This window comes from Sapajus apella, unplaced genomic scaffold (assembly GCF_009761245.1).
Source record: "Sapajus apella isolate SASKATOON/1434 unplaced genomic scaffold, GSC_monkey_1.0 scaffold1, whole genome shotgun sequence".
Taxonomy (NCBI): domain Eukaryota; kingdom Metazoa; phylum Chordata; class Mammalia; order Primates; family Cebidae; genus Sapajus; species Sapajus apella.
Window position 1 is genome coordinate 6,207,086 of NW_022436941.1, and position 142,138 is coordinate 6,349,223.

The 142,138-nt window shown below is 50.3% G+C and overlaps 1 protein-coding gene, 2 long non-coding RNA genes, 2 other non-coding genes and 1 pseudogene across 16 annotated transcripts; 3 read left to right on the forward strand and 3 right to left on the reverse strand.

The window, feature by feature from the left end:
* Positions 1-6,491: 6,491 nt before the first annotated feature.
* Positions 6,492-66,562, reverse strand: JADE2 (jade family PHD finger 2). 12 transcript variants are annotated; one of them, XM_032250108.1, is made up of 14 exons: positions 64,704-64,966; positions 62,282-62,375; positions 61,612-61,641; positions 54,352-54,409; positions 52,166-52,260; positions 37,706-37,863; positions 31,997-32,157; positions 30,733-30,944; positions 29,259-29,426; positions 25,989-26,105; positions 24,002-24,466; positions 15,878-15,995; positions 12,777-12,905; positions 6,492-11,173 (listed from the first exon to the last, which is right to left on the reverse strand). In XM_032250108.1, the coding sequence occupies exons 1-14, from the start codon at positions 64,829-64,831 to the stop codon at positions 10,347-10,349; spliced, it is 2,760 nt and encodes a 919-aa protein (XP_032105999.1). In that variant the 5' UTR covers positions 64,832-64,966; the 3' UTR covers positions 6,492-10,346. The 12 variants fall into 12 exon arrangements, with proteins under 12 accessions (XP_032105999.1, XP_032106191.1, XP_032106361.1 ...); XM_032250300.1 differs by lacking the exon at positions 64,704-64,966 and adding an exon at positions 64,431-64,675; XM_032250470.1 differs by lacking the exon at positions 64,704-64,966 and adding an exon at positions 66,294-66,404 and having other exon boundaries at positions 61,612-62,375.
* LOC116554341 lies at positions 11,476-11,535 on the forward strand. The gene has a single exon (XR_004270174.1). It is a non-coding gene; the product is annotated as a U7 small nuclear RNA (small nuclear RNA).
* On the forward strand, positions 63,022-64,429 carry LOC116531867. The gene is made up of 2 exons (XR_004260632.1): positions 63,022-63,155; positions 63,316-64,429. It is a non-coding gene; the product is annotated as an uncharacterized LOC116531867 (long non-coding RNA).
* A 16,025-nt stretch (positions 66,563-82,587) lies between the features above and the next one.
* LOC116531991 lies at positions 82,588-89,461 on the reverse strand. The gene is made up of 3 exons (XR_004260678.1): positions 89,451-89,461; positions 86,139-86,144; positions 82,588-82,746 (listed from the first exon to the last, which is right to left on the reverse strand). It is a non-coding gene; the product is annotated as an uncharacterized LOC116531991 (long non-coding RNA).
* LOC116531912 lies at positions 82,764-83,390 on the reverse strand (annotated as a pseudogene).
* Positions 89,462-90,678: 1,217 nt separating the features above from the next.
* Positions 90,679-90,785, forward strand: LOC116554187. The gene has a single exon (XR_004270098.1). It is a non-coding gene; the product is annotated as a U6 spliceosomal RNA (small nuclear RNA).
* Positions 90,786-142,138: the final 51,353 nt, after the last annotated feature.

The following is a 142,138-nucleotide window of genomic DNA, read 5'->3' on the forward strand; positions in this document are numbered from 1 at the left end:
CTAGAGAGAAGACTTCTTACTCCTGGGTCAGCCATAATTTCCTAGAGCAGTATACAAAAAGCCTTTTACGGAAGGGAGTTGATTATAATTTCAAAAGAGTCTTGAGTTTGAGTTTGAGTTGGGGGACTTAGGGGAGTCACACATGGTGCTCTAGAAAATGCAGAGGTCCAACATGAACTCTTTAAAAAAAAATCTGTTTTAAAATGGTTTCTTTTGATGGCTGGGCACATTGGCTCACACCTGTAATCCCAGCACTTTGGGAGGGTAAGGCAGGTGAATCACTTGAGGCCAGCAGTTTGAGATCAGCCTGGCTAACACGGCGAAACGCTGTCTCTACTAAAAATACAAAAATTAGCTGGTTGTGAGCGCCATAATGCCAACTACTTGGGGGCGCGGGGGGCCGAGGCACAAGAATTGCTTGAACCCAGGAGGTGGAGAATACAGTGACCCAAGATCATGCCACTGCACTCTAGCCTGAGTGACAGACTGAAACTATCTTTAAAAAAAACACAAAAACTAAAACACCCCAAAAGTAAAATAAAATGGTTTCTTTTACTTTACATTATGTTTGTTGTTGCAACAAAGTAGTTGTGTGGTATTTCATGTAGCAAGGTTTTTTTTTTCTATTCAGTGTTATTTTTTTCTTAAACTGCAGCAAAAAATAAACAAAAAATTCACTCTCCCAGGCCAGGCACCTGTAATCCAGCACTTTGGGAGGCCAAGGTGGGTGGGTTGCTCAAGCTCAGGAGTTTGAGACCAGCCTAGGCAACAGGGCAAGACTCTGTCTCTACTAAACAAAATACAAAAAAAAAAACTGCTGGGCATGGTAGTGTGTGCCTGTGGTCCTAGCTATTCTGGAGGCTTAGGTGGGAGGAACGCTTGAGCCTGGTTGGGGGTGGGAGAGGTGGGCAGAGGTTGCAGTAAACCCAGATTGTGCCACTGTACTCCAGCCTGGGTGATGGAGTGAGACCCTGTCTCAAAAATTAAAAAATAAAAATAAAATTCACCCTCCCAACAATTTTCAAGTGTCAAGTACAATATTGTCAACCACATGCCATCAATTGGCAGCAGAGTCGGGGAACCACCCTCTCATCCTGCCTCTGTGCCTGCTAATCAACTCTCTTCCTCCTCCCCCCCAGCCCCCAGCTACCACCTTTCTACTTTCTGCTCTATGATTTTGACTGCTCTAAGTACTTCACGTAAGTGGAATCATACAACATTTGTCTTTTTGTGACTGGCTTATTTCACTTAGTATAATGTCCTGTAGGTTCATCCATGCTGTAGCACAGGACAGGATTTCCTTCTCTTTTAAGGCTGAATAACATTCTATTATATGTGCGTACATTTTCTTTATCCATTCATCTGTCAATGGACATTTAGGTTGCTCCCACCTCTTGGCTATCATGAACAGTGCTGCCACCCATCTGAACTCTTTAAATGTTGAGCTGAGACAGCAAATGAATGGGCTTGTGAGCTCTGGGGAGCAGAGCCCCTTCAAGGACACTGTGGAGCTTCTGTTCAACCTTGGACTGGGATGTCAGACACAAGGGAGGCTGTGGCTGAGATAAAACAGGCCCAGTTGTGTCCTGGGTCACTGGCAGCAGCCCCTTTTCCATTGCTCTTGCACTGTATGTGTGACAATGTTGGAGTTGTCAGGACAGTTTAGGATTTGCCACAGTGTGTAAAACATGGAAAATCACGCACCAGCCTCGGCCCTGTGCCTGGGACACAGTGGAATGAGGGACCTGAGGCTTCCCACTAGGAATGCCAGGGAAAATACAGAATGCAACATTTGGAAAAAGTACTGAGGAACTACTCTGAAATTTGAATGTAACCACATGTCGTATATTATTTTTATTTGCTAAATCTGACAGCCTCCTTCCTACCCACTGAAAGTCTCTCCAGCCAGCAAGCAGGGTATCCCTACCCACACTTCCTCAGAATGGGCTGATGTGGACGCTTCTGAGCTCAGGCCTGGCTTGGAGTACTGGGGGCCAAGCAACACTCGGCTACGCTGAGCTTGCCCTTAAACCACCTGCTTGACTGAACTCCTTTCTTCCCTCCCTTTGACTCTTGGCAGGGAGGCTACCTGAACCCTAAAGGGCTGCCCTGAAGTCTATATTTTATTATCTCTTTTTAAAATTTTTCTTCAGGTATGTGTGGTGGCTCATGCCTATAATCCCAGCACTTTGGGAGGCTGAGGGCTGAGGCGGGAGGATCACTTGAGCCCAGGAGTTCAAGGCTACAGTGAGCAGTGATTGCACCACGGCACTCTAGCCTGGGTGGCGGAGTGAGACCCTGTCTCTCTCTCTCTCATTTTTTTTTTTTTTTTAAGTAGAGACGAGGTCTCACTATATTGCTCAGGCTAGTCCTGAACTCATGGGCTCAAGTAATCTTCCAGCTTCAGCTTCCCAAAGCACTGGATTACAGATATGAGGCACCGCTCCCGGCAGGCTGAAGTGCAGTGGCGCAATCTCTGCTCACTGCAGCCTGTGCCTCCCGGGTTCAAGCGATTCTCCTGCCTCAGCCTCCCAAGTAGCTGGGATTATAGGCATGTACCACCACACCTTACTGGTTTTTATATTCTTAGTAGAGATGGGGTTTCACCATGTTGGCCAGGCTGGTCTCGAACTCTTGACTTCATGATCTGCCCACCTCTAACTCCCAAAGTGCTGGGATTACAAGTGCGAGCTGCTGTGCCTTGCCCCTTTTTCTTTTTTAGAAATGGAGTTTCACTATTGTTGCCCAGGCTGGAGAGCAATGGTGCAATCTCGGCTCACTGCAACCTCCGACTCCGGGGTTCAAGCGACTTTCCTGCCTCGGGCTCCCGAGTAGCTGGGACTACAGGTGGCCGCCACCATACCAGGCTTATTTTTTGTATTTTTAGTAGGGATGAGGTTTTGCCATGTTGGCCAGGCTGGTCTGGAACTCCTGACCTCAGGTGATCCACCCGCCTTGGCCTCCCAGAGTGCTGGGATTGCACGCATGAGCCACCGTGGCTGTCCCTCTTCTTATTTATTATTTTAATTTTTTTAGGAGGTGGGGACAGGGTAGTTGCAGGTCCACTTTGAGCAACCTGCATTTCCAACACGGGCCAGAGAGGCCTCTGTGGCTTCTGAAGCCTTCATCTCCAATAAAAGGCGCCTTTGCTGCCGCCTCTGGCCACTCTGAGCACCGTCAGAGGCTGCAATGAGGACTGAGGCCAGCTCTGGAAGGACCATGTGCTCTCTCTCTCTCCACTCTGCTGTGAACTTCCTTCCTTTCTTTGGCAGGGCCTGGGTCTCCTGGGCCCTCTACCCAACCCGACTGGGCACCCAGCGGACCTCAGCCAATGCTTTTTTCTCCCAAGAAGCGTCTCGTCCCTTGACAACCTCCCTGCCACTGAAGCCTGATAAAGAAGACTCCTCTCTGCCCTGGCTGGCAAGGGTACATGGAGCGGTGCTGGTGTGCAGGAGCCTCAGCAGGGGCAGAGGAGGGGAGGCTGGAGCTCTGCAACCTGGAAGTGCGAGGTTGGCCCTGGCCCTGTGGGAGGTGCCGGGGCTAGGGCCTAGCGGGCAGCAGGGGGCGCCCCAGACCCTACATTGCAGGAGTTTGGCGCAACTAAGGAAATCAGAGAGCAAAGGAGACCTTCCTCACGCCACAGATGAATACTCTTCCACTAGCAGCACAGTCTCAGTGTGTCATTGCACACTGATTTGCGATTATCTAATTGAAGTCTGTCTCCATTCTGGTCTCTGGAAGGGGCGTGTTGTCCCCACGGTGTCCTCAGGGCCCTGCAGCAGATGCTCAGTGAGTGCTGAATCAGCATCTCAATGTCTGCACGAATGAAAGGTAGTCTCCAAGACCACCCGCCAGCCTCCCATCATATCCCTGCGCCATCAGCTGTGAGTCCTGGCTGGAAGAGGACTGGCCCAGCATGATGGAGCTTCGACCAGGTCAGCTCCATCCGGGGACTCTCAGGGGGCAGGGACAGCCAACCCCAGGGGAGTGCCAATCATTTGTGAGACTGCTGCCCTCACGCAGCCATGTAGGCTGGTGCAAAGAGGGTCCCAGCAGGACCAGGGCTGTGAATGCCGGGCCAGGTCTGCTCCTCGGCCTCCCCTGGCGAGCCTTCCCTTGGGGAAGGGGGACAGGGGTTCCTCATAGCTGTCTGTCTCTCACTCCATGGGAGCCTGGGCAACTCAAGGGAAGGCTCAGGGTCTGGAGGGCTCTGCTGCCCAATAGCGTAGCTATTAGCCACATGTGGCTTTGAGCACTTGAAATGTGGCTAGTCTAAGTTGAGATGTGCTGTACGTGTAAAATACACCCTGGATTGTGAAAAGAATGCAAAATCTTTCATGAATAGTTATTTAACATTGATTACATGTTTAAAGACATTTGGATTTAATGGGTTAAATAAAATATATTATTGAAATTCATTCTATCTGTTTTTGTTTGTTTTTGAAACAGGATCTCACTCTATTGCTTAGGCTAGACCTCCCAAACTCAAGCAATCCTCCCACCTCAGCCACTCGAGTACACAGGACTAAAAGCATGTGTGCCATCATGCTCAGCTAATAAAAAAAAATTTTTTTATAGAGATGGGGACTTGCCATGTTGCCCAGGCTGGTCTCGAACTCCTGGGCTCAATCAATCCTCCTGCCTTGGCCTCAAAGTGTTGGGATTACAGGCGTTAGTCACCATACCTTGCCCTGTTTTGCACTTTTTAAAAATGTGGCTGCTAGAATTACAAATGTGACTTGCACTATATTTCTAAACAACAGTGTTGCCTCAGACCAACATGTACCCTGAGCCCTCCTGCCCTACATTAATCCACTGGGTTAGGTTCACAGGTGCCATTTTATTTACTTATTTATTTTATTTGTTTTTGTTTTTTGAGATGGAGTATTGCCCAGGCTGGAGTACAGTGGCGTGATCTCGGCTCACTGCAACTTCTGCCTCCCAAGTTCAAGCAATTCTCCTGCCTCTGCCTCCCAAGTAGCTGGGATTACAGACACACGCCACCACACCCAGCTAATTTTTTGTATTTTTGGTACAGATGAGGTTTCACCATGTTAGTCAGGCTGGTCTCAAATCCTGACCTCAGGTGATCCACCTGCCTCGGCCTCCCAAAATGCTAGGCATTTGGGAGGCATGAGCCACTGTGCCTGGCCTGTTTTTGTTTTTAAAGACAGTGTGTTGCTCTGTCGCCCAGGTTGTAGTGCAGTGGCACGATCTCAGCTCACTGCAACCTCCGCCTCCTGGGTTCAAGCGATTCTCCTGCCTCTTCCTCCCAAGTACTTGCAATTACAGGTATGCATCCCCATACCCGGTTAATTTTTTGTATTTTTAGCGTAGATGGGATTTCACTAGGTTTGCCAGGATGGTCTCAAACTCCTGACCTCAAATGATCTACCCACCTTGACCTCCCAAAGTGAGTCACCATGCCCTGCCTATTTTTTCATTAGGTCTCCATTGCCTGGAGGTCCTAGGGGGACAGGGGCGTGGTGACATGCACAGTATACAACCCAACACACTGGTAGTGAGGTGTCCGGTCAAGACTACTTGTTGAATGAATGCATCAATGAATGAATGGTGTCACTTCCTCAGAGAAACCCTTCCTGAACTCTCCCACACCTAGATCAGCCCAGGCCTTCATGAAAACTCCCAATTCCCTCCCTGCCTGTATGAGCCACCCCAAGCAAGGACAGCAGCCACATTCCCCACACTCTTTTCAGAGCCTGGCTCAGGGTAGGTGCTCAGTAAATCATGAATGAAAACCAAATCCAATCAAAAATCTTCACTGATCTAGGGACACGCCCTGCCTCCTCCCACACTTTCCCATGGTCCCAAGCAGGTGGCTGTAGAGGATGGGGAGAGCAGCAGTCCTGCTTTGGATGCGGAACTTTACCTCTTGCACACCTTCGACTTTGGGTCTATCGCTCATCCTCTCAATCCCAGGGGAACACATTGAAAATCAAATGAAATACTGCCCTGAGGCTGGGTGCGGTGGCTCATGCCTATAGTCCCAGGTCTTTGGGAGACTGAGGCGGACGGATCACTCGGGCCCAAGAGTTTGAGACCAGCCTGGGCAACATGGTGAAACCCTGTCTCTACAAAAATTACCAAAATCAGCCGGGCATGGCGGCACGTACCTATAGTCCCAGCTACTCAGGTGGCTGAGGTGAGAGGACTGCTGGAGTGTAGGACGTCGAGGCTGCAGTGAGTCAAGATCGTGCCACCGCACTCCAGCCTGAGCGACAGAGTGAAACCCTGTCTCAAAAAATAATAATAATGCATAATAACAATGAGAAATAGATATACTGCTCTGAAATTATAGCCCCTGGGGTGCACTGAGTGAGTGTCTTATGATTCCTGAGAAGGTGGCAGCAGGTCCCCTGGAAAACTCAGGGACCTTATGCTGTTTTGCTGAGCCCATTGTCAGGTGTGTGTGTGTGGGACCCCCAGGGTTCCCTACCCCATCCAATGCAATGGAGCCTCACACCAGCCAACACAGAAAACATTGCTTTATTAACTGCGTTTGCCAACACACAAGGAGTGCAAAGGGCTCCCTATGACACAAGCCCTGGTGGGGCTGGGGTCTGGAAGCCCCCGTGAGTGAGCAGGACAGGATGGGGCTGGGAACTATGCAGCAGCGGCAACACAGAATCATGCAGGGCACAGCGGGCATCGGCCACACCCAGGTGACCATACATTCTATTGCTTGTTAAGGGTTGCGAACATGGACAATGTACAAAAAGGAGAAATAGGTCTTTGCGTTAATGAAAAATACATTTTTCTCTACAAAGGAATCTTTTCTAATACAAGAAAATAAATATTGCAACATAAGCCAAAAATAATTTAAAATTGCTCTTTTCAATATATTTTCAATATTTCTCTTGTATATTAACAAATGGCACATCACTTTCTTTGAAACAAAGACAGAAGGTGTCTCCTCCTGTGACATTCATATCATCCCCCCCACCGGCCCCTCAAACTGACGTGGAACACGAAGTGTTTGTGCCTCTGAGGGAGAAAGTGGCAGGAAGTGCCTTAAAGAACAACCAAAGGTCTCAGACTCCAGCCCTGGCTCGTTGGCCAATGTGGCCAGCCAGGCCAAGGGCATGGGAGGCTGCCCTCCCCAAGGGCCTTGCTACAGAAATCCAGATCATTTTTCAGAGGTTTGCACGTGGGCAGAGGTTGGCCACATCTGGCAGTTAGCAAGGAAATGCCACATTCAGCTGCTGCCAATGTTTGTTAGAATTGGGCAGTTGAATTGCCCAAGTAAGTCCCGTGGTGTGCCCACACACAGTGCACACAGGCATGCATGCATGCATGCGGACACACGAGATGTGGCCTGGCACACCCCCCACAAACAATTCAGCATCCATGTCTGGAAACCTGGAGTGGCTTCTCCAAGGAAGCTGAGGCCCTTACATTGCAAATGCTCACACACTGTCACAAAGTCAGGCTCATTTAATAAAATAAACCCTTCTACCTCTCTTCTTCCCATTTGTTTCAAAATACATTTATGATACATAAAAATACTTTTCTTGCACATTATCCTTTGTCATGTGATGAGGGGGAAGGAGGTGGTGGGCGGTCAGGTCAGTGAGAAGGGGAAGGATAGCCAGAACGAGTTACAGAGCAGCTTCTCCCTCCCTGCGGAGGAGCAGTGAGAGTGGGCAGACGTGGGCGAGAGAAAGACCCACCTCTGCCCCTGGTCTGGAAAAGGAACCTGCCTTGGTCTCAGGGGCAGCAAAGCCCTCTACACTGTGGACAGTAGACCAGAAAAAGAGTGAAGCAGTTGTGTCTAATGGGGGAAAGGCTGAGAACTGGGGGAGGATGGGCGGCTGGCATCCTTCTTGCAGCCTGGTGGACATCCTGAAGGTGGAGACAGCTGCCTGGTGAAGACTGCTCCAGGGCTTGGCCTGGTAGTGAAAGGCCTCCCCCGCCCACCCCACCAGCCAGCCAGCCTAACAGACATTTGGGTTCTGCAGGGCACAGGTTCAGGGACAGTCCAGTCCAAAGCAATAGCCAATGAAGGGCTAGAATCCAGAGGCAAACAACGTGAGCAGAGGCTCTTGGAAGAAACACCAGCCCCCCGGAGGCAAGGGGCCAGACTCGCTGCACCCTCTCCCTAATTCTTCGCCCACTCCTGCCATCAGGGAGGCCCAGCCCCTGCCCCAGGATGCAAGGGGCAAGGGGCCAGGTGCTGAGACTGCTGAACCCTGGGCTTTCCTGGCACCCTGACCCCTGGCAGTTTGGTTGTTCTTTAAGCTCACCTCTTTGCTTCCTGCAGGGTCAGACCAGGCAATCTGGCACAGACGGGGTTGCAGCCCGAGGTGACCCAAAGCATGGGGAAGGAAGAAGTTCTGTTCGAAGGCAGTAAACAGAGACTGGGGTTGGGACGCTGATGCTGACACTGACTGATCACTACTATCAAGGCGGGCAGGCAGACTAAACTCTACGGGGTAGCTCATGCCATCCCAACGCCCAGAATCCTTGAAGCCCACCCCACTCCCTCCGAGTCCACCCGGACTAGACACATTTGTCCAATCCTCTGAACTGAGTCCTATCTTTGTTTCCTGTTTTGCTGAAATTCACATGAAATTGAGTGTCGATGACAATGCCACTGTCGTACCTTGATAGTTTTGGAGTCAGGGGTGGATGAAGGTCAAGCTGTTCCCCATCTTGCTTATTTGCTTTATGTATTTGGGGAGGGGGAACCACATGGTAAAGACGTTTTCCATGCTGGTTTCACTGTCAGTATCTTTCCCCTCTGTGAGTCTCAGAGTTTAGGAAAGCTCACAGTGGGCTCAGCCCAGGATCTGAAATCCGACACCCAGGTACAGTTCAGCAGCAGAAAAGCATCCTCTTTCGAGCGCTTGGGCTCTTCTCCTTGGGTGTGTGCAATGAACATGTTTCTATACTTTGTTGCTAAAGAACTCCATTTTAAAAAAGTCCAAGTGACAAGTTGTCAGGTCCAGGCTGTGCTGTATTATGGTCAAAATATTCTTTGGCATCCACAGAATGATTCGACTGATTCACTGGACTTTTTGCAAGGTTCTTGTTGGAGAAGTTCTGGCTTTACCAGTGGTGGAAGTGACCCAGGAGTAATTCATCAAAGAAAAAAAAAGTTTTCACGGAATTCCTTTTTTGTTGGTTCCCTGAGCTATCACCCTGGGGCCACTCTACTGAAACTCTTCAGAGCAACTACCTGGGACCTAAGGGTGGGGTGGGGAAGGCAGGATGGGGGAGGGGGGCAAGGCTGGGAGAGGGGTTAAGGCTCAGGAACACGGGAACATCCAGCAAGACTTACGACAGCCCCAGCGGCCAACACTGGCCCACCCTGGGCCCCGGGATCCCACTGCTTGTTGGAAGGAGGAGTTTCCAAAAGGAAACCACGGAAGAAGCTCATCTCTTAGCAGGACTAGGAAACTTGAAAAGGCAAGCGGTCTGGTCTGGTCAGCTCTGTCTGAGTGACCTGACTTCGGCCGAGACTGGCCCCGAAGGAAGGAAGGAAGTTGGAGCCCCAGAGTGATTCTCTACAGTGGGCTGGTCTGAGCCCCATGACCCTGTCTGGGCACTGGCCCTCCCTTGCAGCCCTCCACCTGCACTGGCAGCTGGCTGTTTGGGAGTCCCCTGAGTAAATGGCACAGCTCAGGAGGGATTCTGCGAACCCCTTCCGAGAGCCGCTGGGCTGGGCACTGGCAGGGGCAGAGCAGCAAGGGAGGGGAGGGTGGCAGGGTGGGCAGGCAGGCCTCAGATGATAGGGGCTGATTAGGAACAGCTCTTGGTTACCCTGGAACCAGTGGGCCCTCTGCACCCCCCTCAGTGCTTTCTCATATAAACTCGTTGTGCTTGTGACAGTGAGTAGACTCTGGCTGGGTATCACTTATTATACTTCCTTGGGGATCAGTGGAGTGCAGCAGGACCCCTCAAATGGACCCCAGGGGATCTGGAGTCAAGGCGGGGTAGGCCCTGGACTGGCCCATCTGCCATGAAATAATGCCCAAACGACAAGTCTGTCACCCGGTGGCAGCGGGCTGCAGTCCTGAGCTCTTCTCCACCTTGCCTGCCTCTAGCCAGGAGCCCAGCAATACCACGTGGGCGGGGCAGGGATGGTGCGTGGGACCTGGCAGGGTCCTGGTGGCCGGAGCTATGGAAGGAATCCTAATGTCCTAGGCCAGCACAAAGGAAAGACAACAGTGTAGAATTCAAAACTCTCCCTATATTAAAAAAACCACAATGGAGTGGCAGCCTCGAGGGTCTGGGACACTCAGCGGACTGGAAATGGCAGTTGTGACTGGGCTGAGGCCTTGTGGGGGGACCAGGGCAGGGCCCGGGACAGGGAAGGGGATAAGTTAGGAGGCCAGTACTCCCATGCGGACCACCTCCTCTGCCCCTGCCTCCCGGGGACCCCGCTGCACCCCACCATCCTCAGCTTCTACATCTGAGTCGCTCATCTCCCCATCAGAGAAGTAGCCATCAGTCTCAGTGTCAAAATGCAGGCTGACCTTGGGCCTCTCAGCCACAGCCAAAGGTGGTCCCGTCCCAGCATCCGGCCTGGCACCCGGCAATCTCCGGGTTACCTTGCTCTCGCGGGGCGGCCGGAGCCGGCCCAAAGGCTTGGGGCTCGCCGCAGGGCCAGGCACTTGGACATCCGAGTCAGCAGCTACTGAGGCTGCCTCGTCTGGGGTCTCGGGGGCCAGTGGTGGGGGGCTTTCAGGGGCGGCTAGGATGGGACAGTCCCCGGCTGCAGGGCTGGACGGCAAGTGAGAAGACGTCCGCCGTGGTGGCTTCCTGGTAGGGGGCCCTTGACCCCCCTTGCCGCTGCCTGAATCCTGGCCCCAGGTCTTCTTGGGGGCTTTGTCTGGAGTCGTCCGTGAACCAGGCCCGTCCTGCGGCGGTGGTGGCGGTGGCGGTTTCTTCTTGGCTGGCAGCCGGGTGCGGCCTCGGGCCTTCCTAGCAGGGTCGCCAGGTCGCAGAGAGGGGTCTCGCATGAAGCTGAGCAGCGTCTCCTCGTCCTGCAGCAGCTCCTCTGACAGCAGCCCCGGAGCAGGGTCCTCGCGGTGCCCATTGTTCAGCGGCCACTCGCTCATGGCCATGTTCTCTGCTGTGATCTGCACAGACTGTGCCAGCCAGCTGTTGAAGAAGGTGCCGTCGATGGGGAATGAGGTGGACAGGCCTGCCAAGGGGAGACAGGAGGCAGGTGAGATGCAGCAGACGTGTGTCCCCCTGCTTTCAGGAAGCCCGCTGATGCTCCCAGCACACCACCATGCACTGCCTTCTCTCTGTCCCCTTTGTGCCAGACCCAGGTGAGCTACCTTGTTTTCTCCATCCCTCCTGCCACCACCACCAGAGTAGGGACTGCTGACACCCTACTCTCCAGAAGGATGTGCAGCCCTCAAGACGGGCTTCATAATTTGTGGGATGGAGTACAAAATGAAAATATAAGCTCCTTGTTCAAATATTATTAAGAATGTCAAGGCGGAGTGTTATAGCTCTTTTAGTTTGTCTAGCAGGTTTTCTGGATTTTACCAGAAAGTCTGCCATGGGAGAAAAAACTTCAGGGCGGCAGCAGCAGAGCACTGAACCAAGAACAAGGACCCTGTGCAGCTGCAGAGGTTGCTACCCACAAAGTTGGCCCTGTCCAACACCCCCATTCTGGTGGGGTTGGGGAAGGAGGAATCTGGAGGAAAGTGACGTTAAGGCCGCCAGGGGGCGCTCGGTCTTTGTAAGCGTTGCCTCCCAGAGCTTGCAGCAAAGAGCTGGGATAAAGGGATCAGGCAAGAACAGGCGTAGCAAGTGGTATCCAGTCCCTCCTGGATGTCAGGGGAGAGAGGAAGCAAGTGAAACGCCAGCAGATGGGAGGCAGAACTTTCCTCCTTTACTGAGGGTGGGAGTGGGGAGCCGGTGAGACGTGAGACTGGACTTCCTGTTAGACACCCCCAAGTTATCCCCTTATTTTGTGGGAGGGGCATGGAATGAAGGAACTTGGTCTTGCTGTGTCACCCAGGCTGAAGTGCAGTGGCACGATCATGGTGCACTGCAGCCTCAACCTCCTGGGTTCAGGCAATCCTCGCACCTCAGCCTCTTGAGCAGCTGAGATTACAGGCATGCACCACCAGGCCTGGCTTGTCCCCTTCTTGAGACAGGGGGACAGAAAGGATGACCTGGGACTTCTGTGCCAGAGGTGAGGTCTGGAAGGGGACTCCGTACTGCTCCCTGAGAGCTCTGGAGGATGCATGTGAGGTCCTAGAAGTCACACTGCTCCCATTAGGCTGCTCTGCCTAACAGGAGGCCTGGGACAGTGGAGGTGGTGGGCAGGGCCAGGGCCTGCAGCCACTCCTCTGGGTATCTCTGGGTAGCTCCAGGAGGGTCTGATGCTGTCGAGGGGAGGGCCCATTTAGAGGATTCTGGGAGAGTAGGACAAGGATGGAGGTTTCTGGCGGATCCTCCCCTCCCAGCATGGCGCTGTCCTGGGGGCCTCTGGGAAAATCCAGCACCCAGGACCTCAGCCAGGGTAATGAGTGGACAGTTCCTGAGTGGGCGTGGCCCAGCCTCCATCCAGGTCTACAGAAGGGGCATTTCCCAGGCTGTCACACGGGGCTCTGAGATCCATCTCCTCTGTGGGTGGAAGGTGTGAGCACCTAGGCAAGCAGGGCCTGGTTACCCCTCATGGGCCTTGGTCTCCTACTCTGTGCAGCTGGCTTCCACAGGGCAGACAGAGCTGCGAGCACGGCGATGGTCAAGCCTGCCCGTGTCTGCGGGCCAGCATGGCCCCCACTCACCCAGCTGCCCCAGGACTGAGTCAGGCCCCGCCTTCACTTTCTCTTTCTTCTCAGGGCTGCCCTTGGAGCCCTCGCAGCCTTTCCTCTTCGAGTCACTCTTCTTGCCCTTTGCTCTCCTCCCAGACCGCTCTGTGTCAGGGAAAGTGAGAGGAGGGAGATGGTTACCCTGAGGGGCCTCAGTCAGCACCAAGATCCCTGTGTGGCAGCCCGGGAGTCCTCTATCAGCCAGTGCTCACCCTCCACAGCAAAAAGGTTGGAGCCAGGGGACGGCTGGCGTGGTGGGGTGAGCCAATTGTCCACTGCAGCCTGTGGGGGACTTGGGGTGGGCACAGGGCCGCAAGGAGAGGCGCTTGCAGGACCTGGACTTCAGGTGATCTGCATGACCTGCAGCCTTGGGAGAGAGTACGGGTGCTGGGGAGAATGGCTGGAGGGGAGTCTGGACAGGGCAAGGCCTTGAATGCTGGGCTGAGGGGCTAGACATGACGGCGGAAAGAACACTATCTGAGGGGTCAAGAGGCTTGGGTTCCATTCCTGACACCCGGGTCAGCTCCCCTGAACAAGTCTCCTGCCCTGGCCTCTCTGGCTTTCGAAGTCAGGCAGCAAAGTAGATGGGAGATTCAGGGTGCACCTCTGGCCCTCATATCCTTTCAATTCAGGCCAGGTCTTAGTCTCATCAGATTTGTTTTGTTTTGAGACAGGGTCTTACGCTGTTGATCATGATGGACAGCAGTAGTACAATCATAGTTCACTGCAGCCTTGACCTCCCAGGCTCAGGTGATCCTCCAGCCTCAGCCTCCCGAGTAGCTGGGACCACAGGTGCATGCCACCAACCTGGCTAATTTTCAAATTTTGTAGAGACAGAGTCTTGCTTTGCTGCCCAGGTTGGTCGTGAACTCTTGGATCCAGTGATCCTTCCACCTTGGCCTCCCAAAGTGCTGGGATTACAGGTGTGAGCCACTGTGCCCAGCCACATCTGTTTATGTATTTTTAAGGGACAGAGTCTGGCTCTATTACCTAGGCTGGAGTGCAGTGGTGTGATCATAGCTCGCTTGCAGCCTCAAACTACTGTGCTCAAGCAATCCTCCCACTTCTGCTCCCCATGCAGCTTGGAATACAGGCACGTGTTACCAAGCTCAGCTAATTTTTGTAGAGACACGCTGGTCTGGAACTCCTGGTTTCAAGCGATCCTCCCGCTGTGGTCTTCCAAAGTGCTGGGATTTCAGGCATGAGCCACTGTGCCTGGGCAATCTCATCTGTAACGTGGGACCAATGCCTAGACACTTTGGAGGCAGGCTCCTGAGGCTCCCCATTCTCTCAGGACAGTCTAAGCTCCTACCCCAGGCTACAAGACCTTGCTCAGGTGACCCTGGTTACCCGTCATCACTTTAGGAGTCCTTCTTCTACCTGGTGCAGCCATTGCAGCCTCCTTCCAGTTTCTCTGCCAAGACATGCTCTGGCCATTAAGTCTCCAAATATGCTGTTTTCTTGTCCCATCCTTCACCCAATTCAGCTCACGGCCCACATATCATCTCCACTAGGAGGCTTTTTCCAGCTGCCAGGCCAGACAGCCTGGCTGATATACACACAACCCATGTCCCACCCCAGGTGTCAAGCGTCACAACAGTGTGAGCAGCAGCTTTGGATGGGGCAAGCTGGTTGTCTCCAAATGCCCTGCCTGGTTCTGAACAAAGAGCCGTGTATTGTTGATACTCAAGGCAAGGAGGTGAAATGTCCCAGAACCAATGTGGGGATGTGGGCCCTCCAGGCTCTTGACCACGTTTCTGAAATCCTGTGCCTGAAGGCACTGCTCGTGGCTTGCCACCCTCTGCTTCCTCAACTGTGGGTGCCTTGCGTGGGCTTCTCCTTCTGCAGCTGAAGTGTGGCCACAGCCAAGTGCTAAGAGGCCTGAGATGTTTGAGCATCACTGTTTCTGGGAAGACACTCCTGATACTTCTATCCCTCACTGGCAGCAACTGTAGCCTCTGTGGTAACATGTTCGTTTCTCTCTCCAGATGGTGGGTTCCACGAGGGCAGGAACCCTATCTAATCCGCGCTCAGTTAATGCTGGCTGAATGAATAAACAGAAGACAGGGGGCCTGGAAAGCTCCAGCAGCCAGGAAGCTGCCACAGTCTTTGGGTACATGGTGAGCTCTGCATGGCCATAACCTGCCCCGATCAGCACCTGAAGTTGGCAAGGCCAGATGCCAGAGCCAGAGTGGGTGGTGATGCCGCAGCACAAGCAGGTCAGCTCAGCTCTTGGGCACAAGTGGGGGCAGCAGAGATCCTCAGTCATTTGCTCCACTGGTGGCTCAGCAGCTCTCCTCCCTCCTCTTCACTCCAGTTCAAGCCCAATCCCGAGGCTGAAGTGGCAGTGGCAGACCCTGGCTCAAAATCTCTCTCCGTCCAGCTATTTCTGCTGCATATAAATGCAACACAGGGGCACCATTTCGGGGGCTAAGTGTTGCCCTTCTTAACATGTATGCACTCCAGGAAGGGCCCTGTGTCTGGCAATATCCGCAATTAACAAGTAAGACCAATGTCAGAGCTTCCTTCAGCCTTTGATTTCCAGATCCGTTAAACACATGTGACACCAAGAGAAGAGGAAAACAGCAAAAATCCCTGTGGATGCCGGGCGTGAATCCTGTTAGGGTCAGAGAGAAGCAACTCCCAGGTCCTGTCGCATCTGCCTTCTTCAGAACTGACTCCCAGGCACACCCGGGTTCAGGGAAGCTCATCAGCTTTTGGTCCTTCCTGCCTCAGCACCAGCAGAGAGCCACCAGGACTTCTACTCTGAACCTGTTCACATGGAATCAGCTCCTGAACTGCTATGGCCCAGTGAACCAGAAAGCTCCCTGAGGGCAGGCCTGATGGCTGCATTCCAACCTCTGGCTCTTTGCCTAGTGACGCCCAGCCCAGACCCTGTCAGGACCCCATTTGCGCCTACTAATTGGATGGTAAAGGGTAGGGGCGGGGGCCAGTGGCCCCTGGCTCCACGCACACACTCCACCAGGCTCCGAAGACACACCCTTCTTGAAACCCAGCCCCGCAAGACAGGGCACACGGAGGCGGAGGCGGTGGTGGCAGGTGGGGAAGGCGCCTACCTCGACACAGATCCTGTTCAATAAGTTTCATCTGCAGGTGGAATATCTGCTCCTGGAGTTTGCAGATGGCGTGTTTCGTTCTCTCGCGCCTTGTCACCATGTAGCACAGATTTCTAACCTGAGAAAACAAGAGAGATTTTCCACCTTACTCAGGGGCGACCACCCCAGACACCCCATCTTGGGAGACCTTGCTACGGGTGGAGGCAGTGCCGGGGTCACAGGCTACCACCACAGCCCATCCTGCCCAGAACATCTGCAAACCAATTCCCAAGACCCCGAGCACATCCTCAGCCGTGTGCTGCATGTCTCTGATCCAAAACCTAAGGCCAAAAGCAGCCTTGGCCCTGTGGTCGCTGACTGAGCCACAGCGACCAGGAGAGAGCATCTGGTTAGATCAGCCCGGCACGTCCACCTTCCTCCTCTGAGTCTTACCTTCCTGGCAAGGTCAGCCACGCTGCCTCCCAAGGCCCTGCCAACATGGTTGCTCTCCCCTATAATCACAGTGCCCCCAGGCTCATCAGGGTCTCACCAGGTCACCAACTTCATCCCTCTGCCTCCTGTCCAAAGCCTTTCCTTCCCACCAAAGAAATTCTTCAGACACAAACCGCATGGCAATAACACCTGTCCTGAGCCACGAACGGTCCCTGTACATGGAGCCAGAGAGAGCACCAGCAGAATAGTTTTGAGCAGACAGGAAGTCCTAACCCACCTGTGCCCAGCCTGCAGCCAACTCATGTCTACCTGCTGCAATGGGATCTGAGCCAGGCTCATACCAGGCTGGCCATGGCTCCCACATCCACACGGCCACCTTGACTCTGCCACAGTCACAGAACTCCTCAGCAGAGAAGGCAGAGGCCTCTCTGACTGCCTCAAGGGAAGAGCCCCTTGGAGCCTCAGACGCCAGCTTGCTAAGCCCATGGGACATGAATCCATTCTACAGGTGGTCCCAGAGGAAGTACCTGCAGGATGGACCATGCTGCTGCCTGCCCCCCTGGCACCTTACCCCACTAGGCCATCCCATCTTGGCTGCTCTCAGGGCAGCCCACACTTCTGGAGCCAAGACCAGGCGCCCTCCCTTAAGACACTTTCTTGGTCTTTAGCATAGGATGGAGACTCCATTATCAGGAACAGTAGGCCAAAGCTGCTCAGCTTGGATCCTGGGATCCACCAGGATCTTTCCAGCTGGGACCAGGCTCTGTTTCCCATTGCGTTCCATCTTTAAGGCTGAGTTCAGTCTTCATGTTCTTAAGCTGGGATGAGATCTGGTTCCAGACCCCGTCTGTTGGCATGATCATCATTTCTCCCAGTTCAAGGGCAGCCATGATCAGACCTCTCTTCTGGGTATGGGCATCTTCCTTTCTTTCCTGAGCCCGGCGGTGAAGGATGTACCACAAAGCTGGCTCCAGCCTCAGGCCTCCACGCAACTCGCTCTGCATGGACTCTCCCTGCACGGACTCTCCGTGGCCTTCCACGCTGGTGTGTGTGCCCAGAGCATGTACTGTGAGCACCAGGCCACCCGTTTCTGAGCCTCAGCTCTACATATCCCTATGGCCAGGACTCCCCAGGGGCCACCCTGGGCTGCAACCACCGGGCCCCAGCCTGTGGGCCCTGTCTGTAGCCTGCCTGCATGGCCCACCCTCCTGTCAAAACCTGGACCTCTTGAAAACCGGCCTCCTTCCCCCCACACCCCTAAGCACCGGCTACAGCTCTGTGGACCTGCGCTGTGTGGGGCCCTGGGCTCAAGTGAGCAACGCCACTGGGGCCCCTTTCGTCTCAGGGAGGCTGGTGCTGACCAGATACTGACAGGACCAGGTGCCTTCGACCCACACCTAGGGGGGTGCTGGGCAAGGCGTCCTGGACACATGAGCAGCCAGTGGGAGTGGGTGTTGATCACCTGGTGGGGGACAGAAATCCAAGCCAGGCCAGGCCGGGGAAGGCAGAGCAGAGCCTCACAGCAGGAGACCAAAGTGGGCAGTGAAGGGGGTGGGGCTGGCAAGGGAGGAGGGCAGGCGCTGAGGCTTCACTAAGCCAGGCCAAGGGAAGCCAGGGCTGGATTTTCAGAGTGATGAGACACTTCCCTTCTCCCCTTAAAACCTCCAGTGGAGGCTGGGTGCGTTGGCTCACGCCTGTAATCCCAGCACTTTGGGAAGCCGAGGAGGGCAGATCATGAGGTCAAGAGATAGAGACCATCCTGGCCAACATGATGAAACTCCATTTCTACTAATAAGACAAAAATTTAGCTGGCCATGGTGGTGCACACCTGTAGTTCCAGCTACTTGGGAAGCTGAGGCAGGAGAATCGCTTGAACCCAGGAGGCGGAGGTTGCAGTGACCCAAGATCATACCATTGCATTCCAGCCTGGGGGACAGAGACTCCATCTCGAAAAACAAAAACAAAACAAAACAAAACAAAACCTCCAGTAGCTTCTGTACTGGATTGAATAGTATTCCCCCAAGATTCATTTCATTTTTACTGGGACCCTCGCAATGTGACCTTATTTGGAAATAGGGTCGCTGCAGATATAAATGGTTAAGATGACATCATACTACATTAGGGTGGGGCTTGAGTGAGTCCTGACACAGGGACCTACAGGGAGAAGGGCATGTGACCTGGAAGAGGCAGAGACTAGAGAGATGTCTGCAGGCCAAGGAACAGCAAAGATTCCTGGCAACCACCAGAACCTGGAGGCAGGGAAGATACACTCCCGCAGAGCCCCCGGAAGGAACTGATGCTGCTGCCACTTCAACCTTGGGTTTCCAGCCTCCAACCGAGAGGATGAATCTCACCATCCAGCTGGTGGCACTCAGGCAGGCCTAGCAAACTAACAGGGATGCTGGGCATGAGATGCTGGCGGCCTTTAGAAGGAACTTGGTGTGGAGCTCGAGGAGGGGCAGCCGGCACCCTCATGTGGGGCAAAGCAGTGGGCAGCTGTGAAAGACAGTGGAGTCTGAGGCCTCCAGTCCAGGGAAAGAGGTGGGTGACCACTGAGGCCAAGGAGCAGCCAGAGAGGGAGTGGGTAACCCGGGACCTCAGGGGGGCCTGGCCAAAGCATTGCAGGAAAATGACTCCAAGACCAAGGGCAGGTTTGACCGTGGCAGCCGCTGCTAAGAGGGTCGGGGGATGCAGAGGTGGGCGGGGGAGGCTGCCGGCGGCCCAAATGGCAGGCTCTGAGAAGTGGTGGAAACCCGGCCAGAGTAGGAAGCAAGGATGCAAATACCACGAGGGATGACAGGAAAGGAGAGATGGGGGTGGGAGTGGAGGAACCCACGACTAGAGGGAAACAGGGAGGGAGGATTTGCTTTTGAAGATGAGAAAGGGTTGAACAGGTTCAAATGTTGGTGAAAATTACCTGCAGAGAGGAGGAGAAAAAGACTCAGGCTGGGTGTGGTGGCTCACCCCTGTAATCCCAGCACTTTGGGAGGCTGAGGCAGGTGGATCACCAGGTCAGGAGTTTGAGACCAGCCTGACCAACATGGTAAAATACAAAATTTAGCCAGGCGTGGTGGCACACACCTATAATCCCAGCTACTCAGGAGGCTGAGGCAGGAGAATCACTTAAACTTGGGAGGCAGAGGTTGCCATGAGCTGAGATCGCACCACTGCACTCCAGCCTGGGTAACAGAGCAAGACTCTGTCTCAAGAGAAAAAAATAAGAGACTTGTGAGCTGCAGGTGTAGGCTGGAAAAGTGACCACTGTGGGGGAAAAAGACAGGAGGGAAGGGAAGAGAATAGACCCAGAGGCTCTGCTGGCAGGAAGTCAGAGGCCCTGGTGTGAGGACAGAGGGGAGGCTGTCTGCTAAGAGCAAGAGGGCGCCCTGAGGGAGGTGGAGCCCAGCATGCGGGCAGCAGGTACGAGATGGGGAGTGCAGCAGGGACTGAGCTGCTTGGTGCTGTGGGGTTTCTCTTGGTGGAGGGACTGGCTCCTACTGGGTGAGGCTCTCCCAGGGGTCTGACCTCTGAGAGGGGTAAGGGTAGGGGCATGGGCGGGCCAGTGCCAAACAGGAAGTGAGTGAAGAAAACAGGACAGAAAAGGGTGGAGCGCCTGGGAGACAAATGAGCAGGGAGAGCAGGAGGCTTCGGGCAGGGAGGAGGATGTGGCGATTTCTGGGCTACCGACCTGGTAGCAGCTGGAGATGGTTGACTGGGCTTGGGGGAGGCAGGGACACGAATGGGTTGGGGGAGCCCTAGAGATGGGAGGTTCTGGGGCAAAGGAGCCAGAGATGTGGAGGCTGGAGCTGCCCAGGACAAGGTTGGCTTTGGGAGAAGGCTGAGGGGACCACCATCCTGCACTGAGGCCAGCACCCGCTTTCCACTGAGCCTCTCCCTCCTTAGGAAGTTGTCCCAGGTCATCCTTGGGGCAGGCGTGTGTCTCAGAGCTGCCTCTACCCTCTCACCCTCCTTCTCAGGTTCTCAAAGAAACTCCTGGTGACCAAAGCCAGAGCCACAAGCAGCAAGTCCCTGCACAGACTGCCCATCAGCACAGTTGCTAGGGGACACCAGCCAGCACTTGTTGGGCTGATCAACAGTGCTGCAGTTTTTTTTTGTCAGCCGTAAATCACTCTGGGAGGCTGCAGTGGCCATGCCTTCCGAGCGTCCGGCAGGGCCGAGGCCCATGGTTGAAATTTTAGGAAAGCACATCTGGCTGACCATAAAATGGGATTTCATGCTGGTGGCAGCCCTGGCTCCTGTTTCTCTCAGCAAAACCCAGGCCTGGCCATGGAGGAACGAATCAATCTGGGAGGATGCTGGGTTCTCAGGCCCTAGCACTGGGCTTGCCCTTTTGGTCCTCTGTGGAGCTCACCCTCAGAGCACAAGGGCTGGTTTCCCCTTTTTTTTTTTTTTTTTTTTTTTTGAGACAGAGTTTTGCTCTTGTTACCCAGGCTCCAGTACAATAGTGCAATCTCTGCGCACTGCAACCTCCGCCTCCCGGGTTCGAGCGATTCTCCTGCCTCAGCCTCCCAAGCAGCTGGGATTACAGGCATGGACCACCACGCCTGGCTAATTTTGTGTTCTTAGTAGAGACGGGGTTTCTCCATGTTGGCCAAGCTGGTCTTGAACTCCTAACTTCAGGTGATTTGCCCACCTCGGCCTCCCAAAGTGCTGAGATTACAGGAGTGAGCCACCACGCCCAGCCTGGCCTCCCCCACCTTTTTTTTTTTTTTGAGAAAGTCTCACTGTGTCGCCCAGGCTGGAGTGCTGTGACGCAATCTCGGCTCACTGCAACTTCACCTCCTCGGTTCAAGCGATTCTGCCTCAGCCTCAAGAGTAGCTAGGACTACAGGCGCCCGCCACCACATCTGGCTAATTTTTTGTATTTTTAGTAGAGATGGGGTTACACTGTGTTAGCCAAGATGATCTCAATCTCCTGACCTCATGATCTGCCCGCCTTGGCCTCCCAAAGTGCTGGGATTACAGGGTGAGCCACTGTGGCTTCCCTTCTTCTCAGAGCCAAATGCTGAGGGGACAGGACAGTAACAGCAATCATGGCCCACAATGGTGGGCACTCTGTCCCATGCGCTACAACCCCAAGGTCAGTTTGATCCTTATTCCCATTTTACAGACAAAAAAACTGAAACTCAGAGAAGTAAAAACTGAAACAAAGAAGGCACAGAGCTGGGAGTACGGGAACTGGATGCAAAGCCAGGCTACCAAGGCCTTAACCTCAAGCCCTACCCCATCTTCCGAGGATTCCCGCCCAGGCTGGCTTTGTGCCCAGTTACAGGCTGGATCCTCCTGGCTGCTGGCATTGAGACACGGTCCGAGACTGGGCCTGCTGGTCAGGCCACCAACCACCGTCGTTCGGGCCTTTGCAGAAAGCCTCCCCCGAGGCAGAGTTCTTGTCGCTGTTCATTCACCCAAGTTGTAAATGTGTAACCTGGAAAAGCCTTGAGGCTGGGCCTCTGATGGAGGTCAACATGGCTCATGGCTGTCCCTCCTTGGCCCTGCCAGGCTGTGCATGCCATTGCTCTCATCAAAGCTGGTGTCCGCCAGCCCAGCTTGGTGGCTGCTCAGGAAGCAGCATTTCACATGGCCCCCTGAGCCTAAGAGGCTGCAGATACTTCAAAATTTGCCCTGCTTTCGCTTCCCAGAGGAGGGGGATGGTTCACACCTGACTCTGGAGTGCTCTGGCCCCCATCGGAGGGGTCTGTGCAGCAACTCTCCTTCCCCAGAACCCCAGAGCCTGCCCACCTCAGCCCCAGGCCCCACCTGAACCACTGACACTGGGGTGGGACGGTTAGGGGACTGATAAGGGGATGCTTTTGCCCAGGAAATTTACAGAATAGCGAATCAGCCAACAACTCCTTTTCTGCCCCCAACTGAGATCCAAATTCAAGCTCAAAACCCTTGGAATGGAGTTCCTCTAAGTCTTCCTGTTATTCCTGTCTCTGAGTCCCTGTTTCCTCATCTGCTCAGCAGGGCTGGGAGGATCTTCCTCAAGGCTCTTTTTCTAGAATAATGACTACATAAGTGAGTCAGTCCCCGACCTCCCTGGGCAATCCAGCCAGGGCCAGACATGTGGGCTGACCAGCACAGAACAGGGAGGTCAGTTCTGAGGGTTGTTTGGGAAACAGCAGGAGTGAAAGCAGGTGTTTCCGCTGGAGGTCTGGCGAGTGGAGATATGGTGACCTGAAGACGATTCTGGGAGCAGTTTTGGTCTCAAAGGGCTTACGCCTGATGCCCCCGCCACATGTGACAGGAGACTGGGCTGGCCAGGAGGTGGTGGCTGCAGTGTAGGTGGCCTTGCCCTCTGTCCTGGCTGGAGCCAAGGACATCTGGTTCCTCCCACCCCCACCTCTTCCTTCTGGCCTGGTGGCAAGCTGGCTGCCAAGCAGTGAGTGCTCTCCAGGGCCAACAGGTCATTTCCCTATTGAGCAGGCTCCAGGGAAGATGAGTTGGAAGCAGGGGAGTGGGGAAGCGGGGTCCAGTGCCCCTTCCCTGATAGAACAGCCTCAGAGATGTTCTACCCATTTCACAGCCTTGCCCACTGAGATGCAGATAAGAAAAGCAGCTGCCTTGGGTCACACAAAGCTCCCTGCATGCTCCTGCCCAGGGCTGTTTCCTGACAGGTCCCAGGGAGAGGGTGAGCATGTATGTCTGAACCCAGGGGAGACACTGTGACATGGTTCCACATACTCTGGGACCCTAGAAATGTCCCAGAGAGGAGTGGCTGGAACAGCCTGTGGGTTCAGAGGATCGGACAAGGACCCAGACCTCCTGCTTCATTTCACTCAGCACCCTGGACCAAGCCATCATGTCTCCCAGCACACAGCTGGCGGGGCTGGGGGGGGGTTTCAGCCAAGCCACCCATTCCAGACTCTGGGACTTCTCCTCCAGGGAGTGTTGGGAGGAAGTCCCAGCCACAGTGGGGCAGTCCTCAGTGCTTCTGCAGCTTCCGGACACACTGTGACCCACCAGCCCAGCCTCCTGTAATTGACCTGCCACTTTTACCTCCTCCTTCCACCCCACCGTTCCATGAGCTCACCCTGTCGGCTTCCTGCCTCTGTTCTCTCTGCCGAGCACCCCAGAGAGCTGCGTTCACCCCTGTCCACCCTGCCCTGGCCCGGCACGAGCTTGTTTGGCTGCTCCTGGATCTTGATGTCCCGGGCTCTCAGCATGGGTGATGGGGACAGTCTGGGAAGCCCCAGTTCCTCCTGTCTCAGATTCTCAATGCAAGCTTATGTGTCAGCACCAGGCAGCAACCACAGAGGCAAGTGCTGGAAGTCTGGGTCCTCGCCCTAGCTCTGGTGCTCTCCCGCCTCATGACCTTGGCAGGGCCCCCACCATTCACCAGGCCTGTGATAGCGCTGGGACAAGAGAGTCTCAAAGACACAAGAACTGGACACTTCTCTGTTCTGTAAAGTGTCAGTCAACCCCAAACTCTATAGGACCTGGATGCCCTCATTTGGGCTGTCCAAGAGGTGGTGGCTGCAATGTAGGTAGGAAGGAGGGGAGTGGGGAAGCTGGGTCCAGGGCCCTTGGCAGGTCCCTGAAGCAGGGCCGGTCCACCAGAGCTCACAGTTTGAGTCCTGTTGACTCCTGGCTACTCGAGGGCAATGACTATGGCATAGAGAGGCCTCCTGGACTCACCAGCCAGGTGGGTGGGCAGGCAGCAGGGGAACTCACCCTCTCTAGGTCCTGCCGCAGATGCGTAAAGAGCTTCAGGCGGCGGTAGAGGACGTCCTGCTCCTGCTGGGCCAGGTTGTCCACCTCATCGGTCTTGGGGGTCAGCAGCGGCTGGTTGGCATTGGCTTTCCTCTTCAGCTTCCAGTACTGGTAGATGAAGTCGACCAGCGCCTCAGCCAGGTCCAGCCGCTCGGCCACCTCGGCTGGCTCCACCAGCTCATAGAAGTCCTCCTCGAGCTGCTGCAGTCGCTGCTTGCGCAGGGTCACCTTTTCCAGGTCCTCACCAGCCTGGCTGGGCTCCGCAGGCTCAGATGTGGGCTCATTACGTGGGCCCCCGTCACTGTGCTCCTGGCAGAATGACTTGAACTTGACCTCATCATTGTCTGCTAATATAGTCCGCATTTCCAGGCTGTGGTCAAAGGCGCAAGTGACATGGAATGCCGTGACGCAGGAAGGCATGGAACACTGTGGGGAGAGGAAGGGCAGCATCAGACAGGAGGGAATCTGGTGGAGGGGGAGAAGATAGAGGGGCTTCCCCCAGGGCTCTACTGAAAATGCACAATGCTGGCAAGAACCTGAATAGAATGACATGGGCTCCCGACCTCCTGTGCAGGATGGGAGTGATGGCAGGGGAGGAGGAGGAGCTCTGGGGCACCTGGAAAGGTAGCCCATTCAACACCATGTGCCCTGGGGGAGTCAATCAGAAGGCAGCTGAGAAACCCCTCTGGGGACAAGCTGCATTTTTTTTTTTTTTGAAACAGAGTCTCACTCTGTTGCTCTGTTGACCAGGCTGGAGTGCAGTGGCTCGATCTCGAACTCAGCTCAATGCAACCTCCGCCTCCCAGGTTCAAGCTATTCTCCTGCCTCAGCCTCCCAACTAGCTGAGACTACAGGCATGTACCACCCAGTTTTGGTATTTTTAGTACAGATGGGGTTTTGCCACGTTGGCCAGGCTGGTCTTGAACTCCTGACCTCAAGTGATCCACCTACCTCAGCCTTCCCAATGTGCTGGGATTACAGGAGTGAGCTGCCACACCTGGCCTCAAGCTGCATTTTTGTGTGGGCAAAATGACTCTGGAATCAGGGAGCATCAAAAGAAAGGCTGATGATAGGGTCACTGACTCATATAAGATGGGGACTGTGGTCTCCCTTTTGTCGTCTGGGAGGAGGGGCTGGACTTAGACTCCTTCCCTCTCCTTTTGCTCAGACAGCTTGAGGCCGGACCCTTTCTCTCAGCCTTGGATGACGGCTGTGGGCAGCTGATAACTGTGTCAGCAATCACGTACCCAACTACTATGAATGCTTATGCTGTACTCACAAATCCTTTTGAAGGTCCATAGATAAGTGGAAGCACAACTAATGTTTATAATGACAACTGTGTTCCTAAAATTTGAGGGGGACAAAGGATGTCCCCCACCTGCACTCCCAAACTATAGACCGAGACATCAATATCACCTGGGAGCTTGTCATAAATGCAAATTCTCAGCTTCACTCAAGACCTACTGAGTCAGAGCCTCTCAGGAGTAGGCCCAGTGGTTTATGTTTACCAAGCCCTCCAGGTAACTCTAATGCACGCTAGACTTTGGGAATAGACTTTGCTAAAGACAGACTGGTACAGCCCTTCCAGTGTCAGGAGAGTCTATTAGCTTAGCCAGAGGAGAAGTTTGATTCTTAAACCCACAACATGTCAAGTTCAATGTCAGAAACGAGGCTAAATATATTCATCAAGCCCCAAGACACTGCGTTCAGGGAAAGCCAGAGTTCTTAGCACTCCAATGGGGTGGTGAGCCTTGGTTCCCTGGGTCTGTTCCACTCCCTAGAAGACCTGGGGGTAGAGGAATGCTCCCCATCAGGTGCGATTCTGACTCTGGGCCCTATCAGTCTGCAGCCCCATGGAGGGGAGAGGATGGTGGCAGCTGCTGTCTGAGGCCCCAGACAGGCCTCTCAGCTGGCTCCTGGCAGGAGGAGGGTGAAGTAGGCCACATACCTGGATGCAGGTGCCTGTGCATTCCTTACAGAGGCTGCAGGACAGAGCCCAGCGGCTGGCTGGGATATGCGAGATCTTGGTGATGGGCTCCATCTTCTCTGGGCAGCCGATGCTGACCTGTGCAGGACACAGGGAGTGGCATCATGTCTCTCGTCCCCAGCCTACCCCCAGTTCACCACCCCATGAATTAGACATGTTACTGTTTTCCTTTCTCCACAACGGGGGGCTAGCTGCTGAAACTAGGTGGTAGGGAGACAGGGCAGTGGCTGAGCCCCTGAATCCCAAGTCCCTCCTGACACCAAACACATAGCTCAAAGGCTGGAATTCCTCCTAACTCTTGCAGGCTGACCACTGGATGTGTGTTAGTGTGTGCTCATCTGAGACTAATCTTAAATTATCTGTGAATGTGTGAGTGCCATCAGTGTGTGTAGCTAAGTGTGTGTGCAATTGTGTGGGCCTTGACAGAGAGGTGCTTTGGTGTGTGTATGGGGACATGCAAGATCCCCCTTTCTGCACTCAGGCCTTTGTTAATAACATCTTCAGAGTTGTTGTTGTAATTTGTTTTCATATTATTTCTTTCTTTTTTTGGAGACGGAGTCTCACTCTGTCACCAGGCTGGAGTGCAGTGGCATGATCTCAGCTCACTGCCACCTCCACCTCCCAGGTTCAAGCGATTTTCCTGCCTCAGCCTCCCGAGTAGCTGGGACTACCGGCGTGCGCCACCATGCCCAGCTAATTTTTGTATATTTAGTAGAGATGGGGTTTTACCATGTTCACCAGCATGGTCTCGATCTCTTGACCTCATGATCTACCAGCTTTGGCTCCCAAAGTGCTGGGATTACAGGCGTGAGCCACCGCGCCTGGCCTCGTATTTATATTATTTTTCTTTTCTTTTCTATTTTTAGCATAGTCTGTTCTTATTTGAATATTTATATTACTTTTCTAGGCACCAAGAAAAAGCCTCACGGTGGCATTTCCTCTTGAAGTTCTTTTTTTTTCTTGAGACGAAGTCTTGCTCTGTTGCCCAGCTGGAGTGCAGTGGCACAATCTCGGCTCACTGCAACCTCCGCCTCCTGGGTTCAAGCGATTCTCCTGCCTCAGCCTCCTGAGTAGCTGGCATTACAGGCATGCGCCACCACACTCAGCTAATCTTTGTATTTTTAGTAGAAACGAGGGTTTCACCATGTTAGCCAGGCTGGTCTCAAACTCCTGACCTTGAGATCCGCCCGCCTCGGCCTCCCAAAGTGCTAGGATTACAGGCGTGAGCTGCTGCGCCCGGCCTCCTGAAGGTCTTCAGGGCTCTCCTGGGGATGTGCCTTCGCTTAGCTCTTTCTGTGAGGACAGGCCTACAACTATGCCCAAGTCTCTGGGCAGGGACCACCCCGCAGCCCAGAGGCAGGGCACATTTGTCTACCCACTGCCGATGACTGAGGATGGAAAAAGCAATTCTCTCCAAAGGTCCTGAGCCAAAGGGTCTTCATGATGGAGTCCCTGTTGGTTCTGTCTCTGCTATGCCCAGCCCAGGGTACACTCAGAGGTGGTCCCAGTCTTCAATATGCTGGCCTGCAAGCAAGTGCCTACTGCTGACACAAACAACTATTATCACAGAAGCCTGCAGTGTGGGCTTCAGACTATCAGCCCAGGAAGGAGAGGGCCACTTACGGACAGGGCCACCTGGCTTGCTTCAGGGCACAGGCAGCACTGGAGTGGGCCTCGGTCTATGCCAGTCCACACAGCAGGGCTGGGCCTGAAACTCTGGTGCATTTCCCAAAAAATGACTGGCATTCCAGGCACCCAAGGCCTCTGCTAACTTGCTCACTCTGGACCCGGCCTATTGCCCATGGTACTCCCACCTGGACTCAGACACACGCCCACACCTCCATCCCAGCCACAGCCATAGCAGCTGGCCCACTAGCCAGCTTCCCATTAGGCTTACAGTCTGCTTCTCTCTCTCTCTCTCTCTTTTCTTTTGAGACAGTCTTGTTCTATTGTCCAGGCAGGAGTGCAGTGCATCAAAAGAAAGGCTGGGCTCACTGCAACCTCTGCCTCTCGGGTTCAAACGATTCTCGTGCCTCAGCCACCCAAGTAGCTGGGATTACAGGCATGTGCCACCAAGCCCAGCTAATGTTTTTTTTTTTTTTTGTATTTTTAGTAGAGATAGTGTTTCACCATGCTGGCCAGACTGGTCTTAAACTCCTGACCTCAAGTGATCTACCCGCCTTGGCCTCTTGCCCAATTCTCTTTTACATCAGTTGGCTTATCTTTGTTTTGAACATGTGGCTTGACTTTGGATGGAATCACTACCTAGGTTTGGATGGACCCCACAAGCTGCTTTCCCCTATAGTCAGCTGCCTGATTTCTGTCAGACTTCATACCTACCTCCTGAATCTCCAAGTGGTACATAACACCATTTTCTCATAGAAGTCACCACTTGAGTTCTGTCCAAGTCTAAAGGCAAAGCTCCTTACGGGCTGTGGCCTGGATTCTTTGCTAGCCCATCACCTGATATCCCAGTGCCTTTTTTTTTTTTTTTTTTTGAGAGGGAGTCTTTCTCTGTCACCCAGGCTGGAGTGGAGTGGTACAATCTCGGCTCACTGCAACCTCCGCCTCCTGTGTTCAAATGATTCTCCTGCCTCTGCCTCCTGAGTAGCTGGGACTACAGGTGCCTGCCACCACACCCTGCTAATTTTTGTATTTTTGTAGAGAGGGGGTTTTACTATGTTGGCCAGGCTGGTCTTGAACTCCTGAACTCAGGTGATCCACCTGCTTCGGTCTCCCAAGTAAGCCACTGAGCTCAGCCTGATCCCAGTGTTTTTTTGTTTTGTTTTGTTTTTTAAATCTTTATTTCATTTTATTTCTTTTTTTTGAGATGGAGTTTTGCTTTTGTTGTCCAGGCTGGAGTGCAATGGTGTGATCTCTGCTCACTGCAACCTCTACCTCCTGGGTTCAAGCGATTCTCTGTGTCAGCCTCCTGAGTAGCTGGGATTACAAGCATATGCCAACATGCCTGGCTAATTTTTTTGTATTTTTAGTACAGACAGGGTTTCCCCACGTTGGTCAGGCTCAAACTCCCAACCTCAGGCAATCTGCCCGCCTTGGCCCTCCTAAGTGCTGGGATTACAGGTGTGAGCCACCGTGCCTGGCCCTACGATCCCAGTGTTTCAATTGAGTCCATCACCTTCTTTTCCCACTGCTCTGCTACCTGAGTCCCACGCAGACCTACTTCCCCATGGCTGTTCCTTGGGCTGCCTCACCTCCACGCCCACCCACCTCAGGAATCCATAGGGCGCAGCTGACGTGCACCCACTTGGTCCCACTTCTGGTGGGCTTCAAGGCTCCTCCTCGCTTGGGGCAGAGCAGGCACTTTGGCTGGACACCCAGGGCACACGTCCGGCACAGCCAGCTGCCCGTGGGCACCTTGAGGATCCCATAGCATGCCTAGGAGAGAGCAGGGTAGTCATGCATCAGCGGCATTGACCAGTCTGTGTCTGGTCAGCAGTCAGCTGCATTTGGTCCAATGCCAGCCCCATGCTACACTGCCACACAGCCTCCAGCCTCTGGCAGGTACACCTCCCGAGGAGTTACAATGCAAGGAAGGAAGGAAGGGCTCCCAGAAAGCCTTCCTTGGCCTGCTTGTATGCCTGAACTGTCACCATTTCAGTCCTCTGTGAAAAGGGTTGAGGTTTGCCCTCTGATGGGAGGAGAGTCACTTTAACCAGATGTTCCTAAGCAGCAACAGACTTCAGGAGGTTCGAGGAATCCCCTTCAGTGGGGTGTGTACAAAATTGGGTGTGTACTTCCTGGAACCGTCCCAGAGCCCTCCTATTTCTTACACAGGGACCCATGAAGAGGGTTTCCCCCACCCAGAGGCATGACTGGGGGAAACCCTCTTCATGGGTCCCTGTGTAAGAAATAGGAGGGCTCTGGGACTCGGGTGAGACACATGAACCTGAGAGCTGCTGGGTATAAGGGATGTGTCTGTTTGTATGAAACGTGCACTGCCCACCCACCAGCTAGCCCAGCGAAGCCCCTCCCTCTGAGTTCCCCAGGGGCTATTCCAGCAATGGTGGGAAAGGCAGCCTTAAAGTTAGGGCCAGAGTGGGTCCCCTAGGTCCTAGTCAGGTCTGCAGACAAGGCCCAGAGATACTCAAGACCTTGAGCTTTGGGCCCCAAACCAAGGGGAGCCTGGCTAGGCTGCACTGGGACGTAATGCCAGTGATGGTGACAAATAGGTAGACTCCTTACTAGACTGTTCTAAACAAAGACCCATAGTACACAATTTAATCCACGCAACCAGTCTTATTTATGCATAATTGAGAAAACACAGGCCCAGAGAGGTTATGAAACTTGTCTAAAGTTACACAGCTTGTGAAGGGCAGAGCCACGATTGAAACCAGGCAGCTTTGCTCTTGGTGACAGCAATGGGCTGCCTTTTGGTAAATTCAGGACATGAGGAGCAGAGGAGGAGGGGCAGGGACAGGGTGCAAGGCAGGGAGGGTCTGAGGGAGGCTAACGGGAGAGGACAGAAAGACCAGCCAACGGGTACTGGCTTGCGTCTGGCTGGCAGGCCTAAGCCAAGGGGCCCTGTGTGCATATGGCACCACAAAGCACGCTCGCCATTCCCTTCCTGCTCCTTCCTTCTTAAGGGCCTCTGCCCATGGTGCCCCTGGAGAGCCAAGCGGGGGTCTGCCAGGCAGCATGCGTGAACATGGCATGGGTGAGGGTGACTGGGGCGTCTGCCCACCTGATGCACACAGACGTTGCATTTGTCACAGAAGACCATCTCGTTGCCATCCTCGCCCTCAGGAGAGCGGCACACGTCACAGACGACATCCTCATCGTACTCGATGCCCAGCCCCTCCTGTGTTTCGATGGCCCTGGTCATATTCTGGTGGCACAGGGTCTCCAGCTCCTCCAGCACACGTTCCAGTGTCAGCTCATCCAGCTCCGGCCTCTCTGTGAGGAGGACAGTAGGATGTGGTGGGGTTAGGGGCCCAGCCTCCGGTGAGCTTTGAAGAGGACTTGGCTCCTGGGGCTGCAGGATTTCAGTCGGGGCGGATGTCTGGGAGGGTTTCCACCTATCCACTGTGTGGCCTAGGCAGAAGCTGCCACTGCCTTGTGCCTCAGCTCCATCGTCTGAAAACGGAATGATCTGGACAGTCCCATCTCAAAGGCCCCCGACCTGTGCTGTTCTGACTTTAGACAGCCTGCCTATGACCATAAGGACACGTGTACGATTAACGTGAGGGTCTCCGGGACGTGGCCAGTTCCATGGAGAAGGCACTGCTCGTGCTGTGCGCATGAGGGGACCTCTGCGGGTGGCTGAATATGGTCGAGTTAGCCCTTGCTGGGACACATTAGTGGGCTCCACCCAGGTGGCCCACACCTTCTGACCTCAGCCTCATTGGCCATCATAGACTCCCTTGCGTGCTCACTGACTCTTCATGTAACATTTGTACTTACCACAACTGTCCCAAAATCCCTGTAACTGAGGTGCTATTATTGCCCCCACCTGACAGCTGCAGAAACTTCAGGAGGCGCAGAGACACTAATCAGTCAAGTCACCATTCAGTAATGCAGTATGAACATTCCCCCCAGATCCATGCCGCACCATGGCTCTGCCCAGGCCACCGCCCCTCTCAGGATGGGAAGAAAACCCTCCCTGCTCTGCCCTGATCCCATTTTTTTTTTTTTTTGAGATGGAGTTTCATTCTTGTTGCCCAGGCTGGAGTGCAATGGGGCGATCTTGGCTCACCGCAATCTCTGCCTCCCGGGTTCAAGTGATTCTCCTGCCTCAGCCTCCCGAGTAGCTTGGATTACAGGCATGCGCCACCACGCCTGGCTAATTTTGTATTTTTTTTAGTAGAGACGGGATTTCTCCATGTTGGTCAGGCTGGTCTCGAACTCCCGACCTCAGGTGATCCGCCCACCTCGGCCTCCCAAAGCGCTGGGATTACAGGCCACCGCACCTGGCCCCTGATCCCATTCTTAACGCAGTGGTCACCTACCCATCTCCTTAAGTTCCGAGTTGATGAGCTCCAGCCAGTAGGCGTCAATCTCGTCCAGGTCATAGCGGCTGCCTCCTGGCCAATCAGGCTGGGAACCCTCACCAAGCGTGGTGCTGCTTGGGGATGCCTGAGCAGGGGGGCCTTCCAGCGGTGGGAGGATCCTAGAAAATCAAGACAGGATGTCATGAAGGAAGGGGTCCTCAGCCAGCCGCCCTAGGGGCTCCAGGGAGCTGGCCAGTCCTGCTCAGGAGCTGGTGGACAAATGTGCTTTGATGCCACACAGGGCCCACCTCCTTCTACCCGCTCCTTCACTTCCTCCTCCACCATCTGCCCACCCCGCAGAGATTCAGATGACTGTGGGTGAACAGGCAGCACACAGAACACCCAAAGGGCAGGAGGACACAGTGGAGGATGGGAGTCAGGGCTGATCCATAGCCCTGCTCACCCCATAAACATCCACCGGTCCAGAGCTCACCCCACTTCCTCCAACCAGGGTAGCTGGGCCTTAGCTAAAGCCCTGCGGTCTGGATCTAACCCAGCTAGGGCCTGTAGGAGGTATCCTAAGTCCCGTCATCGGCAATGCTCTGTGTCGGCAACTTTGGGACAAGTAAGGTAGTGCCAGCTGGACTCCAAGTCCTTCGGCATATCCCTCAAGGCTGGAGACAGGCCAGGCCCCCTTTATTCTCACAAGCCCAAGCTTCCTTTCCACCAACAGCCTGAAAATCCCACTGACTTGAGTAGAACTGAGGCAATGTCTTCTCTGAGGTCAGGAGGAATCCCAACTGGTTACATGGCTGCGGTGGTAGACAAAAGGTGTACACCACATGCCACCCTGCCCTTCTCCCAGGTACAATGCCACGGAGCAGTGAGTGTCCTGCTACACGGTGTTACCTGGTCCCACAACCAAGACAAAGGCCAAATCCCTTGAATACAAAGATGTGCTTGCTGCAGTCCCAGGATCACTCCCCACTCAGCTGTCCTTTGGGGCCACAGCTCTGCCACTGAGGCAGCTTGGAAGGGCCTGGCCACAGGGCGTGGACTCAAAGCCCAGCTTCACCACTTACTGCGTGACTCTGGGGAAGCCACTCAATTTCTCTGGGCCCCAGTGTCTCCATTCCCCAAAATGGGTTAACACTGATACTACCAGGCCAGGCGTGGGGGCTCACACCTGTAATCCCAGCACTGGGAGGCCGAGGCAGGTGGATCACCTGAGGTCAGGAGTTTGAGATCAGCCTGATCAACACTGGAGAAACCCCGTCTCTACTAAAAATACAAAATTAGCCAGGCGTGGTGGCATACACCTGTAATCCCAGCTACTCAGGAGGCTGAGGCAGGAGAATCGCTTGAACCCAGGAGGCAGAGGCTGCGGTGAGCCAAGATCATGCCACTGCACTCCAGCCCGGGCAACAAGAGTGAAACTCCGTCTCAAATAATAATAATAACAACAATAATAATAATAGTACCTACCTTATAGAGCATTAAATGAATTAATGTTTACAAAACTCTTAGGAAAGTGCCTGGCACACAGTAACGTGTGTGTGTGTGTCTGTGTGTATGTTTTGTGTGATATGTGGGGTGTGTGTGATGTGTGGGATATGTGTGATGTGTGGGGTGTTAAGTTTTGTGTGGTGTGTATATGTGTGTGTGTGTGTGGTGTGTGTGTGGGGGGGTGTGTACGAGGTGTGGGGTGTATGTGTTGTGTGATGTGTGAGGGCTGTGTGTGTATGTGTGTTTAGGATGTTACTTCTCTCCTGAAATGGAATATAGGGGGCATTTCGCCTTGGGAGGGCATGGGTTCTCCTTGGCTCAGCTGTGTGCTGCCCCTCAGTTCCTGATGCCAATTCAAAAAGCCAGTTCTTCCCACCCCCTACTAGTTGCCATGGTTATTGCTTTGGAGCCTGGCCTCCATCTGGCCAGCTCTGCCAGGGTGGAGAGGCCTCTTACTTGAGAGGCATCCTGGGGTCAGGGGTAAGACTGCCAGAAGCTGTGACTCAGTGCTGATGGGGGGGCAAGGCTTTAGATGGCACAGAGACATGGCAGAGCTGTGGTGAGGCCTCCTGGGCTTCCCCATCACCACACCCAGTGTCAGCAAAAAGGGCAGGAAGGATGAAGGAGACGGGGAGGCAGGGCCCCAGACCAGGAAAGAGAATGGCCTCCAAGCCAGGAGGAAGGCCTATATAAGGTCGAGGGGGCATGGAAAAGGGGAAGAGGCTTGGCACTACCTTTTCCCACATGAAGGAAGATCCTAGGTCATGATTGTAGTATGACCACACTCCACACTAACAGGTGATTCCAAATGGAAGCAACACTAATACCCTCAGTCCAACAAAATTCTGTCTTTCTCCACGAAACTGTTATTTGAATAAACACACTCTTTTAAAAATGCAGCCTGTAATTTTGTTGTGAACCAGCTTTGATTGTGCCCTAAGCACATGCTGAGTGGGGGTGTCTGGATGCCCACCACTTCCTGGCATAACTACCCACATCTGCTTGCCTGGTCAGCAGCTACCTGGCCAAGGCTCCTGAGGTCAAGATCGCTGTCCTCCCTCTGAAGAGCCAGGTGAAGGAACTCACACCAGAAGGTATCTGCTGTGCTTCCTGGTCTCTCATCTTCATCTCTGCCCCTTCTGGCTCTGAAGGAAGCTCTCCTACCAGGTATGGACTGAGCTAACCCTGGGCCAAGGCCTCATCCTCAGCTGTAGCCGGCAGGACGGTCAGCTGGGAGCGAGGACAGCATCAGCTGGCTCTAGTTCTGCCCTAGCTGAGACTTCTGGCCACACTGAGGGGCAGGACAGGCCCTCACTCAATTCAGTCTGGAGACGGGTGAGACAAGACCATGAGGTGGGCAGAACCACCCAAAGGTCAGGTCAGGGAGGGAGGGACCGAGGGTGCCTGGGGTGGCAGCTGGGGGAGGGCAACCAGAAGCAGTATGCTGGGATGACCGGGGCACAGGGCTCTCTCTCTGGGCCTCACTGGGGCAGCCCAGAGCTTGTTCCTGGGGCCTCTAATTTCCTGGCCCAGCCCACTAGGCCCCGGTGGCCATGCAGGGAATTCCCCAGAATTTCCCGACTTCCTCATCTATAAAATGGGGACAGTTATATGTACTTTGTAAAGTTAATATGATTGCTAAATGAGAAGATGAACACAGGCTCAGCACAGCAAGTCCTCAAGAGCAGGGTTTCTCTAACAATTCTGACCCTGGTGGCTAGCAGGCAGGCTTCCAGAGGAGGGCTATGCAGTGGAAGGTGCCCAGGAGGATGGAGTGAGGGAGACAGCAGCAGAAGAGGCGCAGAGATGTCTCTAAGAAAGCACCTCCCCAGCCCCAGTCCATCCTCTCCAAGGATCACGGACAGGCCGGGAGCACCTGGCTCATGTCAGCTTAGCACAGCCATGCCTATGCAGGGAACACACCTCGTAAGGCCAAAGCAGCCGGAACACGTGCTCTCCTGTTGATGTCAACAGATAAAGCACCCTACAGGCAGAATGAAGCCAACCTACTGGTGTGGAAGCATCTGCAATTAATTACCCAGGCCAGTAGATGCATCCAGAACCAACTGACACTGACATCAAGTAGAGAGGACAGACTGCTGGGCCAAGCCTAATCAAGACTGACCTCGCTCTGCCCACCTGGTGCTGCCCTGCCCCCTGTCACCCTGGGCACTGGCATGTGTGGTGGTGACTTGGCACGCATATTCTCACTTAATCTTCACGAAGCACTGTCAGGCAGACGCTGGTATTATCCTCATTCTACAGAGGAGGAAACAGGTTCAGACAGGGTCAAGTAACAGTTCCTCATGCTGCAGAGGGGAGCCGGGGAGGAGCTCAACCTGTGTTTCCAGCTCTGGGCAGGGCATTTGGGGAATAAAATTATGCTTTAAATCCTGCATATACTCCCAAGGCTCCCCCAGGCCTTCTGGAGAGGCCTGGGGCACCCCTGGTTCTCAGAAAGCCCCAGACAAGTGTTAATAAGCACTCAGACGTCAGGAGTCACTGGAAAAGGATTGCCTGCCCCTCCCCTTCCAATCCCACAGAGCACCCGAGTGGAGCTTCCAGTCTGCTGTGCCTGTGATCCAATCATAGGTGCAGCTGCCAGGAAGCGAGGGTGCCAACGTCAAGGGAAGCAGCAGCTGTGATCTTTGCCCCAGGCCTGGTCTATAAGGGATCAAGCAAGAGCCACGAGGTTGCCAAGGCCAGGAGCAGACAGCCAAACACCCAAGCTGTCCAGACCAGGCAGACTGGTGTGTGGGGGAGGCCAGGACGTAAGGCCCCTCTGCCCCGAGACATGACTTGGAGGGTTTCCCAGGCTGCATAAAGAAGCAGTCGGCTGAACTCAGTAGCTGGAGGCAAGACCCAGGGCCATGTGGCTACCTTCTGACAAGAGCGGCCAGGGGTCTCTATGTCTCATGAGACCAGAAGGGTATAAAGCCCAGAGGACTCATCTCTGAACCAGCCCTGGCAGGGGAACCTCCCCAGAGGCTGGTAATAGCAATGGCTTCCTGAGCATCTGCTGTATGCCAGGCACTTGACTGCCCCTCTAAGAACTACCTTAAAAGGTTCAAGAAGTCAAAAGCATGGCTTGTCCCTCTCTTAAAGACTAGTGAAAAGTTTGGAGATTTCCCTGATCAGAACTGCTTTGGGATCACGAATGGTGGCTCATGCTTGTAATCCCAGCATTTTGGAAGGCTGAAGCAGGATTGCCTGAGCCCAGGAATTCCAGACTAGCCTGAGCAACATAGCAAGACCTTGTCTTTACTAACAATCAAAAAAACTAGGCACATGTGGTGGCATGTGCCTATGGTGGGAGAATCACTTGAGGCTGGTTGAGGCTGCAGTGAGCTGAGATCGCACCACTGCACATGTACTCCAGCCTGGGTGGGTTACAGTGAGGCCTTGTCTCAAAACAAAAACAAAAACAAAAACAAAAACAAAAACAAAAAGCCAGCCAGGCCTGGTGGCTCATCCCTACCTACATACAATCCCAGGACTTTGGGAGGCCGGCCAAGGTGGTGGGCAGATTGCTTGAGCCCAGGAGTTTAAGACCAGCCTGGACAACATGGCAAAACCCCATCTCTACAAAAAACATGAAAATTGGGTGGGCGTGGTGGCATGAGCCTGTAGTCCCAGCTACTTGGGAGGCTGAGGTGGGAGGACTGCTTGGGCTTGGGGGGTCAAGGCTGTAATGAGCCAAGATTGCACCACTGCACTCCAGCCTGGACGACAGCATAAGACCCTGACTCTAAAAAAAGATAAAAAAGAGAGAAACAAAAAGAACTGCTTTGGGGCCAAGTTTGGATCAACACGACAGAGTGCTTGCTGTGTGCCAGGCCTGGTGCCAAGTGCTTTCCATGCGTCATTTCTCTCCATTATCTCAACATTACAACTGCATGAGTAGGTGAGTTATTATTATTATTCTAATTTCAGAGACAAGGAAACTGAGGCCCAGAGGGATGACATTTCTGGTCCAAGGCTACACCGAATATGAGTGGTAATGTGAACGCAAGCATTCTTGCTCTAGAGCCAGGCCTGAGCCCAACCCCGTAGCCTCTCAGGGAAACTGCTAGTATTTCTGGAACACTTCAATGGTTTGTTGGACAAGGAATGGAATACAGAATAAAAATGGGCTAGAGAGGAATTCCAGGACTGGCAGGAAGGCAGCCTCCCCTTCTTCCCTTTTCGCAGTGGTCCCCTAGCCTGGGCTGCCTGGCTCACCTCACCACAGGCTCTGGGATGGCCTCTGCCCCGGCGGGCACCTGCACACCTTTCTCCCATTCCTGTCGCCATGGGTCTGCCAGGATGTAGTAGTCATCCGGGCTGAGCTGGTATGAGTCGGGGATCTTCATGGCTGTGATCAAATCTGTCCGGAAAACCTGTGAAGGGGAAGAGGGGAGAGACTGACTTCAGATTCCCTCAAGGAAGTCTGCTCCACAGGCCAGAGGAAGAGGCAGATACATGCAACTCAAGTGGGCATTCTGCCTGTGCACTTATAAGTAAGACGACATAAAAGCAATTAGCACGATGAGTAACACAGCTCTGAACGCAGCACATGCTCTGCACACGGTGGACGTTCTATAAAAGTGATGAACTGGGCCAGGTGTGGTGGCTCATGCCTGTAATCCCAGCACTTTGGGAGGTTGAGGCGGGTGGATAATGAGGTCAAGAGATCGAGACCAGCCTGGCCAACATAGTGAAACGCTGTCTCTACTAAAAATACAAAACTTAGCTGGGCGTGGTGCCATGCGCCTGTAATCCCAGCTACTCCGGAGGCTGAGGCAGGAGAATCGCTTGAACCCAGGAGGCGGAGGTTGCGATGAGCTGAGATCTCACCACTGCACTCCAGCCGGGGTGACAGAGCGAGACTCTGTCTCAAAAAAAAAAAAGTGATGAACTGAATTCACATTGCTCTGACCTATAAAAAAAGAAGAGTTTGATAGGAGTGAACATACGAGAGAAAGAGAAAGACTGGCAGAGAAAGGCAAAAATCAAAATAAAAAGAAGAACTCAGAGGAAGGAAAGGCTAATGTGAAGGCAGTACTGATGGCTGGGTGTGGTGGCTCATGCCTGTAATCCCAACACTTTGGGAGGCTGAGGTGGGAGGACTGCCTGAGGCCAGGAGTCCAAGGCAGCCTGGGCCACACAGCAAGATCTTGCCTCTACAAAAAATTAAAAAAAAAAAAAAAAAGTGGGGGAGCCAGGTAAAGTGGTTCACACTTGCAATCCCCACATTGTGGGAGGCTGAGGAGGGAAGACTGTTAGAACCCAGGATTTTGAGACAAGCTGGGGCAACATGGTGAATCCTGATCTTTACAAAAAATAAAAAAATAGCTGGGTGTGGTGGCACGTGCCTGGGGCCCTAGCTACTCCAGAGGTTGAGGTGGAAGGATTGCTTAAGCCCAGGAGATTAAGCCTGCAGTGAGCCATGATTGTACCACTGCACTGCAGCCTGAGTGACAGTGAGTCCTTGTCTCAAAAGATAAACACAAAATAAATAAAATAAAATGAAAAATACCACCCTTATGTGACTGTTCAAGACATTTCCACTGAAGGTTTACAATGATGTTAATCTGTCTGCACCCACAGGCACAAGCAGAGGTATAAAATAGCACAGGGCGCCAACCCCAGGAAAGGCCAGGACCTTATGCTAACAGCCAGGGGATGGCCGGGGCCTGGGGCAGCCTAGAGAGTGGCTTCACATAAGCTGGGACTTCCAAGATCCCTCAAGAACAAGGACACTGTCTCCTAACTTGACAGGGGCTTTGTGTGTTGGGGGTAGGGAGACAGGAAGGACAGGGTTGTCTTCCTTCTTTTTTTTTCTTTTTTTTTTTTGAGACAGAGTTTCGCCCTCGTTACCCAGGCTGGAGTGCAATGGCACGATCTCAGCTCACCGCCACCTCTGCCTCCTGGGTTCAAGCAATTCTCCTGCCTCAGCCTCCCGAGTAGCTGGGACTACAGGCGTGCACCACCATGCCCAGCTAATTTTTGTATTTGTAGTAGAGACGGGGTTTCACCATGTTGACCAGGATGCTCTCGATCTCTTAACCTCATGCTCCACCCGCCTCGGCCTCCCAAAGTGCTGGGATTACAGGCGTGAGCCACGCCAGGCTTGTCTTCCTTCTTAATCAAGCCCATCTAAATCCCTCAGGGCAAAGCAATGAGTGATCACACTCCGAGCACCTCCTCACTTGGGGCAAACAGCTCTTCCCAGAGTTTCATCTGTTGCTCTCACCTCCACCCCTACTTCCACCTCAGAACAAGCTCTAAACTCTGCTCCGGCTGGCACTGGCAATGCCTCCTGCCCCAGTCACCTGATCCTGCTGTGATCCCCCCAACAAAGCGCTATTGTGGAATGCGGTGGCACCTCTAGACACCATGTGACTTGCCAACTTTCCCAGTGATCATTGTCACTTGAGAATCACAAGTTAAAGATGAACTCACATCACTGAGATAAGAGAAACCACTTCAAGGAGTACTCCAGGCCTCAGACCAAACTCCAACCCCACACTCCTCCCCAGAAAAGTCAACATCCACTGCTGTTCCCGGGGCTAAGTCAGCTCACTTGCCCTTCCCAAGGCTCATGACAGACAGATTCAGCGGAACCTCTGCCTGCTATGTGTGCCTCATTTGAATCTAGGTCCATAACTACAAGGAAAACACTGAAGTGGGTGCACTGAGGGGCCTGGAGACAGCGTCCTGCAGAATCTAATTAACGTCTGCATCTAGCTGGAGACCGCCCTGGCTTGAAAAAGGTCAAGTTTCTTGAAGACTCTACTTGCCAATATAATTTAATTGTTAGGAATAACACCCTAACATTTAATTAGGGTGCCAGTGTGAAAAAAATTAAAATCAGATTACAATTAAATGCTAATTAAACAGAAGATGGAATGTGGCTAAGATTTCACAGCCCTGATAATTTGCATATCTTATTAGCAAGTAGTAAGATAGCTCATGCAAGGGGGCACACTCAGACACTGGGTGCTTTTAGGGGGCCCTTCAGTAGAGGCCTGTGCTAGCCAAGGCCTCTGGAGACTCTGCCAAGCTCAGCAGGGCTGGGGCTGGGTTATTTCCCTGTGGGCCTCAGCACAGGACCTGGCAAGGAAGAACTGACCCCACAGTGATTCATAACTGCCTCACCGTTCTCGCCACCCAAGCAAGCCAACGGTGCATCACCCCAAGCCCTGTTGCTCTGAAGCCATGGAGAACCACACACTTGAGACAGTGCATCATTCTGCCCCAGAAATCAACCCTACAATAGCCCAGTGTCACTATGTGCCCTCCAAAGAGTCATAGGTGGGTTAGAAACCTTTTGCTCTTCTCTCATTCTGGGTAAATGTTTTGTTTTGTTTTGTTGAGACAGTCTTGCTCTGTCCCTAGGCTGTAGTACACAGTGGCATGATCTCTGTTCACCGCAACCTTGGCCTCCTGTGTTCAAACGATTCTTCAGCCTCAGCCTCCCAAGTAGCTGGGATTACAGGCGCCTGCCATCTCGCCTGGCTAATTTTTGTATTTTATTTTATTTTATTTTTTAAATTTATTTATTTATTTATTTATTTTTTTTTGAGATGGAGTTTTGCTCTTGTTACCCAGGCTGGAGTGCAATGGCGCGATCTCGGCTCACCACAACCTCCGCCTCCTGGGTTCAGGCAATTCTCCTGCCTCAGCCTCCTGAGTAGCTGGGATTACAGGCACGTGCCACCATGCCCAGCTAATTTTTTGTATTTTTAGTAGAGACGGGGTTTCACCATGTTGGCCAGGCTGGTCTCGAACTCCTGACCTCAAGTGATCCGCCGGCCTCAGCCTTCTCAAGTGCTGGGATTGCAGGTGTGAGCCACCGTGCCCGGCCCTGGGCTGTAACTTAACTGTTGTCACCTGCTCGGGGACTTCTTCCTGATAAGCAACTGCCGGAGTCCGGACTGCCTGACGGAGCCGCTTTCCACCCCACCCCCGCCTCATTTTTTTTCCAGCCCTTACACTCCTGAAAAGTACCTGGTCAGCTCATGCTGCTGATTTCTTCTCATCTCCCCTACCAAGCCTTGTCCTGCTGTCGGCTATATTCTCAGTGCCTGGCACTGAATACGACGGCCTCCCTGGAGAATTACCTGATGAGTCTCAGGCCCCTAGCTAGCTCCTGGCAGTGCTTTCTGAACCCCCATGAAAAGGGTGAGATACCTCATGGATACACCCAGTGGCCAAAATCCCCAACCACATGGACCTGAACAAGCGCCTCTGAGCAATAGGTGGCCTTTATTCTTCTGGGCTTTAAGCTCAAGGACCAGCATTCAGCCCAGGCTGGAGTGGGTGAGACCAGAGTGTCTCATCGCACCAGCTGGGGAGACATGGCCTGGCACTGAGAACTCAGAGCAGGAAGGGCTCCCGGGCCAACTTTAGAGTCCCTTTCCACTACAGTCAGGGGGATTCAGGGAAGACCAGAATCTTGTTCCAAGAGAGATGCATGTTTCATCCTGGGTCACACAGGGAGCAGGTGGCAGACTGGACACTACGGGCCCTTGCAGGTGGGAATCATGGACACACAGAGAGGGCAGCACTGTCATAATGGTGTCAGCCCACACTAGGAGAGACTGTGTGCAGAGTGACAGTATAAGGGCTGTTCCTGGCCAGGCGCGGTGGCTCATGCCTGTAATCCCAGAACTTTGGGAGGCCGAGGCGGGCGGATCACCTGAGGTCAGGAGTTTGAGACCAGCCTAGCCAACGTGGTGAAACCCTGTCTCTATTCAAAAAAAAAAAAAGAAAAAAAAAAAAAAAAAAAAAAAAAAAAAAAGAAAAAGGGCTGTTCTTTAACTAATCTATTATTAGCCCCTCCACCCACTCTGTGAGGTAAGTACTACCATCATTCCTATTTTACAGTTGAGAATCCTGGGACTCGGGTTAGTTAAATCACTCACCCAAGGTCTATGCACTGGAAGTGGCAAAGGAACCCAGGCCAACACAACTCCCGAGCCATTCAGCCCTCCCTGTCCCTTTTGGCTGTGTGCTCACTGCCTAATGCCCCCAAGTTAACTTGAAGCCAAATCAGGTTATTTCCCCTGGGGTTGAAATATGCAAATCCAACTGTGGTCTTTGCAAATTCCGAGGCCTCCAGTGGCTCTCCACTGTCCTCCCACTGTGCCCAGACTGAACTGCAGAGCCAAAGAGACCCTGTGACTGCACAGATCCACTTGCAGTCTCCCAAGCACTTTTAACCCTCTGCACACGGGAGAATGCTGCCTGGGACACTGCTCCCTTGCCAGAGTGGAGCTGGCACGCTTCATCCTTAAGGTCTCAGTACAGCTTACATCTGTTCTAGGAAGCCTTCTCCAATCCTAGGCTGGTTTGTGGGCTTTGTCTGAAGCTCCACAGCCCCTGGATTAGATTCTCCTGGTTTTTTGCCATGTCTTCCCCACTAGAAGGAGAGTTCAGCAAGGTCTGGCTGAGCCGCAGGGCTGGAGCCCAGCAGTGCAAACAGGGCCTGGCACAGGCTAGGTGCTGAGAAATGTTGAATGACTCAAGATCCTTCCATGGGCCAGCCACCTCCTTCTTTGGTTGCTGTCCAAGACTACAGCTGGGTACTCGGTGCCTTCCAAAGGAGCCTCTGTGCATTTATGTAAAAACTGCCCACAAATATGGCAGCCAATTGTAACCTAAACATCATTTTGTGTTGAATTTCCAGGAGGTAGACTTGGAAAAGGTTTAATTATCCTCCTAAAACTCCTTTGAATGATTTATGAAAACTAAATAAAGGATAAAATGGACACTGATGAACGAGAAGCCTTACTGTGGCAAGAAAGTTGGAAGCTGGAAAACAAGCAATTTTCTTAGAATGTGAGTGTTTACTATTTTTCTCTCTTTTGGCAGAAATTGACAAATTGTCTTTAAAGGTCTGCTGCCTAGCAACCAAGTTCTGCTGAGCTGCTTGGGAGATGTTAATTGCAGCTTCTTCAAACAGTATGAAGAAATGTTTAAAGGCCTCAAACTCTAATTGAATAACCAATCTGAGTGCTAGGGGTGCCAATGTGGCCCTGGAGGGAGCTAAAGATGTAGGGACGCTGCTCCAGAAACACATCACATGGCCTTGCCCTCACGTCTTTTTCTGAGACTGCAGATCACAACCATTCAAAAGGCTGGCTTTCTGCACCTATTTCCCTAGGAATAACTCTGCAAGAAAGCAGAGAGTGAGTGACCTTCAAAAGCAAATAAACATAATGACAAAAGGTAAATTTCACTGTGCACTAACCACCCGGCAACAAGGTTTAATAAACAATCTCAAGATTTGTAGCTATGACTTGAACACTTCATCCTGGACCTTGGTTCTCTGCTTCCTTTTCTCAAGGGTTGAATTACTGTATTACAGAGTATTTCAAACTAAGAGGTACCAAGAGGAAATTTAGTTACTTAAGAGAAAAGCTCCAGCATTTATCACACAACTACAAAATATAGTTACTTGTGTAATTGTATCTATCAATCAATCTATCTATCTATCTATCTATCTATGTATCTATCATCTGTCTATCTATTGTACTTTTTTTAGAGGGAGTCTTGCTCTGTCACTCAGGCTGGAGTGCAGTGGTGTGATCTCAGTTCACTGCGACCTCTGCCTTCCAGGTTAAGGGATTCCCTTGCCTCAGCCTCCCAAGTTATCTAGGATTACAGGCACCTGCCACCACACCTGGCTAATTTTTATATTTTTAGTAGAGATGGGGTTTCACCATGTTGGCCAGGCTGCTACCAAACTCCTGACCTCAAGTGATCCACCCACCTCGGCTTCCCAAAGTGCTGGGATTACAGGTGTGAGCCACCACGCCTGGCCTATTTGTGTAACTATACTTTTAATATTCATCTCTTCTAGCAGTCAACCTGCAAGAAGACAGGGACTGCATGTGTCCTGTTTATCACTGGGCCTGCTTTTGGCACAGTGTTTGGCACACAGCAGGTATTCAAGAAATGCTTGTAGAACAAAAATTAGCCAGGTATGCTGGCTTGCCTGTAGTCCCAGCAACTTGCGGTGGGGCTCAAGCAGGAGGACTACTGCTTGAGCTCAGGAGGTGGAGGTTGCTGTGAGCTGAGATCTCACCACTACACTCCAGCCTCGGTGACAGAGTGAGACCCTGTCTAAAGTAAAAAAAAAAAAAAAAAAAAAAATAAGCTTGTGGAAAGAGTCCATGAATGAATGAATGAATCCCAGGATTTGTCTGATATATGACTAAACTCTAAAACTTCCTGCCCTGTCTTAGCAGGGAGAGAGGAGGCTAGCCCGAAGGATTCTCCCAGGTGAAACAGAAACTGGTCTTGGTCACTGTCCCAAAACCAATTAAAATGGCTTTGGCCAGGACTATCGCTCCTGGATATCTGTCCACAGAAAAACTCCCAATGTGGAGCTAAAAGTGGTCCCTTCCTCCTTGCCTCTCAAGGAATATTTTAAGGTCTGTATTTAAAGAGCCAACCTTATCATAATTGTTTTCTGAGCACCTTATTTCATTACAAACATCTAGGCCAGGCACAGTGGCTCACACCTGTAATATCAGCACTTTGGGAAGCCGAGGTGGGCGGATCACGAGGTCAGGAGTTCGAGACTGGACTGACCAACATGGTGAAACCCCATCTCTATTAAAAATACAAAAATTAGCAGGACATGGTGGCGTGGGCCTGTAATTCCAGCTACTCAGGATGTTGAGGCAGAAGAATCACTTGAATCCAGAGACAGAAGTTGCAATGAGCTGAGATCGTGCCACTGCACTCTAGCCTAGGTGACAGGGAAAGACTCCGTCACACACACAAAAAAGAAACAACAGCTAATAGTGAAAGGTGGTAATTGCCCTGTTAAGGCATGTCAGGTATTATGTTAAAGTTTTACATGCATTGTGGCACCTAATTCACATTACCCTCGTTTTCCAGATGTGGAGACTGAGATTCAGAAAGGTTAAACCACCTGTGTGAGGTCTCCACTGGCCTTTTACCACGGCAATGCTGCCTGCAAGACACAGAGAGCTCTTCTTTTAAAAAATCTTTCCAGGGCTGGAACCTGATGAAGAGTGTCCCAGCCAAGAACAAACTTATGCAGTTAAAATTCAGTATAAATCAGGAGAGAAGGGCTATAAAAACAGCTCCCCTCTGCCCAGTCATGTTTCAAGCTACCACTAGGCTAAGTTCGTAAGACACTTTAAAAAAAACCCACTCAACATCTCTTTCTTTTATTTTCATGAGGATAACAGCACTTCCTGCTCTTAAAGAGAATTTATTACACACATTTCTTTTGCAAGACAAGTCTCAGAGGCCAGGAGGCCCTTCCAGCTGGCGGGAGTAGCAATGTTTCCAACTATATAAGTAGATCCTACCCCCCACTCCAGAGGAAGGCAGTGTGAGTCTCAGAACGCAGGCGCTCAGCCCAGCGGAAGGACTCCCCACAACCCGCCTGCCTCACAGGGTAGCAAAGGAACTGCTGGTGGGCTGGAAACTTGGCTCAAAACCACAAGGGCAAGCATAAAACCTTTTTTGGATACTCCTGTTTTATCTCTCAAATTATGGGCATTTTGCATTTTACTGTACCATACGCCTTCATTGTTTTACTATAAAATGGCATTTCAAACATCTGGATAACACCTCTGCTTCTCAGGAAGGCATCTTATTTATCCTGTGGTTTGGAGCCCCAACACAATCTGGCCACCCCCGTCTTTACCCTTCACCCAGGGTAGAAGGAGGATTCCATTTTTAAAAGCATGGGTTAAGCTGAGAAGCTGCATCTCCACTCGTTGCGTTTTCTTGGAGGAGTGGGGGGTGGCACTCCTTATAGAGGAACTTTCAAGGACACTGGGTCTGGGGGATTCCCCCTTGCTGGTAGCAGAGGCTTCTCCTAGGCCCCATCTCCACGGACTAGGGACTACGCATTGGTGAAAGGCCTCACTGGTACATGCAACTAGAGATGTACTAATTTGTCACCAGAGCCTATACAGGAGCTGACAGCTGAATCCCCACTCCCGCCATCCAGGCTTCCGGCTCAGCGTGGCCTTCTTTACCCGACACTTCCCACCTCCTGCCCCACTCACCTCTGGGACTTCCTTCACTCCCCAGGGCTCCATGAGTCTTGGGAAGGAGTCACATCTGCAGGTCAACTCCCTGGGAGGGCCCAGGGCAGAGCTCTACACTAAGAACTCTGAGGCTCATTCGCCTGGGGTCACAGATGTCCTCGGGCAAAGCCTGGGCGTTTTTGACAAAGCCAGGCTGCACTTCCCATAACAGACACCTTCCTGTGTAGCACCTGCATCCTGCTGACAGAGGACAAGCTCCCCAGGGACAGGGCCCGTGCTTTCTGTCCCCAGCACTGAGCTAGGCCCACTAGGTACTCTTGAGCACTTGCTGATTTTGATCAGCATCAGCAGCTCCCAGTCCAGAGACCCAGGCCTCTACCCCTGGCTGACTTCTGGGGACTCTGACTTCCTGAAAACGCAGGTTTCTACCTCAAGACAGCCTGCCTGGGGAAACCCCCACTGCCTGGCCTGCCCTTCTGCCTATGTCTCTGCCCAGGCCAGAGGGGGAAGCCACCTCAAACAGTAGCCCCCCAAAACATAGGGCTGGCCTCCAGGTCTCTCTCAGAATGTCCTTCACACCTCCATTAGGTCCGGGGCTGGAAAGAAATTTGTTAGTCCCCCAGCTCCTGTGGGAAGGAGATGGAGTGGTGGACTGTCCCCACCCACGCTCCCTGACGTTGCTTTGCTCTTTGAACCAGGCTGGAGAGCCTCCCTCTCTCTCCTTCAACCTAGCCACAGCTTCCACTCCCCACCCCCTCAAAAATACCCAAACAAGCTTCCAGGGAACAACCAAGCTAGGAACTCCTGTCTTAGGCAAAGGGAAGGGAAAAGTCTATGGCAGTTGTTCTTTTTGTTTGTTCTACTTTTTTATTTTTGTGAGTCTTACTTTGCCACCCAGGCTGGAGTGCAGTGGCACAATCTTGGCTCACTGCAGCCTCTGCCTCCCAGGCTCAAGTGATACTCCTGCCTCAGCCTCCAGAGTAGCTGGAATTACAGGTGTGCACCACCACACCAAGATAATTTTTTGTACTTTTTTAGTAGAGACGGGGTTTCACCATGTTGGCCAGGCTGGTCTTGAACTTCTGACCTAGGATGATCTGCACACCTCAGCTTCCCAAAGTGCTGGGATTATAGGCATGAGCCACTGCACCTGGCACCTGATTCTTTTCTGGCGGCTGTTGTGTTTTTGTTTTTTTGAGACGGAGTCTCGCTCTGTTGCCCAGGCTAGAGTGCAGTGGTGCCATCTTGGCTCATCTATGGCAGTTGTTCTTAACCCTGGCTCCCAACAGGTCTTGTTAAAAAGTACAGGTACTGGGGAGCGCACTGGCTCACACCTGTAATCTCAGCACTTTGGGAAGCTGAGGCAGGCGGATCACAAGGTAAGGAGTTCAAGACCAGAGTGACCAACGTGGTGAAACCCTGTCTCCACTAAAAATACAAAAATTAGCCAGGCGTGGTGGTGCGCACCTGTAATCCCAACTACTCAGGAGGCTGAAGCAGGAGAATCGCTTTAACCTGGGAGGTGAAGTTTGCAGTGAGCCAAGATTGTGCCACTGCACTACAGCCTGGGTGACAGTGCGAGACTCTGTCTCAAAAAAAGGTACTGGCCAGGTGCAGTGACTCATGCCTGTAATCTCAGCACTTCCCGAAGCAGGCGGATCGTGTGAGGTCAGGAGTATGACACCAGCCTGGCCAACATGGCGAAACCCCATCTCTACTAAAAATACAAAAGTTAGTCTGGCGTGGTGGCAAGCGCCTGTAGTCCCAGCTACTCAGGAGGCTGAGGCAAGAGACCTCTTTAACCCAGGAGGTGGAGGCTGCAGTGAGCTAAGATTGCACCATCGCACTCCAGCCAGGGCAACCGAGTGAAACTCCATTTCAAAAAAAAAAAAAAAAAAAGTAAAAAGTACAGGTATGTAGGGTGCTACTCTAGACCATGTAAGTCAGAATACCTGGGGTGAGGTGGTATTAAAACAATAATCTCCGCTCTGTGACTTCCATCAAATTCTCAGAGATGTGTCCCACAAAGGGTTAAGCACGAACAATGGCTACACCATTTGGTGAGCCAGGCAAAGTCAGAAACTTATTGTGTAAATAATAATTTACACAATAATACCAGCTCCCTAGGCCAGGCTCAGGACTTCAGAGCCAAAGGACAGGCGTTGCCACAGGCAGCAGGCTGAATTCTCAGGGGCAGCTCCACCTTTTCCTTCTACTGCCTTAAGGAGCTCCCAGGGAAGACTTCAGGCTTTGTGCACTTCCACTAAAAATCCTACTGCAGCCTCCCAGGAATTCCAGGGCCCCAGGCCTTCAGCTCCCAGTTCAGAGGCCCACACTTACTCCCCTTTCACTCTGGCTGAGGGAGGGGCCAGCCACTGGGCAAGGGCCAGATGGGAAGCTGGGCCTCCAGGCCTTAGCCCTGTCCAGGGTCCTGACTCCTGGTCAAGCCCTTTCTTCAGCCCCGAGGCACCTCACTTGGTGTAGAGTGCCCCTTGACTTGCGCCCTTCGGGTGCACTGGAAAACGGCAGCCCCTGAGAGGTGATCACAGGGCATCCCTGCCTATCTCATCCAAACCCAACCCCAGCCCTTTCATAGCTGTTGGATTCACTGTGCTCACTGCCAGAGCTATGCTCAACACTCCCGGTCCTCAAGCCCCTCACGCCATCACTGTCCACATTTACAGATGAGGAGACAAGTGAACCACGGGCTTCCACAGCTCTGCAGCCACTAAGGAGGGGGTTTCCACAGCACACACATCACTCTGTAAGTGATCCTGCTGAAGACTCCTGCCACACTAAGCAAACCACGTGAACAGCCTGACAGCCACCCCACAGGCTTCATACTCCAGGGGACTGAGCAGATGAGGCTCCCAGAACCCCTTTCACCACAGCATCCAAAGCCCAGGCTCAGCAGACCATAAAGTCCCCACCGAAGTCATTCACAGAAAGAGCAGCCCGTGAGGAGATTTAGTGCAAACATTCTCTGCCGCCAAATCCTCACTTTCATCTCCACCCTCTCATGAGCCAAATAATTTGGAAGGTTTCATTGATGGTTTCCTCTCTGCCCCAAGACAACTTGGAATTTATGCCAGCCATGGCTCAACCTTCGCACTTAGGGGACCAGGAAAACCTCTCAGGCTGCTCTCCAGCCTACTGTGGGGGGAAAAGCTTGTGCCAGGCAACAGTTCAAGGCTTCTGGGCGGGGAGGACTTCGCTGGCTCCCCTGGAGCCCAGGACTTGAGGTGGGGCAGTGCCTCCCAGGCCGACCTCAGAGCCTGCAGAGGCTCCTGGGCTTGGACCCAAGGTCATGTGGAGCCAGTCCCCAGCAGGGTTGGGCATCGATACTTGTACCTTGGGTTTGACTATTTTTAGGTGTGGAAAGGTACAAAGGCTCTAGGCTGGAAAACCCAAGAGGCAGGGGAATTTTCTGCCCCATGCAAATTGCTCTTTCTTCTCAGCCTCTGCTGACACCTGTTTCCTCCCAGGCAGCCTGATCCTGGGTGCAGATGGCAGCCTTGCACCTGGAGGGGCCCCTCCTCCCACTAAAGATTGGAGGAAGCAGAGAAGGGGTGGGAGACTGGCTTAAGCTCTGCCTGGACTCAAGGGGATAAGTCAGTCCTAGGAGCTCCCCAAAACTTTCCCATCCCACTTGAACAGCGACGGTAAACAGGAGACAGGTGGGATTCCCTGAAAGGCAGGTTCCTCCTCATATCTGAAATGGGCAGGACAATTCCTGCCTCCCACAACCAAGAAGGCACATAAAAGTAGCTACTACTTTACTACTTCAACCACAGCAAGTGCGGGGTCCCTGTAGTTCTCAAGATTGGGGTGAGGCTGAGCGTGGTGGCTGGTGCCTGTAATCCTAACACTTTGGGAGGCCAAGGTGGGAGGATCACCTGAACTCAGGAGTTTGAGACCTTGTTTTTAGTAAAGAGTTAAAAAAAAAAAAGACAAAAAGAAAAAATTAGCTAGGCATGGTGGTGTGCATCTGTAGTTCTAGCTACTTGGGAAGCTGAGATGGGAGGATCACTTGACCCTGAAAGTTTGAGGCTGCAGAGAGTCATGACTGCACCACTGCACTCCAGCCTAGGTGGCAGAGGGAGACCTTGTCTCAAAAGAAAAAAGAAAAAAAAAAAAAAAAAAGACAGAGGGTGGGGGAACATCCGAAACAACCAACAGCCAGCGACTCCCCAAAGCCCCACCTGCCTTTTGCTTCCTTGGCTACATTTAAGCACATCCCATCCCCCTAACAAGCAGGGCTACCCTAGGAGAGCAATAAGAGCCTCAAACCTGTCCTACCCCTACTGCTACCGCTACCTCCCCCTCCCTCCCAGCACCACATTCCCCTCCCTTAACAGCATTCCCAGAGAAAACACTGTCTATACACTACCCACCATGGGGCCAAGGAAGGACCTCAGCCTTGGGGGATGGGGCACCAGGTCTCAAAGGATCCTGCTCCACCTCCCCATGGGAGAGTCCTAGGGGAGGACAGCTCCTGGAGGAGGCAAGGCGGGAGTCCTTTTTCAGATGCAAGGCTCAGCGGAAGCCTCCCTCCAATGGCTGGCTAAAGACAGTGGAACCAGGATTGCACCTGAGGTGAGGAAGCACAAAGGAGGGGGGCCAGCGAGAAGCAAGGACACCCTCCCCTACCTGTGCCGAGGGCCCTGCCATGGAACTCTGGGGCTTTCTGCCCTTGGCACTGTGAGCCCCAAGGATTTAAGGTCTTGGCTAAATGACCTTGGGATCCTCACTTTCCTTACCTACAACCGAACTGAGAAATTCGGGGCTAGTTTTAATGATTAAAAAGGAGCAACCAGCCCCAGTGCCTGGCTACTCCATAGGCTGCAGTACAGTGTCCTACTTAAGAGCCAGGATTAAGACCCTCCATCTCTCCATGCTCCTGCAGCCCCATCTGTGCCAAAGGCTTCTTCTGCGGTCAGTGCAACGAATGCCTTGTGGCATTAACACCGAAGACCTAAAAGAAGAAGTAATCGGGCCCTAGGGTGGGAGTTTTCAGGGACCCCAGGAAGGATGGCCCCGGTGTCCAGGAGTCTACCCACTCCCAGTGGTCTTCTCAGTTCCAGAGGCCGTAAACCTCTACCTGCCGTAAGAAACACCCCAGGTCAAAGTAAGGAAGGCTTCAAATGCAGATGCCTGTGAAATGGGCACAAGGAACCCATGACGAATTTGATGGCTCTGAGGCCCCATCCCTTACCCTGCACCAGCAAATCCTTATCACTCTTGGCTTAGCCTCCAAAGTGTCACAAACCTACCACTTCTCACTCTACTGCTACCACCCAGCTCGAAGCCACCTGTTTCCTGGCTGGACGACTGCACGACTACAACTGGTGTCCCTTCTCTCACAGTGGCCAGGGGGACCTTTCACTGAAACATCAGGCTGTGTCATTACCCCGTTTGAGATCCCTGAAAGGTTTCTCCTCTTGCTCAGATCATTGAAACATCTTCACAACAACCTGCAAGGCTGAAGGAAATTGGCCCCCACCCGCATTCGTTCCATTCGGCCACGCTGGCCTCCCTCTGCACTGGCCTCCCTCTGCACTGCCCTCGTCCTCTGCCAGGAATGCTCTGCCCCCATCTCTGCAGGGCGGCTCACTCTCACTCCCCACGGATCTCTGGGAAGCTCATCACTACCCACCTCCGAGGGCTTCTTTTCGTTCTGTCGGGGCCAGCCCGACTTGGTGCTGCTGGGCAGTTTGGAGCATCTTGATGCAGATGTAGATGTCGCGTGACCTGCAGAGGACAGAGAGAGAGAGAGAGAGAGAGAGAGAGAGAGCGAGCGAGCAGTCCATTAGAGGTCCTGGAGGGCCAGGAGCACCACCCACTCATACCCAAAAATAGGAAGCCTGTAAGCAAAGCTCCGGCTAGAGTGTTCAGGAGGGAGACACCTCTGTGAGCACCCAGCAGACTGTCCCTGTTCTGGGCCTCAGTCTCCCCACGGATGAATGGGGACATGAAGGCTCCTCTACTCATCAACCAGGAGGGCTGGGGAAATCAAAGGCCATTACTGGGGCTCAGTACCAGTTTAATGTGTGACCCCAGATAAGTCCCTGGCCCTCTATGGGCCTCTGCTCAGGGAGAGCTGGAATAAGCCTTTCATGCCCACTCTCTACCCTGCCCCAGCTTAGGTACTGTCCCAATACTCCACGATCATGGCCAGTGGGTACTCACAGGCAGAGCAGGGCAATGGGAAGAGAGATGCTCTGAAGCAGATCCAGGCCACCAGCCTGAACCCCTACCCAGCCACTTACTAGCTTGTCACCTGAGGCAAATGACTCAATCTCTCTGAGCCTTGGTTTTTTCTTCTGTAAAATGTGGGCAAGAGAGTAACTGTCTTCAAAGGGTTGTTGTGAGGAATAAGTGGTATCATGCCTATAAAGTCTTAGCACAGTCCCAGCCACACAGTGATTCCTTAATAAACATTAACTATAATGATGAGGGTCCAAGGCCCTTGCTGGATCACAGGGCTGTGGTCTTCACCCCTATGAATCAAAGGAGCAGCAAGATGCAGGGAGACATTAAGGCTCTGCCTGAATCGGAATAGCAGCCATGGGTGGACGCAGTAGAGGGGGCTGCTGGGGAGCCTTGCAGGTATCTGGCCCTCTCAAAGGGTTCCTCTGCCTGCAATAAAGTTAGAAATGGAGGATGCGGTTTTTGGTTCTACTAAGCCAGGCCACAGGCAGCACGTTGTAGCCACAAAAGGCCAGATGCTGTGATCTCCGGCTGAAGGGTGGAAGGGCTGGCCAAGTTGGATACCAGAGCCAAACCGGGCAAACAGAGCCCAAAGGACAATAAATGAGACCTGGAGGAAGGGACGGGGCTGAGACCTGCGTGGCCATCCTAGTGTAGCTACCCTTAGGCTTTTGGGGGGCTGGAACTGTGGGAGCTAGGACGGGCCTTGGCGATCTCCCTCCACTTGCTCGTAAGTGTGAACAAACAGGTCTAGAGTTGCACAGCTCCAAGCCCGGCTTCCTTGGCAGGGCAGCCTCTTCCTTAGCCTGGGCCTCCAGCAAGGCAATCATTGCTAGGTGAGATCTTCCTGGCAGCATAACCCTCCTGCCCCCAGCAGATGGAACTCCTTACCCCAACAGGCACAGGCAGGCCTGTGAAGAGCTGCCTTATGACCTAGTACCAGAGCCCTTGCTTTGCATAAACCTACCTTCTCTTCTCCAAATTTCAGGGGAGGCTCCCTAAACTTCGGGTGCTCGGTAATGCACTCCATGCACCCCTCGCTACAACCACCACATCCAACTGACATGCCAATCCATACACAAGTCTATCTCTGGGAGTCTACTAACAGGATTCTATAAAGGTTGGGCATCTTCATTGATTTGTTCAGCAAACATTTACTGAGCACCTACTACACGCCAGACCATACCTGGGGATATAGCAGTAAGCAAGAGGAGACCTCTTAGCAAGGAGCTTACCACTGGTTAGGAAATGGTACTTATCCGGGAATTATGATAAAGGTGACTGGTTTTGTATCTATTGTATACGGACTTTCTATAAGGGCCTTGACTTAATATATGCAGAAGCCCAGAGGCGAGTTGATCTGTTCCAACCCAAGCAAAACAAACGGAGCTGAGACCTAGAGGGGAAGGGGGAGGACAGCTGGGGAAACAAGGCCCTGGAGGCCATGGGAGGTTCAGGGACTTTCTCAGAGGTGGAGGGGCAGGAGTGGAAAAACCTGACTTGATTTATGCTTTCATCAACATGCCTCTTGGTGAAATTAAGACCACAGAGCAGCCTCCTCCCACCTGGGCCTGTGGGCCTGATCACTATTCAAATGCTTTCCCTGTAGGAGCCCAAATTGAAAGGCCTTACTGTCAGTGGTGTCAGAGTTGTCACTGCTGATGGAGTATTTTCGCCTCTTCTCTTCCATCTGCAACAAAAGGCAAGCCCATTATAATCACGGATGGCTTGGGGAATCCTCACTCTCTCAGAAAGTCACCCCATAACCTACCTCCCCACACTTACTCCACTGCAGAAAGATCAGAATAAAACCCTGCCCCAGCCGCCTTCTCTGCCAGCACCACCCTCTCCCACCCACCCAGAGGACCTGGGATTCTTAAAGGCTGCGTCTCCCACCTCCTGAGCCCCAAACCCTTGGTTCAGCAGGGGTCTGACCAAAGCTGACATAGAGGGAGAGGACATGGGGGCATCAGCAAGCCCAAACTGAATAGTGACCACGACCTGCCCAGTCCCAGCTGCCACTCAAGGACACTCAGGCCCACCACTGCAAAGGCTCCTGAGCCATGTGTCCTCTGAGGAGGGTAGAGGACAGGAAACAAGACTGATTCTTCCAGGAGGACTATGCTGTCGGAAGTTGTGGACAAGCCAGCAGACAACACTGAGGGCCCCGTCCTGCGAGTGGTGGTCAGCAGTGAACAGAAGCAGGGGAGAGGTGGGCGACAATCCAGGCTGGGTCCCAAAAACACATCAGGCCCAGGGTGACTGGTCCTGGGCTGGGCTACCCTGTCTCCTACTCCCCACCGAACTTCCCAGATAAAAGTACAAAATAAACTCCACCTCAACTGTAACATCTAACGTCACAGTATTAAGGACAACTCTCACACAGGGGCCTCATACTGAGCTCGCTCAGAGGCTTCCTTTATCCACACCATCTCCTGTTCCTAACCAGGTGAGCTGTGAGCTCCATTTACAGGTGAGGCCAGCACTTTGTCCTGCTAGTAAGTGGTGGAGATGGAACTGATTCCATGAGGTCTGATCCCCAGGCACATGCTGAGCTGCCTTTGTGCCCTCCATCAGCTCCTGACTGCTGGAAGTGTTTTTCCACCACTGTTTGCTCTAATCCTCAGGAGTCCTGGGTGGCAGAGCCTGCTCTCATCCCCTTGGAGGGGAGCACAGCAGGTGCTGGGTTAACCTGTTCTGGGTCTTACAGCTTGCCTGTGACTGAGTCCTAATGTGGGAACACATCGGGGGCTCAGGGTTCAGAGCCCCCTCCTCTATGTTCCCCGACTGACTGCCCACGGCAAAGGATAGGGAGGGAGTCTGTGTCAGTAGAGAGAAAGCCCCACTGCCCAGCCCATCTGCACTAACTCCCGCTGCCCCCAGCCCAGTCCATTTCCTGCTGAGCCTTGAGATGCCACCACATTACTGCAGTCCTTTGAGACCAGGGAGCATCTGCTCTCTAAAGTGGATGTGAACAACCAGATCTCTAAGCTGACCAGGATGGCCCTCCTGCCCTGGACTTGATCTCAGCCAGTAGCTTCTCTCTGCCCCAGTACCCACCGGCAGCAAGATCAGCATGGCAGGAAGGCTCATTGATGCTGCTTGCCACCCAGCTTCAAAGGTGCCAGTAAAGTACTCTCCAGAGGCTGAGGTTCCGAGGGACATTGGTGGTGCAAGGAGCACAGAGGCAGGAACAAGGATGGCTAAGACTGCTAAGCACTCATGGCGAGTGGCAGGGGGGTTCCCTGGTCCACAGAGATCTCAGTGAGTCCTTAGAACAGCCCTTTGTTACCGGCATGTATCATGGCTACTTCTCTTTCAGAGAGGAATCTTAAGCTCAGAGGTTAAGTGACTTGTCCAAGATGTTGGTGACTGTATTTGATTCAGGAGAGCATGCTCTTGACCTTCTGACTTCTCTGCCTCTGTGCAGCAGAGTACAAACAGCCCAGCCTCCCACGGCTGCCACCCTCACTGCCTTCCAGAGACTGTGTGTCAAGAGTGTGACACACCTGTAATCCCAGCGCTTTGGGAGCCCATGTGATCAAGACCAGCCTGGGCAATGCAGTGGGATGCATCTCTACAAAAAATTTAAAAATTAGCCAGTTGTGGTGGCACATGCCTGAGGTCATAGCTATGAAGGAGACTGAGAGGGAAGGATAGCTTGAGTCAGGGAGGTCAAGGCTGCAGTGAGCCATGATCTGATTGTGTCACTGCGCTCCAGCTCTGGAGACAGAGTGAGACCCTAACTTAAAAAAAAAAAAAGAAAGCCCCTGCTGGGCGCGGTGGCTCAAGCCTGTAATCCCAGCACTTTGGGAGGCCGAGGCTGGTGGATCATGAGGTCAAGAGATCGAGACCATCCTGGTCAACACGGTGAAACCCCGTCTCTACTAAAAATACAAAAATTAGCCAGGTGTGGTGGTGCATGCCTGTAATTCCAGCTACTCAGGAGGCTGAGGCAGGAGAATTGCTTGAACTCAAGAGGCGGAGGTTGCAGTGAGCTGAGATCGAAACACTGCACTCCAGCCTGACAGACAGAACGAGACTCTGTCTCAAAAAAAAAAAAAAAAAATCCACAAAGAAAAGAAAAAAAGAGTGTGACAAAGGCTGACTGACAGAACCTTGACTCCTGATTCTAGCCTACATCTTCCTCAGCTGAGCCCAGCCCAGTGCAACCCAGCTTTGTCCTGACATGGGTGGGTGGAGTAGGGGGAGAGGTGTTAAAAGTGCACCCACCCATTTTCTCTTGCAATCCTGTATGTGAATTCCATTTCTTTTCATTTCCTGCAAAGGCGGCACTTTGGAGCCAGCATCTCCCAGAGCATTAAAAGCAGGAGCTGTGGATTCAAGGGTAATGGGTTCAAATCTTAGCTCCTCTCCTCATAGACCAGGGACCTTGGGAAAGACATACCTCTCAGAGGACATAAAGTGGAGCTGGCTTTTTACGTAAATGTCCTGAATTTAAAATGTTGGCAACTGAGTCAGAATTTTTACAACACTTTGAAAGGGCCAAACTAAACACATCTGTGGGCCAGAATCAGCTGGTGAGAATAAATAAGAACAGTGTAAAGCCCTCAGCACGGTGGCTAGAGGTCCATATGGGTGCCAGTTAGTAATACCATGGCAGACTTGGACCAGGTCGGAGAGTCCCAGAGGAGGGGCTCCTAAAAAAGAGGCAGGAAGGAAGGTGCCCTAGAAAGGACTCTCGACTGCCCAGTGACCAACAGGTGACTGTCAGCATGCAGACCTACACCCCGCACCGAGTCCATTCCCCACCCAACCTTGTCCTCCACGAAACACCCACAGTGCCTGGGGATTGTTCTGCGTCGGGGCTGTCCCATGGGAGGCTATTACTAAGGGAGCAGGTAACTAGGCTTGAGAGGGAAGCCGCTGTTTTGTGAGTGCAGCTTCTTTCCTTTAAACCGTCTTCCAAAGCCCTCCTTGCTCCAGCGAGCCCCCACCATCACGGTGGTTGATGAGGCCTGGGGCCACACTGTGTCAGCTTTTTGCCCCATGAATCACCCTCCTTGCAGACTCAGGAAGGACTCCTTTCCCAAAGCTGAAATCCAGGACTGCAAACACACGTGGGGGTGTAGGTGCTTAGATGTGACCTTGGCCTCTGGTTTTTCTTCTCCTCAGGGCTCCCCAATCTCCCCCAAAGCAAGGTCTGCTCTGGAAGATTTCAGTGTCACAAAGCACTTGCTTTCGAGAACAGAAAGTGCTCCTGAAATCCTGCCTATAAAGGAGACTCTAGGAAAGAAAGGGTCTCCTTTCCCTGCCGTTTGCACCAGCCCACTGGCACCTCTCATGCAACCCCCAGCATAGGGACACAGGTAGGAAGCTCTCCTTCAAAGTGTGGGTGTCATGGACTCGCCTCAATGAAGCAGAAGCCTCTCTGTGTATCCTTGGCCCCAACAAGTCCACTAGGCTCCGCCTCCAGAACACACCCAATTTCTTTCTATTGTCACCACTGGTCCAAGCCAATCTCATCTTTTGCCTGAACCCCTTGTTCATCTCCCAGCTTCCACTATCACTCCACCCATGTCCAGGCTCCATCCAACTTCCAGGGTGATGTTTAAAAAGCATAAATCAGTCCAGGCGTGGTGGCTCATGCCTGTAATCCCAGCACTTAGGGAGGCCAAAGCAGGTAGATGACTTGAGCCTAGAAGTTCAAGATTACCTGGGCAACATGGCAAATCCCTGACTCTACAAAAAATACAAAAGTTAGTCAGGAGTGGTGGTGTGTGCCTGTGGTCCCAGCTACTGAAGGGGCTGAAGTGCGAGCCCAGGAGGTTAAGGTTGCAGTGAGCTGTGATTATGCTATTGCACTCCAGCCCAGATGACAGAGTGAGACCCTGTCTCCAAACAAAAACAAAAACCAAAAAGGGCCAGTACAGTGGCTCATGCTTATAATCCCAGCACTTTGGGAGACCCAAGTGGGCAATCACTTGAGAGGTCAGGAGTTCGAGACCAGCCTGGCCAATGTGGTGAAACCCCATCTCTACTAAAAATACAAAAATTAGCCAGGCATAGTGGCCGGCACCTATAATCCCGGCTACTCAGGAGGCTGAGGCAAGAGAATTGCTTGAACCCAGGAGACACAGGTTGCAGTGAACTGAGATCCTGAGCAACAGAGTGGGACTCTTGTCTCCAAGAAAAAAAAGTTATAGATCAGAAGCTGGGCATGGTGATGTGCGCCTATAGTCCCAGCTACTTGGAAGGCGAAAGCAGGAGGATCACTTGGGCCCAGGAGTTCAAGGCCAGACTGGGCAACACAGTAAGACCCCATCTCTACAAAAAAATTAAAACAAAATTTCTTTTTTTTTGAGACGGAGTCTCACTCTTATTGCCCAGGCTGGAGTGCAATGGTGCAATCTCGGCTCACTGTAACCTCCTGCTTCCAGGTTCAAGTGGTTCTCCTGCCTCAGCCTCCTGATTAGCTGGGATTACAGGCGCCTGCCATCACACCCTGCTAATTTTTGTATTTTTAGTAGAGACAGGTTTCACTATGTTGGTCAGGCTAGCCTCGAACTCCTGATCTCAGGTGATCCACCCACTTCAGCCTCCCGAAGTGCTAGGATTACAGGCGTGAGCCACTGCGCCCAGCCCAAAATAAAAATTTTAAAGGGCATAAATCAGATCACATCATGCCTCTACTGAAAATCTTCAAAGGCTTCATAGATCAAAGGACAAATCTTAAGCTCCTGACCACAAGACCCTACAGAATCTGGCCCTTGCCACCTGGATAAGTTCATATTGACCACTATCCCCTTCCTCACCACCTTCTAGCCATGCTGGGCTCCTTTCATTTCCTTGAACAAGCCAAAGATTCCAGATTCCATCCTTCAAGACCTGTGCACAGGTTGTACTCCACTCTGCCTATAATATTACTCTATGTAGTCTATGCATGTCCGACTCTTCAATCTTTGGGTTTAAGCTTAACTGTGGCCTATGTCAGTCTATGCTCATCGCCCTATCTGAAGAAATTCACCCCCTAGTGTCCACAGAATACCCATCCCAGCTGTGCTTGTTGAGCTACTTGTTGCATGTCCTTTTCCTTGGAATGTGTTCCACAAAGAGTAACGAGCATTCCATCTAGACTCCGGCCAGGACCCCAGTGACCCCTCCCATGACACCCAGCACATACTAGGGAATGCTGAGTGTGCTCTTGCTCCCTGCCCGAGAAGTGTTGGGACCACACAGTCCAGCTGGCCTGCCTGTGGCTTGCTGGAACAAACACCCCAGCCGAAGATTTTGCCCTTGTTTTCACAGCCTGCCTTCCCCGTCTTAACCTCACACATTTTCCAGGAGGCTTTATTTGGTTGGGCTCCTGGCTAATGATCAATGTCAACTCAGTAATAGGGCAGCAATTTGGTGGCAGATGTTTTCTTGGCAGCACTAGTGATTGGTCTTAGTGGGTGCCTCAGGTCTGGACTTAAAACGCCAATGCCCAATGCCAGCCCCCTTTAAAGACCTCTCTGCAAATAAACTCAAATAAACACCCTGGGCCTCCATTAACGCCCTTCCAGCTGACCCTGGGAACAGTGGGTCTTTCAGGCCTGCTACTGCAGCCACTCCCTGGGCAGTTAAAACACCCCAACCTGGCCTCCGGCCTCTCCTCTCCCGGGGCCACCAGGCCTGGCCTGCCCGCCACCACGCAGCAGGACTTCGCCCTCCTCCTTAAAAAGAGGGGAAAAAGGGCTTTCAAGCAGGCAATTTACCATTCCAGACACAATCTTTCAAAGAGAAACAAAAACTCTCCCTGTCTGAGGCAGACCGCGAAGGCGTGTGTGTAATAAGATGCTAATACAATTTAATGATATTTCGGCTGGAAAACCTGTCCTCAGAGCCTCCTTGTGTTGGGAAGGCCAGACATTCAGAAAACAAGAGCTGCACACTCTTAAACCGCTTTAAACAGGGGTCACAGCCCCACTCTTTCCTATCTCTCATTAACTTTAATGCCTTCTCAGGGACAGTAATTGCAGTTACAAAAATGATTTTGTACACAGAGTAGAGGGCTGCTGCCTAGGATCCTCCAATTGGCTTCCCGGACCTGCTTCTCCAAGCCTAGGGGAGCCCGAACCCTGCTCCAACACCCGCCACCACCTGTCTGCAACTTCAAGTGTCCCAGAGGGGACCCAGCTCCCTTTGAAGACACTGCCCACACCCACCCTCCAGACCAGTTCTGGGGACATACCAAGGGGGTGCTGGGAGAATGAGAAGGCTCTGTCTACTTTGTTCTTCAGAACCTTCTCACCCTACTTTTGTCCCAGAGAGGGCAGAGCTCAGTCCACTGGCTCCCACATCGGCTGCCCATTGGCACCTGCAGCATCCTTCGGATCCCTTCTGCAGAGAAGGGAGCTGGCTCTCTGGCCTAGCCTAAAGGTGAGAGATCAAAGGTCAAAGCTACATTGAGGCCCTCTCCAGGTAGAGTAAGGATGACTAGTACTAATCAAGTGCTTATCACATGCCTGGCTTTGGGCTTAGTCTTTTTTTATGCAATCACTTATTCTGTACATGAGATAGGTACTGTTATTAATGCTATCTGCAGAAAGTGCTCCTTGTAACATAAGAACTGAGGTAGTTGGTAATTGCACAGCCTGGATGGTATACACCATCCCCAGTGGACTAAAGTGTACAGACCTGCAAGTTCCAGGGTGTGGGTGTGAATATTCCAGATCCCTATAAGCTGAGAGGAGCTCTGAGCTGTGACCTACAATTGTAAGCTTTTGAGTCACATGGTAAGGGTCCTATCTGGAGGACAGGGCAAGCCAAAGGTATCCTGCTCCCCAACTCTGACCTGGCCTCCCCATCAGAGAACCTAAAGGGAGAACTGAGAGGTCCCAAAGAGCCTGCTGCATGCGCTATGAAGAATTTGGACTAGAAGCCTCTTACCTGTGTCATGAGCATAAGACAACTGCCTTCCTGTTAAAAGGAACACAGGGTTACAGCCAGAATACCCTAACCCCCAACCTCAAGGACATGGGAGTCAGTGTCCAAGGCCTAACTTCAAGACTCTGTGGTGCATCTAGGGCCTGGAGACCGGCAGTCCCACCTCACCAGTCAATGAAAGCTAAGTGGAGATTTCTTGGACCACTGTTAGTGGCTCTTTAGCCAGGCAATTTAGGGAAAGGAAAAGCATTTTGGATGGGAAAACATTCTGGAAACATTTGCTGCATCCTGAGCCCAAACAACTCTATCCTTAAACACTTCATCTCCAAAAGTGCTGGGGAGACCCTTGGCCAAACAGTTTCAAAACCAACATTCACTGCAAGTCCTGCTGCCTGGGGCGAGGACTTCCCTCTGTGAGACATTTGCTGCAGAACCAAAAGCTTTTCTCTTCCAAACAACAGCCAACAGCACTTGGGACAACCTAAAGGGCTCCAGATCAAACAAACATCGCTTTTTTCTCCTACCATGCAAACTTTCTCAATAAATTATTCGCCCACTTCGGATCAAAGCCTGTTTTTGCAGCCTGTGACCTAAAAAGCAAATAGCATCTCTTAAACATGAAAGCCCTCCTCCCTGCCTGGGTCAGCTTTATTACTCATTCCTTCCCCCTTACAGTTATTCTGTTGTTATTTTCCTCCTTTGCTTCTGCGAGTCCCAACCCGTCCAGGGAAGATGGGACAGGACGGACGGTGCGTTCATCTGGGGCCCTGGGGTGAGAGAGAAAGTCAGGGTAGGGGAGAAGCCCTGGGAACCCAGGAAACAAAGCCAGGCCCGGTTGGCAGCTCCCTGCCCAGCCGTTTTGCCAAATGTCCTACTGGGAATTTTACCAGTGAAGGCAGGGAGTTAAAGCCACTCCGAGAGGAGGGGCCATGCGGCCCTACACCTCCCAGGCGCAGGACTCAGTTTGCAAGCATAAATGCTAAGGGGGCGTCCTGACAGCCTGTCTGGGATCAGATCTCAGAGGTCCTCCTTCCAACAAAGGCAAGGCACGGCCCACCCAGCCCCTTCCTAGCCGCTTTGGAACCGCTCTGAATGGAAATATGACACCTCTCAATGACCCCCTACAAACTCTGACCCAGGATAAAACTTTGTGCCTCGAAATCCTGCAGAAAATGAGCCGGGGGTGCTAGAAGCAGTGGCGAGGTTTTTAAACCTGCAGAGACCAGAATCACCGACCGCAGTCTGCCTTTGACATAGGGCAAAGACACCTGGTGACCCTTCACTTCCCCCAGCCTCCAGCAAGAGGCCAACGGCCAAGCTGGTTAAAAAGTGCCCAGGCCAGCGGCAGTGGCTGAGGGGACTGGGAGGGGAGTTGAGCGCGCCTCCAGCCCGCCCCTGGAGGCAGTCCGCGGGACCGCAGGCTGGAGGCGCGCCGGCGTGATTCCGACAGCGGGAGCCGGGAGGAGGAGCCGGAGGAGGCTGCGGGGGGCTCCGGCCCAGGCGAAGGAAGGGCAAGAGGCTCTGCGGACCAGGGGCGGCGCTGGGAGGTGGGTGGGCTTGACGCTCCGGTCGGGGGAAGGGTTTAAGAGACGCCGGGAAGAGCAGCCGAGCCTCGGGGCGGGAGGAGGGGCGTGGGTAGCCGTGTGCAGTAGGGTACAGGGCTGGGCCTCTGGAAGCTAGAGTGAAGCCTTCCTGGCTGTCTCGCAGGCATTCCCATCCTCCGGCAGAACAGCTGAGAATCGCCAAGTTGACCCCTCTCATCCATTGGCCGAGAAGAGAGGGTGTTTCAGGACCCAGGGATGGGCGGGAAGAAACCATGGGGAGCCACAAGTCTGCACCCAGGCGGGGAGGAGGCGGGCGGGCGCCGCTCCGCAGGCGCAGGCGAGTGGGTGGGAAGGGAGAGGGAGAGGGAGGAAGGAGGTGAGGCCGGGAAGATGCCACTGCCGGGGGCGGGGCGGGGCCGGGGATCCGGCACAGGGACTGCAGCAGTGCTTGGTGGGGGCGGGAGCTGCAATGTCACTCATTTGAGTCAGGTGTGTGCGTCCCAAACGGGGTCCGCCACAAGCCCGCATCTTCCTAGTAACACCCAGGGCGCAGGGGCAGAGGGCAGGGGACTGCGGATCCGTCCCTGAAGCGGGACGCGAACCGGCAGAGTTGGAAGAAGGTAAACAAGGGCCACGCCCCCTGCCGTCGCCCCGCGGGCGCGCACCCGCCGCTCCGGCCGCCGCCGGTACATTTCCACTCTCCCAGCGCCTCTCCCCCGCCGGACTCCCGCGCGGCCCCGGAGGTGGGGGCTGTCCCCGACCCCAGTCCGCGCCCCTGGCGCCAAGGCTCCGCACCCTCCATACTCACCTGGAAAGGGTGGCCCCCGCCCCTCCAAAAAACTGTCTAATTTGTGCAGAGCCTCCAAGCCCAGGAGCCGAGCATGCTGCCCCCGCGTGCAGCGCCCGCGTGCACCGGGCCGGGAGAGGGGGCGACAGGGCGGAGGCGGTGGCCCCCGGAAGGTGTCTGGGACCGGACCGGCTGCACGTGAGCCCAGCGCGAGGTCATGTGCACCGGCTCAGCCCGGTTCGCCGCCCGGACGTGCTGCGTATCAACAAAATGAAACTCGGGGAGGCAGGAGGGCAGATAGCTCCCGGTTCTCAGAGCCCCCGCCCCGGCCACTCAACCTCCCCACCGGACTCATCTCTCGCTGCAGCCCCTACGCCCGGCCGGAGCCCGCGGGGCAAGTTGCAGCCCTGGCGCGCCCCCGCCCTCCCGCGCCCCCTCCGACCCGGGGGCGCTTTGCCGCAGTCATTAATAAAGAAGGTCGCCAAGCTCACCCTTCCAAAAGTTGTTGCTGCATGCGCCCCTCTCAGCCTCCCTGCACTGTACTCTTTAAAACACGACTGACCAACATGCGCAATCTCTCTCCCCTGTGCTGTGCATCCCCCCCCCCTCCGCGCTGGCTTCCTAGAACAGGCAGCCAGCAGGAGAGAGAGGGAGCGAGCGAGCAAGAGAGCGAGGGAGCGAGGAGCGCTGGCAGATCTGTTGCAAAAACACCAAATAATGTCGTGGAGATGCGCAGGGCCCATCCGCCGGGGGCTGGATCTTACCTTGCTCCGCGGTACCCCCCTGAGGGGCGCTGCCCGCGGCTACGCGCCGCTGCAGGGACCGGCGCGGGAAGGATGCTCCCGAAGCCGGGAGCTCCTGGGGCCGGCGCGGGAGGGCGGGGGGCGCTCATCCATCCGGGGTCGCGGCGAGGGAGGCGGCGGGGCCCGTGGCGTCCCCGGCCCCACGCCCCCCGCCGGGGACAGTCAGCCCGCCAGACCTGAGCGGGTGCCACTAGGAGTGGGCGCAAAGTAACTCCATGGACGCTACTCACCCCCCCAAAAAATAGCCTCCAACTGCGATGGCCGCGGTCGGCACCATTCACCAACCCCCTGTGTATGTTTCTGTTTCTTTTTAAACCAAGACTTCCTTGTGATCTCTTTAGAAAAAAAAAAAAAAAATGTGTTGGGGTGGGGGTGGGGTGGGGGCGGGCAGGAGGAGCGAGGGAGGGGGAGTAGCCACTTTTTTCTTATTCACTCTGATCTCCGCTCCCGACACCCCCCGTCACCGCCCCCCCCCCGCCCAGTTGTTTGGCTCCAGCGGGGAGTCCAGGTAGCCTTGCGGGCCCAGTGGGGGGAGGGTGCCCTGCCTCGCCGCGCCCCCACCACGCCTGCTCGCACCCTGGGCCCGGACTCCCCATGGACTCTGGGGCGCCCCCAGCCCGCCCCGTCCCCAGGGCCGGGCCCGAGCGGCGGCTGCGCCCATGCAAGTCCCATCAGGTCTGCTCACACTTCACACACTCACACACATACCCCGCCCCTCCACTCTTTCACTCACACTTTCTGCTCACACCCCGCCCCCTACGCGCCCCAGACCCAGGCGGCGCCCCCCGCAACCTTAAAAAAAAAAAAAAAGCAAGCTTATACTTAAAAAAATCTTTTGGCGCCATATTAATGACGTACTTAAAATTTGCCATTTCTCCCTGCGTCAAAAAGACGTTTCTTTGCAAATAACAGCCTGGAGGCGACACTCGCGGAGGGAACGAGGTTTGCACTGAGCACCCCGCCCCCCGGGGCTCTAGCGCTGGAAGACCCTCGCCCTAGGCCCTGCTTTTGAATCGCTGGTTTTAAAATGCGAATCGAATAAATCGCGTGGCGTTTCGCAGCGCCAGAAGTGAGCAGAAAGTGCTGGCAGGAGGGGAGGGGAGGGGATGGGCGCACGCGAGTCTTGGGGAGGGGGCGCGGCCCTCCTCCCCGCACCCACTCCAAATGTAAAACTAACATTCCGGGCGGGGGAAACTTGAAATTGTAGGCTACCTCAAGAAAAGAGGGGCGGTCCGTAGAGAGGGTCCCCATTGGGCTCGTCGCCCCCTCCCCCCTCCCGGGTGCCTCCTGGGGCCTAGCGCTGCCCCGCATTTCCGGGGGGTGGAGAAGCCAGCGATGGGTGGGTAGGTGGCTGGCTGCACATCCTGGCCCCAGTAGGATTTTGCCCCGGGGCGACCCCTTCCCCCTTGCTCTTCCTTCCCATTACCCCGAAAGGGTTAAAAACCGAGGGGTAACTTCCAAAGGCTGGCACATGGCGAGGAAGCAGGGCGCCCCTCTCCCCACCCTTCGCCTCCTCGCCCCTCCTCCTCCGGCTCCACTTCCCGACTTGACCTTGTGGTGCACAAACAGTGCGCTCGGATCCTCGCAGTTTCTGGAAGAAGAGCCTGCGCTCGCCAGGCGGGCGGGCTGTCGGGCTGCTAGCCGGTGGTGGCGGGGCCTTGGGTCTGTTCCCGGAGCCGCGGGCCACACCCACCCAACCCGCTGCGCCCGCCGAGCTCACCTTCTCTCGAGGAAGGGGAAGGACTGGCCTCCTGGTTGGGGAGGGATGGGGGGCTCAAGCTTCAATCTCTTCGGAATGCCTGGGAGGGGGTGGTCTGTCCTCGGGAGCAGGTTGTGGGGAGCCTGGCCTAATATCCCCAAAGCACAGTGGCCAACTTTTTCTTCCCCCTCATGCTCGACTGCCCCTCAAAGATGATCCAATAATTTTTCAGCTCACCTTTGGCTTTGAAGGCACGTGGGTGAGTTGTGAATGGACACAGGAGTAGCCTTCCCTCTCCAAGACTGAAGGTTGTTTATTCTTTCTTTCCCCTCCACCCCCTTCCATGGGAAGACAAATATTCAATTTACATAAGATGACATTTATGTGACAATTAAGAAGATTCCCCGATGGAATGTTGTGAACACATTTGCTTATAGGAGAAATAAATCTAATAATAAACAAACTCATAATAACAGCACAAATCCTCCGGCAGGGCGGATTGTCTACCCAACAAAGAGGGAGATGATGGATGCTGAAATAAGCAGTTTTTGCAACAAGAAAGAAATATGAGCTCAAAGAGAGTCACTGCAACATTTCTTCTTCCTTGGCCTTCATTCACAAAGTCTGAGGAGAATTGTCTGGCAAGAGGATGATCTGGGTATAACCTCCCAGTTAGACTTGACTGTGGCTCTCAGTGGTCAATTGGTGGGATTTTTCCCTAGCCAAGCTCAGAGTCTGAAAACAGGTGTTGCAAACTTGGAGTGCGTAACAAAATGGTTAAATACTTAGGTTCTAATCCTGGCTTTGCAGTTCAGAAGCTGTGTGATGTGGGCAAGTGAATTCATCTCCTTTGGACTCTTTCCTCTTGGGTAGAATGGGGTGGTTGGAGGGTTCCTGAGGCCGTGTGTGCACATGTACATATATGTATGTATGTACATATACATGTGGTATGTGTAAAGCAGCACCTGGCTCAGGGTGCACAGTGCCCATTAGCACTTTGCCAGCTACCTAAGAGGGTTTCTTTAGGAAGGGTAAAATTGTTCTGCAAAGCTTCATGGTCAAGGTCCCAATGACTGTCTCAGCCACATATCTAGGGGTGGGAGTGAGGGCACCAGTTTACGGTGGCACAGTCTAAAGAGATGATCTCCAGAGACAGATGAGGGAGGGGTGACCATTTAAAGTGCACCTGCTCTGCACTGGTCACTTTGGGAGCCATTCCATCTCCTTCTCCCCCAAACGCCTTCTTACCTGTTCAGAAAGGTTTAGTAACTTAACCACAGCCACACAGCTAGTAAGTGCTGGCAGAATTGACTCCTAGATCTAGCTGACCTTGAGACCTAATGTGGTTTCTATTTTACCACACTGCCAGAAATAAAAAGTATTACTATTATTGCTTTGATTGGGGATGGGGGTTCTGCTTGCTGTCTTGGCAAGAAAGAGGTTTATAAGCGGCACTTTGCCTCTGAGGTGGTTCACTGACTTGGGGTGAGACCCAGGCCTTCTAATGAGCTCTTGAAAATACCTCTTGCTTAGGACTGGAAGTCCTGTGAAAATCCTTGGATTTCCACAGCTCTCTGCTGCTGTTTAAGGTTAACCTTGGAAGCTTTAACAGAGTGATAACGATAAAGCTAATTGTAACTCCTTAATCTTTATTAAAAGTCTCACAAATCATTCATTAACTTTTTTTTTCCTTTTTCCACAATCCATACTTTGGATATAATCATTAATTAACTTTTTACAGGAAAGAAATGAGAAGAAACAGAGTTCTTGGAAATGTAATCATTCGTTTTTTTCCACAGCCCTCCCCGATGGCAGGCACCATTCTTGGTGTTGGGGACGCAGCACACACAAACAAAAATAAATACGTAAAAAATAAACAATAAATGAGGGGCAGGGCAGGGAGAGCATCAGGAAAAATAGCCTGTGGATGCTGGACTGAATACCTAGGTGTTGGGATGATCTGTGCAACAAACCACCACGGCACACGTTTACCTATGTAACAAACATGTACATCCTTCACATGTACCCCGGAACCTAAACAAAAAAGGGTAAAAATGTTAGCTGCTAGAGTGAGCAGGTTAAGACTGGACATGATTTTATTCTAAATTCCAAAAAATAAATATATATTACGTTTGAAAGTGATTAAGTGCTGTCGAGAAACTCTTAAGTAGGAAAGGGTGATACACAATGTGGGAGCACAGTTTTAAATAAAATAGTCAGGGAAGGGCTCACCGAGAAGGCAGTATTTGAGAAAAGGAGGTAAAGGAGCGAACTGTGTATAGGAGTATGTGTGTATGTACATGGGGGAAGGGAAGCCAGCTGTTCTTAACCTGGAGACCGCAGACTCTCCTCTCCATGGGTCTGTGGATAGAATTCAGAGGATCTTGACCTTACATGAGGAAAAAATTACACCTTTATTTTCACTAATTAAAATGTAGCATGTTCTTCAATTATGGATACAGATAACAAATCAGTGATATTAACAGCACCTGTGATATTATTGTTGGTAGAAATCAGATATTTTCATATCAGTAGAGTTGTTGCACATATCTTAAAATATCATTACACTTCACAAGTAATTTATTGAAAAAATATTGTTTTACTCATCACTACTTCAAAATCATGATGCTAGCTGTTGTAGTTTTTTTTTTTTTTTGAGACGAAGTGTCACTCTGTCATCAGGCTGGAGTACAGTGGCATCATCTCAGTTCACTGCAACCTCCAACTCCCTGGTTCAAGCAATTCTCCTGCCTCAGCCTCCCGAGTAGCTGGGATTACAGGCACGTGCCACCATGCCCAGATAATTTTTGTATTTTTAGTAGAGATGGGGTTTCACCATGTTGGCCAGGATGGTCTCGATCTCCTGACCTCATGATCCACCTGCCTCTGTATCTCTTGTAATTTAATGAATTAATAAAGAAACACATATATTATATATTTTAAAATATTTTATGGGCCGGGCGCGGTGGCTCAAGCCTGTAATCCCAGCACTTTGGGAGGCCGAGGCGGGTGGATCACGAGGTCAAGAGATCGAGACCATCCTGGTCAACACGGTGAAACCCCGTCTCTACTAAAAATACAAAAAATTAGCTGGGCATGGTGGCGCGTACCTATAATCCCAGCTACTCAGGAGGCTGAGGCAGGAGAATTGCCTGAACCCAGGAGGCGGAGGTTGCGGTGAGCCGAGATCGCGCCATTGCACTCCAGCCTGGGTAACAAGAGCGAAACTCTGTCTCAAAAAAAAAAAAAAAAAATTTTTGAGAGTTGTATTTCAATACAATTGGTTTTCTTTATAATTTATGGAACTTATTTTATGGATTTAAAGATACTGTACTCAGGAGTCCACAGGTGTCACAGACTGCGAAAACAGTCCATGGCACATGCACAAAAAAGGTTAAGAACCAACTAGAGACCAGCAAGTCCAATGCCTCTGAGGCAGGAATGTGTTTAATATGTAAATGAAAGAGATTACATAGGGCCTTGTAGGTCATTGTTAGGAATTTGGCTTTTGCTGGAGTGATAAGGAGGGTTTTGAGCAGACGACTGACATGATCTGACTCTGGGTTTTACAGGTCACTCAGGTGTTGCGTGGAGAACAAAGAGGCAAAGCAGAAGCAGGAAGCCCAGTTAGGAGACCACCTGAATAAACCAGGTGAGAGATGATTGGACCAGAGTGGTAGCAATGGAAGTGGTGAAAAGTAGTCATCTGTATTTTGAAGGTAACTCTGCCAGGATTTGCTGGTAGAGTGCAAGAAAAAGAAACAAATTGAGGACAACGATAAGCGTTTTACTTGAACTAATGGAGAGATTCGGTTGTCATTAACTGAGATGGGAGAAGCTGGAAGGAGTAGGTTTTAGGGGATTAGGAGCTCAGTGTTGGGCATATGAAGCTTAAGATGCCTATTGGACATCCAAGTGCAGCCATTGACAGGCAGCAAGACATGACAGCCTCAGCTCAGGGGCAAGGTCTGGGCTAAAGATAATATTTGAGAGTGGTCAGCGAACAGATGGATGGCATTTAAATTTGAGATTATCAACTAAGTGAATATAGGAAGAGAAGGCGCTTGGCTTCACGGGCTCGGTGGCTCACACCTGTAATGCCAGCACTTTGGGAGACCGAGGCAGGCAGATCATGAGATGAAGAGATCGAAACCGTCCTGGCCAACATGGTGAAACCCCGTCTCTGCTACAAATACAAAAATTAATTGGACATGGTGGTGTGTGCTTGTAATCCCACCTACTCAGGAGGCTGACACAGGACAATCACTTGAACTCGGGAGGTGGTGGTTGCAGTGAGCTGAAATCACACCACTGCAGTCCAGCCTGGGCGATAGAGCAAGATTCTGTCTCAAAAAAAAAAAAAAAAAAGTAAAGAGAAGGAGCTCAAGGACAGTACCCTTGGGCACTGCAAGGTGAAGTGGTCTGGATGATGAAGAGAAACCAGCACAAGTGTTGTTAATGTTAAAAAAAAAATATTCAAAGAGATAGAAGGAATATCCTAGAAGCCAAAGGAAGTGAGAGAGAACTTCAGGAGGGAGGAAAGCCCTATGTCCAAAGCTGCGGAGGGGTCAGACAAGCTGGAGGTTGAGAATTAATCATTGGGTTCATCAACGTTGAGGTTACTGGTGACCTTGACAAGAGCCATGTCAATGGAGTAATGTTAGCAAAAGCTTGATTGAAATAGTTCAGGAGAACCAACCCAAATGCCCATCGACGATAGACTGGATAGGGAAAATGTGGCACATATACACCATGGAATATTATGCAGCCATCAAAAATGATGAGTTTGGGTCCTTTGTAGGGACATGGATGAACCTGGAAACCATCATTCTCAGCAAACTGACAGAAGAGCAGAAGATCAAACACCGCATGTTCTCACTCATAGGCAGGTGTTGAACAATGAGAACACATGGACACAGGGAGGGGAGCGCTACACACTGGGGTCAGTTGGGGGGAAATAGGGGAGGGACGGTGGGGGGTGGGGAGCTGGGGAGAGATAGCAAGGGGAGAAATGCCAGATGTAGGTGATGGGGAGGAAGGCAGCAAATCACACTGCCACGTGTGTACCTATGCAACAATTTTGCATGTTTTTCACATGTACCCCAAAACCTAAAATGCAATAAAATAAATAAATGGGGAAAAAAAAAAAGAAATAGTTCAGGAGAGAGTGGGAAGGTTTCTAGTTGTCACAACTTGTTCTCAGATGCCAACTGAGAATGAGATGTCCTGTGTATATGTTTATCTGTGAATGTATATAGAGGTGGATAACTATATATCTGTAGAAATTTAATTCAGACAACTTTTCTTGAGGATCTTCTAGGTACTAGGCATGGTAATGGATACTGCAAATGCTGAGGGAAATAAAACACATCAATTGCCTTCCTAGAGTTCACAGTCTAGCAAACTTTGTTGGCATGTGAAATACACGCAAAGCAATATACATGACTAAATACACATAGTAAGTCTGGACATCAGTTTTTCTAGTGTAATAGACAATATGTTTAAAACTGGATTCCAGAGTCAGGCAATCCTTTGAGTCCTGTCTCCATCATTCTCTAACTCTGTTACTTTGCACAAGTCAATTAACCTCTCTGTGCCTCATTATCCTCTGTCAACTAGGGATGCAATCATTTCCAAACTTTAGTGTGTATGGAGTACATGGGATGCATGTTAAAAATGCAGATTTTTTTTTTTTTTTTTTGAGACAGAATCTCACTCTATGGCCCAGGCTGGGATACTGTGGCATGATCTTGGCTCATTGCAACCTCTGCCTCCCGGGTTCAAGTGATTCTCCTGTCTCAGCCACCCGAGTAGCTGGGATTACAGGTGCGCACCAGATGCCCGATTAATTTCTATATTTTTAATAGAGATGGATTTCACCATGTTGTTCAGGCTGGTCTTGATCTCCTGACCTTGTAATCTGCCCACCTCAGTCTCCCAAAGTGCTAGGATTACAGGCGTGAGCCACGATGCCCAGACTAAAAATCCTGTTAAATAACTTGCAGTATATGCCCAAATGCTGAACTACAGCATACCTTAAAAACCCTAAATTGAGAGAATAGTGTAAGGTGGGTTCAACATTCATTCACTGAATATTTATTGCCCACTATGTTTCGAGCTTTGTTGGTTCACCCCTCCTTAGGCAACCTGGTGGTCCCCTGCTCCTGGGAGGTCACCATATTGATGCTGAACTTAGTTCAGACACCCAATCCACATAATGAACTATAGCACAGAGCTCCTGGGCTCAAGTGGTCCTCCTGCCTCAGCCTCCAGAGTAGCTGGGACTATAGGCACGTGCCACCACGCCTGGCACTTGCTATGTTCAAGGTGGTATACAAGGGTTGCAGAGAGAAAATATCTGACTCAACAATTTGTCTGAGTCATCAAAGTAGGCAGAAGCCTCAGATGTAGTTAGCCATACTCCCCAGCAGCCCACCTCTGTGCCAGGTGTGCCAAGTCCTCATTTGGGTTCTAGACCTGTATTCACACACTCACTGCTTAGGGCAGTGCTCGTCCAACTACACTATGCACACAAATCACCTGGGATCTTGTTCAGATGCAAATTCTGATTCATTAAGTCGGCGAGCGCTAAGAGTCTGCATTTTATTTTATTTATTTTTTATTTTTTGAGACAGAGTTTTGCTCTGCCACCCTGGCTGGAGTGCAATGGTGTGATCTTGGCTCACTGCAACCTCTGCCTCCTGAGTTCAAGCGATTCTCCTGTCTCAGCCTCCCGAGTAGCTGGGATTACAGGAGCACGCTGCCACACCTGGCTAATTTTTTGTATTTGAGTAGAGACAGGGTTTCACTGTGTTGCCCAGGCTGGTCTCAAACTCCTGAGCTCAGGCAATCAGCCCTCCTCAGTCTCTCAAAGTGCTAGGATTTATAGGCATGAACCACTGCGCCTGCCCCCCCCTCTTTTTTTCTTTTTTTGAGACAGGGTCTCACTCTGCCACCCAGGCTGGAGCGCAATGGTACCATCACAGCTCAGTGCAATCTCGACCCAACTCGTAGGCTCAAGAGATCCTCCTGCCTCAGCCTCCAGAGTAGTTAAAACAACAGGCATATGCCACCATGCCTGGCTAATTTTTGAAGGTTTTAGGGGGTCTCACTGTGTTGCCTAGGCTGATCTTGAAATCCTGACCTGAAGTGATCCTCCCATCTGGGCCTCCCAAAGTGTTGGTTTACAGGTGGGAACCATTGCACCCAGCCAAGAATCTGTATCATTATTATTATTAAAGTGATTCCCCTGCCTCAGCTTCCTGAGTAGCTGGGATTACAGGCACCCACTACCATGCCCGGTTATTTTTTTTTGTATTTTTAGTAGAGACAGGGTTTTTCCATGTTGGCTAGGCTTGTCTTGAACTCCTGACCTCAGGTGATCCACCTGCCTCAGCCTCCCAAAGTGCTGGGATTACGGACATGAGCCACCGCGCTCTGCCAAGTCTGCATATTTAACAAGCTTCAAGATGATGCTCATGTTGCTGGTCCACAGATAACACTTGAAGTAGTGTAGGTTTGGAGATTAGAAAAATTGGGTTACAACACTTGCCTTGTAACCTTAGGGTTCCTGGAGAATTCCTGGGAGTCCTGAAGGGGTAAAATGGAGTCTGGGAAGCCTTGCTGATTGCACAGATCCAAGTAAGGTTTGCTCATACTTCCTTCTGTTTCTTGTGTTTCTGTCATCCAGTCTTTACCCTGCCACATATATCCAGTGGCACAAGGTGGCCTCCTCTAATGGACGAAGAGCATTCATTCTGTTGGTCATTCAGTAAATATTTCCTGAATGCCTACTATGCGCCAAGCTCTGTGCAAAACATATTATTTGGCCTTCAGGAGAGGACAAAACTAGCAGCTTCTGCCTCCTGGGCTCCAGGCAGAAACTACAGCTTGGGCTTGGAACAGAGGGAAAAGCTACCCAGGTCTGTGTCCATGGCTGAAGACACTGCCCTGGAAAGATCCAGACTTGGCTCTTACTGGGGTATCCTACAAATGCATGCCTGGGAGAGGCAGCCCTCTGGAGCCTTAGCCAGCCATTTTGGAGACGGTGCTGCCCAGTCCCAGGAGATGTCTGGATAATGTGCCAGCCAGGCCACCTGTCCCTCTTAGACGCTCAGATCCAGCCCAGTGGCCACAGATGGCAAAAGGAAATGAAGATCCCTGGGGCCTCCAAACGCTTCCCCAGAAACTGGCAGCAGCCACTGACTCCAGCCAAGCCAAGGGCCAGCCCAACCAGAGTCAAAGTGTGAGAAGCCGCATTCTGAGCTGAGGGGCCTGGCCCAATCCAAGGACCACCAAGAACCAAAGGTGCTGGCTTCAGGTTGAGCAGTGTAAGCAAAACCCTTTATTTCACCTTTGCCAGGGTTTCTGACCAATCAAAGCAAATCTCCGCACACCTGATAGTCTTACAAAGACCCTTTCCTTGTACTTACTGATTTATTTTTATTATTTATTTATTTTTTAGACACAGGATCTCACTCTGTTATCTAAGATGGAATGCAGTGGCACAATCCATCATAGCTCACTGTGGTCTCAAACTTACCTTGGGCTCACGTGATCCTCTTACCTCAGCCACCTGAGTAGCTGGGACGGCAGGCATGAGCCACCATGTCCAACTAATCTTTTATTTTTTACAGAGATGGGGTCTCACTATGTTCTTCAGTCTGGTCCTGACCTCCTGGTCTCAAGCGATCTTCCTACCTCAGCCTCCCAAGGTACTGAGATTACAGGTGTGAGCCACCATACCTGGCCCCACGTATTTACTGATTCACAGTCACCCTGGAGGTAACATGGCTTATGTTAGAAATAGCATACATTGGATGGGCATGGCAGCTCACGCCTGTAATCTCAGCACTTTGGGAGGCTGATATGGGCGGATCACGAGGTCAGGAGTTTGAGACCAGCCTGGCCAATATGGTGAGCCCCATCTCTACTAAAAATACAAAAATTAGCCAGGTGTGGTGGCGTGTGCCTGTAGTCCCAGCCACTCGGGAGGCAGAGACAGAAGAATTGCTCGAACCTGGGAGGCGGAGGTTGCAGTGACCCAAGACCACACCACTGTACTCCAGCCTGGGTGACAGGGTGAGACTCCGTTTCAAAAAATAAAAATAAAAATAAATAAGAAATAGCACACATTGGGGCAGGGCATGGTGGCTCATGCCTGTAATTCCAATGGGTTGGGAGGCTGAGGCAGGAGGCTTGCATGAGACCAGGAGTTCGAGGCTGTGGTGAGCTACAGTTGCTCTACTGCACTCCAGCCTGGGTGACAGAGTAATACCCGGTCTCTAATAAAAAATAAAAGAAAAAAAAGTAGCATACATTCACAAACACTTACATGATCAAGGCTCTATGCTGAGGCAGTGAGTTTCAGGTACAGATCTCCCTTCATTGGATTTAGGCCCATTTAGGAAGACAGATCCTTAAGCATATGCAGGATGGTCAAGGTACAGCAAGCCATCTGAGGACCCTGGAGGTTGAAATGGGCAAGAGAGTTTCTTGAGAAAGGCCTGGAGGTGGACCTGCATAGTAACGGTGATCCATATGAGATGCGGTTGGGGGTGGGGGAGAGGTGGAAATGGGAGGATGTTGGGGAAATCAAAGATATCAGATGTTTGGTGTCTGCCTGGTGTATAGCATGCAGTGGGGCGTGGAGCATGATGCTAATCCCTGGGGGCTCCCTGTGTTCCAGAATCTATATTTGAGAGCTGCTTGAAGTGAAGATGAGACCATGCGGTTGCCCCACACTGGAAAGAGGAGATGAGAGCGTGCAGGGCCGGGTGCGGTGGTTCACACCTGTAATCCCAGCACTTTGGGAGGTCGAGGTGGGTGGATCACCTGAGGTCAAGAGTTTGAGACCAGCCTAGCCAACATGGTGAAACCTCATCTCTACTAAAAATACAAGAATTAGCCAGCACTTTGGGGCATGCTGGCTGGTGCCTGTAATCTCAGCTACTCAAGAGGCTGAGGCAGGAGAATCACTTGAACCCCGGAGGTGGAGAATGCAGTTAGCCATTCCACTCCAGCCTGAGCAACAGAGGAAAAACTCCATCTCAAAAAACAAACATATGAACAAAAACAAAACAAAACAAAAACAAGAAAGAGCGTGCAGCTCTAAGTCCAGGAATCTCCTCAGTGAAAACCCAGAAACAGCCTGAATGTCCATTCGCTAAAGGACTAACTAAATAATACACACTGCAAATAGAACAAAGCAGCCAGCTGGACGTGGTGGCTCACGTGTGTAATCCCAGCACTTGGGAGGCCGAGGCAATGGATCACTTGAGCCCAGGAGTTTGAGACCAGCCTGGGTAACGTAGTGAAACCCTGGCTCTATAAAAAAATACAAAAATTAGGCTGGGTGCAGTGGCTCACGCCTGTAATCCCAGCACTTTGGGACGTTGAGGTGGGCAGATTACCTGAGGTCAGGAGTTAGAGACTAGCCTGCCCAACATGGTAAAACTCCACCTCTACTAAAAATACAAAATTAGCCAGGTGTGGTGGCACATGCCTGTAATCCCAGCTACTTGGGAGGCTGAGGCAGAATTGAACCTGGGAGGTGGAGGTTGCAGTAAGCTGAGATCGTGCCATTGCACTCCAGCCTGGGCAACAAGAGCAAAACTCTCAAAAAAAAAAAAAAAAGTAAAAAAATTATGTCGGCATGTTGGTGTGTCCCTGTAGTCCTAGCTACTTGGGAGGCTGAGGTGGGAGAACTACTTGAGCCCAAGACTGCAGTGAGCTGTGATTGCAACATTACATTCTGGCCTGGGCAATGCAGCGAGACCCTGTCTCAATAAATAAATAAATAAGAAAAGAAAAGTAAAAAGAACAAGATCGCCAAAGAAGTGGCATCGTGCAGTTTTGTATGTTTGGTGTAAAATGAACCTTAAGAAAAGTGTTAAGTGACAGACAACTTTCATGGTAATATGTGCAGTGTGATCCCATTCACAGTAAAAAGAAAAAAACAAAAGCCCAAAGCAAACAAAACAAAAACAAAGCAAAAAAAAAAAAAAAAAACCGCTACAAAACAAAAGTCTACATTTTTATCTGAACACACACAGAGACACGAGCATATGAACTTTTGTAGAGGAAAAAAATCTGGAAAGGTATGTGCTGAATTCATGACTTTGCTTATACTGGGGTGTGTAGGGAGCAAGACTGGGAAGGGGTGAAGGGCAGGGCGGGAGCTGTGGAGATGGAGGGAGGAGTCGACTCTGTGGTCTTTGGGTAAGCCCCAAGAGGCCCTCTGCATTTGGGCAGTGCTGGTTGCCCGCAGGTGCTTGGAATCCTCCCAGGGACAGAAACATCATTGGTGTGGGGAGGGCACACTCCTCCTGGCAGGAAGGGGCAAGAAACCTGCCCTTTGCGCTAGCCTCAGAGGTGCCCTCTGTGTGGCTTGGGGCCTGTTTGGCCCTCTCTGGCCCCCAGGATTAAGGTGTCTCTGGGCTGTTTCAGCTGGACCAGTCTCAGATCCTAAATGTATTCCAGAGCCTTCTCATGGACATTGGATTCCAGCAGGGGCACAGAAGAGCCTTGCTTGGCCTTTGGCCTGCTCAGACCTGGGTGGGCGGCCTGGGAAGCTGTGTGGTAAGAAAGTTTCTGAGCAGTGTGGCCTCCACGAGGTGCTCCCTCCTCCAGCAGGTGGAGTGCCCTTTCTTCCCAACGAATTCAATCTGAGAATACCTGGCCCGGCCTGGCTCCTGAGACAGCCGAGGGGGCACAATTCATTACCTGGTGGACTGTAAACGGTTCATGAGAACTCACTGAGTCGGGGCTCTGGGCTGGCCTCAAGGGAAGTGGACGCTGCGTGAGACCAGACCTTGGGCTCTAGGCCTGCAGGGAAGCTGCAGGCGGTGCTCAGGGGCAGATCTGTGCTCCACACACAGTAACTTTTGGCCAAGTGCTGGGCTGGCTTCAGGCTACAAAGATGTGTTACATGAGGTCCCTGCCCTGAGCATACCACAGCATGGGAGGGGCAGACACTGGATTCTAACCAGTATATGTGGACAGATCAAGGCTCAGTGTGGGGCAAGAAGCAGCAAGGCCACCTGGCCCTGAGACGCCTCACCCCAGTCAAGGTTTCATTAATGGTGTCCTGGCCTTGATCAGCCTCCCACTGCTCGGAATGTCTCCAGGGTACAAGGTGGCTGCATTGGGAGGGAGCCTTCTTCAGGCACTAGTGAGCAAGCTGTTCCTCCCTCAGGGCCTTGGACACAGTGACTTGTGAGGCTGGGGTGGCCCTGGGCACTGTGACTGCTGGATAGTCTGGGACCTGTGGCTCTGGCACACAGTGAGTTGCCTCCAAATGTGCTGGATCTCCATCCCTGGCACTGGGGAGAGGCTTGGACACAAATTGGCACTGGATGCCCGTGTAAGGGAGATGCTTGGAAACGAGAATTCTTGTTGGGTTAAACTAGGTGAGCTCTAGGTAGCTAGGCCAGCTCTAGGCAGATTATCTACCTAATGCAGCTCCTCTAGGAGAGTGCTACAGAAAGAAGAAACCTACATTACCTGCCATCCTGGTTGGCCAGGAGAGGCAGACTCCTGGGGGACAAAGGGGACTGTGTTGGGCTGTAGGGGCTGCCCTGGAGAGCATCTACCACTGAGCATCTAGCTCCCTTGCCTCCCTGATCCTCAACTGCCCTCAGAGCTCAAGAAAGGGCAATCAGCTCCTAGGAGTCCAGTCCTCTGGCTGGCCAGGTTAGCAGGGCATACCTAAGGAGAAGCAGATACCATCTTTGCCCCAGAAGACCTCACAGCCCAGGTGGGGAGGTGAGATTCCTAAGCTGGAAACACGATGAGGTAGGACATGACTCAGTGCTGAAGTGTTTGCTTTGGCCCTTTGTGTGAGTGAGGGGCGGAGGAAGCCAGGAAGGAGCTGCCAGTGTGGGGGCAGAAGGAAGAGAGAAGGTGCATTTGTGCGTACCCACATGCGTGTGTGTTTGTGTGGTGTGTCATGTGTCTGCATGTGTCACATCTGAGGTCATATCTCCGGAGTCCCCCACCTTCTGTGCTATTTGCCCAGACAACCTAAAAATAATTTCCATTTAGCTTTAGGATTTGTTATTTGATGCACAAGATGCTTGCCCAGCAGATATACTTTCCACCCACACTTTATGTAAGATCAACATCAAGTTAAAATGAGTCTGCATTATTTATGCATACTCAAGGAGGCTAGTAGGCAAAAGGCAGACTAGAGCAGCTGGGATTTCACTAGAAAGTTTATATAAAAATGGTCCCTGGCCAGGGCCAGTGGCTCATGCCTGTAATCCTAACATTTTGGGAGGCCAAGGAAGGAGGATTGCTTGAGTCTAGGTGTTTGAGACCAACCTGGGCAACATAGTGAGACCCTATATCTTAAAAAATACAAAAATTAGGCCGGGCGCGGTGGTTCACGCCTGTAATCCCAGCACTTTAGGAGGCCAGAGCAGGCAGATCACCTGAGGTCGGGACTTCCAGACCAGCCTGACCAACATGGAGAAACCCTGTCTCTACTAAAAATACAAAAGTAGCTGAGTGTGGTGGTACATGCCTGTAATCCCAGCTACTCGGGAGGCTGAGGCAGGAGAATGGCTTGAACCTGAGAGGCTGAGGTTGCAGTGAGCCGAGATTGTGTCACTACACTTCAGTCTGGGCAATGAGAGCAAGACTCCGTCTCAAAAAAAAAAAAAATTAGCTGGGCATGGTGGCACTCACTTATAGTCTGAGGTACTCTGGAGGCTGAGGTGGGAGGATCACTCGAGCCTGGGAGGTTGACGCTGCAGTGAGCAATAATCACACCACTGCACTCCAGCCTGCATGACAGAGCAAGACATCATCTCAAGAAAAAAAAAGATGTTCCAATGTGAATGACAAAATTGGACAATGTGCGTGGATTGGTGATCATAGCATTGATGGGGATGATGATCAGATGAAAAAGGACCCTCTATGGCTACGGGAGGTGTCATAAGCCCCTTATTTCACCCATACGTGACATAGCAATGGGCACATGGCCAGCACTCAGTGCATATTTATTGAACTTATATCTATTGATCCTCTCAATAGATATTGAGAAAAAATGTCCATATATGTAACACATGTGCAAAGTGGAGCCAAATTGATAATTCGTCATGGACAGAGGGTAACTAAATGATAGTCAGACTGAGTTTAAAGTTTAGTTTATTAGATAGATGGCTGAGGGGTGATGCTGTTATCACAGTAAAAGATCAAAGCCACAGAGGAATGATAAATTGATAAATAACGTATTGAAACTTGATAAAGGGGGAGGAAGAGAGAAAAAGCATGGTCAACAGATCCATGGTCAGCTTCAAATAAGTAGGTAGATAGGTAAATAGAAATGTAGCAATAGAGCAAGAGAGACAGAAATGAGGGTGAGAGCGATACTGCGGTAGGCACAGTGATGCCCATCCCTGAAGATGTCTATGCTGCACTCCCAGAGCCTGTGAATATGGTCCCTGACATGGCAGAAGGCACTTTGCAGCTATGATTAAATTAAGGGCCTCGAGAGGAAGGGATTATCCTGGATTGTCCAGTGGGCCCAGTCTAATCGCATGTCCTATCACTGACCTCTCTTTCACTGTGCTGCAGCCTCCCCTTCGCTCTTTTCAGTTCTCGATCATGCCAAGCTCGTTCCTGCCTCAGGACCTTTGTACTCGCTGTTTTCTCTGTCCGCTCCTTTTCATCACTCCGATCTCAGTTCGTCTCCTTGCTTCCAGATTTTTGTCCTGAAGCCTTGGGTACACTGTGTTCCTGGGGACTCAGGTGGGGTAACGGGATGTCCAAGCTCCTCGCCTGTACTGGCTGGCACTGTCCCCAGCCCCAAGTCCTGCCCAAGGTTGTGGGATGGAGCAGTGTGCATGACTCATCAAGCCACAGACACAGTCCCCTTGTTGGAGGGACCTGAGCAATTATGTTGTGGTTAACTCCAAGGGCCAATGGCTCAATTGAAAGGGAAGGTTAGGAATTTCCCCAAGTTCCTCAGATTCACATGGCACCAAGAGGGAGCTAGAGAGTGGCGGAGCTGGGAATGGCCTGTGTGGAAGATGCTGTGACCTCTCTGAGCACTGCCATGTCCCTAGCCTGACCTCAGCCGGCTGCGAAGGAGTAAATGGCATATCCCAGTCTCATAGGGGCCCACCGCCCTTCCAGCATTCCTTTATTCACCCCACATCAGGCATCATGCTGCCCTAGCACAGGTCAGGCCTGCCCTGAAGGAGCCTGTAGTCTAGCCAGGGAGACAGGCTGGCCAGCAAACCTTACAGGTCTACTGAAAAGTGTCCAGAATTGGCGGCACACAGAAGAGGGCCCCGAGCAGATGATGGGGCTTGAAGGCAGTAAGAAACCAGCTGGAGGGTTGAAGGAAGGGCATGCTGGGCAGCAGGAGCAGCCTGGCTGGGTCAAGTTTCTGGGGCTGCTGTAACAAAGTGCCACAGGCAGGGGGGCTTAGAGAGCAGACACTTATTCCCACTGTTCCAGAGAATAGAAGTCCCAAATAGAACTGTGGCTAAGGCCGTGCTCCCTCCAAGGCCTTTAAGGGAGGACCCTGCCTTGCCTCTTCCAGCTTCTGGTAGTCCCTGGCATTCCTTGGCTTTTGGATGCACAACCCCGGTCTCTGCCTTCACTTTCACCTGGTCATCTTCCCTATAGGGTCTTGCTCTGTGGTCCAGTCTCGAGTGTGCTAGAACCATCATGGCTCACTGCAGCCTTGCCCTTCTGGGCTCAAGCTGCCCAGCCTCTCAAGGAGCTGGGACTACAGGCACAGGCACAATGCCCAGCTAATGTTTTTAAATGTTTTTGTAGAGACAGGGTCTCACTATGTTGCCCAGGCTGGTCTTGAACTCCTGGCTTAAGCCATCCTTGTGCCTCAGCCTCCCAAAGTGCTGGAATTATAGGTGTGAGCCACTGTACTTGGTCCTCTTTTTTAAAAAATAAAAATGTTTTATTGCTACATAATAGTTGTACTTATTTTAGGGGTACAGGTGATATGTGGACACATGTATACAATCTATAATACCAAATCAGGATAATTGGGACATCTGTCATCTCAACAACTTTTTCTCTTCTTCTTCTTTTTTTTTAACTAGGCAAAGAACTTTATTAACCTTGGTTTCAAACTTGATTCCCAGGCTTCTTCGGGGAAGAATGAAGAATTAGCTGCAAAGAATGAATTGTGTATAAGCAAAAAACTAAAAAGAGCTGCAGTGTCCAAGGGGCTTGGGGTTAAAAATATTAGAGATCCAGATTTTATCAGACCCATAAACAAAAATTTCTTAAAAAGCAGTCATAATATAAAATAGCAGCTCCCAGTAACTTCTTCAAGTTTTATCTTCAAAAGTTGACTCAATTCAGTTTGCCTCATTCTTGGAAGCCTTATCAAAATTCTCCACAAGATCTGGAACTTCCTCTTCCTCCTCCTCTCCAGTAGCAAGTGGTGCTTTTCCATCTACAGATTGTTTGGGCAGAGCTTCAGCCAGTCTCCTTAAACTAGTCGGACTGTCTGCCCCGAGCTGGTTTCAGATGCTGGGTAGCATTTCTGTCTGCTGCTTTGTCTCAGCATGGCCTGTAATGGTGAAAGTGTTTGCTGCCAGAGATGCCTGAACTTTAGGGTTGTGAAAGTGGATCACTGTTCCTTGGTTTGTAAACATATTCACCTCTCCAATAGCAGAGATATTGTTTACCCCTAACTTCTTTAAGGAGAACTGGAGTTTTTTATCATCTGCTGCGGCTGTTCTATGAACCACCTTCTTTCTGCAAGCAGTTCCTTTCCCACCAATGTGCACTTGTACCTGCAGTTTCGTGAGTTTTTCCTGGTTCAAGATTGTTTCTTTCATCTTGTCGGAGCTGATAAGGGGCCGAGCGGGGGACTAGGGTTGGTGCTGCGGGGGTCTCGGGTGGACCAGCTGAGATTAGGCACACACATACGGGTGCGCAAGATGGCAGCTAAAGGGGCCTTCTTTTTTTGTTTGTTTTTGAGATGGAGTTTTGCTCTTGTTGCCCAGGCTGGAGTGCAATGGTGCGATCTCAGCTCACTACAAACTCTGCCTCCCGGTCAAGTGATTCCTCATCCTCAGCCTTCCAAGTAGCTGGGATTACAGGCATGCACCACCACTAATTTTGTGTTTTTAGTAGAGACGGGGTTTCTCCATGTTGGTCAGGCTGGTCTAGAACTTCCGACCTCAGGTGATCCACATGCCTCAGCCTCCCAAAGTGCTGGAATTACAGGCGTGAGCCACGTGCCTGGCAACAACTTTCCCTCTTCTTATAAGGACAGCAATCATATCATGGTAGGGCCCACTCTGATGACCTTATTTTAACACTATTAAATCTGCAAAGACCCTGTTTCCAAATACGGTCACCTTTACAGGTAAAAGAGGTTAGGATTTTAGTGTATATCTTTGTGTATGTGGCATGAAGTCAGAATTCAACCATAAGCATGGGCAAAGGCTTGGAAGGGCGTGGAGCTCAGGGCAGAGCTCTCCACCATTTGCCACCTCATCACCACAGCCTTTCTACACATTTCCCCAGTGATTCACCGGTCCACACACCTGCCCTCATGCTCACACCTTCAGACTCTTGCTTCCACAGTCCCCTTGTCTGTCTCAGCTGCTTTCTTTTGCTATTGCCAGGCCCATCTCGTCAGGGAGCTCTCTCTGACTTGGAAGTGCCAGTCCTTTGGTCTCTTTCTGTCACTCAGGCTGGAGTGCATTGATGTGATCATGGCTCATTGCAGCCGCGACCTCCTGGGTGTAAGCGATCCTCCCACCTCAGCCTCCCAAAGTGCTAGGATTACAGGTGCAAGCCACCGGACCCAGCCTCTTTCTCTGATTTCTGAGACTTTCAGTCCAAGGGCTCATTTAATCTACAACACAGTGCCCAAGTGGGCATCTTTTTACCTGTTCCCTTCAGCCTCCTCCCTGCTCTATGCCAAGCCCAGGATCAGGGAACAAGAGACGAAGAGTCCAACCGGGCGCCATGGCTCACACCTGTAATCCCAGCACTTTGGGAGGCTGAAGTGGGTGATCACTTGAACTCAGTTCAAGCCCAGGAGACCATGAGTCCAGCCTCTCAGCCATTTCCAAACTTCCTCTTCACCCTCCCTGCCCAAGTTTCTCACCTGTGCGTGGGTGTCCCCATGCCAGGGGGATCTGGGCCACACTGTGTCTCCCAGGACCTCACTCCCACCATTTGGAGCCCCATGGAGTCCGCTTGGCCTCCCGGTGACGGTGGCTGCAGTGGAGCATGAGCCACAGCTGGGACCATATGAGGGACTTGCAAATGGCTCCCTGGCTTAAGGGTCTCCTTTATCCACCTGCCACATGCCAGAAATTCCATCATTAGCAAGTCTGACAGCATCCACCCCTGATAAGGACAGATGCCCCAAGGAGGGCCAGGACTTACTGCCAAGAGCCTGACAGCCTGTTGCTTGTTGACATCTCACTCAAGTCCTTCAGGAGACTTGTACCCTAAAGGCAGGAGGGGGCTGAAGGAGATAGGTCTCCTCTGCAGAGCTTAGTCCTGAGGCTGCAGGCAGAGAGGTGGGGGAATCTAAGGCAGCCCCAATGGCCCTGCCCTGCCCAGGGGGTGGCTCTTAGGTCCCAGAAGCTCAGCCTCTTCCTCTCTCCCCACACTCACTTTAGTCCTGCACCTCCTTGGCTGGAGAACCACCCCCTCCACACACTCCCAGCTGCTGGGCTGTTAGTGACCTTTGGACTGGGGAAGCACTGGAGCCTCCTGGGCCCCACACCCAGGCTGGCACTCACAGGGAGCAGGGAGAGGCCCAGAACTGTCACTCTCAGGCAGGCCCAGTCCCCGGTGTCCTCAACTAGCCAGTCCTGTTCTGCTCTTTCTTCCATGGGGAGGAGCTGGGGCAGGGAAGAGGGCTGGGTCAGTCCCCGCCAGAGGCACTGGGCTGCCACTTGTCCTCAGCCCCGCAGATGTCCCTGGAGTCTGTGCAGAGGCTCTGGGCAGAAGTGCTGAGGTGCTCCTACTTTCCTGCCAGAGGGACTGGAGGATAGGATGAGGAAGTGTGCTCAGTGCCAGACCCTGAGGTCCCAACAAGACTCATCTGGGAGGGTGAGCTAGCCCTGTCTGATAAGGAACTATTTCAGGTTTGCAGTAATCAAGCCTAGCTTGGGGCTACCCCAAATAGTTCAGATAATGGAAGCCAAATGTCTGAGAGCTTGATTTGGCTCCTGGGCCTGGCTGCCCAGTGCAGCCCCAGTGAGGGCCTAGCCTCAGCCCTCCCCTAGCTTCCAGGCCCCTCCTCCACCTGAAAACATCAGTGCAGGCCTGGCCCTAGCAGGTCCTCTGGATAACAAAACCTCCTGGAGCCCACAGCACTAATTCTGGTCAGGGCCCACATAGCATACAGGATAAGAGGCTTTTTTTTTTTTTTGAAACCAAGTTTCGCTCTGTCACCCAGGCTGGAGTGCAGTGGCACACTAGCAGCTCACTGCAACCTCCGTCTCTGGGGGTCAAGTGATTCTCCTGCCTCAGACTCTCGAGTAGAGACGGGGTTTCACCATGTTGGCCAGGCTGGTCTCAAACTCCTGACCTCAGATGATTCACCCGCTTTGATTAGAGGCATGAGCCATTGACCACGCCCGGCACAAAATGCTTTTTAAATTAAGGGCTTTATGGAGAATTTCATAGTTCCCCAGAGAGGGTAAGGAATGTCTAGGGTTTGGCTAAGCCTGGCTTTGAACCTGATGCTAATAGGAGAGAAGGCATCTTTAGACCTGACCTGAGCCCAGGTTAGGGGTCCAGTCAGTTGCCTGGGCAGCTAGGTCGACCTCTTTCCTCAGAGATGTCTACCAGCTGTGTTACTGAGGACAGCAAGTTGGAGGTTGACCCCACTCCAGGAGCACAGCCCATCAGTGGCCCTATTGGCCCTTTATAGGTGTGGTCCTCTGCTAAGGGCGGTCAAACTCTGCCAAGCTCCCATTGTCCCCTCCCTCAAAGGGGAAGAGGGACGCTATGCTTTGGTGCAGCATGGGGCTTGTGGTCCCCTGTCTGAACCTTGAACATGACACCCATGCTGGGCTGGGGAGGAGTGTACAAAGACACCAGGGGCATCCTGGGAGCAGGGCTGTCTTTGCTCAGAGAGTAAATGCTCAGTTCTGCTCTGTAGCAAAATCCTGCTATGTATCCAATTTCCTCCTCAAGCCCTCGACAGATTCTCCAAATGGTCTCAAGGGGTTCAGGGTTCAGTCTGGGGTTTGTGTCCTCATGATCCTTGGTTCTGGAACATGGTCTCCAAGCCCAGCAAACCCCAGACTTCTTAACATTCTCTGGAGGTCCCTATGCAGCACCAGGAAGAAAGAACACTTTCTTCCCCCACCCTACTGTAGACTTCTCTGGGCTCATTTGGTCTACAACACAGTGCCCAAGTGGGCATCTTTTTACCTGTTCCCTTCATTCCTCCCATTCTTCCCCTGCTACCTGTGAGCTTCCTGAGCCCTCAATCCTCAAAGCCACAGTCTAACATAGTTAGAGTTAATGCCAACTGTACCACATGGTAGCTGTGTGAGCTTGGGTACACATGTAGCTTGGGCAAGGTACTTATCCTCTCTGGGCTTCATTTGCCTTTCTTATACAATGGAAATGATGATAATCCTTAGTCATTGTGAGGATCAAATGAGATCATTCAAGGGCTGGCACATCGTGAGTGCTTAATAGACAACAGGTGGTATGCTTATCATTGTGATCTGTGGGTAACCATCTTTAAGCTGAACCTCCTTTTCTGCCCCTCTCCTCCATCTCCCTAAATCCAGACTTGTCACCTTCCTAAAGCCCCTGCGGCCAGAACTGGGGAGGCTGGTCAGGTCCTTCTCCCAGGCAAGCAGGAGGCAGGGATGTGTGTCTGAGCAATCTGCATTTGTGGTAGTGAAGCTAAAATGAGATGTCCGGAACCCGGGGTGTTCCCACTTTGGTCATCATTCATACTCTTAATTTAAGAGGATTTTAAGAATCAGCATTTCTGTAGTAGAAGCCAAAGCCAAAATACAAAGAGTCACTGAAGGCCACAAAGCAAGACCAGGCCAGAGCTGGGTGAGAGTCTTGGTCAACCTGACATCCAGCTCTCCTCCCCATCTGACTCAACAGCTCTCATTTCTCTAGAAGCCTCATTCTGGAGCTTTCCTCTTCAGAGAAAGCAGCAAACAAAGCACCGAGCCAGCTCCCTGGGCCTGGAGCCCTGAGCTCCCCGGGCAGACCCACAGGACGACAGAGACGTTACCGGAGTTGATGATTCAACTTCCTGCCTTTTGAGAGCTCCCAGACCACAGAGGTTTTCTTGCATGGAGGAGGGGGCATCTCCCTGCAGAGGGCCTGCCCAAATGGGACAAGGCCCTGCCACAAACCACAAGGACAAGGCAGTGCCTGGAGCACGCCCTGGGGGGCCACACTTGAACCCTGGCCAGCTGGCTCCTGAAGCCTGGCCTCTCTGGGTTAAAGATTACTACCTAGGATGACCAACTGTCCTGTTCTGGTTTGCCTGGGACTGTCCTGGTTTTAGCACCAAAAAACCTAAATCCTAGGAAACCCTCATTTCTGAGCAAACCAGAACAGTTTGCCATTCATAACACCTATATGGTGGGACAGGACTTACAGCCTCAGTGACTCTGAGGAGTCTGAGCCCCAGGATGGCACATTCTAGAACAAGGAATTGGCCAACTGTGGCCTGAAGGCCAGCTCTGGCCCACTACCCATTTTTGTACAGCCTATGAGCTAAGAATAGTTTTTCCATTTTCTTTTTTTTTGAGATGGAGTCTCACTGTATTCCCCAAGGAGTGCGTGGTGTGATCTCGGCTCTCTGCAGCCTCTTAGGGCCTCCTGGCATTGAATGGTCCTATGAATCCCTCTTCTTTCAACCAGACATTTGGGTGGGGAGCTCTCCTCCCTGAGACATGGTGCAGGTGGGGCCATTAACTCCTGCCTTCCCACCCCGCTCAGGTGAACATCACTGGAAACTTCTCAAGTGCGAAGCCATGCCCTGAGTGTTGCTGAGCTTGGCCAGCAGGGAGCTGACAATCTGGGAGAGCTCAAACAATGTAGAGAGACTGTGAAGCTGGGACTCAATGCCCAGTCTAATATGGGCCCAATTCAGCCCCTCCACCTACCCCTGCCCTAACCTACAGTAAGATGCTCTCTCCTTTTTATTCTAGAGGGCTAAGGACGGGGTTTATCTGAGCAGATCAAGGTTCTTGGAAGGCTTGTGGGGAGCTGACCTCAGCTCAGTATAGACAGTGGTCTGTCTGGTCTGCTCAGGCAGGGCCAGGGCCAGCCCTTTGCAGGCTTCCTGTGTGCCCAGTGATACTAAGCCACCTCCCTCTTTTCCTGTGTCCCTGACATCAGGTTTTAGGACTTTGGAAAACCTAATAACCAAGGATCTGCAGAAGACACCACAGAGGTGCTCAGTTTCTGGGCTCTCCCTGGAAGTCTCCCATGCAGTAGGGTCAGAGGGGCTATTTATTTATTTACTTTATTAGACCAAGTCTCACTCTGTGGCCCAGGCTGGAGTGCAGTGGCACGATCTTGGCTCACTGCAACCTCCGCTTCCTGGGTTCAAGCAATTCTCCTGCCTCAGCCTACTGAGTTTCTGGGATTACAGGCGCCCGCCACCGTGCCTGGCTAATTTTTTCCTATTTTTAGTAGAGACGGGGTTTCACCATGTTGGCCAGGCTGGTCTCGAACTCCTGACCTCAGGTGATTCGCCCACCTCGGCCTCCCAAAGTGCTGTGATTACAGACGTGAGTCACTGTGCCCAGGTGCTATTTATTTTTTTAAGTAAACCTTTGTGTTGAAATATAATATACAGTCAGCTACTGCATAATGACATTGCAGTCAACAACGGACCGGATTATAATGAAATTGAAAAATTTCTATTGTCTAGTGACATCATAGCTGTTGTAATGTCACAGTGCAACACATTACTCACATGGTTGTAGTGATGCTGGTCTAAACAAACCTACACTGCCAGTCCTGTAAAGTATAGCACATACAACCATGTATAGTACATAATACTTGATAATAAGTGACTACGTTACTGGTTTATGTATTTGCTGTACTATAATTTTTATCATTATTTTAGAGTGTACTCCTACTTATTAAAAAAGTTAACTGTAAAACGGCCTCAGGCATGTCCTGGAGGAGGGATTCCAGAAGAAGGCCTTGTTATCATAGGAGATGACATCTCTATGTGTGTTATTGTCCCTGAAGACCGTCCCGTGAGATGAGATGTGGAGGCAGAAGATGATGATAGTGGCAATCCTGACCTCGTGTAGGCCTAGGCTAACAGGTGTTTGTGTTTCAGTTTTTAACAAAAAAAAAATTTAGGTAAAATATAAAAAATTTTAGCCGGCACGGTGGCTCACGCCTGTAATCCCAGCACTTTGGGAGGCCAAGGCAGGTGGATTGCTTGAGGTCAGGAGTTCGAGACCAGCCTGGCCAACATGGTGAAACCCCGTCTCTATTTAAAAAAAAAAAAAAAGTATATATATATATATATATATATATATGTATATACACACAAACACACACATAAAAAAATTTTAAAATAGCCAGGCGCAGTGGCTCACACCTGTAATCCCAGCACTTTGGGAGGCTGAGGCGGGTGTATCACCTGAGGTCAGGAGTTTGAGACCAGCCTGACCAACATGGAGAAAAACCGTCTCTACTAAAAATACAAATTTAGCCTGGCGTGGCAGTGCACGTAATCCCAGCTACTCGGGAGGCTGAGACAGGAGAATCGCTTGAGGTGGAGGTTGTGGTGAGCTGAGATGGCGCCATTGCATTCCAGCCTGGGCAACAAGAGCAAAACTCTGTCTCAAAAAATATATGTATATATTTTTAAATAGAAAAAAGCTTATAGAATAAGAGAGAAAGAAAGAAAATTGCTGGGCATGGTGACTCACACCTGTAATCCAGCAGATTGCTTGAGCCCATGTGTTCGAGACCAGCGTGGGCAACGTGGTAAAACCCGTCTCTACAAAAAATACAAAAATTATCCGGGCGTGGTGGCATGTGCCTGTGGTTTCAGGTACTCAAGGGGCTGAGGTGAAGGGATCACTTGAGCCTGGGAAGTTAAGGTTACAGTAAACTATGAAGTAAGCCGAGATTGTGACACTTTGGGCGACAGAGTGAGCTGTCTAAAAAATGAAAAGGAAAAGGAAGAGAAAATATTTTTGTTCAGCTGTACAATGTGTGTTTTAAGATAAGCGTTTTTACAAAAGTCAAAAAATTAAAGTCCTCACTTCAGCAGCACGTATACTAAAATTGAAGCAATACAGAGAAAATTAGCATGGATCCTGTGCAAGGATGACACACCAATTCATGAAGCATTCCGTATTTTTCTAAATGCCCATCAGCGGTAGACTAGATAAAGAAAATGTGGTACGTATACACCATGGAATACTATGCAGCCATAAAAAGGAACAAGATCATGCCCTTTGCAGGGGCATGGATAATATTGGAAGCCATTATCCTCAGCAAACGAATGCAGGAACAGAAAAGCAAACACTGCATGTTCTCACTTACAAGTGGGAGCTGAATGATGAGAACACATGGGCATATGGAGCAGGGAACAACACACACTGGGGCCTTTCGGGGGCTGGTGGAGGGAGGGAGAGCATCAGGAAGGATAGCTAGTGGATGCTGGGCTTAATACCTAAGTGATAGGATGATCTGTGCAGCAAACCACCATGGCACGCGTTTACCTGTGTAGCAAACCTGCACATCCTGCACCTATACCCCTGAACTTACAATTAAGTCGAAGAAGAAAAAAAAAAGTTGAAACAGTTTAAAGGTTACAGTAAGCTAAAGTTAATTTGTTACTGAAGAAAGAAAAATATGTTTTTTGGGACACGGTCTGTCCCTGCTGCCTATGCTGGCACAGTCGTTGCTCACTGCACCCTCAAACTCCTGGGCTCAAGCAGTCTTCCCACTTCAGACTCCCACCTCAGCCTCCCGAGTAGCTGAGCACAGTGAGCTATTATTTTTTTTAAATTTTTTGTAGTGACAGCGTCTTGCTATGTTTCCCAGGCTGGTCTTGAACTCCTGGTCTCAACTGATCCTCCCACCTGGATCTCCCAAAGTGCTGGGATTTACAGATGTGAATCACTGCCCCCAGCCTGAAAGAAAAATTTATTTTATTTTTATTTTTTATTGAGTGTGTGGTTTTTGTTTGTTTGTTTTTGAGATAGGGTCTCACTTTGTTGCCCAGGCTGGAGTGCAGTGGTGTGATCACAGCTCGCTGCAGCCTCAACCTCCCAGGCTTAATCCTCCCACCTCCCAGCAATCCTCCCACCTCAGCCTCCTGGGTAGCTGGGACTACAGGCATGCACCATCAGGCCTGACTAATTTTGGTATTTTTTGTAGAGACAGGGTTTTGCTATGTTGTCCACACTGATCTCAAACTCATGGGCCCAAGCAGTCCTCCTGCCTCAGCCTCCTAAAGTGCAAGGATTACATAGTAAGCCACCACACGCAGTCTAAGAAAAAATTTTGAAATAAATTTAGTGTAGCCTAAGTGTACAGTATTTATAAAGTCCATGGTAGAGTACAGCAATGTCCTAGGCCTTCACACTCACTCACTGCTCCCTCGATGACTCACCCAGAGCAACCTGCAGTCCTGCATAGTGAGTGCCGCCTCCTGGGTTCAAGCGATTCTCCTGCCTCAGCCTTCCGAGTAGATGGGATTACAGGCACCTGTCATCATGTCCAGCTAATTTTTGTATTTTTGAAGCGACGGGCTTTACCACGTTGGCTAGGTTGGTTTTGAACTCCTGACCTCAGGTGATCCACCTGCCATGGCCTCCCAGAGTGCTGGGGTTACAGGCATGAGCTACCATGCCTGACTTCCTACCACTGTATTTTTACAGTACCATTTCTATGTCTCTCTCTCTCTCTCTCTCTATATATATATATATATATATTTTTTTTTTTTTTTTTTTGAGAAGGAGTCTTGCTCCGTCGCCTAGGCTGGAGTGCAGTGGTACGACCTCAGCTCACTGCAACCTCTGTCTCCTGGGTTCAAGCGATTCTCCTGCTTCAGCCTCCCAAGTAGCTGGGACTATAGGCGTGCACCATCATGCTCAGTTAATTTTTTTTTTTTTTGTATTTTTAGTAGAGATGGGGTTTCATCATCTTATCCAGGATGGCCTTGATCTCCTGACCTTGTGAACGGCCTGCCTCGGCCTCCCAAAGTTCTGGGATTACAGGCGTGAGCCAGATACACAAATACTTACCATTGTGTTACAATTGCCAACAGTATTCAGTATAGTAACATGCCACACAAGTTTGTAGTTTAGTCTAGGAGCAATAGGCCATACTTTACAACCTAGGTGCATAGTAGGCTGTACCACTGAGGGTTGTGTGAGTATACCCTATGACGTTTCTACAATGATAAAATCACCTAACAATACATTTCTCAGAATGTATCCCCATCACTGAGCAATGCAAGGACTGTACTTACAGAAAAGTGCACCAATCATTAGTTAAATATACAGCTCCTGTGATCACACCTGAGTAACCATCATCTGTGTCACCAGAAACAGAACATCAAAGCCCCTCCTGCCCTTTCCAAGTCACTGCCCCCCGAGATAATCAGTATTGTGGCCTCTAACACCATAGATTAATTTTGCCTTTTTGTGAACTTTATGTCAATGGAATCAGATAGTATGTACTATTTTTATGTCTGGCTTCTGTTGCTCAATGAGATTTATCCCAATACTTTTCTCAGTCTCAGAGCTATATTTTATGACTATATCACAATTTATTCATTCCACTGTTGATAGAAATGAATGTAGGTTGTTCCCAGCTTTGACTATTACAAATTGTGCATGCCTTTTGGGACACATATGTACGCCTTTCTGCTGAGAATATATATTTAAGAATGGAATTGTTAGGCCATACGGTATGCCTATGTTTAACTTTAGAGGCTACTGCTGAACAGTTTTCAGGTGATTTTACCAGGGGGCTAATTTTTTTTAACAGCACAGGCTGAAACTTCAGGTGATGTTTCTAGAACTACTTATATTGGTGGTGAAAGGCGACATCTCCACCTATTTCTCAGGCTGCAAATACTGCCAACTCTAAAAGAGGCTCAGAAATGCTGCTCATGGAGCTTTTTTTTTTTTTTTTTTTTTTTTTTTTTTTTTTTTGAGACGGAGTTTCGCTCTTGTTACCCAGGCTGGAGTGCAATGGCGCGATCTCGGCTCACCGCAACCTCCGCCTCCTGGGTTCAGGCAATTCTCCTGCCTCAGCCTCCTGAGTAGCTGGGATTACAGGCATGCACCACCATGCCCAGCTAATTTTTTTTTTTGTAGTTTTAGTAGAGAGGGGGTGTCACCGTGTTGACCAGGATGGTCTTGATCCGTTGACCTTGTGATCCACCCGCCTCGGCCTCCCAAAGTGCTGGGATTACAGGCTTGAGCCACCGCGCCCGGCCTCATGGACCTTTTTATGAGCTCTATTCTTTTTCTTTTTTTTTTTTTTGAGACAGAGTCTCTCTCTGTCACCCAGACTGGAGTGCAACGGTGCGATCTCTGCTCACTGCAATCTCTACCTCCTGGGCTCAAATGATTCTCCTGCCTCAGCCTCCCAAGGATCTGGGATTACAGGCACACGCCACCATGCCCAGCTAATTTTTTTTTTTGTATTTTTAGTAGAGATGGGATTTCACCGTGTTGGCCAGGCTGATCTCGAACTCCTGACCTCAGGTGATCTGCCCGCCTCGGCCTCCCAAAGTGCTGGGATAACAGGTGTGAGCCACCACGCCCAGCTCTGAGCTCTATTCTTAACCTGCTCACCAACTCCGCTGAGCTCTGGCTTGTTGAGGATGGATCATGGTTGTGAGGGACTGGTCTCCCTGGAGACTGTCTTTGAGGAGTCCTGGGCCAAGAACGGCCAGGAGCTCTCAGCTTGCGTATTACCATGATGCCAGGAAATAATTATTGTTATTTTTCTGGCCCTATGCTTACTCAAGAAATATTTCATAATAGACCCAGGTTAGTTTCTTCAGCTCCACATAGACAATAAATGTACTTGGCCAGATATCCCTATCAACCATTGCCCCTGCCATATGATCAGGTTGTTTCCAGGCTGTACCTCCCCAGACTGGCTCCTGTGGGCTTATTCCTGAGCTTTGGTGAGGCTGGGGAATGGTACCAGAGTTTCTTCATCCAGAGACTTGGTCTCTAGATTGCTACTGAATAGCCCTGGCCATTGGTCAGTTGACCCTGTGTCTTCTCATTTGTATAGTGGGAGGATGGTGGGGGACTTGCCTTACTGTGGGGCTCTGAAGAACTACTGGACCAGCGAGAAGACCCCCTGGTGATTTCATTGTGGACATTCCCAAGGACTTGGCTCTGGGCTGGTGCTTTGACAGGGTGTGTGGGTGAAAACCAGTTAGAACTTTTTTAGCTGCAAGTGATATAAAACTCATCCAAGCGACAGAGGAAGACTCTGTCTCAAACACACACACACACACACACACACACACACACACACACACCAACAACAACAACAAAAAACTCATCCTAATTGTTTTAAGCAAAAGAGACCTATTTATTTCTTGGTTGGTTTTGTTTATATACTGGAAATATTCAGGGGCTTCAGGTACAGTTTGATCAGGGGCTCAAATATGTCATTGGACCAGGCCATTTTTCACTTCTGCTTTCTTTAGAGTTGGCCCTGTTCTCAGACTCTGGTGGCATGACAGCTGCTGGCAGCTGCTGATGCTCTCACATTTCCCAGTCCAGGAAAAGAAGAGCATCTTTTTCTGTTCACTCGAATATCTGATATTAGCTCTGACTGGACCTCCTCATGGCTTGGCTTGGGTCCCATGCCCATCCCTAAACCAACCACTGGGCAACTATGCATGGTGCATAGTGCAGTACATAGCTCTGATTGGCCAGGCTACCTTCACCTGGGACTCTCACGCCAGGGAATTAATTCCACCTGAAGTACATGAATTGAAAATGACAAGAGTGCTTCCCCAGGTGAAATTAGGGCGTTATTACCAGAAGAGGGGAAGTGGGTACTAAGCAGGGAAATGACAATAGCTATCAACAGGGAACAGTCATGTATGGACAGGATTCTTCTGGCCTGGGTCTATATAAGACTTGAGTGTACTGACACACAGGATACAGAGAGCATTTGACATACCACCCAACTCCAAGAAAATGTTGGGCTGTCCCAGAAGCCTCCAGATACTGCCCACCCCTCTGAGACCTGGCGTTTCATAATCACCAAGTAATCTGGGCACTCTGAATCCACAAAGGTCATCACTCTCTGCCTGAAACAGGGGTCATCTGACCCATGTCTTCTTACTCCCTGAATGTACTCTGTTTTCTTGGAGGGCAAGGACAACATCTTTGTCCTCTCCATATCTGCAGAAATACTTAGGAATGAATAAGAATAATCTTTGGCCAGATGCAGTGGCTCACACCTGTAATCCCAGCACTTTGGAAGGCCAAGGTGGGCAGATCACCTGAGGTCATGAGTCTGAGACCAGCCTGACCAACATGGAGAAGCCCCATCTCTACTAAAAATACAAAATTAGCCAGGCATGGTGGCACATGCCTGTAATTTCAGCTACTCAGGAGGCTGAGGTAGGAGAATTGCTTGAAACCAGGAGGCGGAGGTTGCGGTGAGCCAAGATGGTGCCATTGGACTCCATCCTGGGCAACAAGAGCAAAACTCCATCTCAAAAAAAAATAATAATAATCATCTTTGGCAGGTTTGTAGAGCTTGACTCTCTCTTTTCTTCCTTTCTTTCTCTTGTTTTTTTTTTTTTTTTTAGAGACAGGATCTTGCTCTGTTGCCCAGGCTGGAGTGCAGTGGCATGATCATAGCTCACTGCAGCTTCCAATTCCTTGCCTCAAGTGATCCTCCTGTCTTGGCCTCCCAAAGTGCTGCAACTACAGGTGTGAGCCATGGCATCCAGCCCCCAAGCTTAATATATTTTTAAACCTCTTTAACGCTTATATCTTACTTGATTCTTTGTTCTTTCTTTTGGCTACCCAGGATCTGAACCCTCTTCCTGTGTTGGGAAATTACCCAATGGTAATCTCTGAGACAGAGCCCATTTCCCTCTGTAGAGGCTGAAAGTACCATGTGTACTCCTTTGCCAGCCTCCCAGTGGCTGGGTAACGGCACAAGACCTAGGCTCTCACAATCAACCATACAGGCTCCAGACTAACCTGGGAGCTAGTAATCCCAGGAAGCAGAGAACACGGAGAATTCTCCTTGATGGTTAATGTGGGTGTGGCAGGCTGGCGTCCTCAGGGTGGTAGGGGTGGTGGCACCTGAGGCACAGACAGAGTGCCTGCAGCCTAGCCTGCAGTCTGGAGCATGGTGTCGGTGATGACTGTGATGGCAGCAAGGCCCTGACTAAACCAGTTCTGCAATGTGATCGGCCTTGCTCATTGCTGTGTAGTCCCTGGTTCTGCTTTTCTGCTCTGTCCAGAGATTTTCTGAGCTGCCCAATATCTTTATTATTTTTCTGCTTAAGTCAATTAGTCAGTCTACTTATGAGCCATTTTCTGTTACTTGCAGTTAGAAATCCTTGAGGTAGAACAACTAGATAATCTCCTTTTTTCAGATGGATAAACTGAGGTTTAGAGACTGGCCCAGGCTCATGCAATGTGATGATTTCTGAGTTAAGACCAGAACCCTAGACTAAGTGGGACAGACCTACAACAGGCAAGTGGGAGCCCAGGCAAGGAAGGACATTCTCTTTTCTTTTTTTTTTGAGATGGAGTCTCACCCTGTTGCCCAGGCTGGAGTGCAATGTCACAATCTTGGCTCACTGAAACCTCCACCTCCTGGGTTCAAGTGATTCTCCAGCTTCAGCCTCCTGAGTAGCTGGGATTACAGGCACATGCCACCATACCTGGCTACCTTTTGTATCTTTAGTAGAGACAGGGTGTCACCGTGTTGGCCAGGCTGGTCTTGAACTCCTGACCTTGTGATCCGCCTGCCTTGGCCTCCCAAAGTGCTGAGATTACAGGCATGAGCCACGGCACCTGGCTGAGGAAGAACTTTCTCACAAGGGGAGCTGCCTCGCCAGGTGGGAAGCCTCCTGTTACTGGAAGTGTGCCAACAGGATCTGGGGAGATTTAAGGGAAAGGCTGCACAGGGTAACTCCAGTTCTCTTCTTCCTCATGGATTACACGTGTCACCATTTGCCCAACCCAGATGACTCTTGGTGAACACAGGACTGTAAAGACAACACCACAATCCCTGGTGCTGCAACTTCAAGTTCCCACAATCTCTTTGCCAGCTGTCCTGTCCCTGGCCATGACATGACTGCTGCGAGTCCTATGTCCCAGAGCAAAGTCATGGTGTTTATGGGCCTCCGTCACTTTAATGAAAAAGCCCCTACACCAAACAAATACAAGCACAGACATTTGCAACTAATTATGGTATTGCTGATCAGTCAAATTTCATTGCAAATTGCATGTTGAAATTGATAGTGGGCGAGTCATGAATAAACTGGTTGTCTGGAAAAGTGACACGGGCACACAGGACTAGATTAATAATTCAATTTTGAGTCAGCCAGACACTGAAGAAGATGAAAAAGCAGATTAACATTGCCCCAAGCTTGCTTGTTTACCCGGGTACCTCCTGCCAATATTCCTGGTTTCTAAGGGAAGCCCGTCCTGCTTTAGGATCCTCCCACTCTGGGAGACCGCAGGACACTGAGTATTCCAGGCTTTAATTCTTGGTTTGTAAAATTGCAGCTTTGAATGGTCTGGGGAGGGGAAGACTGCCCTACGTTCGTTCCCATCCACTGCTGAGAAGCCCACTCAGAAGACTTCTTGGAGGCTGGGCGCAATGGTTCAAGCCTGTAATCCCAGCACTTTGGGAGGCCGAGGTGGGTGGATCATGAGGTCAAGAGATCGAGACCATCCTGGCCAACATGGTGAAACCCCGTCTCTACTAAAAATACAAAAATTAGCTGGGTGTGGTGGCATGCGCCTGTAGCCCCAGCTACTCGGGAGGCTGAGGCAGGAGAATTGCTTGAACCCAGGAGGCGGAGGTTGCAGTGAGCCCAGATTGTGCCACTGCACCTCAGCCTGGTGCCAGAGTGAGATTCTGTCTCAAAAAAGAAAAAGAAAAAAAAAAAAGACTTTTTGGAGCACTGACACCACCAGCTGCAGTTCATAGCTCTCCTGGCCTCCCATTTGTAGTTCCTGGGCATGGTGAATGTAACCCACCTTAAAAGCCCAGGTGGGTTGCTTAGGTCAGCTATGGCTTCAGAAGAGTAAGCCTGGAAAAGGTGGGTGAGGAGCCAGAGTGGCCTTACAAAGTTCTCCACTTGGCCTTTCTCTCCAGCGCAGTCTCAGAAGGCTATGAAGTCCAGAAGAGAGAGAATCCCAGCTTGGTGCGGAGGCTGCTGTGCCATTTCACCTGTGGCGGAAGGCAGGAAGAAGACACAGGGCAGGAAGACTACACAGGTGCCAAGGGGCAGGCACTCACACACTTGTGAGGTGCGGAGATGGCCACACCAAGCTGGCTCAGCCTGCCCAGAGTGGAGAGTGAACCCCCCCAGCCCACAGTCTCCACCAAGCCACTGCCCTCACTCCATAGGCCTGTACAGAGGAAAGGTCTTAAGTTTTACCTTCCAGATTGGGGGTCAGAATTCAAATGTCTACCTGAAAGTGGGCCAGTTATGGACAGTGGGGAATTGACCAGGTGAAACTGATTGGAAGCAGGCCGCCATGACTCAGCTTCAAGAGACTGGCTAGAAACAACAGGAGTTGGAATTTAGAAAAAGGTTCAGGCCAGGGATATACACATGGAAATTGCTAGCAACTAAATGGTCTTTAAAGCCAGGACACTGCAGAGATAATCAAGGTAGTAAGTGTAGATGAGAGACAAGAGGAGGTCCAAGGATTGAGCCTTGGGGGTGAGGAGACAGAGAAAAGGCAGCTAGAGAGGTAGGGAGGAAACCTGGAGGCAGAGACATGAGCCTGATGCCGGGGAGGAGAGGCCCAAGGAAGGTGAGGCCTGATAATTGCCCGCTGCATCTAACGTAGGGAGTCCTTGCAAAGGCAGTTCTGCTGTAGGGGTGGGGGCCCTGATGGAAGCTGGGGAGAAAAAGGAAGGAAGGGAGGAGAGGAGTTAAAGGCAGCACAGAGTGAATTCTTTCTAGGAGTTATGCCGTAAAGAGGAGAGAAGAAATAGGGTCAAGAGGAGGGCTTTCTTTGAGAAGAATTGCAGTCTTTTTGTGTGCTGACGAAAATGGTCCTGGAGGGAGGGAAATGTGACGCTGTGGGTGAGAAGGGGGCTAGGTGTTGGCGTGGTCTTTGAGTAGGCGTGAGGGGATGGCATCTGGTGCAGGAAGAGGGGCTGCCCTGAAATAGGAGCATGGACGGCTCGCCCGTGTCAGTGGGATGGCAGGCAGAGTGGAGGGCACAGATGCGGGTGGGCGGGGGAGGAGCGGTGGGGCCCATGGAACTTCTCTTCTGAGTGCTTCTATTTTCTTAGCAAAATCGGAAGGGGTTGTCAGCTGAGAATGAGGTGGAAGAGGAGGTGTGAAGCAGTCGTCTAGGAGAGGGGGTGTGAATAGGCTTGGAGATATAGTAGGATTGCTGGGCAGCTGTTGGGGCTCACTCGGGGATGGTGGTGGTCATTAATTTAAAGCAAGACAGGTCAGCCCAGTTATGAGATTTTCTTTAGTCCTGATCAGCCTGGATGTGCACAGGAGGAGGGGGCAGAGGACTGAAATTAACTGGGGTTGTGAGTTTGCCAGGTGACTACTGTGGCCAGGGGGAGAGTATATAGTATTAGATCATGAACTCCAAGCTGGGAAAGAAGGGAAGGGGGCATTATGGGGATGAGGAATGATGAATATTTGCTTGGAGCAGCAGGTTCCAGGAGGAATTGCTAGACTTGGGGTTTTGGGGGGAGTGAGCTGGAGAGCAAGGCAGTGTTTATTGGACAGTGAGATGCATGAAATTGAGATGATAAAGGGATTATATTGACAGATAATGACAAGTTCAAAATCTGGCTATGGGAGCAAGAGGCTGAGGTACAAGGGAAGCCAAGATTGTGGAGAGGAGGTCAAGGGCCTGAGAGGTGGGTTCATCTATAGGAATGCTGACATCAAAAACTGCGTCAGGAGTAGGGTGGGAGAGGGTGACTGGGAGCCAGAAGAAACCATCCCCAGGAATGAGGGAAGTGACCCAGGGCTCTGTAAATTACTACAAAAAGGAGGAGTAACAGTGATCTTGTCTGACAGCATAATGTTCAAATGTGGGTGTTTCTTTCTTTCTTTTTTTTTTTGAGACAGAGTCTCACTCTGTCACCCAAGCTGGAGTGCAGTGGCGCGATCTCAGCTCACTGCAACCTCCACCTCCCAGGTTCAAGCGATTCTCCTGCCTCAGCTTCCCGAGTAGCTGGGATTACAGGCTCATGCTACTATGCCCAGCTAATTTTTGTATTTTTAGTAGAAACAGGATTTCACTATGTTGGCCAGGGTAGTCTCGATCTCTTGACCTTGTGATCTACCCACTTTGACCTCCGAAAGTGCTAGGATTACAGGCATGAGCTACTGCACCCAGCCAAATGTGAGTGTTTTTAAAGAGGACGGCAAACTGTCTAGAAGTGGCACTGAGAAACAAAATGGGCACCTCCCCCCTCCTAGACTTAAGGCTACAAGGGCCACAGAGGGAAAACTGACACCTCTTAAGAGGCTGCAGAGAGAGCAGAATCTGTACAGGAGAGGCAGTATCCATTAGAGCAAGAAAGTGAAGGGGACATTCAGAAATGAGGCTGAGAATATGGGGCCATACTGCTGAGTTTCAGAGAGTACTGAGAAAGGAATTCTGGATACGGGGTAGGGAGATGAGTTCAGAAAAGGAAAATACAGCATCTCGTGGGGCTTCGACTCCTGGATGCGGGCTGCCCAATGTTCTGGGCCTCCTGTGGGCACTGATGTAAGCAGGGATAAAGGGCCTGAGGGGAGGGGTCCCGAGGAGCCCAAGGCTGGGCTTTTGGCAGATGGAGGGTTTTTCACTCCTGCTGATGATGGTGCTGTGAAGGTGTGAGAAGGGGCAGTCTTTTCAGAGCACGTGGGGCTCTGGCTCCCTCCTTATTCCCAGGTAGGAATATTAATCAAAACTCTCTGGCCAGGCTCAGTGGCTCATGCCTGTAATCCCAACACTTTGGAAGGCCAAGGTGGGCAGATCACCTGAGGTGAGGAGTTCAAGAATATCCTGGCCCATGTGGCGAAACCCCGTCTCTTCTAAAAATGCAAACATTAGCCAGGCATGGTGGCACATGTCTGTAATCGCAGTTACTTAAGAGCCTGAGGCATGAGAATCACTAGAACCCTGGAGGTAGAGGCTGCAGTGAGCCAAGATTATGCTGCTGCACACCAGCCTGGGCGACACAGCAAGACTTTGACCCCTGCTCCCACCAAAAAAAAAAAGAGCTCTCTTCACAGAACTGATACTAAGCCACAGACATGTCAATGAAAAAGAATTGTCCAGAAAAAAACTCATATATGGCATAATGAATCTGTATGTAGTAGACTTGGGTCTCAAAACAGTAGGGATATAAGAAGCATGATTTTTTTAAAAACTTTTTTCGGCCGGGCGCGGTGGCTCACGCCTGTAATCCCAGCACTTCGGGAGGCTGAGGCGGGTGGATCACGAGGTCAAGAGATCGAGACCATCCTGGTCAACACGGTGAAACCCCGTCTCTACTAAAAATACAAAAAATTAGCTGGGCATGGTGGTGCGTGCCTGTAATCCCAGCTACTCAGGAGGCTGAGGCAGGAGAATTGCCTGAACCCAGGAGGCGGAGGTTGCGGTGAGCCAAGATCGCGCTATTGCACTCCAGCCTGGGTAACATGAGTGAAACTCCGTCTCAAAAAAAAAAAAAAAAAAAACCAAACTTTTTTCAGGGACAATTGGTTAACTAATTGGGACAAAATAAGTCCAGGTCTTTACTTCAGACCTCATACTAAATGAATTCATGCAAATTAAAAAGTGTAAAAATGTAGTGTTGGTGTAAAGATAGGACACGCATATACATGGTCAGTTGATTTTCAACAAATGCTGCCCATGCAGTTCAATGGAGAGTGAACAATCTTTCCCCAGTAAACAGTGCTGGAACAATTGTATAGCCACATGCAACATAATGAACCTTAGCTCTTACTCATGCCAGATACAAAACACTAACTTGATATGGGTCATAGGCCTATATGTATGAGCTAAAATTATCAAACTTCTAGAAGAAAACAGCAGAAAACCTTAGTGATCTTGGGTTTGGCAGAGACTTCTTTTTTTTTTTTTTTTTTGAAATCTTCCCATCTTCCATATTTATTTATTTAAGTTCCCCAGATTGATACATTTATTGTCATATTGATGCTCAAAAGTATGTCAGATTTGGCCAGTGAGATAAGATTCCCTTCAAGCTGGCTTCTGTGCCTTTTTTTTTTTTTTTTTAAGATGGGGTCTCCCTGTCGCCCAGGCTGGAGTGCAGTGGCCTGATCTCGGCTCACTGCAGTCTCCACCTCCCAGGTTCAAGCGATTCTTCTGCCTCAGTCTCCTGAGTACCTGGGATTATGCAGGCATGCCACCACACCAGGCTAATTTTTGTATTTTTAGTAGAGAAAGGGTTTCTCCATGTTGGTCAGGCTGGTCTCGAACTCCCCATCTCAGGTGATCTGCCTGCCTCGGCCTCCCAAAGTGCTGGGATTATAGGCGTAAGCCACCACACACAGCAGCAGAGACTTCTTAAATAGGCTACAATAAGAGCACAAACTATAAAAATTGATAAACTGGGCATCATCAAAATTAAGAGCTATTATGAAAGGCAAGCCACAGACTGGAAAAAAATATTTGCAAAACATATATCTTAAAACTCAATAAAAAGATAAACAACCCAATTTAAAAAATGGGAAAAAGACTTGAATATATACCTCATCAATGAAATATAGTTAGATAACAAATAAATACATGAAAAGATGCTCAACACAGTTTGTCATTAGGAAACTATAAATTAAAACTGCATGCCTGCTAGAAGGGCTGGAATTTATAATAACTGACCAGGCCAGGCACCATGGCTCACGCCTGTAATCCCAGCACTTTGGAAGGCTGAGGTGGGACGATCACCTGAGGTTGGGAGTTTGAGACCAGCCTGGCCAATATGGTGAAACCTCGTCTTTACTAAAAATACAAAAAATTAGCGGGTTGTGGTGGCGGGTGCCTGTAATCCCAGCTACTTGGGATACTGAGGTGGGAGAATTGCTTGAACCTGGGAGGCAGAGGTTGCAGTGAGCTGAGATCATGCCACTGCACTCCAGCCTGGGTGACAGGGCAAGACTCTGTCTCAAAACAAAAAACAAACAATAAAATAAAATAAAATAGCTGACCAAATCAAGTATTGGCAAAGACGGAGTCCAGGAAGGGTAAAGCAGGAACTCTCTCATATACTGCTGATGGGAATGCAAAATGGAACAATCACTTTGGAAAACACTTAGATCATTTCTTAAAAAGATAAATATATACCTATCATATGACCCAGCCATTCCATTCCTAGGTACTTACCAAAGAGAAATGAAAGCATATGTCCACACAAAGATTTGTACGCAATGTTCATAGTAGCTTTACTTATAACAGCCCCAAACTGGGAACGATCCAAATGTGCGTTAACAAGTTAGTGGAAAAACAAATTACCATATATTCATATAATAGAATACTGCTCAACAATAAAATGGAATGAACTGTTACATACGACGACATAGCTGAGCCTCAAAATAATTAGTGTGTACTATATAGTTTCATTAATATATGATTCTAGAAAAAAGCAGACCAACGTATAGTGACTGATCAGGGGCACAAGGAGACACTAGGGGATTATATTATATGAACACAGCAGAGTTTAACCTTTCTTCACTTGATAGACATTTATGTTGTTTCCAGTTTGGGCCCTGTGGTAGACAGAGATGTGTCACCCAGATCCCTCTTCAAGGGAGGATCTGCTGTCCAGTTGTAGGGGGTGTGATCAGCGGAAGCCTCCAGCTGACAGCTTCTTTGGGGTCCACCTGAGCTGCAGAGACCTGCCTTGCCCAAGGTCATATCCTTCCCAGAGCACTTTGCATCTAGTAACTAAGGGAGGCAAATGAATGGAGGCTCCGACATTTTCATCCAACACAGGACAACTTAGATGCATAATATTTGCACTAGAGTTCCCTGGCAGCTTGGCTTAGGCTTTATTAGGCCTGAATCAGTTTTCAACTTCTGCCCAATTCTGCTTTTTCTCCCTTTCTTTCATAGATGTTTGTCTTAGTCTATTTGTGTTGCTATAAAGATATACCTGAGACTGGATGAATAAGAGGTAGAGGGAGAGGAGAAGGAAAAAAAGAAAAAAAGGTAGGCTTATTTGGATCACCATTCTGCAGGCTGTGCATGAAACATGATACTGCCAGCATCTGCTTTATGGGAGGACCTCAGGAAGCTTCCACTCATGGTGAAAGGCAAAGTGGGAGCAGGTGTGTCACATGGCAAGAGACAGAGCAAGAGAGGAGGAGGTAACAGCATCCTTTAAACAACTGGCTTTCATGTGAACTCATTACCATTCATTACTGCAGTGAGGGCACCATACCATTCATGAAGGATCAGCCCCATGACCCAACACCTCCCACTAGGCCCACCCCCAGCATTGAGGGTCACAATTCAACATGAAATTTGAAGGAGACAAATATCAAAACCATATCAATGTTGGTCGTTAATAAATATATTGTACCCTAGACTCTATCACAGCATGTTTCCTGAGAACCTGACCTATGACAGTACTAATATAAACAATGCTTCTATGAACATTTGTGTCCATGTTTCCTGATGCAGGTAAGCTCACTTTTCTGTAGGATATTTATCTAACAGCAGAACTGCTGGGGGATAGAATATGTTATTTTCAGCTTAATTGGATAATGCTGAACTATATTCTAAAGTGGTTGTTGTGTAAATTTACATGAATGAATGTTTTTGCTAAAACTTGGAATTGTCAGAATTTTAAATTTTGGTCAGTTTGGTAAGTGTGTAGTAGTACTTCGTTATTCTTTTATTTTGCCTTTCCCGCATTACTAAAGAAGTTGTTCACATTTTCATGTTACTGACTTTTGGATTTCATTTTTGCAAAGTTCCTATCTTTTGCCCATTTTTCTTTTGGATTGCCTGTCTTTTATCATTAACTGATGTGAATTTTGTATATATTCTAGCAACAAGCCTTTTGTCAGTTTTCTCTGTTGCAATTATCTTCTGCTACTCTGAAGCTGGCCTTTCACTCACTCAATGTTGTCTTTTGATGAACAGATATTCTTAATTTTGCCCATCTTTCCTTTGTGATATTACTTTTTATACCTTGTTTAAGAAAACTTTTAAAATCAAAGACTATGCAGATATTCTTCTACATTGTTACTTTAAAGCTTTGTGATTTTGTCTTTTCTATGTCTAAGGCCATATGACACTGGAGTTGACTTTAAGGTATGGTGTGAGGTAGGGGTCCAATTTTATTCTTTTCACATATGGGTACCCAGATGTACCAGTAAAGTTTATTGAATGTCTTTTTGCCACTGCTATATAGTGGCATTTCTGTCATACATCAAGTGTCTAAATATGTGTGAGTCTATTTCTGTGATCTCATCTCTTTTCCATCAGGCTTACTGCTCATCCCCAAATCAATGTCATTCTCTCTTAATTACAACAGCTTTATAGTAATTTGGTAGAGCAATTTCTTTTCTTTTCTTTCTTTCTTTCTTTTTTTTTTTTTTTTTGAGACGGAGTTTCACTCTTGCTGCCCAGGCTGGATTGCAATTGTGCAATCTCAGCTCACGGCAACCTCTACCTCCTGGGTTCAAGCAATTCTCCTGTCTCAGCCTTCTGAGTAGCTGGGATTGCAGATGCCCACCACTGCACCTGGCTAATTTTTGGTATTTTTAGTAGAGATGAGGTTTCACCATGTTGGCCAGACTGGTCTCAAAGTCCGGACCTCAGATGATCTGCCTGCCTTGGCCTTTCAAAGTGCTTGGATGGGCCACTGTGCCTGGTCTGGTAGAGCAATTTATTTATTTCTTTTTTTATACAGACTCTCACTCTGTCGCCAGGCTGGAGTGTGGTGGTGCAATCTCATTTAACTGCAACCTCTGCCTTCCAGGTTCAAGTGATTCTCCTGCCTCAGCCTCCCGAGTAGCTGGGACTACAGGCATGTGCCACCATGCCCAGCTAATTTTTGTATTTTTAGTAGAGATGGGATTTCACCATGTTGGCCAGGATGGTCTCAATCTCTTGATCTCATGATTTGCCTGCCTTGACCTACCAAAGTGCTAGGATTACAGGCGTGAGGCACTGCACCCAGCCAGAGCAATTTCTTTAAATTCATTCTTCCTTTATAGTGACCTAGCTATTCTCGGCCTTTTACATGTCCATGTAAATGTAAACATTATCTTACCAAGGTCCACAAAAAAATCTAGATGGGTTTTTTTTGGTTTTGTTTTGAGACAGGATCTCACTCTGTCACCCAGGCTGGAGTGCAGTGGTGTGATCATAGCTCATTGCATCCTTGAACTCTTGGCTCAGGTGATCCTTCTACTGCATCCTCCTGAGTAGTTGGGACTACAGGTGTGTGCCACCATGCCTGTCTATGTTTGTATTTTTTTGTAGAGATGTGGTTTTGTCACGTTGCCCAGGCTGGTCTCGAACTCCTGGGCTCAAGCAATTCTCCCACCTTCACCTCCCAAAGTGCTGGGATTACAGACTCATGTGAGCCACTGTGCCTGGCTAGATGGGTTTTTATTAGAAATTACATTGAGTCTGTTTGTCACTTTGAGAAGAACTGACAATCTTTATAATATTGAGTTTTCAAATCCATGAAAATCATCTATCACCCCATTTACTGAGATCTTCTTTGGTTTCTGTCAATAATACTATATATTTTTCTGCATTAGAGACTTATTCAATTTTACTAAATTTATTCCTAATAATTTGGTATTTTAAAATTACATTATGAAGCCCATCCTTTTAAAATATAATTTTCCCTTTGTTACTTTTAAATACATTGATTTTTGTATATTGATTTTTTTTGAAGTCTAGGAAACTTGATAAATTATAGATTAATTCTAATTATCTATAGATTAAAAATTTCTTCTGTATACAATCATAACATGTATAATTTTTGTTTTGTTTCTTTTACAATCCTTATTCCTTTTCTTTCTTTTTTTTTTTTTTTTTTTTTGAGACAGAGTCTCACTCTGTCACCCAGGTTGGAGTGCAGTGGTATAATCCCGGCTCACTACAACCTCTGCCTCCCAGGTTCAAGTGTTTCTCCTGCTTCAGCCTCCCAGGTAGCTGGGATTACAGGCACCCACCACCATGCCTGACTAATTTTTGTATTTTTAGTAGAGGCAGCGTTTCCCCATTTTAGCCAGGCTTGTCTTGAACTCCTGACCTCAAGTGATCCACCTGCCTCGGCCTCCCAAAGTGCTGGGATTACAGGCATGAGACACTCTGTCCAGCCTAAAGACCTGTTTGAAATATCATAATTCATAATGTTGCTCAAATTGTGAGAAAAAAACTGGCAGTATGCTTGAAGAATCTTACAAATGTTGGCCTCTCCCCTTTTGATGCAAGGCAGACAAGCTTCCAAATTGGGGCTTAGCCTGGAAGGGTTCTTGGCTTTGCCCAGGAAAAGAAATCAAGGGCAAGCTGGGGGTGTTAGCAACTTTTATTGAAGGGTGAGCTGGAGGTGTTAGCCAGCCACTTATACATTGAAATGGCAGTATCCGGCATCAGCAGAGGTACTGCTTCTTGTGGAGCAGGGATACCCCATAGGCACTATGCTCAGAGTAGCAGCTCAAAGGCAGATCTGCAGTTGTATTTATATCAGTTTTTATTAAATGCAAATTAAGAAGCAGGTTATGCAGAAATTTCTAGGAAAGGGGTGGTAACTTCCAGGTCATTGGGTCATTGCCATGGAAAGGAGCAGTAACTTCTGAGTGTTGCCATGGCAGTGGTAAACTGACATGGCACACTGGCAGGGCATGTCTTATGGAAGCTGCTTCCACCCGGTCGTGATTTTAGCTAGTCCCCAATTAACTTCAGTGTCGGTATCCCACCTCTGGAGTTGAGTCCTGCTTCCTGCCTTGCTTTGACCCAATTACTCCTTTTCTAGGAATCAATCCTAAGAAAATTATTCTCACGTCAGACATGGTAGCTCATGCCTGTAGTCCAAGCACTTTGGGAGGTCAAAGCAGGCAGATCATTTGAGGTTAGGACTTCCAGACCAGCCTGGCCAACAGGGTGAAACCCCACCTCTACTAAAAATATAAAAATTAGCCAGGTGTGGTGGCAGCAAACACCTGTAACTCCAGCTATGTAGGAGGCTGAGGCAGGAGAATAGCTTGAACTTTGAAGGCGGAGGTTGTAGTAAGCCTGGGAGACAGTGAGACTCTGTCTCAAAAAAAAAAAGAAAGAAAATGATTCTCAGTAAATAATAATTACTTCTAAGAAACAATCATAAGGATATTCATTAAACCACAATATATAATGATAAAAAATTTTAGATGAGCTATGATGAGTTATACAGTAAAATAAGGCATATCTATAATGAAATATTTTATAGCTATTGAGAACTTATGGGATTCTGAGATTGAACATAATCCTTAACTATTATTTCACTTCATCACAAGTATGTACATACTGTAATTTAAAAATCAAATAAGATTTTTTTTCTTTTTGAGACAGTCTTGCTCTTGTTGCCCAGGTTGGAGTGCAGTGGTGCAATCTCAGCTCACTGCAAACTCCACCTCCTGGGTTCAAGTGATTCTCCTGTCTCATCCTCCTGAGTAGCTGAGATTACAGGCATGCGCCACCATGCCCGGCTAATTTCGTATTTTTAGTAGAGACAGGATTTCTCCATGTTGATTGGGCTAGTCTTGAACTCCCAACCTCAAGTGATCCACCTGCCTCGGCCTCCCAAAGTGGTGGGATTACAGGTGTGGTACACTGTGCCTGGCCCAAATAATATATTTTAAAGTCACACTTCTAAAGAGCTTTAAATCACATGTAGTAATGCTCACAAATATGATTTTTTTTATTGAGGTGAGGTTCACATAAAAAAAAAATTGGGGCTGGTTGTGGTGGTTCATGCCTATAATCCCAGCATTTCGGGAGGCTGAGGTAGGAGGATCACTTGATCCTGGGAGATTGAGGCTGCAGTGGGTCATGATTGTACTACTGCACTCAAGCCTGGGTGACAGAGTAAGACCATCTCAAAAAAGTTTTTATTTTTCTAGTGTTTTGTTGAGGATTTTTGTATCTATATTCATAAGAGATATTGATCTATAGTTTTCTTTTTTGTTTTGTTTTGTTTTTGGAGAGAGGGCCTTGCTCTGTTTCCCAGGCTGGTATACAATGGTACGATCTTGGTTCATTGCAGCCTCAACCTACCAGGCTCAAGGATCCTCCCACTTCAGCCTCCTGAGTAGCTTGAACTACAGGTATAGGCTGCCACGCCTGGCTAATTTTTTTGTATATTTTGTAGAGACAAGGGCAGTCTTGAACTCCTGGAGGCTCAAGGGATCCTCCTGCTTTGGTCTCCTAAAGTGCTGGGATTACAGGCGTAAACCACCGCACCTGGCCTGAAGTTTTCTTTTCCAGTGATATCCTTGTCTAGTGTTGATATCATGGTAACCCTGACTTTCATATACAGACTTTAAAGTTAACAATTCAGTATCCTTTAGCACATTCACAATGTTATGCACCTACAACCTCTATTTCCAAAACATTATCATTACAGCAAAAGGGAGCCCTGTACCCATTAAGCACTTACTCTCAGTTCCACTCCCTCCCGCACATGCTATCCAGCCCCTGGCAGCCACCAACCTGCATTCCGTCTCTATAGATTTACCTATTATGGATATTTCACATAAATGGAATCATATAAAACCTTTTGTGTCTGACTTTATCACTTAGCCCGTTGTTTTTGAGGTTCATCCATGTAGAATGTAGCAGTACTTCGTTCCTTTTTTATGGATGATTAGTGTTCCATTGTTGCTCACAAGTGTAATTTTAACATTAAAAAAGCCCCAGCATACCAACCTCCATATAGAACATGATGTCAAGTTTGCATTTTAACATGTATATAAGTATTAAAAAATAGGAAAAAATATGCATAAATATTAACAGTGTAGCCGGGCTTGGTGGCACATGCCTGAATCCCATCTACTAGGGAGGTTGAGGCATGATAATTGCTTGAACCTGGGAGATGGAGGTTCAAGTGAGCCAAGATTGCACCACTGTACCCCAGCCTGGATGACAGAGCAAGACTCTGTCTCCAAAAAATTAATTAATTAATTAATTAACAGTGGTTACCTCTACACAGCAGGATTATAAGTTATTTTAATTTTAGCTATACTTTTCTCTATTTTCTTGTTTTATGATATGAAAAAATAAGTCATTTAAAGGGATAAAAAGGAGGGAACAATTCCCAACTTACTCTATAAGGTCAAGTATTAACCTGGGATCAAAAGTAGATAAGGATATCACAAAATAATAAAACTGCAGACCAATATCTCTTATAAGTACAGACATTAAAATCTTCAACAAAATACTGGCTAATGAAATCCAGCCACCTCTGAAAAGCTTCATGCACTATAACCAAGTGGATTTGTTCCAGGAATACAAGGTTGGTTTAACATCAAAAAATCAATTAATGTGATACACCGTATCAGCAGAATAAAGGACAAAACGCACATGACAATTTCAATAACATTTGACAAAATTCAACAACTCTTTACGATCAAAACACTCAATGAATTAAGATTATAAAGAAACTTCCTCAGCCTGATAAAGGGCATCTACAAAAACTCTAACATCCTATTTAATGATGAGAGATTAAATGCTTTCCTCCTAAAATCAGGAACAAGAGAATATCTGCTTTTACCACAAATACTCAACATTGTAGTGGAAATTCTAGTCAGGGCAATTAGGCAAGAAAAAGAAATGAAGGGCATCCAGACCACAAAGGAAGAAATAAAATCATCTCTATTCCCAGATGGCATAATCCTGTATATAGAAAATCCTATGGAATCCACCAAACAACGATTAGAATTAATAAATAAGCTCAGCAAGGTTGTAGTATAAAACATCAATATATGAAAATCAATTTATTTCTATATACCAGCAATATTAATCCAACAACAAGTTAAGAGAGCAATTCAAAAAACCAAAATATTTAGGAATAAACTTAACCAAGAAAGTATGACTTACATATTGACAACTACAAGGCATTTCTGAAATGAAGAAGATCTAAATAAATGGAGAGACATGTTCATGGATCAGAAGACTTAATGTTGTTGAGATGGCAATATTCACTAAATCGATCTACAGATGCAATGTAATATCCATTGAATTCCAACCAGTTTCTTTGCAGAAATTGACAGGCTAACCCAAAAGTTCATATGGAAATGCAAGGGACTCAGAATTGCCAAAATAATCTGAAAAGGCAGTTGCAGGACTGCCACTTCCCACTTCTAAAACTTACAGCAGAGCAATAGTAATTAAGATTTTGTGGTACTGGTGAAGGATTAGACACATAGATCAATAGAATACAACCAAGTATACAGAAAAAGTCCCTTACATTTAAGGTCAACTGATTTTATTTTATTTTTTGAGACAGAGTTTTTCTCTTGTTGCCCAGGCTGGAGTGTAGTAGCACGATCTCAGCTTACTGCAACCTCTGCCTCCCAGATTCAAGCAATTCTCCTACCTCAGCCTCCCAAGTAGCTGAGATTATAGGTGCACACCACCATGTTTTTGATGCAGCACCAAAAATTGGCTAATTTTTGTATTTTTAGTAGAGACGGGGTTTCACCATGTTGGCCAGGCTGGTCTCGAACTCGAACTCCTGACCTCAGGTGATCTACTTGCCTTGACCTCCCAAAGTGCTGGGATTACAGGGGTGAACCAACTACACCCGGCCAGGTCAACTGATTTTTGACAAAGCTGTCAAGACATTTCAATGGGGGAAGGAATAATCATTTCAATGAATGGTGCAGAGACAATTCACATGTAAAAGAATGAATCTGGACCACTGTCTCATACAATAAGCATAAAATAACTCAAAACGAATCAAAGACTTAAATGTAAGAGCTAAAACTCTGTAACTCTGATATTGTTTGTCTGTGTCCCCACCAAAATCTCATCTCGAATTCCCACATGTTGTGGGAGAGACCTGGTGGGAGGTAATTAAATCATGCGGGCAGGTCTTTCCCATGCTGTTCTTGTGATAGTGAGTAAGTGTCAGGAGATCTGATGGGTTTATAAGGCGGAGTTTCCCTGTATAAACTCTCTTTTTGCCTGCTGCCATCCACGTAAGTTGTGACTTGCTACTCCTTCCTTCTGCCATGATTGTGAGGCCTTCCCAGCCATGTGGAACTGTAAGTCCAATAAATCTCTTTCTTTTGTAAATTGCCCAGCCTTGGGTATGTCTTTATCAGCAGCATGACAATGGACTAATACGAACACTTAGAAGAAAACATATGGTTTCTAAGCTATGAAACCAAAAGTACAAGCAAACAAAGAAAAAATAGATAGGTTGGGTATGGTGGCTCACACCTGTAACCCTAACACTTTGGGAAGCTAAGTTGGGGATTACTTGAGCTCAAAAGTTCGAGACCAGTCTGGGCAACATGGTGAAGCTCTGTCTCTACAAAAAAAAAAAAAAAAAAAAAAAAAAAATTAGCTAGGCATGGTGGCCCAGGCCTGTAGTCCCAGCTACTTGGAGGGCTGAGGTGGGAGGATTGCTTGAGCCCAGGAGGTTGAGGCTGCAGTGAGCTGAGACTGTGCTACTGTACTACAGCCTGTGTGACAAAGTGAGACCCTGTCTTGAAAAAAAAAGTTAAATTGGACTTCAACAAAATTAAAAATTTGGTGCAGCGAAGGACGTCACTAAGAACATGTAAGACAATCCAGGAAAGTCTTTTTTTTTTTTTTTTTTTTTTTTTTTTTTTTAGAGACGAGGTTTCACCAGGTTGGCCAGGACGGTCTCAATCTCCTGACCTCGTGATCCGCCCACCTCAGCCCTGCAAAGTGCTGGGATTACAGGCATGAGCCACCACGTCCGGCCTAGGAAAGTCTTACAAATCATGTATCTGACAAGAGACTTGTATCTAGAATATGTAAAAAACTCTTATGACTCAATAATGAAAAGACAGTCCAGTTTTTAAAAATGGGCAAATGATCTGAACAGGCATTTCTCCAAAGAAGATATACAACTGGCTAAAGAAAATATACTTGAGGGCTGGGCACAGTGGCTCACGCCTGTAATCCTAGCGCTTTGTGAGGCTGAGGTTACAGGATCACTTGAACCCAGGTGTTGGAGACCAGCCTGAGCAATATAGTGAGACTTCATTTCTACAAAAACTTAAAAATAAATAAATAAAAAGAAAATATACTCACTATCGTTATCTATCAGGCAAATGCAAATCAAACCATATTTAGATACTAATCATACCACTATGATGGCTACATTCAAAAGTATAAAACATAACAAGTGTTGGCAATGATGTATACAGATTAGAAGCCTCACACACTGCTAGTAGGAATGAAAAATGGTGCAAGTGCTTTGAAAACAATCTAAACAGTTCTCTAACAGCTTAAACACAGAGTTACCATATGACCCAGCAATTCTACTCCTAGGTATATGCCCAAGAGAAATGAAACCATATGTTCACACAAAAACTTGTATATTAATGTTCATAGTAATGTTATTCATAATATCCAAAAAGTAGAAATAATCCAAATTTTCATGAACTGATAAATAAATAAAATGAGGTCTATTCATTCATAACATAGAGTATTACTCATCTATAAAAAGAAATACAATTCTAATATATGCTACATCATGGATGAATCTTCAAAACATTATATAAGTGAAAATCACAAAAGACCACATATTGTATGATTCCATTTAAAGAAAATGTCAGGCCGGGTGCAGTGGCTCATGCCTGTAATCCCAGCACTTTGGGAGGCCAAGCCTGGCTGATCATGAGGTCAGGAGATCAAGACCCATCCTGGTCAACATGGTGAAGCCCCATCTTCAAAAAAAGTAAAAAGAAGAAGAAAATGTCAGGGCGGGCACAGTGGGTCATGCCTGTAATCCCAGCACTTTGGGAGGCTGAGGTGGGCGGATCACCAGAGGTTGTGAGTTCGAGACCAAACTGACCAACATGGAGAAACCCCATCTCTACTAAAAATACAAAATTAACTGGGCGTGGTGGTGCACACCTGTAATCCCAGCTACTCAGGAGGCTGAGGCAGAAGAATCACTTGAAGCTGCGAGGCGGAGGTTGTGGGTGAGCCAAGATCGCGTCATTGGACTCCAGCCTGGGCGATATGAGTGAAACTTCGTCTCAAAAAAATAAAAAAGAAAGAAAATGTCCAGAATTGGCAAATCCAAGACAGAAAGTAGATTAGTGGTTACTTAGGGCTGTAGGTGGGGCATGAGGGGGAAAGTGGAGTACCTGCTAATTGGTATAGTTTTGTTTGTTTGTTTGTTTAGATGGAGACTTGTTCTGTCACACACACAGGCTGGAGTGCAATGGCACGATCCTGGCTCACTGCAACCTCTGCCTCCCAGGTTCAAGTGATTCTCCTGCCTCAGCCTCCCGAGTAGCTGGGATTACAGATACCCGCAATCATGCCCAGCTAATTTTTGTGTTTCAGTAGAGATGGCATTTCACCACGTTGGCCAGACTGGTCTTGAGCTCCTGACCTAAAGTGATCTGCCCACCTTGGCCTCCCAAAGTGCTGAGATTACAGGCGTGAGCCACTGTGCTTGGCCTGGGTATAGTTTTTTTTGGCAGGGTGGGAGTGATAAAATGTTCTAACATTGATTGTGGTAATGGTTGCACTCTGAATATTTTTAAAAACTCATTGAATTGTACACTTTGGGTGGATAATATGGTATGTGAATTATATCTCAATCAAACTGTTATTTGAAAAAAAAAATCAATGGATCTGAAAGCCAGGAGGTGTCTGGTGACACCAGCCACAGCCATTTTAGTGTGATGTAGGGGCAGCAGAGGCTGAGGAGTACACTGGAGCAAGGAAGAAAGGAAGATACAAGAAGACTCAGGAGGCTCAGCTGGCCATGGAGGCAGAAGTGGGGCTTGATGGAAGGGAGGGCCTAAGGGTTTGTATCCTGCAGGCCCCCAGAAGATACCATTACATATTCCTTACCCTGAGATCCAGTGCCTCAAAGAAGTTGGTAAAGCTGACTCCATGGGCCTCTCCAGCCTTCTCTCTGGATACTGGCCAAACTGGCCAGACCAGTCCTCTTGTCTATTCCACTAAAACTTGGTCACCAGCAAAGGCTTACCACCCCCCATCTCATCTTGGAGCCCTTTCCTGGAGATGCCAACTCCCACTGACCTCTCCTGTCTCAGCCTGCTTTCACACTGCATACGAGCAGTGATGCCCCATACCATATTTTACTGTTTCTATGTGTAACCCATAAGTATGCAGAGGATGCAGGTGTATACACATTGCTTTCCCAGACTGTGAGGGCAAGGGGACCCAGGCATGGTTCCAGCCTGTATGTCCCCAACTCTTACTCTACCTGCTCAAGCAGGGACTCTGCAGCCCCTTACATGATACCCCAAGAATTTTTTGAGAGCCCCAAGGAACGCTGCAGGTGACTTTTTTTCTTTTCTTTTTCTTTTTTTTTTTTTTTTTTTTTTTGAGACATAATCTCATTCTGTCACCCAGATTGGACTGCAAGGATGCAATCTTGGCTCATTGAAACTTCAGCCTCCCAGGTTCAAGCAATTCAAGAAGGACTGTGTTTCCAGCCTCTTTCTTCTGCTGCTCTTCTGGTCATCTCTGCCTCCCGCTGAGGTGCAGAACCTGCTGGTGCTAGATGCATTTTGTCAGAAGGGTCGCTGAGCAGTTCAGCTCGGGTGCTACTGCTTCGCCAACTTAGTAATGAGAAAGCCCATATTTGGGGGACAGCTTTGTTCTTGTGCTTTTTGTAGAGTCAGATATGAGGCCACATAGGTCTCAGCTCAGGGTTTGGCCTAGTGTGGGAACTACACTGAATGCAGCCTCAAGCTGCCACAGTCTACAACCCCTGATCAGTATGTTCTCTGCAGAGTCCATGGGATTCCCCAACCATGGCCAGGAATCTCAGCCTCACTGAGGCTGAGATGAGAATCAGATTTGGGGAGCATGAGATTCCTGGGGTCTGGGACCCAGAACCTTGAGAAGTCTGCCAGACTTAATTCATTTAACATGCTCTTATACCACTGCCCTTTATCCAGGTGTGTGCAGGCTGGCCTCCTTTGGAGGAAATGATAATTGAATCTGGCTTTCTAGGAAGAGCCATGTTTTCTTTGGTGTCTACATGTATCCACTCATTCCACCTGTGCTAGAGCCAGCAAGCAAAAAGCACTCATTAATCCTTGGGTTCCAATGTTTTCAGAAGAACACAAATCCCATGAGGCTGGGGTTAAGGTGTGAGGAGGCCTTCTGAATACTCTGTCCCTCTATTAAGACGCTCATTAATTAGCATATGAAATAAAACCTTTGATAAAGCCTGCAGGATGTGGCATTTAGCTTAGCTTTTTCTTTTCTTTTCTTTTTTTTTTTTTTTTTTTTGGAGACAGGGTCTCACTCTGAGCTGAAGTACAGTGGCACAATCATAGCTCACTGCAGCCTCAACCTCCCAGGTTCAAGTGAGCCTCCCGCCTCAGGCTCCTGAGTAGCTGCGACTACAGATGTGTGCCACCACACCCAGCTAATTTTTAAAATTTTTGTAGAGATGGGGTTTCACCATGTTGTCCAGGCTGGTCTCAACCTCCTGGGCTCAAGTGATCCTGCTGCCTCGGCCTCCCAAAATGCTGGGATTACAGGCATGAGCCACTGCACATGGACTAGCTTTCTTGAGCAGTGTTTGCCACATACATTTGTTCACAGGACCTTTTTTGTTCACCCCACCCGCTATCATTCAGGAGCACATTTTGGGAAATGCTCACACCTACAATAGAGTCCAGAATCTGTAGCTGGCACTCTGGTCCCAGCCTACCAGTCTCACCCAGCCCGTCTCCTCTCTTGCCACAGGAACTCCTCTTCATATCTTACAAGGCATAGCCCACAGAGGCCTCCACCTGCTGGGGTGCCAGTGTCCGTGGGCCACCTGTGTCCTCTCCCCATCTTGTAACCACAGCCTCCTGCTTCCAACACTGAGTATCCTTGAGTATCCCTGGATGCCTGTCTTCCCCCACCCGCTTTTGAAGGCATTCCTGCACCTCTGAAATGCCCTTGTGAGGCCGTGGGCATGGGACACCACATTTGGCAACAAGCCAAGGGGTCAGGTCTGGCCCGTGAAAGAGCTCTCAGAACCTGAGGCCCCACTCTCAGCTTCCCTACCCCACAGAGACTCTGCCTCAGGCAGCAGAAGAGCAAGGGGCAGGATTGGAGGTGGAGATGGGGGTGGGGCGACAATCTGGCACCCGCACCTCCTACAGGCGGGGACCAGAGGTTGCCCTCATCCCTGAGCCGGGCACTGGCCGAATGAATGATCGATGACGGATCTCAGAAACCCCTTCCTTTGCTACCCTCCCCAGCCCCAGTCCCAGGCACATTCCCCACTAGGGAATTGGCCACATCTCAAAAGTCAGACACATCCTGGCTAGAGCTGGCTCTGGGCCGGGCACCCCCGGGGCAGCCAGGCAGGGCGGGGTGTCCTGGAGAGCCGCGGATGGGCCTCACACCCAGGCTGGGCCAGGACACCCCGTCCTTGGCCGAGGTCCAAACCGGCTCTGTTTACAGAATCTGTCAGCTCCGTTTCCCCCTCCCCCACCCACCACTTCCCCTAGAGTCCTGGGGGCTGGGAGAGGTGCAGGCGGGGCCTGAGGGAGCTTAGGCGGCTGCCAAATCCCTGCGGCCCCATCAGCCCCCCGCCCCGTCTTGGCTTCTAGGACCTATCCGCCCCAGTTCTCCAGTCTTCTGGTTTCCTCTTCAAAGCATTGGGTGGCACTCCACCCCTGGGGAATGTGCATTTTAAGAGAGATCTGCAGAAACAATGCTTGCCCCCAAAGAAAACTTAGATAACGGTGGAAAGATAGGCACTGTGCCGCCAGGGGCCCACAAGCTCGGGGCTTTCTGGAACTGCTCCAGCCAGCCAGGAAGGAGACCCCCGCCTTCCTTGGGACCCCAAGCTGACGGGTCCCTGGGAGTATGTCCAGAAGGCAAATTAGGTGTAGCCTGGCGGGCAGGCTGGGGGCCATCGGGAGCAGCGACGTCCTGAGATAAGGCCAACCGCCGGCAGGGCCGCTGTGACTCAGCTCCCGCCGGCCGCAAGAAAGCTCCGCGGCCCCTCGGAGCGGGACAGGGAGGAGGCGATGGGCGGAGGCGGAGCCCGGGACGTCCCGTCCCCCGCTCCGGGAAGGACGACCCACCACCCCCAGCTTCCCAGAGGCTCCCGGATTTCCCACGGGTTTCCCCGCTTGCTTTACGTAATAACAAAGGCTGGCACTTTCTGAGCGCTCACTCTATGCTAGGCACTTCACAGGTCTCTTGAACCCCACAAGCCTCAGGGGCAGGTGCCGCTATGACTCCACTTAGAGACAAGGAAACAGGCTCTGAGAGGCCAAGGGACTTGCACAAGGTCACACAGCTACTGAGTGGTAGGGCCTGCAGCTTCCAAGCCCTTCCCAGCCCCCATGTCCCTCTTTGCCAGGTGCCAGTGGGTCCCCTGGTGGTACCTTACTGGGCAAAACCAAGAACCTGGACATCTCCTGGCCCCGGGGTAACTCACAGCAGATATATGTCATTTGGAGGCAAGTCCAGTGGTGGAGGCTGAGCGTCTGCTGAACTCACAGTCTGGTTTTAAGTGATGGCAAAGTTCCCGGCTCTAAGTTTCCCTTGACCTCCACTCTGAAGGAAACTCTTGGGCACAAGGATGGTCCCCTGCCCCTCCTCCAGAATGTTGCTCACACCAGCACCCAGCCCTGCCCTCTGGAGAGATGAGTCTTCATCCAGAAAGCCCCTGGCTTGCTCACAAGTTAGCCTCTGAAACCTGCAGACTTGACAAGTGAGCAGCAGCAGGCCCACGTCACTTCCACTGCCCCTGCCCATAGGTCAGTGCCAGGACAGTGCTACAGAGAGCCAGCCTGAGCCCCAGGAGGGAGCAAAGGGCAACCTGCACCCTGGGGCTGCCCTGCGAGGTAGTGTGGTCTCTGTTGTCTGGGGTGGGGGAGCACCTGTGAAAGAAACAATTCAAAAAGAGGGGAGGAGGAGATGGCCCTTCAAGCTCCAAACTCCTCTCTTCTATGAGACAGGCAGTATCCAAGTGAGTGGCTTATTTGACAGCTGCTTAAATGGAAACTTTCCACTTTGGGAGGCCAAGGTGAGAGTGTCGCTGGAAGCCAGGAGTTTGAAACCAGCCTGGGCAACAAAGCAAGACCCTGTCTCTACAAAAAATTTAAAAATTATCCAAGGCTGGATAATCCAATCCCACCACTTTGGGAGGCCGCGGTGGGCGGATCACCTGAGGTTAGGAGTTTGAGACCAGCCTGACCAACATGGAGAAACCCCGTCTCTACTAAAGATACAAAATGAGCTGGGCATGGTGGCACACTCCTATAATCCCAGCTATTCAGGAGGCTGAGGCAGGAGAATTACTTGAATCTGGGAGGTAGAGGTTGCGGTGAGCCGAGATTGCGCCATTGCACTCCAGCCTGGGCAATAAGAGCAAAATTCCATCTCAAAAAAAAAACAACAAAAAAAGGCCAGGTGTGATGGCTCAAGCCTGTAATCTCAGCACTTTGGCAGGCTGAGGCAGGTGGATCACCTGAGATTAGGAGTTCGAGACCAGCCTGACCAACATGGTGAAACCCTGTCTCTACTAAAAACACAAAAATTAGCTGGGCATGGTGCCATGTGCCTGTAATCCCAGCCATTCGGGAGGCTGAGGCAGGAGAATTGCTTGAGCCTGGGAAGCGGAGGTTGTGCTGAGCTGAGATCACGCCATTGCACTCCAGCCTGAGTGATAGAAGACTCTGTCTCAAAACAGACAAACAAACAAACAAACCACAATTAGCTAGGTGTGGTGGCGCACACCTGTAATCCCAGCTGCCCTGGGGGCTGAGAAAAGAGAATTGCTTGGACCTAGGAGGCAGAGGCTGCAGTGAGCCGAGATTGTGCCACTGTACTCCAGCCTGGGCAACAGAGCAAGACTCTGTCTAAAAAAAAAAATATTAGCCGAGCATGGTGGCATGCACTGGTAGTCCCAGCTACTCAGGATGATGATGCAGGAGGGTTACTTGAGCCCAAAAGTTTAAAGCTTCCGTGAGCTGTGGGAGCACCACTGTACTCCAGCCTGGGCAACAGAGTAAGACCCTGTCTCTAAAAATAAATTAGAAAAAAAAAAAAGAGACTCTCCCACTTCCTTCCCCTTTGACCTTTTTCTGCTGGGCCCTGTGAACTTCCTTCTGGAGACTCAAAAATCACTGGGAATAAGGGCACTCCCACATGCCCCTGCCTCCGTTTGCCACTCTGTCTCAGTAACCAGTGCGTGGGCTCTGGGAGGCTCTGATTCATGGGAAGGAAGGAAGGGAGGGATGGAGGGAGGAGGAAGTCTTGAGATGAGACACTGCTCTGTGGTTGAGTTGGTCTGACCTGGGCCTCAGTCTTAGCTCCAACCTCTTTTTCCAAATGTATGACTTTGAAAAATATCACTTCACTCCCAGGGCCTCCACAAAATGAGAGAACTGAAATATCAACCACCTTTCCTGTGAGAGTTGTTGGTAGCCACGCATGACCATTGTGGGCAAATGGCCAAATAAGTGACAGTGCCCAGTGGGCAGTCCAGCTCTATGTAGACATCATCCTTGGCAGCTCTGTGCAGAGGAGGTGAGTCCCCAAGGACAGGCAAGTTTGGGTGCGAGAGGAGGGAGAGAGAAAGGGAGCTGAGGGGGGCTGCAGAAGATGGGTTTCTCGCAGTGGGAAGGGCTGTGCTCTGGGAACTGGGGACATGTGTCCTAAAGATACTACTGACCACTGCTTCTGTGTACAAGGCATGGCATGAGGTGCTTCACACGCATCGTCACATTTTTGTTCTGTCTGTAAGGCAGGTACTGTTATTACCCCCACTTTACAGAGGCAAAAATCAAGGCTCGGAGAGGTTAAGAGACTTGCCAGTGAGGAGCCAGGCAGGCCCTGTCCTGCCCAGGTCCTGGTTTTGGTCCCTTGCCCGTGTCCTATCTCCTTCCCCCACCGCTGTCTTGGAGGCTAGTACCCGATGGCCAGGCCAATTGTGCCCAGTCCTCCAAGATCTCTGTCCTTGCCTCTGTCTCCCACACCCTCTGTCTCCCTCTTCTAGCTGCCCTGTCCAGCCAGAGTAGCTTTGGTTGTGTTGGGTCTTGTGCAGAGAGACCAGGGTTAACAGGGACTAGGACCAAGGCCGCAATTTACAGGAGACAGGATGTAGGAGATGCCCCGTGGCTGGTGCTGGATCTTTCACAGCAAAGGAAGACTGGGAGGGCAGGCAGCCCTCTCCCCACCCGCACCCCCAAACCAAATAAGAAGTGACCATAGTTACCCTGTTAACTGAACCAGATCTGGTTTCAGAAAGGTTGAGGAAGGTTTTAGACAGTTTTTCAGGGAAGCTGTAAGGCTGAGGCTGCCCCAACTATAAGATGATACTGGGGGACGCTAAGGCCTTCTCAGGACCTCCGCATTCTCTTGTAAGAGCCTTGGCCTGGCCTGAGGCCTCTCCTGGACAAGGCACTGTATTGCAATCCACTCGGCCTCAGCGCAGCAGTACTGAGATCCCAGAGAGGGGCCCTCCTCTCGGGTTTGAAGAGCTCCTTCCCTGCCCTTTCACCTCTACCCCCAGTCGACTCTTCGTCTTTCCTTGGAAACAAATCACTCTCAACTTCAAAGCATCATAATTCCCCCCAAAGAGCAATCTCGAGAATGTCAAGGGGAAATTATTGAATTATCCTGGTTGGCAGAAAAATCTAATTTATAGCAAAGCATTTCTCCTGAAGTTTTAATAGATTTTTTTTCCTCTGATGGATTTTAATGTGCAATTGTTTCCCAAGCTTGGAAATCTAGTTTGAAGCACTGACATCACTTTTCAGTCCTTGATTTATTGGCAGCTCTCTGCTTTTGAGCCTGATAGGAAACCCAACATCCTATTTTCTCTTGAACTTGAGAGTACTGCACTCTCTGGTCAGCCTGCCTGACCAGACATCTGATGGTACAGCCATCTCATTAAGGTTGTAAAGGGATTACTGGAGACCTGGCTGAACCCCCCACCATCTGCCCTCCTTGCCCGGCTCCCCAGGGCAAGCCCCCTCCTTGAGGATTTTACTGGCAAGGAACCTCAGGGCCATGTCTATAAGGATGCTGCTGGCCTGTGGGGACCCTTGGGAGCAATGATATGGCTAACCCTCCCCTGCTCACTCCCTGCCTCCCAGTGCCTGCTGCACAGTTAAGGGCTTAGCAAACAGGTGTCAGATAAAATGGGGGACGGCATAGCTGAGTGTCAGTGTCCCTGGTTGGGCCAATGACAGCTCAGGCTCCTATTAGCAATGGGCTGTGTTTGACATCTTTGCCTGGGCTCCAGTCCAATAGGTTGGAATCATCTGGCACAGCACTGGGGACAGCAGGCAAGGGTGCTGCCTGGGGGTCTCAGCTTATGGGGCAGGGCCAGCTCTGGGGAAAGGGACTGCAGGGATTGTGGCATCAGAGAAATGCATCCCTCCATGACAGATGAGAAACTCATTGTTTTTCTAGCTACCTTTCAAGTGTATCTGACTAGGACAATGCTTAACCAAAGCTTGCAAAGGAGGGAGTGGGTTTTTGGAATGAATAACAGAGAGAAGGGAAATATTTGGGAATAAAATAGTATTCTTATTAGCCCTTGAAATGACGACACCCATTTTATAGATGAAGAAACTGAGGCTCAGAAAGGGGCAGAGACTCTCAAAGTTTTGGCAAGTTGCCAAAGTGACACTGAGACCTAGGCGTTCAACTCCCTGGGGGAATCTTCTAAAAGTAGCTTGGGAGGCTGTACCCAAAGCAGGGCCTAGCAAAGATCAGGCTCCTTTGGGAGAATGAGGATCTCTCAGGCCCCAGAGGAGGCTGCCCATCATCCAATTTTAGAAAAAGCTGACAGGCCCTTGGGAGCGCCTTCCTGAAGGTCACAAAGGTCACAGCTGTTCTCTGGGGGGTTATCGTTTCTTTTTTTTTGAGACAGGGTCTTGCTCTGTGGCCCATGCCAAAGTGCAGTGGCATGATCACAGCTTATTGCAGCCTCAACCTCCTGGGCTCAGGTGATCCTCTTGCCTCAGCCCTTTAAGTAGCTGGGACCACAGGTACATGCCACCACACCAGGCAAACTTTTTGATTTTTTGTAGAGATGGGTTTTGTCATGTTGCCCAGGCTGATCTTGAACTCCTGTGCTCAAGCAATCGACCCACCTCAGCCTCCCAAAGTGCTGCGATTACAGGCATGAGCCACTGCGCCCCTCTAGGGGTTTCTTCTAGCAGTTACCCCATTCCTGAATTCATCTGCCTGGACGTTTCAGGCTCGCTCTTCACAGAAACCTCTGCTATGTGCCAGGTGGGAGACCTGCCTGGCCAGAGAGGGTGGTGGGCACTGGCGAGGGGGAAAGGGGCTGTCACCTTCCACTTACTGGCTCCCTCTATCGCCTGCCCTTCCTCATCCCTCTCTGACTGCCTGACCCCTCAGTCCTCAGGGAACTTGGGCTTCCTGTCACAGCACCAGGAACAAAGAGGCAAATGGCTGGACCCCTGAGCAGTCCTAAGTGGCTCCCTGGGAGCAGAGGGCTCCCCCTGGCCAGAGTCCCTATCTTGATACAGAAGTCGAAGGGACCAGTACACCCCCAGGAGAGCCACAGCACATGGCCCTCTGGGCAGAAGGGGCTGGGTGAGTGGCTTGCTCTGTTTGCCCTGGGGTGGGGTGGACAGTGGGGATGGGCTGGGACATGGGGTGGAAGGATGGTGGAAGGGAGGGACAGCGCTGGCTTGTCTGGCTTGCTAGTTGACTCATCCTCAGGAGTCTGCTGCTCTTGGCACAACCTGCCTCAGCAGCCTCACAGCCCCTATTTCTTTCTTTCTTTCTCTTTTCTGGGGGGGCAGGGTCTCACTCTGTTGCCCAGGCTGGAGTGCAGTGAGGAGATCTCAGCTCACCGCAGCCTCGACTTCCTGAGCCTAGGTGGTCCTCTCACCTGTCTCCTAACAGCTCCCATTTCTGCATTTGGCCAGGCCTAGCACCTGCTTGAAGTGGACACTGGACACTTTGTGAGACCCTTCCCACCCCATCCAGCCCTCTGGTGCAAATCCATGGCTCAGCCAGGGGGGAGTGGTTTGAGGGGCGCTCACGGGCTGTTGGGTGGGGGATCAGGGAGGAGTTTCTGTGTGACTGCAGGGGCAGAGCCAGGCCTGGGATGGAGGATTCTGGAGGTCTTAGTCTATAAGGAAGGGGTCCTCACCGCTTAAGGGGCAGAAACACAGGATAGGAGGTGTCATGGGGAGAGTGCTCCCTGCCACAGTGCTGTTCCTCTGGAGGCCTACTTCTCAAGGCTACACAAACTCCTGTGTGCGAGCAAGGAGGAGTGACCAGCCGTGTGAATCCACCCTGCTCCTCCAGATTTCGCGATCGCCCAAAATGCCACTGCATGGGACAACTTCCCCGTTTCCCTCTCCTGCCGAGGCTCTGTCCCAGCCAGCTGGAACCCATGTCACCTGATGCCCTTTCTAGTGCCCTTCCACCACCCTCTGGCTAGCACGTGACTGTGCCACACCTGGCCACGATCCAGGCCCGGGAAAGCTGAGCAGCAGGCTGGGGGACAGGGGCTCTTGTCTTTTTGGAGTAAATGGAGATGGAAACCTGAGCATGCTGGTCATCAGATCCCAGCTCCCAGGGATAGGGAGCTCAGGAGCAGCCAGGGATGAGACACTCCCCTTTGGGGTGAGGGAGAAGGTGCCAGAATGGGGCCAGTACAGCCCGACCCGACCCTCTCCAGAAAGGCAAGATGGGGATCGCTATCAGGAAGCAGCCAGTGGGACCCCAGAGACATGATAAGTTAGTCTTGGGTAGGTCTGAGGGCTTCAAGGATCCCAGATTGATCAGCTAGAGGGGCAGTTTCTAGGGAAGCCTCAGCCCATCGTCCTCAGTCCCCACCTGCAGTTTGGTAAGATAAGGCATAGGACAGCCCAGCCCTGGAAGGAGCTGTACCTAGGCAGGGCCCCGACTAGCATCATCCCTGGAAGCTCCAACCTGGAAGACCCCAATGACCCAGCCCCTGCTGGCCAGCTATTCTGATCAGACTGTGGGATCAGGGCCTCTTTCCTGGGTTTCTGAAACCTTGCCCTCTGGTAAGTAATTTCTTAGGGTTTGTGTCTGGCATCCAGATCAGAGGTTCTGCTCTCCACCTCCCACCTCTGTCGGAATCACAAGGAAGAGCCCATCTGGGGGCCCTGGGGGAAGCTCTGACCTGGGAGAGGGCTCCAAAGGCAGGATGGGGGGACGTGTTTGGACCTGAAGCACTTAGAGCAAGAGGCTCCTGTACTGCGTCCACAACCCACGCACCCTGGCATGGGCTCACAGGGTCTGAGTCTGATGGGCACCAGAGGCTGGCTTGCTTGATAGCGGTCATGCAAGAAGCATGCCTGCCACCCAGACCTTGGCCCCATACCCATCCCTCAGTCCCAGGGCTTCTCATCACCAAACACACTCAACGAAGGCAGTGTGAAATGGCCTGAGCTCACGCTGCAGCTGGGAGGACAGGGTTAGACTCAAACAACATTCTGAATATGACGGCTGTGAATGTGTAATTGGGAGGGATGGGAGAAGAGCTGATCACACAGTTCTCAGTAACCACGTGCCCGTGTTGTCCTTTCAACCTGTCCTTCCACTGGTCAGATCTCAGGAAGTAGTAATGCCATCCACCCACCCACCCATGCACCCTGGGTATCGAGTCCCTCAGCCCCATGGCCTATCTGGCACAGGCCTTGGCATCTCTTCCTCCAAAACACCTCTACAACCTGTCCATAACCCCCCACCTCCACCGCCACCTCCCTCTGGACTCCAGCAGTAGCCTCTTCACTGGCTGTCTCCTCCTACCCATGCCCTCTGCTGCCCATTCTCCACCCAAAGCCGGAGTGAGCGCCTCAAAATGCAAGTCAGATGGTCTCTCCCCTGCTGAAAACTCTCCAGAGTGGCTGTGGTCCACCTTGGGTAAAGGTCCTGCCCCATCGGGCTCTAGCCCCAGCTCTTGCCACCTCAACCACGTCACTTAGCCACTGTGACCTCTTCCTGTGCCCCTAGCTTCTGCATTGGGACTTGCCCATCTCTCTGGCCTCTTGACTGTGGCTCCTTTTTTTTTTTTTTCCTCCTTTTTTGAGACCAGGTCTCTCTCTGTTACCCAGGATTGCAGTGGCGCTGTCTCGGCTCACAGCAACCTCTGCCTCCAGGGTTCATGCGATTCTCCTGCCTCAGCCTCCCAAGTAGCTAAGATTACAGGTGCCTACCATCATGCCCAGCTAAGTTTTGTATTTTTAGTAGAGACAGGGTTTCACCATGTTGGCCAGGCTGGTCTCAAACTCCTGACCTCAGGTTATCCACCCGCCTTGGCCTCCCAAAGAGCTGGAATTACAGGTGTGAGCCACCATCCCCAGACATTACTCATCTGTTACAATGAGGAAGAATGTCCTGATCTATCCCCTCTAAGGCTCTGAAAAGCCCCTCTGAGGGCGGGGCGCGGTGGCTCAAGCCTGTAATCCCAGCACTTTGGGAGGCCGAGGCGGGTGGATCACGAGGTCAAGAGATCGAGACCATCCTGGTCAACATGGTGAAACCCCGTCTCTACTAAAAATACAAAAAATTAGCTGGGCATGGTGGTGCGTGCCTGTAATCCCAGCTACTCAGGAGGCTGAGGCAGGAGAATTGCCTGAACCCGGGAGGCGGAGGCTGCGGTGAGCCGAGATCGCGCCATTGCACTCCAGCCTGGGTAACAAGAACGAAACTCCGTCTCAAAAAAAAAAAAAAAAAAAAAGCCCCTCTGAACCTGAATTCAGCCCTCTAGCACCTGCCACCTCTTACTACCGGTTTCTTTGTTAAGTCTTCCCACTAGGCTGACAGTCACAATCAAGACAATACACATAGAACAGACAAGTGAAATGACCACAGCCCATCATCACTGTCATCACCGTCACCATCATCCTAGCTCTTACTCAGCACGTTTTATATGCCTGGCTCTCTTCTAAGCATTTCGTATGGTTTAAATCATTTAATCTTCATAACAACCCAATGAGGTCAGATTTTTCTTAAATTCTAAGATGCTCTTTAGGGGTTCAGTGGAGCTTGAAGTGGGCAAGAAGGCTTTGTGGTGGGGGTAGGAGTGGAGCTGGGGCACAAGGGATGAGGAGCCACAGGCAGTTGGAATTGGGAGAATTCTAGGCCGGTATGAAGAATAACCCCAACACTAATGACAACAATATAGTGAACACTTACTGTGTACCCTTTGCTGTGCTTGAGAGTCATGTTTATTACCATATTGGCTGCCTGCATCAACCTTGAGATTTGGATATCGATAGCCATGTCTTTTTTTTTTTTTTTAAGAAAAAATAAGGCTGGAGTGCAGTGGCGCAATCAAGGCTCACTGCAGCCTCTAGCTTCCAGGCTGGAGTGATCCTCCCACCTCAGCCTTCCGAATAGCTGAGACTACAGTCATGCACCACCACGTCCAGCTAATTTTTTTTTTTTTTTTTTTTTTTTACATTTTTTACAGGGATGAGGTTTCACTATTTTGCCCAGGCTGGTCTCAAACTCCTGGGTTCAAGCTCTCCACCCGCCTTGGCCTCCCAAAATGCTGGGATTACAAGCATGAGCCACTGCACCTGGCTAACAGCCCTGTCTTAAAGACAAGGAGGTGCCTGTAGTCCCAGCTACTTGAGAGGCTGAGGCACAAAAATTGCTTGAACCCAGGAGGCAGAGGCTGCAATGAGCAGAGATCGTACCACAGCACCCCAGCCTGGGTGACAGAGAGAGACTCCATCTCAAAAAAAAAAAGACAGGAGATTGAGCATTGACTGTTGGCCTCTCTAAGGCTGGCAAGAAGCAGAAACTGATCTTGGGATCAGCAGAAACTCACCCCAGAGAGGCTTCATTCCCAGGAGCAAAGAGCCCGGAGTGAGGAGAAGCAGGACTGTTGGGGCAGGGAATGGACATCTGAACATGCTCTGAGGGAAAGCAGTGAGGGCTGGAGGTCCCATCCTGGAAGAAGTGGGAGAGGACCAGAGCTGGACTTTGAAGGATGAGCAGGAGTTAGAGAGAGAAAAAGAAGTGGTGGTTGGTATTGCGGGGAGGTGGATAATCCCAGAACTGTCGGTGTCTCCCCCCACCTTCTCCCCAATGCCTCCACTATCTCCCAGGGGCCTAAGTAGGCTTCCTCTGAAGAACATTTATGGATTGGAGCTCCTCACCCCCATGTAACTTTTTGTGTGGGGAAAAATATGCAAAACATAAAATGTACCCTTTAATCATTTTTAAGGGTACAGTTTAGTCACATCAAGAACATTTGCATTGTTGTGCAACCATCTCCACCATCCAACTCCACAACTTTTTTTTTTTTTTTTGAGACAATCTCCCTTTGTCGCCCAGGCTGGAGTGCAGTGGCATGATCTGGGCTCACTGCAACCTTTGCCTCCCAGGTTCAAGCAATTCTCCTGTCTCTGCCTCCACAGTAGCTGGGATTACAGGCTTATGCCACCACGCCTGGCTAATTTTTTGTATTTTTAGTAGAGAAGGGGTTTCACCTTCTTGGCCAGGCTGGTCTCGAACTCCTGACCTCACATGATCTGCCTGCCTCAGCCTCTCAAAATGCTGAGATTACAGGCATGAGCCACCATGCCTGGCCTTCTCCACAACTGTTTCACCATCCCAAATGGAAACTCTAGCCATTAAACACTAGCCCCTTATTCTCTTCTTCCCCTACTCTCTGGTAGCCATCCTTCTACTTTCTGTCTCTATAAATTTGACTACTGTAGGTACTGCCAAATTATACTCCACTGCATGCATTTTGTTTATCCATTCATCCACTGATGGACATTTGGGTTGTTTCCTCCTTTTGGTCATTGTGACTAATGCTGCTATGAACATGGGGGTACAAACATCTGTTTGAGACACTGCTTTCAATTCCTGTAGCTATATAACCAGGAGTGGAATTGCTGGGTCCCTTCATGTGTAATTGTTTTGAGGACCCACCATACTCTTTTCCACAGTGGCTGCATTGTGCATTCTACATTCCCACCAGTAATGCATAAGGGTTCCAGTTTCCCCACATCAATGCCAACACATATTTTTTCTCCTGTTCTCTCTTTCTCTTTTAATAATGGCCACTTTAATGGATATGCAGTAATATCTCATTGTGGTTTTGATTTACATTTCTCTAATAATTAGTGATGGTGAGCATCTTTTGCTTCATTTATTGGCCATCCAAACTGGATGTGGTGGCTCACCCTTATAACCCTAGCACTTTGGGAGGCCAAGGTGAGAGGATTGCTTGAGGGCAGGAGTTCAAGACCAGCCTGGATGACATAGCAAGACCCCATCTCTACAAAAAAAACTTTAGATTAAAATTTTAAAAAATTAAAAATATTGGCCATCTGCACACGTACTTTGGAGAAATGTCTATTCAAGTCCTTGCCCATTTTAAAATCCAGTTGTTTTTTTTGTTGTTGAGTTGTAGGAATTCTTTATATATTCTGGATGTTAATCTCTTATCAGATTTGCTGCTGGGTGCGGTGGCTCATGCCTGTAATCCCAGTATTTTGGGAGGCCAAGGCAGGCAGATCACCGGAAGTCAGGAGTTCGAGACCAGCCTGGCCAACATGGTGAAGCCCCGTCTCTCCTAAAAATATCAAAAAATTAGCCACGCCTGTTGTCTCAGCTGCTTGGGAGGCTGAGGTAGAGGAATTGCTTGAACCAGGAAGGCAAGGGTTGAAGTGAGCTGAGATTGTGCCACTGCACTCCAGTCTGGGTGACAGAGCAACTCTGTTTAAAAAAAAAAAAAAAGATTTGCAAATATTTTCTCTCATTCCGTGGGTTGCCTTTTTACTCTGCTGGTAGTGTCCTTTGATGCGCAAATGTTTTTCATTTTGATGAAGCCAAATTTATTTGTTTTTCTTTTGTTGCCTGTGCGTTTTGTGTCATATCTAAAAAATCATTGCCAAATCCAATGTCATGAAGCTTTTCTCTTATGTTTTCTTCTAAGGGCTTTTTTATAGTTTGAACTACTCTTATGTTTAGTTCTTTGATCCATTTTGAGTTAATTTTTGTTTGTGGTATAAGGTAGGGTCCAATTGCACAATTTTGCATATGAATATCTCATTTAACCAACACTGTTTGTTGAGAAGATTGTCCTTTCCTTCCCCATTATGATCTTGGCACCCTTGTTGGAAATCATTTGATTTTGTATGTGAGGGTTTATTTCTGAGTTCTCTATTCCATTCTGTTGGTCTATATTTCTGTCTTTCTGCCAGTAGCAATTGTTTTGATTATTGTAGCTTTATAGCAAGTTTTGAAATCAGGAGGTGTGGAATCTCCATCCAGCTTTGTTCCTTTTCAAGATTGTTTTGGCTACTTGTAGTCTCTTGAGATCTGATGTGATTTTAGGATGAATTTTTCTATTTCTGAAAAAAGATGTTGTTGGGAGTTGCTAGTGATTCAACAATGATAGTATTGCCCCATGTGACTTTAAGAAGGGACTGTGCAGGCGAAGGTGTTCCAGAGTGACCAGGAACCAGGGGTGCAATGAGAATGAATGGTGGTCTGGACAGAAGGAAACAGCACTGACTTAGCACATCCAAGGGCGAGGGCAAGGGGCTACTCTTCTTTTTTTTTTTTTTTGAGACAGAGTCTCACTGTGTCACCCAGGCTGTAGTGCAGTGGCGTGATCTCAGCTCATTGCAACCTTCACCTCGCGGGTTCAAACAATTCTCCTGCCTCAGCCTCTGAAGTAGCTGGGACTTCAGGTACCTACCACCACGCCTAGCTAATTTTTGTATTTTTAGTAGAGATGGGGGTTTTACCACATTGGCCTGGTTGGTCTTGAACTCCTGAGTTCAGGTGATCTACCCGCCTTGGCCTCCCAAAGTGATGGGATTACAGGCGTGAGCCACTGCACCCGGGCCACCCTTCTTCAGAAGACCAAAAGCTTTGGCTCTTCCCAGGCTTCCTCCAGAGGAGGGAGGTCCTCAGGGGCAGGAGTTTACCCATCTGTATAATTGGCATTGTATTCTTAAGCCACTAAAAAGATTTTTCCCTTCTCTCATTCAGATTTTTCAGCTCTTTTATGCTCCTTGTTGATTTGTTAGGACAATAGCTCCATATGTGGCTCTTAGGAATATTGGCGCTATTTTTGATGTGGCTGGGCACTCTGTCTCATCCTAGCCCCTAGCCAGGTTGTCCTCTAGTCAGCCAGCTGTCCTTTGCAGGAGGAGCATGTTTCTCAAGACTAAGGGAAATAGGAATGGGCAGTTCTGAGCCCCCAGGGAGGGGTGGCTGGGCAGAGTCATTTGGTGAAGATTGTACACAGAGGATCTCCTGGTCCCAGTGCATCTTACAGCAGACCCAGGCCTCAGTAGATGAGGTCTACCTGCCGCAGCAAAAGAAAAGGTGGCCACCGGCAGGCAGCCTTCTTGTGCAGCCTAGACTCTAGGAAGATGACTCACTGGGCCCTAAGCCAGACCTCTGGCTCTGCCTCAGAAAAATCCTTCACTATGCCTATCACTGAAGACAGACAGACAGATGAGCAGAGCTCTCTGAGTCCCTCAAGGGTAAAATTCCTGATTCTTAGCTGTGATATTCACCCATCCTCCCTGCCTGGCCACAGGGAAATAGAAGGATCTTTATTTCCCTGACGGAAGGGGGCACAGCCAAGGCTTCCGGAAACTCATTCTCCCCTGGAGGGTGTTGTTTAACTCCAGCTCTGACGGTAGGGCCTGTGGTTTCTGACATTGCCTGAATTTCTATCCCAAGGTTCACATCCATGTGATCAGAGTCAGAAGGTAAGGTTCTTGAGCCAAGCAAGAGTCTTTATCCAAGTTGTTGTTTTTCTGGCTTTTGGGTTTCTTTTTTTTTTTTAGACAAGGTCTTACTCTGTCTATGAGTATACTCAGGTGGGGAGTGCAGTGGCACAATCATATCTCACTACAGCCTTCAACTCCTGGGTTCAAGCCAACCTCCCACCTCAACCTCCAGTGTAGCTGGGACTACAGGCATGCACCACCGCACTTAGCTAAACTTCACGGCCTTAGACAGCACCCAGCCCCTCCTGGATCCTCCACTGCACTCCTGCATGCACTCCTGGATGCAGTGGGTGACTCAGGAGGGGCTGAAGTGCAAACCACAGAGTGCAGAATATCCAAATTGTGCAAAGGACATATAGGGTGTGTCTGACTTTGTTGAAGCCCCTTCAGGGCCCTGCGGCAGGTCGGAACCTCTGGCATGTGTTAAAACAGGGTCACTTGAGCCCTGGAATTCAAGACCAGCCTGGGCAACATAGCGAGACTCCATTGCTATTAACAAAGAAGAAAAGACAAAAAAAAGACCAGGGGCCAAAGATTGAGTGCTGAATAAAAACAGTTTTACTGTCAAGCAGGGAAACTATTGGATCACAGAGTCTAGCCTCAGGCGTTGGGGGTACGGGGAAGACATGGAGTTGGTCATGAGTTATTTCTGTTCTGTATTCAAAAGGCGAAGTTTCTGTGGGTTGCTAATGGTCTGTGGACATGGGGCTGTGGGTCAGGTGAGCACTAGGTTGGCTGAAGGTGATCAGCTATGTACCTGGGCCATTGTGCCAGGATTAAGGTAACAAGCAGTCTCCTGGCCAAATCAAGATTTGGGTGCCCAGTCAAGTCTTTACTGACGTCAGCAGGCTAAATGGCAGGTCAGGGCTTCTCACTTGCTACTGGCCTTTAATTTTTCACCTATGAAACAATGTGGGAGCCCCCAGCTCCCCACTCCCTGCGCCCAAACCAGTTAGCAACTGTGCTAAATGCATCTGTGGGCCTGGGATTTACATCCCCATCAACAAAGCCAGGGTCGCCTTCTCCCTCACCTCCCCCTCGTGCTGCGTTGAATTCTACTTCTCCTCTATATTCCGCTATGTCTGCCCCAGCCCAGGCTACCATACTGCTCACCCAAAGACATTCACTTCCTCTAAAGTTATCACCTCCAGCTCATGGTCTATGTGGCAATCACAGTCTGTCTAAAATGTCACCCCTCTGCTTAACCCTTCCTTGACTCTACTTGGCCATGGGGATAAACCCTGGCCTTCTGGGCTGATGGAGAAGGGTCTGCACACCCAGGCAGTTGACTTCTCCAGCCACTGCTCACTACATCCCCTTACACACTAGGTTCGCCACAGTGAAGTTTCAGTTTATCCAGAGTAACGCTTGCTCTCACCTTCAGACATTTGCCTATGGTGTTTCCTCTGCAAGAAATGCTTTACCTGACCATTTTTTTTTTTTTTGAGAAGGAGTTTCGCTCTTGTTCCCCAGGTTGGAGTGCAGTGGTGCAATCTTGGCTCACTGGGAGCTCCATCTCTAGGGTTCAAGCAATTCTCCTGCCTCTGCTTCTTGAGTAGCTGGGACTACAGGTGTGTGGCACCACATCTGGCTAATTTTTGTATTTTTAGTAGAGACGGAGTTTCACCATGTTGGCCAGGCTGATCTCACACTCCTGACCTCAGGTGATCCTCCTGCCTTGGCCTCCCAAAATGCTGGGATTACAGGCGTGAGATATCATGCCTGGCCTTTGCTTATCTTTCAAGTATAAGTTTAGATACTGACACCTTGGGAGAGCCATCCATCACATCTCCAAGTTGGGATTAGGTGTTCACAACTTGGAGTACTCCAGTCCCTTCTCTCGCCTCAATAAATATTTGACTTGGAGTGTGGAGGAGGGATGTGGTCCCTGAGGTTATCTGGGGAAGGCATGTGTCCCCTGCCCCTCACACTCCTTAGTAACATGCGTTGGAGTCTCTCATGAAGGAGATGCCCGCACAGCTCTGTTCTTCACTCAGACCCTATTCTAAGGAGGGCAGGGCCATTTCTTTCTGAAGGTGGACTCTTCTCTGGGCCACACTGTAAAGAGAATCACTGTGTTGCCAGCAGGGCACGCAGGGGTCTCTGTTGTTTGGGTAGGGGTACTCCAGGATGAAGAGCCAGAACATAGGGGCCCACAGGGGACAGGCAAGGGCCCAGGTTGGAGAATAAAAGGCCTGGGTTCCAGTACTGCCTCTCTCCATCTGACTGAGCGACCACCCTGTTAAGACTGCTAGACTTCAGCTCCATCTGGGCTTGTAGTGACAGGCTGTGCTAGGCCAAGGGAATTCTTTAGAGACCTGGTTGCCTTTTGAACTTGAGTTTCTGGCTCTTGGGAGAAGAGAATGAATATCCCCACACAACCAAGAATGGCTCCCTGGGGCTCTGTTCTTTGAACTGACTTGTAAAAGAAATTAAGGGGTCCCACAGAACAACTTTGAGAATTTCCTTTCAACCCATGTCTCCACTCTCTAAAACCTTCACCAAGTCTGTCCATCCCCACTGCTACCCTGTACCACTAGCTTAAGTAGTTATGGAAGGTCCCCAAGGGCCCCTCCCATGCTGGTAAAACAAGGGTCTATGTGCAGGCTTAGCTGTTAACTGCAGTGAGTTCTAGGGAATGGAGAGTTGGGATGACACTCATTTTACTGTGTATGCTTCTGTAATGTGGGAATGTTTTTACAAGCATGTATCACTCTATAATTAAATATGCAAATCTAGTAAAAGCTCCATCCCTTAGGCCATAGGTTCAGAGAGCAGAAAATGACAAGGAAGACTTGATAGATGAGACAGTGTTAAAGGGGGGCCTGATTAGGTGAGCCAGGTGTCACAGCAAATGCCCCCATAAGGGGGCTTTTGGACCAGGTAGAGGCAAGATCCAGAAACTGAAGATGGGAGAGCTTTGTAGGGAGAGTATAAAAAGAATGGGCACATACATACACAGCTGGGGGAGGATGATCTGGAGAACTGGTAAGAGGTGAATTGGTGCCATAGTGGGTGAAGCCTTAAATGCCAGCCTGAGGAGTTTTTAATTAAAGGGTGTCTGAGTCAGAGGGATGTGACCTGAGCGAGGCCTTCGGACTGGAACTGGCAGAAGGAAGAGAGAGACCAAGGCTGCCAGGAGGCAATTTGCACATGTCAGTGGGAAGAGCAACAACCAGGAGAAAGAGATTCCGGGTGAAAGAGATGGGCTGTCCAGGGACTAGAGACCAAGGGCAGGTCCCATTCTCCATCCGCACTGTAAATCCCCCTGTAGCCTTTCTGGGCACTGGCACCTCCATACTTGGGGTTCCTGGGCCACCTGTAGCTAGAGACAGGGTGCCATCCCAGCATGGTTCTGGCTTGGGCCCACCTGCCCACCGTGACCCAGGGTGGGGCCTGCTGGACCACTTAGGACCTGCGATTCCTTCTACCTTCATGAAATAGCTCCGGAACTGCTGTTTGTTTTAGATTTGCATGGTGATTTATTTGCATTTCACATTTTCCTGGGGCCTGGAGGAAAGAAAGGCAAGTTTGCACACCACAAAAAGTGCGACTGGGGCACACATGATGTGCCAGCATGAGCCACATCAGTCTTTTCATGCTGTAAGGCTGGCTGCAAGAGGCAAGGTGGGTGCTTTGGTGGCGCTGGGGGTTCCCCTGGCTTCTGGAGAGGCCCTGAGACCTCAGGGGACCGGGTCTAACAGTGGAGAGAGTTGCAGAGTGACCCACCCAGTGTGCCTCCCAGCCCTGCCTCCTGCCCCATCCAAGGCTGCTGGGGACAGTCAGGCCTAAGGGCCCATCCAGAATCACTTGGGAACCTACGTGGAAAAGGAATGGTGGGCTTGGACAGATTCTCCAAGATCAAACAAATTTCACTCTTTTTTTTCTTTTTCTTTTTTTCTGAGACGGTCTTGCTCTGTCACCCAGGCTGCTGTGCACTGTGCAGTCATAGCTCTTTGCAACCTTGAATCCCTGGGCTCAAGCTATTCTCCAGCATCAGCCTCCTAAGTAGTTAGGACTAGGTGTGTACCACCACGCCCAGCTGTTTTTTTTCTTTTTCATTTTTTGTTGAGACAGGATCTTGTTATGTTACCTGCACTGATCTTGAACTCCTGGCCTCAAGCAATCCTCCCGGCATAACCTCCCTAAGGGCTGGGAGTACAGGCATGAGCCGCCTCACCTGGCCCCTCTTCTTTCTTAATTTGCGGTAACTTCACCATCACGCCCAGGTACCAAAGACCGAAAGATAAAAGGAAATGCGACAAATCCTGCAGAGGAAGCATCTCCTCCCCTCCCCTGACTCTTCTGAGTTGCTTAGCGAAGAGAGATCAGGGCCACATTCCAGCCTGAAGGAGCCCAGAAACTTCAGAGAACAGTCAACACATCAGTGAGGAGATTCCCTTACCTCTACCCCAGGTGGTTGCCCAGCTCAGAACTCAGGGCCTGCCCTTCCCTCTGCCTGGGTTGCCCCTCCGCCTCCTGTTCCTTCTTGCAGGAGTCACCTCCTCCGTGAAGCTTCCCTGTACTACTCTGCCAGCACACTCCCCTCCCACATTCTTCCTGGACCTTGTACTTAACCCATCACTGCATATTGCCCCCTCTGGTGCTTCGCTTTATTGATGTGTCTGGGGTGATGTTATAGGAGCCTTCCCCTCTGTGTCCCGAGGATATAGCCCAGTGTCTTCCCCAGTGAGCTGCTGCTCAATGCACATTGCTGCAACAGAGCCATGAAGCATAGTCCCAGGTTGCCTGACCAATTCCAGGTCCTTCCAGCTGCTTTTCCCTCTTCACTCTCCCTGCATCCTCCTCTGCCCAAGGTGGGGCCTGACCTCAGCCATGCCTGGAGGTGTCTTTCATGAGAGGGCCCTCAAACTAGGAGTCTGAAGAAGTCCTCTAAGGCCTTATTGGTGAACTTGAGACTCAGGCCAAGGCACAGTGGGAAGGCTGGGAGTTCTGGTGATCCCCTCACTGCACTGGAAATTGACCCTTGTGCAGCAGGAGTGCAGTGATGACTGACGACCACGTACAGTAAGGAGCATAGGTTGTGGCCTGAGTGAGTAAGTGAGCATGCTGGCTGCCCAGGTGCCCCGACAGTCCCATCTGGAGATGACCAAGTAGGGATGCAGGACCCAGGACTTCATCCAACTTGGGCCAATACCCCCAACCATGGGCAGAGAGTGTGGGACCAGCCAGGCAGGTGGGAGGTACCCAGCCACCCTCCATGCCGAAGATACCACTGAGTCCTCAGTCCACATCCAGCTCAAGATAAGGTTCCACTGTCCAGACAGAATGTGGCAGCAAGGAGAAAGCCAACCCCTGTCAGAAGGAACTTGGCAGTACCTGCTGTCCTTTTGGGTGCCCTAGCCCAGGCTTCTTGCTCCAGACTTTGCATTCCCCTAGGATCACAGTACCCTCGTCACTGGCCAGTTGACCAAGCCAGAGCCTTGTTTTCCTTCTGCCAGGGCAGCTTTTCTTCCTGTGGACTTTTCTTGCCTTAGAGTTCTCTGTCTGACTGCTGGCTCATCTTCTACTCAGCTAGGCCTCTGCTGCCCAATACAACACCCTCCTTACTCCCATCCCTAGCTTAAGTCAGCACTCAGCTAGCTGCTCAAGATTTGGCTCTGCTTTCTGAGAGGTCTCTGGGCAAATCCTCAGCTCAGCTCTAAATACTTCTGCATTCAGTCTCTTTGGTTCATTGATCAGGAATCATATGATCTTTTAAAAACACAGCTGGCGGAGTCGCCCATCTGTGTTTCTGCATTTGGATCAGTAAATCAGGCTGCCTGGAATTTATTTAAACCTGCAGGTCTGGGGATAGAATGAGGCTGCCCTCACTATGCCTCCTGTGATGATCTCTCATTTTCTGGAGCTTCTTAATTTTTAAGAGCACCCTTGGCTGGGCTTGTAGGACTGGGTCTGTTGTTTATACTCATTTATCTCCTGAGTTCCTCTAAGGATATTTTCTTTTTACAGTGAGAGTCACTAATTATGGGATGAAGCACAGTTTGCACTCCTCCCCCATCCCCATCACACACACACACACACACACACACACACACACACACACACACAGACACACACAATTATTTCCCATAAAAAATGGGTTGTAAGTCCTTTGCCAGGTCAGTAACTTAAGATAGTAATGTTGTGTGTGCTTCCTCCCTCACACCTCATCCTGTGTGATACACACGGGAATATTGCTAATGTGGCAGAGACGCCAGTTATCCCCAATATCTGGTCTAGCTGAACACATGGCCACCCAAAATAAATACTAAATTTCCTAGCCCCCTTTGCAGCTATCAATATACGACTAAGCTCTGACCAGTGAGACAGAAATAGAATGGCACATCCAACTTCGGGAAGTCACACACTGCTTCCTTTTCTCCTTCTTCCCACTAGCTACAATGCACTATGATGCAACAGTCGGAGTTCGAGCAGCCATCGTTGAACATGAGGATGAAGCCACATGCTTTGAGGATGGCAGTGTGGTAGCCAGCTTCCAAGATGGCCCCTAGTGATTCACATCCTTGTTCAGTTCTCTCCTGCATGCAGTAGAGCTGACCTGTGTAACCAACAGGATATTGCAGAAGTGATAGTAAGTGACTTCTGGGACGGCATCCTAAAAGACATTGTAATGTATGCCTTGCCCTCACTGCCTCACTTGTTCTAGGCTAGCAGAAGCCCACTCAAGCAACCCAGTGGAGGATTATGGCAGTGAGGGACTGAGACTTGCTGCAAACAGCCAGGGTTAACTTGCCAGCAATGTGGCAGTCCAGCAAAGCCTTCAGATGACCACAGCTCCATCTGACATTCCAACTGCAACCTCATGAGACAGCTTGAGCCAGAACCACTCAGCTAAGTCACTCTCGAATCCCGACCACGGAAAGTGCAAGATAATAAATGTTTATAGTTGTTTTAAGCCACTGCGTTTTAAATTAACTTGTTACTCAACAACAGAGGAGAACAATGAAACAGAAGAAACCTTGGCCTTCTGAAACTGCGGAGGGCCTAGCAACCCTTGACACCTACCTCCAACCTCATCTGCCTTTTTTTCTTTTTTTTAAATCAACTCCTCTTGTTTTTATAACTATTATTTTGGGTTTTCTGACACTCTTATTCCTATTCCTGGTTTGGCAGCATTCATTCAGAAACTCTTCTGAGAGTCGCCAGCTGGAAGTGCCTTTTGGAGGCTGTCTCAGTTGTCCCTGCTGCCAATGGCACGTCGAAGCCCAAATCTTCCTAAGATGATGGGCAGTTTATGTCAGAAATGTCTGCAAAAGGAATTTTATAATGAGACCCAAAGACCCACAAGAATTTTATAATGAGACCCAAGGATCAGGAGACCCTCACTCCACCCTCTCCTGTGTGGTCTCTCTTAGGTGACCTTATCTGGCTCAGGGAGATGTCACTCTCTTCTGGGTCTCCCTGGGATGTCCATGAGGCCAAGACACATTTGTGAATAAGGTACTTTGGGAAGTGCCATGGTGCTTTATCAGCTGAAGGCAGCGCTCTGCTGTGGGTCTGGCTGTTTCTGGACGGAGTTGGCCTACAACAGCATTTGCAGGTGACGCTTCAGGAACCAGCCTTCAGGTGCGCATTTCAGGTGGTCTCCTGAGCAATTCGTATACTCCCTGCTCAGATCCACTCAGCCACGGCAGCTGACAGACTGAGTGATGGCAATCCTGCTAGCCCATGTCTTTCACTAAAGCAGTCCTTCCCAGGTCCCTGATTGCAGGTCCCTGAACAATGGCCAGCTCCTCTGTGGCTTCCTCTCCTCCTCACATTCTGCTTCATCACAGACTCCAACATCCCTGTGAACTAACCAGCTGACACAATTCCTGATCTCACTCATCACAATTCCAAGCCCTGCCTAATGTTCCCCACCTTCTCGCATTTGGCTCTTGCCACAGTGGGACAGCTTCTCTCTGAAATCTTAGTTGCTTGCATTCTGCCAGAGGCCCTGACATATGCTTCTTTCTGGTTTTTCCATTCCTCCCACCACTTCTGCTCCTCAGCCTTAACAAAGACCTTCTGACCCTAGAGGCCTTGAGCGTTTCCCCAGCCCGGACCCCTCTGAGCCACCTGAACAACCATCCATTTTCTAACCCTAGATTAGTGAGAGTAATGCTCAATGCTGTAACAAGCAATCCCAAAATGTATATTGGCTCCTACAATATAGTTGATTTCTTGCTAACAAAAAACGAAATGCGTGTTCCTGATCAGTGGTGTATGTCCTCTAAGTGATGATTCAGGAATCCAGGCTCTTCTCACACTGTGGCTTCACCATCTCCAATATGTGGTTTCCAAGGCTGTCTTAGTCAATTCAGGCAGCTATAACAAATATCATCGATTGGGTGGCTCATGAACAACAGAAATGTATTTTTCTTTTTCTTTCTTTCTTTTTTTTTTTTGAAATGCAGTTTTGCTCTTGTTGCCCAGGCTGGAGTGCAATGGTGCAATCTCGGCTCACTGCAACCTCCGCCTCCTGGGTTCAAGCAATTTTCCTTCCTTAGCCTCCCGAGTAGCTGGGATTACAGGCATGTGCCACTATTCCTGGCTAATTTTGGTATTTTTAGTAGAGACGGGGTTTCTCCATGTTGGCCAGGCTGATCTCGAACTCCTGACCTCAGGTGATCCGCCCACCTTGGCCTCCCAAAGTGCTGGGATTATAGGTGTGAGCCACCAGACCCGGCCTTAGGAGTGTATTTTTCATAGTTCTGGGTGCTAAAAGTCTGAAATCAGGATACCAACACACTCAAGCTGTGGTGAGTGTCCTCTTCTGGGCTGCAGACTGCTGACTTCTCCTTGCATTCTCACATGGTAGAAAACAAACAAGCTAGTTCTCTGGACTTTTCTTTTTTCTTTTCTTTCTTTCTTTTTTTTTTTTTTTTTTTTTTGAGACAGTCTTGCTCTTGTCACCCAAGCTGGAGTGCAATGGCATGATCTTGGCTCACTACAACCTCTGCTTCCCATGTTCAAGTCATTCTCCTCCTTCAGCCTCCTGAGTAGCTGGGATTTCAGGTATGAACCACCATGCCTGGCTAATTTTTTTTTTTTGTTTTAGGTGGTGTCTCGCTCTGCCACCAGGCTGGAGTGCAGTGGCGTGGTCTCGGTTCACTGCAACCTTCAACTCCCTGGTTCAAGCGATTCTCCTGCCTCAGCCTCCTGAGTAGCTGGGACTACAGGCATGTGCTACCATGCCCAGCTAATTTTGTATGTTTAGTAAAGACGGGGTTTCTCCATGTTGGTCAGGCTCATCCCGAACTCCCAACCTCAGGTGATCCTCCCACCTTGGCCTCCCAAAGTGGTGGGATTACAGGCATGAGGCACTGTGCTGGGCCTTTTCCTTCCTTCCTTCCTTCCTTCCTTCCTTCCTTCCTTCCTGCCTTCCTGCCTTCCTGCCTTCCTTCCTTCCTTCTTTCCTTCCTTCCTTCCTTCCTTCTTTCCTTCCTTCCTTCCTTCCCCCGCCCCGCTTTCTTTCTTTCTTCATTTCCTTTTTTAACAGGGTCTCACTCACTTGCCCAGGCTGGAGTGCAATGATGCAACGTTCACTCACTGCAACCTCCACCT

What these genes read in the sequence shown, in the direction of transcription:
- JADE2 (XM_032250108.1), bottom strand. Translation starts at nt 64,831, where the DNA reads ATGAGCGCCCCCCGCCCTCCCGCGCCGGCCCCAGGAGCTCCCGGCTTC. An exon ending in GGGGGGTACCGCGGAGCAAG is followed by an intron (nt 62,376 to 64,703) that starts GTAAGATCCAGC and finishes CTCTCACCCCAG; the next exon opens with GGCCCCAGATGAACGCACCG. An exon ending in GCACAGGCACCTGCATCCAG is followed by an intron (nt 24,467 to 25,988) that starts GTATGTGGCCTA and finishes CTCTCCCCACAG; the next exon opens with TGTTCCATGCCTTCCTGCGT.